The sequence below is a fragment of the Aplidium turbinatum genome, chromosome 2 (genome assembly GCF_918807975.1).
Source record: "Aplidium turbinatum chromosome 2, kaAplTurb1.1, whole genome shotgun sequence".
Taxonomy (NCBI): Eukaryota; Metazoa; Chordata; class Ascidiacea; order Aplousobranchia; family Polyclinidae; genus Aplidium; species Aplidium turbinatum.
In genome coordinates, this window is record NC_137473.1 from 24,281,382 (window position 1) to 24,425,560 (window position 144,179).

A 144,179-nucleotide genomic window follows, 5' to 3' on the forward strand; every position below is an offset into this window, starting at 1 on the left:
ACTTCAAGCTCAAACATCACTCTTTCTCGAAGAAATTTTCTCCTCCTGGGAGAAGTGTGAATCGCTTGCTGGTTTCTGATTGGTCAATTTTGCTTATGGTGCCGTCTAACAGTAGGTTTTACAAAATAATACGCGTACCGTGTTGCATTCCATTTTCGACAGCCAGGTGGCTAATTTTACAGAAATACAATTTTGAATAGACGTTTCAAAGGAGTGTTTCTTTTTCGGTCATTACATACAGACGAACGGATTCGGGAATCTTATGTTACAATTTTCCCACGAAGAGATTATGGTTTACCGCTGTGACCAAAGGGGATACGAAGGCTTTTAATACGTCTGCAGGAGTGTCATGACTGATAGCCTATAAGAGGACACTGCTTGTTTTAATAAAAAAAAGACTCATGTCAGTAGCCTGCTGTGACCAGACTTAAACCCAAATTGATTGTGACTGGTCAGGGATATCTAAAGAAGGGGATACGAAGGCTTTTAATACGTCTGCAGGAATGTCATGACTGATAGCCTATAAGAGAACACTGCTTGTTTTAATAAAAAAAAGACTCATGTCAGTAGCCTACAGTTAGGGATACCTACAGTATTTAGGCTACTTATTAAACACATTTAAAAGAAACCAAACCTGAGAAATGCCTAATCTCTCAATACAAAAAAATTGAATTGACAGCCCCCCCCCAAACCTTCAAAGGATTAATAGTTAAAAATATGCAGCAACAACCATCTCACTGAAATTTATTTAAATAAATCCATGAAGGATTGCCATAAATGCACCCGGTGAAAGTGCAAAAACGTAGATTATTCTCATTATCTAGCTAAGCGTGATAGAAAATTGAAATAACAATCGGAGATTGAAATAATCGGAGAAAATGTAATAAAAAGCCGTAATACCATCGCAAAAAACGTTTTTCGTTTCGGAAGTTTACGTTGGAACAGCAAAACTAAACATAACTGGATGTCGGAATGAATCAAACTTGGTTAAATTTTGAATTAAATATGCTTTTGTGTTTATGAAAGGGCCCGAGACTACATTGATTGCTCTCGGGGGGTCGCGGTAAAAAAAAGGCTGAAAACCCCTGGTTTCGAGTGTCATTAGATAAAGTATTACCATCGTCGTCGTCGTCGTCTGAGCTTCTGGGGCCGAGGGTCTATCCTTTTACCACCCCAGATTCACGATGTTCCCGGACTACACTGGAAGGCTGCTAGAGAGCAGCCAGTCTTTAGTTTCATCATTCATGACGCGCAGACCTTCCACTCCGTTAGGTGGCTTGAAGATGGTACAGTCATTGATGATGTGGTCTGCGGTCTGTTCCTCGGCACCACATTCACAGGAGGAGGAAGAAGCCATTCCCCATTGGTGCATGGTTGAGCGGAAAAGGCCGACGCCCGTACGGAGACGGTTGAGGCGCACCCACGCCTGTCTCTGTAGTGTCAGGCCGATTGGGCGAGTGTCGGCGTCGGGGATGAATGAATGGAGTCTGGTGGTGCTTGACCTCCATTCAGAATTCCATTTATGGTCCGCCCAAGTAGCCGCAGAGATGTCTTGTTCATCAGCTTCGTTGATCAGAAGCCGAGCGGCTGGCACGAATGGGTGTCTTGATTTCAGTCGGCGGGGGTGCCCGTTTGGGAAGGCAGAGATCTTGTGGTGGAGAAGATGATTAGGCTCCAGTGCCCGTCGACCGAGGGACAGAGTGGCTTCTTCGCGACGAAGCTCAGCAGGTTGGATGCCAGCGAGAATGGGGAGATTGTCCAATGGTGTGGGACGCAGGCATCCGGTCACTGTGCGCAGGGCGCTGTTTATGGCAGTGTCGATGTTGTGGCAGTGAGCACTGCGGCACCAGACAGGTGCACAGTACTCTGCTGAAGAGTAGACAAGGGCTAAGGCTGCTATTCGCAAAGTGTCAGCCCTCGCCCCCCAGCTAGAGCCTGCCAGGCGCTTCAGTAATGCAGCGCGGGATGTCAGTTTCTTGCGCAGTGACACCAAATGGTGGCGGTATATGAGCGATCTGTCTAGTGTCACCCCAAGGTACCTTGGCTCGGGGCAGAAGGACAGAGGTTTTCCGTTGTTGTGGACATGTAGCTCACATAGTATTACCATAAGTACCTACTATTCATTTCTTTCTTTCCAAAATATTTTCCATCTGCTTCAAATTTGACAATAAAAATTTTGTTTGTTACGCCATCATTAGCCATTTTTCTATTATGTTTATGCTATTTTGCAGTAAATAATTTCAATCTTTCATGTATTACGTTTTGTAGCTTGGTTTGCAAAAATAGACCCTTCTCTAGTAAACAGCCTTAGGTCTACAGTACCCTTAATCCGGCACTGACCACATCGCATGCTTGTGCGCATATTCGGTGCTACGTCATCACCTTGCTGCGAAACATTTGCCTTCACGGTAGGCTACTGTAAACATGATCTAATTTGCACTGAAGGCTACAATATATTTTCTTTACATATGTTGCTTATTGTTTTATAGGTACTTGCAGGTCCACAACAACGTCTTCTGATGAGGCATGAAGTATCGCAGTCCACTGTGTTTGTAGATTTTCAAGCATGTCTTCTCGCAGCTGTGAATTGTGCAATGTGCATGGGTGGTGCATTGTAGCCTACCATTCGAATAAATGTATTTTTCAACAACTTTACCTTTGTTTACATCATTGACTTAAATTTGCTCAGTATGAGAAGATGGTCATCGTATTGGCATATGGGTCATATGACAGTGTCAACTTGAAATTACAGGTTAAGTTAACCAACGATGAACTACGTTGGCAGTAGAGTTGGGATTACGTGGGCCCACAAATTTAAAAATAAGTTGGCCCAGCTGCGACGAATGGTGCAAAATACGTTGGGCTAGCGTAGGTACCAACGATGAATTACGTTGGCAGTGGAGTTGGGATTATGTAGGCCAGAGGTCGGCAACCTGCGGCTTCGGAGCCACATGCGGCTCTTTCAGCCCTCTGCTCTGGCTCCCGTGACTTTAAACACTGCGAGCTTGGGCAATACAAAAAAAATTAATAACTGCTCTAGGCTATAGTTTAAACTAGTTTTGTTGAAAATTATGACTTACAAATCCGTTCACTGTATGTTACATCAAGAGGCATTGTGCGCTCAAACATTTCCCCGAGAGTGCAATGAAATGATGAATCTCGTCATTCGAGTATTAAACAAAATAATTGCACAAGGATTAAACCACCGACAGTTTCGTTCATTATTAGATGAACTTGATAGCACATATCCAGATCTGCGGCTACACAACAATGTCCGATGGCTGTCCCGAGGGGAGGTACTGAAAAGATTTGTTGTGAGTTTGGAACACGTAAAAACGTTTTTAAAAATCAAAGGGCTCTCTTTTCCTGAATTGGATCAGCCAGATTGGGTAGAAAAGTTGCATTTCATGGTGGATATGACATCGCACCTCAACACGTTGAACAAAAGCTTGCATGGAAAAGGTAGCACAACCCTGCAGATGCTGGAGGAGGTTTTGGCTTTTGAGCGCAAGATGACAGTGTTTGCCAGAGATTTACAAAGAGGTACACTACACGGCCTACTAGAACACGGCCAAACATGTTGCTATTTGGGAAAATTTCTAAGAGTCTTAATTGTTACGATCATAGCCATGACAAACCTGTCATTTTCCCACGTACAGAAGTATGTAAAATAAGCAGTATTTGCATCTAGACATCTTTTTGGCTTGTTTTGCGGAGATTAGATAATGTATGTTAAGCACAATTTATTCAATAATTATGTAAAATATGTAAGATTTTCCAACTGCATCCTGGAGGTATACAGTCGTTAGGTTTTTTGTGTAGCAGGATCTTTGGCCAAAAGCCGTTATTATTTTACTTGCAAACTTAAACTTGGCGAAAAATAAAACAAACTAAATTTTAAATTGGCACATCAAATGAACATCTTACAACATAGAATCCACAAAAAATCCTTGATATTTAAATGGAACATGCAATTTCACCAAGCAACAGTACCTCCAGAGTGCTGTTGGAAAGTCTTACATATTACATTATTATTGTGTAAACTGTGCTCAACGTACATACCCAATCTCCGGTTAAACAAGCCAAACATATGTCTAAGTGCAAATATTGGTTATTTTACTTACTTCTGGAAATCGAAAGATGACAGGTTTGTCATAGCGATCATTGTAACAATTCAGACTCTTAGAAATTTTTCCAAATAGCAACATATTTGGCCGTGTTCTAGTAGGTCATGTACACTACTTCACTTTCCCCTTTTAAAAGAGTTCAAAGAAGCACACAACCAGTTAAATTTTGTTTACTTTCAGCAAGCTATCATCGATATGCAAACTGTGTTTCAACAACGATTCTGTGATTTTAGGAAGGAAAAAGACACGTTATCCTTCCCTATTACCCCTCTGGAAATCGATCCATTACTGCTGAATATGACTGCATTCACAGCTGTAAGTCAATCTAGTCTTGAACTTGAACTGGCCGACATAGCTGACAAGGATGTGTGGGTATCTAAGTTCCGAAGCTTGAGAGCTGACCTTGAAGATCTTGCTCGCCAGAAGGCCACGTTTCGTCACAACCACAAATAGAGTGACCTTGAAAATCTTCAAATACCAGACAAGCTCGTGTTCGATACGTGGAATGCCATACCTGACTCTTACATGAACATGAAAAAATATGCATTTGGAGTTCTGTCGATATTTGGATCAACATATTTATGCGAACAAAGTTTTTCGGTCATGAATTACTTAAAAAATGAACAACGCTCACGCCTAACAGATGAGAGCTTGCAGTCCCAGATGAAACTCAAAGTGTCATCTTATCAAGCTAATGTAGATGTGCTGTGCAGTGAAATTCAGGAGCAAATATCGCATTAGCTGGGTGAAATAAATGATTATTTGAAAATGTATGTTTTTACTGTGCCCGTAGGTAGCCTACTAAAAAGTGTTGTGTTTAATAGTCAGGCTTTGTTTGTTGAGATTTTAGAATATTCGCATGTACAAAGCAAAAATTGAAAGAAATTCTACATGAAGTGTAGGCTATAACTACCTTTGGTTTTAGTGGCCAACTCGACAGTTACATGTTATGGCTCCGAATATGTCTTAATTTGAAGAAACTTGGGAACATTGGCTCTTTTAATGCTAAAGGTTGCCGACCTTTGATGTAGGCTCACAGATTTAAAAATAAGTTGGCCCAACTGCAACGAATGGTGTAAATTGCGTTGGGTCAGCGTAGCTGCCAATGATGAATTACGTTGACAATACAGTTGGGATAACGTTGGCTCAAAGATTTTAAAACAAGTTGGCCCAACTGCGACGAATGGTGAAGATACGTTGGGTCAACTTCGACCACAACGTAGTGCCAACCGAGGAGCACTATTTTACCAACTGTCACACTACGTTGGGCCGAAGTATAATGTTTGCTGGGACCACTTTCTGTGTACTTTTCTTGTACAAATCTACCTGTTCTTGAAGAAGTTTCAAATGACTCTTCTCATAGTACGATCAATTCGAACTGTGTCTCTCCTGAGCAAATATATGTCTTTGGTCTGGAATCTAAAAAAAAATATCCAAAATTTCCTTGCCAACTGAAAGTATTGAATGCAATAATTCTCATTGTTCAAATGCTTCTCATGTTGTCTCAATAGACTCTTTCTGTAGTAGAATAACTGCTGCTCTCAAAGAAATGTAACTTCTGTCCCTGGTTGGAATAGTGATGTTAAGCAGGCTCATGCTACACCTGTGTAAGTTGATGCAGAACAAACAAAAGGAGTTTAAAAAAGCCTTTCGCCGTTGTAAACATGCCTCTGAACAATATAGTGCCAATGCACTTGCCTCAGCAGTCAGCACTCAACTTGGACAGCTCACAAAAGTCATTTTGACAGTAGGCTAAGTGAAAAAGTCTACTTGAAAAAATAGTTATCTTTCTGTAAATATGGGTGGAGCAAAAGGTCCTGATGCAATTGCGGAGATGTGGAAGCATAATTAGGCTACAGCTCTTTGCTAAATTTCAGCAAAACCAACACTGAAAAAGAATTTGTTAACTCGAATATTTCATCTAGTGATAAATATCATAATCTGGTCCTTGCTTGTCAAACTGCGATTATATCGCGCTGCTGGTGCTGATAAAATTTCAGCTGAACATCTTGTTTATGCTGATTATTCCATTCGTTGTTATATTAATGTACTTTTTAATATGTGTCTTAGTCATGGCACTGTACCAAATTCTTGCTTGGACACTGTCTTAGTTCCGATTGTAAAGAATTTGAGTGGCGACATTCAAGATTCAGGCTAACTATAGACCGGTGGTTTTCAACCAGGGTTCCGCGGAACCCTAAGGTTCCACTAGTAAGTCTAGGGGTTCCGCAAGTTAACATTCAAACCCAAGAGTCTATTTTATTATTATATGCTTATTGTATAAAATTAAATATAATCAAATATTGATTAGGTTTGCCACTGTAAATAAATTTGCTACACTTTACACGTTCGCTGCAATCCCGAATTTTCAGAAACACCAGGCTTAAGTTTCTCATTGGATTTTTTATGAGAATAAATGTAATTTTTTACAATTTGTATTTTTATTGTACATATATACATCTGAACATGAGTATTTAAATTTAAATTTATTAATCAAACGATTTTTTTTGCATAAGGCAATTGCATAAGTTCCACCAAAAAGATTGAAAACCACTGCTATAGACCTATTGCTGTAGCCACAGTAGCCTAATCTCAAAACTGTTTGAACGTTTTATTTTGAATCATCTATTGCCTTTCTTGAATACCAGTGACAGGGATATCGAAAGAAGGGGATGCAAAGGTTCACAGCGATTGCCTTATTCTTATGACATTACCAGAACAGTAGTTTGTAGCGCGTGAAACATGCGGTTCTTTTCAAAATTGCAAAAAGTTTTGTAATGCAGTTGGTACAGTCAGCTACAGAAGACAGTTACTAAATGTTATCTAGAGCATATTTAAAGAATACCTACTTGCTTGGAAAGACATTTGAAAAGTTACCAGTACGGTAGCCTAAGCTGTTTTTCTTCTCGATGTAAAGCAATTATACGGGTAGTTGAATCAACAGGTAGCCTGATCATGAGCATGCACTGAGTATCCAGGCCTGATGCTAAATGCGCAATGCAGTTATCATTCATAACAAGATTTAATAAACTACTATCGGTGCAAATTGTCATTTTATCGTAAACAGAGATTTATCGTAGCCTAAACATTTTATCGTAAACAGTTTATCGTAAACGATAAACAGATATATCCGGCATCCCTGACCAGTGACAATCAATTTGGGTTTAAGTCTGATCATAATAATTTTTGTTATTTCATTTTAATTGTGATTGGTGCAATGAGGGGAGTGAAATATAGGCCTCAGATTACCATATAGCCCCAGGTCCATCAAAACCTTATTCCGGCCCTGCATTCAGGTTGTTGCGGTCATGGCCGAGAAAGCTTGGTCGGTCATGGTGGAGAATTTTATTCAAATGAGAGCAATTTAGCGCTACACTTTTAGGAGGGAAGGATGCAAAAGTTCGTAAGCTATAGTGATTTTATTGTTCAGCCAATTGAAGGTATTTACTTTTTCACAAAAGGCGGTCTGAAGAATTGACTGCAGAATCTGGATTGTTTCAATCAATGTTACTGAGAATGTATACTTTGTGTGTTGTTTCATTAGGTTACCAAAGCACAGGTGTAGGAGCTGGGAGTGCAGGGGGTGCGATCTCACCCCCAAAGCTTTTGATTTGTCGAAAATTCGGGCAAAATTGCAGAAAAAAAATTCAATCAATCAATCAAAAATTCCGGCAAAAAATTTTTGGATATTTTGTCGATTCATCAAAATTACAGTTTTTTTTAGCTTCTTGCTTTAAAGAACTAATTAAAACTGCATATTAATTTTAAAAAATGCGTCAATTGGCAAAAAATTCAACAATTTGGATAAAATATTTGCATGGCAGAGCATGATATCTATCAATCATTTTATTTTTCGTCATAACGCGTCCGGGACGAAAAAGATAACACTACTAGCTACAGAAGTCGATATAGACCTACCAGCACGTTAATGAACGAAAAAAGGTGGCAAAACCTTGAAAGGTTTAAATTTAAAACGTGCCTGAATAGAAAATCATGTAGGAGGCTAAGCGCCTATATGTCTGTAGTTAGCACGGCAACAAAACTCAATATAAAAAGCATATCAAATTTGGCCTGCCTAGAAACAAGTTTGAACACCCCTGTGTAGACCTATGACTTTGCAAATAGGCCTAGGCCAAATTAGAAGAATGAAAATAGCCCGGTTTCATTACAAATGCGTTTATTGGATAATGGGTAAAACTTCAAGTTTTATTCTCCTGCCATATGTTTTGTCTTCCTTTGATGCTTTGTGACATCATTAAAGTGATTATTACAGATTAGTTCGCGAACATTACAACTTGCTTCAAAGTCGTGGTCGGTTACAATCATCAAGAAAATTGTTAGAAGAAAGGACATTGTTGCAGTGATTGTGCAACTAGGAAAAATTATGAGCAAAACAAACGATTTTGTTTCAGGTAATAATTTGAAGTTATTTCTATTGTTTATATTTACGAGCATTTATTTGTCTTATAAAGTTTCAATCTAAAAATTTATAAGGTTTAAGCAGTAGACAATGTAAGTAAATGAGCTTGCTTAGCTTAGCCTACTGATGTTTAGACTGACCACAGCACATTAGTCTGATTGTTAATGTAGCTTAGATTTTCAAGAAAGTGCAAATGAGACGTTGTTAGAGTGGTTTGAAATTCCGAAAAATATTTTGTTAACACTAAAGTGAGATTTAGTGACAGCTAGGGCAGTTCGAATCGAAAAGAATTTGTGCCGAAGCGCAATTCCTTAATTTGATTTCGTTTCGAAATGAGGTTTTTATTTAAGAATTTTGTTTCGAGATATGAGCAATGTCGTTTTTTTATGCGTTTGAAACAAAAATCTAAGAATAGAAAAATGTGAAAAAAAAAATCGGAGGCCTACGGGTACTTCAAAGTCAGGGATAACCAATTAGGCTACGCCACCATATCTGACAAGTTGAAGGTAAAGTGCTGCCAGATATTATCAAAATTTTTAGGATTTTTTTAAAACAATTTTTAAAAAAACTGGTTGCTCAAAGCTTGCCCGTTTAAAACAATTTGTATTCATGCTACTGCAATAAAATGGGGTGCCGCTAAATCCTCATTGTGAGGGTTGCCAGTTTCAATTTTGCAGATTACCGTTTGGGTTACCATTGGGGGCTAGAGTTAAGATCCGCGAGTTTTGTCCCCCAAGTTGGGCTAGTTTTGCTTCCCAGTTGAGGGAAAAATTTGATCAGTTGTAATATTGTTGATTTCTATGATTTTTCATTATTTTGTATCGACTTCAATAGCCTACAATAAACATGGTACTATTTTTAATTAAAAACATCTTGCAACACTGACAATGGGGGTATGATGCCTTTTGACTGTTCACAAAAAGACAGGTGTTATATTTATAAATGCAAAACTTTCAGCAATTTTTTATTTTATTATTGGCAACATAATTATGTTGTGCAGTGGGGAAACCACCGAACTGAAAAACAGTTTAAAAACAAAATTACAGTAAAACTAAAAATTTTCTCTGGAATGAATCCTTTCCAATGGACTGAGTGAAATAGAAATATCTGCCATCCTCAATGGGTTAAATAGAGTACCGCATTTAATCTTTGACTCACAGTTTTGTTTTATTACAATCATACTCAAGCTCAGTGCAGTAGGCTACTTCAAAAATTTTTCTGCTCAAATACCTTCCCAAATTTAAAGTGCAACTGCACAATCGAATTAACATTGGCTAGAATTCATTGCCAAGACATCCTGTACCGGTACCGGTTGAAAAACTCACTTCCTTACAATTGAGGCCCACAGCCAAGAAACCAACCTTTTTCCCACGCTCTCTAGCGCTTCTATCTTATGCTACCTGGAAGTGGCAAACTCGTCAACGCCATCTGGTGATATGATGGCAGTTCAAGGCAAACTGAGTGGAGACTAAACTAGCTGAGATAGTCATCAAATAACGAAAGGGCTTGTACAAGCAATTGGGTGGATTGCCGCTTCGATGTCTGTTTTGAACTGACATCATAATCCGATGTGTTGTGCAATACCGGTACAATCCGCCACTGTGGCAATGCCGTCTAATCAGTTTTTGTGAACTTAGATGGTAAATGCAAACTTAATGATTACCGGTATGTCTTGTAGGCACTAGGCTACATACACTAAAGTGCAATAATCGTGTTATGACATAATACAGTGTTTCTCAATTGGGGGAAATTCCTCACTAGGGGTGGAATTTTGCAATTTTCAGAGGAGAATTTGGTTTTAGGATTGTAAAGCTTTATAAGCCCAGTAAGTTGGCCTAGAATAAGACTAGACTAGAGCGTCAAGGAGGAGATTATTATTACATTAACTCCCGATTATTTAAGCAACTGTGCGGTGTGCACTAACATCAGACCTTAAAACTCGTATTTTTTTCCGGCAGCCATCGTGGCCTTCCAATAGCTCCTTCTCGGCGGCCAAATCTGCATGGTGGGAGGCCAAAATGCAAATAACAATAGCACACGTAAATAGAATTAAACTTGCAACAATGCTAAAATGATCACATAGCGTTGTTGAAGTCTGGGCGACGTCCTGCAATAGAATCGTTGTACCACGCAATAACTGCTTTATCAGGATGGTAATCTGGTATTGCGGGACCATCTAATGCAGGGGTTCTTAAACTGGGGTCCATGAACCCCCAAGGGGTCCGCGGACTAGTTTTAGGGGGTCCATGGAGGCTCAATGGAAATCTTAGTGTATAATTTCAACAATGGAATAAATTTTTCAAAAGAAAAGAGATTAAGTTCAAATAACGCTGATGATTTTCCTCAGGTCATCGTTACTCATTGCTTTTTACATCGCCATGCATTAGAATCGAAAATTCTCCCAACAAATTTGAAAGAAATTTTGTCTGGTAGTGTGAAAATCGTTAATTTTATCAGAGCTTGTGCTTTGAACCATCGAATATTCAAGAGGTTAAGTCAAGAAATGGGAGCGGAACATGAAGTTCTCCTCTATCATACAGAAATAATCTATGTAAAGTGGTTTTTGAGTTATGGCGATTGGGGGGGGGGTAAACGGGAGGCCATCATATTAAAAATTATTGTAGGTTATTTTTTCCCAAAATGGAACAGAATTAACTTAGGGACAGATCAAAATTCAAATAAAGGGAGCAAATGAAACACCGTACTGCCCAGTGCCCATAGGCTTTGTTGTTATTGTCAGAAATAAATAAAAATAAACTGAACTGAGATTGGTAAATTGTTTTTGATTTTTGTTAGAATAAGCTTTTCAATAAGTATCACAAATGTATATTTCACACTGTTTGTCGTTTTAATCGTAAGGGGCCGCAAATATGCTAGGAGATTAAAGGGGGTCGCGAGCAAAAAAGTTTGGGAAGCCCTGGTTCAGTGGTTCACATCGTATGTTTGGCTATTCATGCTAACTGTTTTTTTAATGTTGTGCAAAAATGAAAAAAAAAAGTTTGCTCAGATTGTTATTTTGGCATCTTTTTTGAATTAAAGTGGGGTATGCCAATAACTTTGATATCGTACCCACTACCCAACAACTCATGTCTATCTAAAGTGGTTTTTGAGTTATGGCGGTTGGAGTAGGCAGAAATTTCGGAGTCGTGGTGGGGGGGGGGGGGTAGGGGTTAAATGGGAGGCCATGACATTAAAATTTATTTTAAGGTTATTTTTTCCCAAAATGGAACAGAATTAACTTAGGGACAGATCAATATTCAAATAAATGGAGCAAATAAAACACCCTATTCCCTAGTCATGTGCTATAACGAATAGCCTGCTGTGCATCTGCTATTACCACAGCGAGCTTGCAGCATCAAGCTAAAACAGGTCGTTAAAATCTACATTGTGAAGTAAAAAATAGTAGCCGCAATTTCTATTCAAGAAAATACGGTAGCCTAGTGCTTCAAGTTTAACTAAACTTCAGGTGTTTATTGAGTTTACAGAAAACGTCATTATGCCAAAATTAAGTTGTAGGACCTTTCTGAATTATGGAAAGTGATTTTGGCTACGTTGATGTGTGAGCAGTTCATTTTTTATCCATTTTAATAAATTTCAGTTGGTGATGGAGAAAATCATCTCAATTCGAATACACGTTCAAAGACAAGACCTGAAGAGAACAAGAAAAAATTACGTGGATGTTCTCCAAATGCTTCAGAAGTAAGCAAGACAGCCAACCGTGTTGCTGCCAGAAATGTTGTCAAGAGCTCAGCTTTGAATTTGGTCAAGCTTCGCAACCATCCAAAACCATCGTCTAAGGCGGTAATTTTGTTTAAAGATTATGATGAAACTATGATTATGGTATTTGAGATTATGATTAAACTGTGAACAAAACATAAGAAATTTTTTAAATATATTTTGTGTATGAAATTATAAAAGAGTAATGTGAAATTGAGCAGCATTGTTTTGTACATTTGTGTTATGTCAATCCTTAGAAGTCTATGACGGATTTATTTTGACTTCAAAAGTATTTTTGCAGTTGCTCGTTGCTATTCCTACACAATTAGACAAAATCCTTGACTTTATCTCTGATTTTATTTTCAGCTTTGCAAGATAATTTGTGTGGCATTCTTGAGTCAAATTTGACTCCACGCTTCCTTTTACATTAAAAAGTTTAGCAAGATTTGAAGGGTATCATTATTGCATTTGAAAACATCCCGCAAAAGCAGTGGTATATTATGCAATCGAGGCCTGCAAAGCGTTTACAGGGGGAATGAGCAACCCCTGTTTTTGGAAAAAGACGAGTTGGCAGAATTTCTTTTGTGTCCTGGATATTTCAGCTATAATGCCACTTCAGTCATTTTCTTGTTATATATATTAGCAGCTTCCTTTGGCGTTTTTACACTCAAAGCTCGTTCTCTTTTAACCATTTTTAAAATATATTTCCGCATTAGTAAACTGTGTTGAAACCACTGGGTAGCGCGGTCGACCGTCCATGGGCAATTGGGCATTAGGCAGTAGGGTGGCTCTTAATTGGCAAAAAAATGATTTTTTTAAAATTTTTGCTGAGGACACCCTTTTAAATGGTGAGCTTCTCAGAAAAAATAACTGCAATATTTTTTGAATTTGAAATTGATATAGGGGTCGCCCTCCCCTTTTAAAGTTCTGCACCCTCCCCAAAATACCAAATCTGCATATCTCAAAAACTGTTTAAGCTAGAGATACAGTTTTTGTGTCAAAAGATGCAGAAAGCATGATTTCCTATCTGCTTTGTGAGCAATGATTGTGTCTATCTTGAGTAGAAAAGCAGTTACCATACTGAAAAAACTTGTTTTGTGTATTTTAGCACAAAACAGCGCTGAACAAGTATTGTGGCCCAAGCTATTCAATAAACAAAGTTCATAAACTAACCTGTAAAACTGGTAAAGCAATAAACGAAATAAGTGTTTCTAAACTTTTTTGCATTACCGTATTTTACGGACCATAAGGCGCACCCGACTATAAGGCGCACTGTCAATAAATTGCTTTGATCAGTTTTTTGTTCATACATAAGGCGCACCGTACCATAAGGCGCACCGGACCATATATAATAGTAGTAGGCCTATCAATACTGGTTTTGAGTGTAGGCAATACAGCACTACCGCACTTGATCAATACATTAGGCGCACCAGACCATAAGGCGCACGATCAATTTATGAGGAAAAAAAAGATTTAAAGTGCGCCTTATGGTCCGTAAAATACGGTAATACATAGCTAAAATATAAATAAATAAAAAATATAATAAATTGCACACAAATTTTTCTTACATAAGAATAGGTCCACCACGACAGGTCTCATAGTTGCATACTTGCATTATGTTCCAAGTAGTCTACTGATAAGATGAAAAACAAAGAAACATAATTTATATATAAGAAATAGAGCCTTAAATGTTGTCATAATTTCAAATTATAAAAACATACAGCACAACCCTTAGATTGAAAAAAAATTGGCTCTGACTGTCACGCTTTCTTTCTATCTCTTACCAGAAAAGAGACTTGGAAAGGTTCAATAACGTAGTTTTATGGGTTATAACCGAAAAGCAGTCAATTAAATGTCGAATAGTTCTACTAGTGAATGATATATATGAAAACGCTTGAAGGACTCCAACGAATGGTTCACCGCTTCCAGCAATTAATCAAAGTAACAGTAAACAATAGATTCCAACGCTTGCGGCTTTTGATCGAGTTTATTGTGATCCACCCACAGCTTCTCATACGATTCTAATTTTAATCAGAAATTATATTAGCATCAACTTTGGTTTACTCGTATTCAATACTTCAACTCTTGATCAACAATAATCTTTGCGTCTATTAACAACTGCTACCGGTACTACTACAACAATGATCTCTCTTCACCAACTCATCATAATAATCAACCCATCATAATAATCAACTCATCTTAATAATCATTACGCAAATTACACCACTATTTATAGAAGGTCTTTCGATATAGTGACTTCGAGAAGGTTATGTAATGTTACATCATAGGATTCATGGTTCTGTCAAGTTGCACTAAATCGTAAACAAGCCGAAGTTTCTAGATTGTCACGTAGAGAAAATGATTCTAGAAAATACATTGCATATTGCATAATAATGATTTCGCAATCAGAGATCCATTGGTAAACATCCTTGTGACATCATGACAAACGATATTTGGTGATTGAGAAAACAACAGAATGTTTGAGGTTCGCATCTTCCAGAATGATGTAGAATTACGTTACTGTCGTTACATAACAACGATTCGCGATCAAAGGTTACTTCAGGTCATAACCGATAATAACACATCGCACCAGAATTTTACAATCAAAACAACACGCTCGTTGAAGACACAAAGCAGTCCATCGCGAGGCCTTGCACAATGCACATTGATTGTGACACTGAACAAAAAATATCACACCATTTAATAAACTGAACTACCGTACTCATTTCATTGTCTCAGATTTAGAGAAAACATACTTTCTATCTCTAATTATAAAAATACATAATACAGATTGTTTGTAATATTTTTTTTTCGATTTCCCTGTGGTGAACTTGGCAAACTACCATGGCGCTGGCGCAGTATTGGATTGGCGCACCGATTAAGAAACGCTGGTCTAGAGAGGTGCAGCTGTGCAAAAGGCACAGCATGCCAGTCGGACAGTCGGGGATCAAAGATATACGTTGGGCACCACATGTGAAATGTGAATAGCCTACTACCGTCTCTAGCTTACTCTTCTAAAAGGTTTAGTTTAGACCAGTGGTTCTCAACCTGTGGTCCGCGGACCACTAGTGGTCCACAGGCATTTGCCTGGTGGTCCGCGAGCAAAGTTTAAAATTGTTGTTTTTTAACCTTTTGCAATTGCATAAAAGTTATTAATTTTATCAAGGCTGATCCACTAAATTGTTGTCTCTTTGCTTCATTTTGTTCGAATAAGGATCTTGATCATGAACAGCTACTGATGCATACTCAAGTTTGCTGGTTATCAAGGGGAAAAGTGTTTAATCGACTGTTTGAGTTACATGATGCTGCAAGAGAGTTTCTTGGAGAAAAAAATCCAAGCTTGCTGCTCATTTTAACGATAGCTTTTTGGTTGCTGTTCTGGCTTATTTGGCTGACATTTTTGAACAACTGAATAAACTTAATTCATAGCTGCAAGAAAAGCAGACAAGTTTAATTATCCTCAGTGATAAACTGTCTGCTTTTACGAAGAAACTTTATCTTTAGAGTACAAGATTATTGCAGGGCAACTTTGACATGTTTGATCAACTGTACAAATTTATTGAGAAACCAGAAAATGCTGAAATTTCTGACCATACTCAGTCACTGCAGGATCAATTTAACTTCTACTTTGATGATTTGAACGTTCAGAGCTTTTCATGAGTTTCCAGTCCTTGAACTGACCAGTGACACTACTTTGAATATGTTGCACCCATTTGAGAGTGAGCATGATAAAGTTGTAGATATAAGCCTCACATGAGTATCCACAACTGTCTCAGAAAGCTTTGAAAATAATTTTACCTTTTGCGACATCTTATCTTGGTGAACGTGGATTTTCTGCATTGGTTAAAATAAGAACAAAGTATTGTTTTCGACTTGGAAGTCGAAGATGAACTCCGATATTGAGTCTTTCAAGCATTACACCTCGTTTGAATATGCTGTGCTCAAATGTGCAAGCTCAAGGCTCGCACCAATGTAGCAATCTTTCTAAAACCAACTACTGTTTATGACTTAACAAGCAATAAGTGACATTTGTTCGTTACAAGGGGAGGAGGAAGGGAAGGGGAGTAGTGGTCCGTGACTGAGACACAATTTTTTTTTAAGTGGTCTTTGAATCTCAAAAGGTTGAGAACATCTGGTTTAGACCACACCTCATGTCATCTGTTATTTGTCGTGTTTTTTAGCCTACTTGTTATTATTTAGTTGAGTTTCTGCTGTTTGAAACTATCGTAGTTAGTGCATTGACCTTCTAATTTTCAACTTCTTTTTTGTGTTTTAGACATACATTAAGCTATTCATGACGACATGTTGTGTTAAAAATGTTAGAAAGTTTGTTTTGATTATGTTGTATATAATGTATAAATAATATATTGTATTTTCTTTGCGTGATAAAAATTAAATATGTTAAACTCATTGAAGTTGCTTTGCTTTGTGCGTCTTCAAACGTTAAACCAATGTGAAGATTACAAGTAACTCATTTGAAACAATTTACAGGAGCAGAGTAACAGGCAGAATAAGCCTACCAATTCCCGATCTGAAAGTGAAGTTTCAAAGGGGCGAACACCTGATCAGATTTCAGTCACTGCTGGGGTTCAAAGCGAATTCGACAAACTTTCCACTACTTCAACTGGGGTTGCTAGACAAACTTGTGGAGATAATCAGAAGAACAAAAATAACATAGACGGCAAGTCACCATGCAATTTAAATCAAGGTGCTAAGGTCATATTTAAACGCACACATGTTCAATTACATTGACCATCCTTGTAATCATTTTTGCGAATTTCAATCCTGGCTTGCATCGAGTGCAACAATTAAATATAGCCTTTAGTTATCTTTGCTTCCCCAAACGTTTTTCCGAGGATGCACGGCCTTTTTTGCTTCCTACTTTTTACGATCAGGATCGAATTGACCCCAATGCATTTTTAATCACATTGGTTAATTTTTCTAATATCAGAATACAAAATAAAAAAAAACTAATAAATAAACAAAATCAGTCAGGTTCGAAAACTTGTATATATTATTGATGATGCTTTCGCCACTGTAAAGGCTTCTTCAGTATCTAGCAAAGCACAAGCAATGGAAACAACAATTTAGAATTACTTCACCAATGAGATCTACCGTAAAACTATTTGAAACAACAGCTTCTTAACAGTTACAAAGCTGCAAAAGATGTCATACAACTGCTTAAAATAGAGGCCTCACTACATACTGTGAAGACAATATACATATTTTTTGGAAAGTAATAATAAATTTAAATGAAAAAAATCCAAAAAACATTGAATAAATCTGTCTAACTGTACCAGTCTAACTTATACTGAAGCGTAATTATTCCTGAGTGTTCATTTTGAAAACCAAACTGTCGCTATATCAAGTAAACTGAAATGAGTAGTTGAGTTATCTGTTGGCTTACAGTACTTTCATGATCAGCAGCACCGGCGCCGTGTTCCGGGCGGCCGCGCCCGCCGGACATTTCAGGAATTAAAAAAAAATTAATGCAATTTTAAGTCCCAAAATTTCTGTAACCATCTGCCAGTGGCAGATGGTTAGTAGATTCTGCCAGGTAGCAGATTCTGCCACCTTCTGATAGCGATTAGTTTTTGTCAATTATTGCCATTGTTACATTCATGCAACGTTAAACAACGTTGATTCGCCGTTAAACCAGCAAAAGTGTCCAGCCGCGTCGTTTGTTTCCACTCTGCCACTCGTAGCCCAGTGCTATAAATCAAGTAAATTGCGCAAACCTGTGAGGATTGAGGAACTTCATTTGCGGCAAAAGTCTGACCGCAATTTCCACTGCTTTTACATCGTTTTAACATCACCAGATGTTAAATCGGTGTAAAAACTGTAGCATTGGTCTTCAAAGGAGTAATTTTCTCTCAAACGACGTTATCAATTAACTCTGCTGCCAAAATGCTCTATTTTTTCGTCTCAATCATCACAGTTTCGTCTGTTACGTCACTGATATTAAACTGTGCACACCTGTTGGTTTGGCCGGATGAAACCGTTGGTTGTCATTAGTTGCAATTCAGCTCCTTCGTTATATAACTGTTCTAATTGTAGATTCAATGTAAGCTCGGTTCAAATAGCGCAGTTTATGGATCTGCTACTATTCGGTGAGTCCGATTCGGTGAGTTCCTAACCTCTAACCCCAACCCTAAAACGGCAATGATAATTAGGCTACGGTACCGGTACCCAATAATTAAAAAAAAAATTGAAAAAATTACTGAATAGGGATCAGACTCACCGAAACGGGCCATTCCGCAGTTTATCGCTAGATGGCTTCTCGGGAGCTGAATTGCCGTAAAATCGCTTCTGCGTTGCATTACAGCATCTTGTATCTTATCTGTGCGCCCGCTAAGAGGTATGAACCCACCGATGTATCGTGTGTGTGTTATCGTGTTGTATCAACATTAGTAATGTAATTGTGGAACTAGTACAGTATTGCAGTTTTCGTCCCCCAACCCGCACATACCAATCACAAAAAATATGCGGACCTGAATTACCAGGACCAGACGTTGTTGCGTACCAATTATATTTATTGCTTGTTTCCAAATCGTGTTAGAGGAGACATAGACTTAAATATACAACTAGGCTAGCGCAACAACCGAGCAAAATCGCCCGTTTGAAAAACGCACAAAATAACCTTTATGACGTGACAGTGTGTGTTCGCCTGCCCAGCTATTTTGAAAACTCGGCGCCTATAATCAGCAGTCAGTATCAACATTCGTTTAGAATAATATGTCATCTTTACACCTGTCATCGTAGATGATCAGTAATGCCACGCACAGTCGTAGTTTGGTAAAACAATAAATAGATCACAAGAAAAAAAGGCGTCACAAAAATAAAAGTTAACTATTATTCAACTGTAAACACGCTGTTGGTAACACGCAATAGGAAAGGTTCACAGTGAAAGCCATTTCAAAGATAGAGAGTATTGAAGTGTCAAACTGTGTTTGTCGTATTGGGGTGGTTTATTTAAGCTTACAAAAACAAGATATCATGAATACATTCATGGGTTGATTCATTGTACCTTCCACTTTTGAAATAAGACACCAGGGTAACTCTGTTTGAAACAAACTGCTTCATGACACTGAGAACAGTAGCATAGCAGTTTTCGGTGCTTTGCACAATGCACATGGACAAATGTGGCTTATTTGCTGTTTTTGAGAACCGGACTGTTGTACTTGATCAGCATTATTGAAGATCAAACCGCACCTCATCATTGCCTTTCTGACCAGTTTCTGGAGCGATAGTGTTTCAAAGCTATTGGTGCACAAAAGTATATACACTTTTCAGATTGCAGTAAAACTATACGACTTTACAAATATAATAATGAATATAATGAAGTGAAGTAACAAAGATTTCTCTTATAAGAAAATTTGAAAAAGTAAAGAGACCATTCCATGCTATAGATTGTAGTTTAAAAATCGTTACTGCTTTATTTATAATCAGATTCATTTTACTAGATGCATCTTCCACTAATAACAACAACAATGCTTACTCGCTGAAAACTTCTTGTCTGCAAGATCACGATGTCATTATTATTCAGGATGAAGAACCAACAGTGACAAAAAACCCAACAGTAAGCAGATCTTTTTGAGAATTTTGTGTTCATCATCATAATCCATCGTCGGTTTGTTCCCCACTAGTGGGGGTGGCCGATTGTTTCCGCGCAGCAATTGTTCTAATCCCTTCTCTCCATTTCACCCTGTCCCTTGCATCTTCCTCCTTCAGTCCGACTTTTTTAAATTCATCCTTCACTTGTTGTTTCCACGTTCTTCTTGGACGACCGCGTTTCCTCTTCCCATCCACCTTTAGATCTAATGCCTTTCTAAGAAAACTTCCTTCCTCCCTCCTTATCACATGTCCATACCATCTTACTCCATTTGCCCTTGCCAGTTGGTCTATGATCTCTCTCATCTCTAGCATATCCAACAATTCTTCAGTCCTTTTTTCCCTTTTCGTTTTCACCCCACACATTGCTCTCACCATTGACCTTTCCGTTCTTCTCAGGATTGCCAGTTCACTTTCTCTCAATACCCATGTCTCGCTACCATATAGCATTGCAGGCCGCACACAGCTCCGATATATTTTTCCTTTCATCCTTAGTGAAAATTTTCTGCCATACAACATTTCCCCACATTCCCTGAACTTTGCCCAGCCCAATCTTGCCCTTGTTGTCACCGCTGCTTCACATCCACCACTTCCATTTATCCGATCACCCAGATAACAGAAGTCTGTCACTGTTTCGATGCCATGGCAGAACTCATCATCATGGCCTTCCACTTCATTCCCTCCTTTTCTGCATTTCCCACAAACAAAACACTTCGCCAATCTTGTTGCGGCTCTCTTGACATTAGCACATCTTGCATGTACCCACTTTCCACATTCCTTGCATTGCATTGAATTTCTCATCACTCTCTTGCCACATATTCCACAGGGATCTACTTTGTCCTCAACAACTGTTCCTTCTGCTCCACTCACCATCACTTTTGTTTTTTTAAGATTCACCTTCATACCCTTGGTTTCAAATGCTTCTTTCCATTTCTCAAACTTTCTCTCCAGTCCCTCCATACTATTACTTGTCAATACCAGGTCGTCTGCATACAAAATTTCACTCAATAAGCCCTCCCTCACTCCTTCAGTTACAACGTCAACCACAATAGCAAATATCAGAGGTGACAAAACTGATCCTTGGTGTACACCAACCTTCACAGAAAACTCGTTTGAATAATTTGATCCAACTCTCACTTTTGTTCTTGCATTCTCATACATAGACATCACAGCTCTCACTAATACCTCCGGTATACCTCTTTTCCTCATTGCCCAGTGCCCACTCCATCATTTTCCTTGGTACTCTGTCAAATGCCTTTTCTAAGTCGACGAAACACATATATAGTTTTCTCTGCTTCTCTCGGTATTCCTCCTGCATTCTTCTCAATATAAACAGAGCATCCACTGTACCTTTTCCTGGCATAAATCCAAACTGCATATCATTTAATTTCACCAATGTTCTCAACCTCTTTTCTAGTATTCGCTCCACAATTTTCATTCCATGCTCTAGTAGTTTTACACCTCTATATGCACTGCAACTTCTCACATCCCCTTTTCTCTTGAACAGTGGAACAACAGTACTATGCTTCCACTCCTCCGGCATTCCCTCTCCATCTAATACCCTTTGGCTAAGTTGTAGCATTACTTCAATTCCCAACTCTCCACTTGCTTTTATCATCTCTACGTTCACTTCTGATGGACCGGCTGCTTTATGCAGTTTCATTTGCCCCATTGCCTCCACCACTTCATCACGAGTAACCTTTCCCACTGGACCCTCCACCAGATCAACCTCTGTCATATGATCCCATACATTCTCCTTATTCATAACATTTTCCATATGTTCCTTCCACACTTCTCCTCTGCTTTCCGGGCTGAAATGCAACTTCCCATCTCCACTCCTTATACATCTTCCCCCTACAATATCTTTCCCATCCTTTTTCATTTGCTTTATGAGTCTGAATACTTTGTTTTGGCTTTCCCCCATTTTATTAAGTTCCTCCTCAGCACCTTTCTTCATAGCTCTTGCAACAACCCTCTTTGCCTTCTTTTTCATACTCTTATACTTCTTTTTATTTTCTTCTGACCCATTTTTGCGCCACTGCTTGTATGCATCTCTTTTCTGTGAAATCGCATGCTTCACCTCTTCATCCCACCACCATGTGTCTCCACGATCCCTCTTCACTTTCTTTTTCCCACATACTTCATCACATGCTGCTAGGACACCTTTCTGAAATGAAGCCCACAAGTCCTGCGCACTCATGTTTACCAGCTCTTTTGCTCTTTTCACAAACTTAATTCTCGTTTCTTTTTCCTCCAGTTTCCACACATTTCTCACAAAAACTCGTTCTTTCTTCACAATTTTCTTCACTTTTTTCATATTTAAGTCTCCTACTACTAGTCTATGCTGCAACTCCCACGGAATTACTTTCACATTCTTCAAGTACTTTCTCTGTTCCTGCCCAACCACAATAAAATCAATTTCCGACTCATGTCCTCCTGAGCTGTAAGTCACCTTCCTTTTTTCTTTCTTTTTAAACCATGTGTTGGCAATACAAAGTTTCCTTTCATCACAAAATTCAAGTAGCATTCTTCCTTCCATGTTTCTCTCCCCAAAACCATACCCTCCATGAATGCCCTCGAACCCATTGGCTTGTTTTCCAACATGTCCATTAAATCTCCTAATCCAAACACCAACTCTTTTGAACTCCGTAAATCCCATTCCTCTGCCAAAACATCATAAAAACTTTCCTTTTCTAAGTAATCCCTACCACTTTGAGGTGCATATGCACAGATTAGCCTCACTACCTCCTCTTCAAAAGCAAGTACCATTGTCATCACTCTGTCACTCCTTCTTCTAACTTCTATTACTTTCTCACATAATTCCTCTTTTACCAAGAAACCAACACCACCGATTCCCGTGTCATTTCCTGACCACCATAACTTATATCTCCTCCCATTGGCACCTAAAAACCGCGCTGACTGTCCCCTCCATCTTACTTCCTCTAGGCCAGTGGTCTCCAACCTGTGGGTCGCGACCCCAAGTGGGGTCGCGTTAACAATTCCTGGGGTCGCCATAACTCACCATATTCAATTTATTACCGAAAAAAAGACTGATACTTTTTCAAAAAAGTTTTTTGTTCTACTTCTAGTTCGCAACCTTTGCCTGTGTTTTGGACTCCTTGGAGTAGGCCTACAGCTTGCTACCTCGTATCACAATTAAACCATTGTGGTGCAATAATCAAAAACGCAATAGTTGCGACAAGTATAGGACACAGATCAAAAGCATTGACGATGCTAGTTTAGACTAACTTTTTATTATTCAAGGTGACTCCAGAACGTGCGAATAGTTATTTATGCAGGACTGCTGGTGTAGTGTGCAGACATTTCCCCGGCTGTTTGCGGTTTCCTTTGCAGCTGGTAATGGTAATTTGTAGCTATACAGTACTAAGTATAGCTAAATAATATACAAAAATGGTAGCAAAATAAGACCAGAAAGAGATCATATTACGAGGCTATTTTAAAACTTGGTTTCACTGAATTTAATGGCAAACTAAAGTGTGTGATCTGTCTTAAAATTCTAGCAAAAGATTTGATGAAATTAAACGTCATTTAAAAAAAAATCATCCAGGCTGCGTGGATAAACCATCTGAGTTTTTTCGTAAATTGCAATCTCTTGCATCACAAGCAAGTGTGATGAAAGCATTTACTGCGGCAAATAAAGCTGCTGTTTATTTTTCGTATGTCGCCTCTTATCAGATTGCAAAGCAAAAGAAAGCCCACACAATTGGAAAAAAAATGCTGCTGCCAGTAATGAAGGAAGTTGTGAAAATCATGACTGGAGAAAAAGAGAGCAAAAAAACAATTACTTTGGAATACTTTTGTGTAGCCACATTTCTCTGTAATTGTGTGTACTTACTCTTATTATTTAGTTTCAGCATTACTTGAAATATTTTTCTCTGTATCGGAAAACAAAATGGGGTCGCATGTAAATGCTGATTTTATTTTCATTTAAATTGGGGTCGCTTCTTAAAAAGGTTGGGGACCACTGCTCTAGGCAACATATATCCACCCTTCTTTTTCTTAGTTCTTCACATATTTCAGTTCCTTTACCACACAAACTTCCCACATTCCAGCATCCGATTCTAACACCATAATCTTTTTTCAATGTTTTTTTGTTTTCTTGGAACCCAGAGATTCTTCGCACCCCTTGCCCATCTAAGGGCTGCTGGGGACTAGGGGCCATTTTTAGCTTTTGCTGCATTTAAATAATATTTCAAGTATTTCAGTGTTGTGTTTTATTTTTCTTAACTCGTAGGCAAACCTTGCAAAGGGTAAGTTAATTGAGTTCCACTGCCAGGATCATAGCTTAACAGGTCAAAAATGATTGATTTTGGTAAAAATAAACAAAAAGTTTAAGGCTTTTGAGACAGAGTATCTCATCATCTGAGAGCAAAATGGTTGTCATTTTCGGGTTTCTCATGGTCAAAATCATGGGAATAAATGCAAGAGGTTAACAGTTTTAAAACTATTTAGTTTTGAGCAGGTCAAATCTGGAGTACATATGTGTACCACTGGTCCTCAAAGGATAACGTGTGATGGCTGTCAGTGAAAACAAAACAGATTTGATACGGAAAAACGTATATCATTTTCGGATTCCCTATCCTCGAAATTCCCCCAAACCCCTCTTACCTTTGTTGCACCAAAAGTTGTGTTGACCAGTGTAACCATCTGTATCACTTTGCGATGCTCGTTGTCATCTGTCATCGTGTGAGCCTCTGGGGCCGAGAATTGACCCTTTTACTACCCTAGATTTACGATGTTTCTTGACTATGCTGGAATGCTACTAAAGAGCCTTCCACTCCATTAGGTAGCTTGAAGATGTGAAGACGGTACAATCGTTGATGATGTAGTCTGCGGTCTGTTCCTCAGCACCACATACACAAGAGGAGGAAGAAGCCATTCCCCATTGGTGCATGGCAGGGTTGGAAGTCGTTAGTCAAAAAGCAATGACTATTTCACTATTCGATAGTGCCCAAAAAAGCAATGATTTTCCACTATCGATACTTTAAAAAAGCAATGAATAGCAATTACTAAAAATTGGCTCGCCAAAAAACAAGCAACCCGCAAACTCAAAAAAATATGTAAACTCTAAAAAACAAGCCCAAACTTGCGGGAAAACAACAAGGTTGGCAGCACTGTTAACAACTCTCACTGGCTTTTTCTGAACTGTGCAGTCACAAAATTTTCCCTAATCCTTTAAAATTTGAAACCGGAAGGGGACTAGGTTGGATAGTAATCTGAAAACTAAATCTCGTAAATTCATTTTGGCGACGAAGTAAGTGAACAACAAAAAATGATTCAGCAGTTCTCCTAAATATTAATTAGTGAAAAACGAATAATGATTTTGTTGCTTGCATAAAAAAGCAGTGAATAACGCGTATTCATTATTTATTTTTAAAAGGAATGGGTATAAGCAATAAGCATTCAATATTTAGAAAGCAACGAATAACGCTATCGAATAGTGACAACTAGTCGTTACTTCCAACCCTGGTGCATGGTTAAGTGGAAATGCCCGACGCTCGTAGGGAGGCGGTTGAGGCATGAGGGAGGCCGATGGGACGGGTGTTGGCGTCCAGGATGAACGAATGGAGTCTGGTACTGATGCGATGCTGACGCACAGTAATGACATGCGCCTATTTTTTTCTTTGTTTTTCCCAAAATTGCAAGGCGGAACTTATAGTGTCAAATTTAATGGTAAAAACTGTGCAGTTTTTTTATTTAAATTCAAGAGTTTGGTATATAATTTTTAGCTTTTTTGGACAACTTTTTGCAAATCTTGAAATTGACTTCATTAAGCTTACATGCGATTAGCTGCTCATAATTGCATCGTTCATCAACATGTGCAAGGAGAGAGACATATTACTGAGTTTTTTATTGTTTGGTTTGACCTATAGCCTTCTACATAAAGGTGGCCATGGTGTGACGTGAATTTTCCCAGGGTGATGACTGAAGCAGTCCAGTCAGAAAATCACTTTGTTATATTGATTCAACGTCTCAAGAAGTTGAACCAATATAAAACTAATCCGGATAGCCTATATTAGAAATTACAAGTTTTGCTTGTTTTTGACACATGAAGTTGCTTTTATAAGCTGAATTACAAAAATGACTACTTTAGAATTGTTTAGTTGTCTAGAAACTCTGGTAACTTACTGGCCAATCCAACATTATCATAGGTTTTGGTTGTTTCTGCAACAGTGAGATGATTTCATTTCGCTATTTAAAACATTGACAAAAAATAAAAAATGTAATTTATTTACCATTTGAAAACTCTTAATGTAGGTTACAAATAGTAGTTTTTTTTTATATAATCATCAAAAGAAGTCATTGGAGAAAGTCATTTTTTGTTTTTATACCAACCTTATTGTAAATTAAAAACTCCAGCATGTTCATTGCCACGATTTCCTGACAAGATTCATCGGATAATGGTTTGACCGAATTTCAAAGAACTCTTCTTTTGCAGAAAGTTACTGTCATTAAGGAAGATGGCGGAGAGGAGACCGCTGTTGTTATCGATTCATCCATGCTTGAAGATTCAACTCCAACAGCAAGTGAGTGTGTTTTTTTCAAAAGAATTTTCACCAGCCTCAGACCATGTCATTCAACACTGCCTAACCCACCGACCTCAACCTTTGCGCATAGACTGAGGGTCCTGGACGATGAGACTGCTAAGCGGCTGATAACTTTCTGCCCTCCAATCTAGCTTGGAAAGATCTGCTCATACTCCGACGATGACCAGATTTGAAGAAAATACCTTTTACATAGGCAGGTGAAGTATTTCATTGTTAAGTTGGAAGATTTCCTTCCAAATTCCAAGATCGGCCACCACTTGCATACGTTTATAGAAGCTTAGTGTACGGTACTGAAGTGCTTTTGAAAATTTATGTCTTCAATATATAAAAACTATTTTACATCTTTCAGCTGATTATGGAAGATCTGTGAGTGCTAAAGAGCCGGAGGATATTGTTGCTGCGAGGTAAGAAGACTGCGTTGGCAAATATTTGATTTTTTGCTTCATATAACGATGAACTGAAATTGAAATGTTCAGAAAAACTTATGTACGGTACTTTCTTCTTCGTTTGAACCTTCTTCGCCACTCCAGGGGTCGAGGGGCTCTGCCTTTTAACACCCTTGGGCAATGGCGGCAACGCGGTAACCGAAGGCGAACGACTTCGTGGGGGTCCCTCCAGAAAAATTGAAAAATTGCATTAAATTTGGAGCGTTCTGAGCATGTTCTTACCCCAAATTTTGATAAAAATGCATTCAAACTTTGTTAAAAAGTTGATGTATTCTTAAGCTATAATTTGAAAAAACTAACAGTAGGCTATTGCTTTGGAGACAAACTTTACTAGTATTGAGCTTAGTCTTGACTAGCTTAACCGTTGCATACAAGGTTCATACAAGTGATTTTGAAATGCCCTAGGCTGGACTAGCACTTCCTATAACCTGTTGAGTGTTGAATACCCTAACTCTACAGCTAACACTTCTACATTTATGGCTCATCACTACTCTACGAAATAAAAACTACCTTTAAAAAGTCTGTAAAGTTATTCGATAATCGGTTGGTTGGGGCTGTTTTCTATGCAGCCCCAACAGATTCAAAAATTGCTGTAAAATACCAAAAGAGGTGGAGCTTCAAGGATAATTTTTAGCCAATCAGAGCGCTTGAAATCCAGAATCACGGGCTGCAGAGCAGTTTGCCCAGTATCGGTGTTGCCAAACGAAACTTTTAATATTTTAATTTTCGATCCGCAATTCTTAAGTGAAAAAGTAACCTGGTCGGACAAACATAGAGGAAAACATATTTTCTCTCTTCTCATTCTTTCAGGTGGGGCTGTAGCCCCGTGGCGTGAGCCGCCACTGACATTTCCTATCCAGTTGTGCCGTTTTAGTGGTTCAAGGAATAGTTCTTTTTTCATGCTTTTTAAAAGTCGGTTGCAAGATTTTTCTTCATGTCCCATTCGTTCCTTTTTGCGTTCCATTTTGTTTTACTTTTTTGTTTGTGTTTTTTTGTTGCTACAGCATTTTTCTACCTCTTTGTTCTGACTATTCAGAGACTACTATTTCTTTTAATGTGATCTTACGTTTTTGGTGCGTTGTTACTGCCTTTTTTTCTGTGTTATTTTGTGTATTGGATGTTTAGTGTGTACTGCCGCCTTCTTCTCTCGTGTTGTCGCTATATGTCAGGGCATCCGTTGGTTAGCCACTGCCTGGTGTCGTCATCGAACTGCCGCCTTAATTCACTAGTATTCATTTGGCCCTCGGAGCAATTTAAGTTTTGTGACCCTTGGTTTAGACTTTAGATTGAACAATATTTTTGATTATTTGACGATGTAGATCTTAACCATCTGTTTTAGCCTGATGGCGTGAGTATGCTATGGTAGTAGTGGTTTGCACTAGCTTTCGAAACACAGTTTCCTAGTCATGAGCTATGATGAACATCTGTGCTATGTTAAACTATGACCACAGCGAACCTGCAACATCAGGTTAAAACAGGTCATTAGTATAGATCTACTTTGTGGAGTAAGCATGACTGCCAATCTTGGTAAACCGCAATGCGTCAAAAGCCTCTACATTCTACAAGTATGTGAAACAACCAGGAATAACCATTCAAGGCTTTGTAAGTTTGAGGTTGAAGATTTGAAACCAACTTAAATACCGGTACCTCTTCTATGCCAGACAGTTGCATACATGCTAAATACCGGGAAACCACCTACAAGACACGATATCTTGATGCTATAAAAACAATCTTGAAAGTAGTGGATGAATACAAGGAACATTACATGAATCTTACATAATTATGGCCTTGGTGTTGCAAAGGCTGCTGCTAATATCAAGAATATTCTGGCTCCCAGATTTGATGTTATTCTTCCACTATGGACCCTTTCACATTATGTTCAGATAGTTGCTTGGGCTACCTGATAGAGGATTCTGGAGGCCCATGCATCCATTCTCAATGGGAAGTACCAGCTCTGGGTCAATAAGCAGCTTCTTATCAGGAAAGCATTACAATAGGTTAAAATGAACCTGTGAAATGAACTTTCAGGAGGTATTTCCTTGTTACCATCAGGGCCTTAATCTGGAGTAGATTTTTACCTGTAGCCTTTTCGCACAAAAATAATCTAAGCCTACAAAACTATTCATGCAATACATGTATACGAAACAGCAAAAAGCCTGTGAAAGTTTTGAAATAGATTTTAAGTTGTTATGGTTATATTTAGTTTATTTGTTAATTTGGCCAGCTCAATACAAAATTCGAAAATAGAGTTTGTGAATGAAGTTTTCAGTCTTCTTTTGAATTTACTTATGATCCAAATGCATGCATACTGCAATTAATACTAGTCAAAGAAGTAGAAAGTATAATAAAGGCTAATTATATAACCGAATAATAACCGAATTAAATTGATCAATTCAAGTGTATTGTGAAGCTTTTGCCACACAAGTTTGGCTTTGTCAGTTGCTACATAGTAGGATGTTTGATTTTTTTCATGATTTTTGGAGTCAAAAATGCTTGGGGTCTATTCAGGTCGGATTTCGGTCACATACAGCCGATACGAAATAATATTTCGATTGGACGATTTTTAGAGGGTGTGCACTGTGCAGCCCCCCCCCAAAGTTTGAAAAGCGCAATGATAACAAATTATAGAGAGCAACAAACCTTATGTGCTATGGCTTACGGTACAAGTGTGCATCAAGTTTTACACAACCAGGGACATCAAATTTTACACGGCAGGGTGGGCGGTGCCCACCCTGCCGTGAAACGAGGATGGGAAAAATATGTTACGCCCACCCAGCTTTCATGACACTTATGAAGTATTCGTTACAAATATTTTCGTTTTTGTAAAAGGCTGAATTATCCAACCAACTGCAGCGCAACTTCTTGTTTTACGCTTTGTCTCTCGCTAGCATTGCTGCCACAGCAAAATCGGAAAAAGCACAAGATTTAAGAAAAAAAAGCACAAGATTTGGATACAAAAGCACAATATTGCAAAATTGAACTTTTGCGACCCATTTTGTGCCAATTTGAAAATTAACATTACTCTGAAATCAACAGTTTAGAGAAGATACATGCTTACTATTCACTGTTCTCTTTCAGTTTGTGGCTTTCAATTTAATATCAAAAATTTCACAAAAGACTAGCTACATATCGATCAGTTTTGTCAGGGTTGATCGGCTTAAACCGGGGCGGTTTAAACCGCCCGGTTAAAACCTGGTTTAAACCGGGCAGTTTTGACCACCTATTGCTGGTCAAAACCCCTTTAGTGTATGAATCAAGTTGCTTTTCAATTGAAGTAAAAGTATTACCCTCCATGTTATTAGTAATGATGTTCAACTATATTTTGTTTTGATCAACATAACCTAAATGCTGGATTTGGAACAAAAAATATTCAACTTCTCTGTTTGTTTTTGATATTTCAATCAGTTGGTTATTTTAATTATTGAGAAAATTCAAATTCTAAAAATAAGTTTCTGATGAACCAAAAAATGCTTGGTAGAACGATGAACAATTTGCACAGCCAACTGAAGTACCAGAATTTATTCCAACAATTTTTTTTATGAAAAACATTTGCCATCAAATTTTATCCAGTTAAAATAAAACAATGCGAATGCATATTATAAGATTTTTTGACCACTAAGTTTTGACCACTTAGAGATCAACCCTGAGTTTTGTCTTCTTGTATCAAACTTTTAAAATCAAGATCATTCACCCATTGACGTTTAAAAGGATGTTTATACCACTTTTTCGTTTTGGGACTTGGTGAATGATTGTCATTATTTGATGCTGATGTAAGCCTACCGGTACTCTTTTCGCTGCTCTTGTTATCTAGTATCGAGCAACACAACCTCTGAGTCTGAGCACATACTGTACTCTCTTCAAATCAAGTTTTTAGCTAATCTTGTCAGGCTTGATAACTCAATGAGGAAAATTGATCAACATGCCTAAGTACGGTACCAGAAACCTAGTTACCAAAAGCTTTTAGTTCCGGTCATTAATTCTCCACCGAACTCAAACCATGGTATAGCAACGATTAATTTGACTTTAATCAAAAAACACAAGATTTAGCCAAAAATTAATCAGAAAGCACAAGATCAAAAGTAAAAACACAATATCTTGTGCTAAAACACAAGCTGTGGCACCACTGCTCGCTAGGTATCCGACAGAACAAAGCAAATTCGCAACAACGCTGCGTTGAAAAAAGGCGGTACTCACTGCAGTGTTGTTGCCACGGCAACTGCCACACGCTAGCAATTCCTGGCGAGAGAAAGCCACGTTTGATATTTTCTCCGAATGGTCTCACTTTCGTTACGTCACAATCAAACTTCAGTTTCTGGTCAGCGTAAGGAAATATGAATACTAAAATAGCTGATACAAACTAAAGACGTACTGAAACAATCGCTTTTTACAAATCTTTCCTCACAAACTTGTTGCTGGATATAAATTAGAGCACCGCGCGATGTTTGTCATTTCATTATTGAAAAGTCAAACATGAAGCAAAGTGAAACACCTATTCGCGCATTCTTAAAACCAGCTTCCAGCTTCCAAAAGGCGTCGAGATAATAATGCTGAAAAAGTCATGTCCAGCACGAATGAACGTAGCGATGACATTAATGAAGAAAGAAGAAGTTTTTCTGGAAGAAGAATTTCTTTTGTTTTGCATCATCAGTACATGTGAAACAAAAACAAAACAATACAAGATTATAATGGGAGCTAGGTTGTTTGCTGATGATGATGGGAGTGGCAGAAGGACCGAACTGGTCATCAAGTCTGCCTCACCCGTGATGTGTCACAGCTTATTTGACAGAAAGCAGTGTTTCAAGGATGGACTGTGGTGAAGTCAATGTCTCAGGCAATGCACCGGTAGTTGTAGAAGACAGCATGAGCCATGGATCTCTACCTGCTCCATTTGACGTTAGCATGCTGCCTGATCAGCTTCCGGGTCGGGAAAGTCGTGTGTTGCAAATAAAGCTTTTTTCCGAATTCCAGTGGATGCGTCTTAACCCTGATGGTATTTGTTTTACTGTAGTCACCTGTCCGAACATTTTGCGACAAATCCAAAGGCGCCACTTTAAAGATAACAGGTCACGAGTCATGCGCTTTTTAGGTTGCAAAGGAAAACATAAAAGAAGTTTGTTTAGTGTAGCAGCGCTCGTAAGATCGCAAGGGGTAAGAATCAAACCTATTAAAGCTTAATTGCTGCAGCGACGCTAAACGCAATCTTTGTGAGAAAGACTAACCATTGCGAATTTGCGAACATATATAGCTTACACATTCAATGAAATCTGTTTGAAAACTCTCGCCCACCCAGAATATTCTTCTCTTCTAAGAAAAAATCGACGCCTATGGGAAGCATTAGTCTACGCGTAACTGGCAACACGTAAATAATTAATGGAAGTACGCTATGTATAAGAACAAATATATAAAGCAAAATCAATAGAACACAGTCTAAATCTGCCTTTCCGTATTGTGCTCTGAATCAAAAACACAGCTGCTGTCATAAAAAATGCACACCTGAGAACATAAAATCAAAACATTTATAAAACTGGAAAGTAACAGTCTAAGTTAACAGATTCTGGTATGGTACATACTGAAAGACATCCGGCAACACTACAAGTTTAATGTAAAGAATGAGTAAGTTAATATGAATTGTGAGAATGCAAATTATGCAATTGTCGCCAATTGATCTGTCATAGCATTAACAATATCAGCTATAAGTAATAAGTATGTACAATACATGACACCACTTGCAAATTTTTCAATAATCAGCAATTAAAAGTCCAATGCAATCTAAGTTACTAAGCATAAATTTATAAACCAACTTTCCAAAGCTACAATTACAATGGATATTGGATTGGTGCTTTGATTCAAAACATTTCATCATCTTTCTGGAACAAACACGTTTCCTGATTAAACCATCTCGTTTTTCATGCCCTGCAACTGCAATTGAAGCCTCAGTGACTAGCTTCACATGTCGTTCAACACCCTGGTTATGACATGGATGATACAGTGCCAGAGGATGAGATCTCAAACTTTCAAGCTCTGCATATGTTGTACTCTACTCTCATACTCATATTTTTTACTCTTACTCTCATATGTTGTACTGCTGGAGGCTGCTCAATATCAGGATTATTAAAGTTGACCAGCTGATGATAAACTTTCGCTTTGAGATTTAATTTTGGGCTTATGAATCTTCAAATACTTTTAGTTGAAACAGCACCTTCGTTGACAGTTTCCTGCATTATTTGCTACATGAATCCCCCTTAAAAGCCATCATTTTCAGTCATTAATGCTCAGTGAAGTGGTTGCTCTTAAGGATAAAAATTTTGGTGATTGCTACTTTGCGAACAGATTCGTCCGAATCAAAGAGCATGACCAGAACAATATTTTCATGGTGTGCAAAAAAGGGGTTATGTTTCAGCACATTGGTTGCAATTTCTTTGACATTTTCGTATTTAAACCATCTTTTTTTTGTCTGTCTTCTAATGGTTAGCTAGGATCATTGACTCATTGTTGCCAATGAAATTTTTATATAGGATTATTTTTGTTACATTACTGTAATTCAGGGCTTTTTTTCATTTCGTGGGATGATGTTTTGTAGTCACAAATTCTTAGTATTGCACCCAGTAGCGTAGCCAGGAATTTAGAATGGGGGGGTTTTGACGATCCATCGGCGGGGGGTCTGGGGGGCCTCCCCCAGAAAATTTTGAAAAATTACTTTGAATTTGGTGCATTCTGAGAGCATTTTCAACAAAAATGTGGGTATGAATATTCCTGTAAAATGGTGCTGTCCGGTGGCATAGCAAAAGGATAATATCATATTTTCTTCGGCATTTTTCGGAAATAAAGCTAAGTCTCTATGTTTTCTTGTTGCTAATTCCTGGCTGAGATGTTTGGTATTGGCAAAACTCGCTCTTTTAATGCAGTTTTGTTTAAACTTAGGCAATTTTTTTTAGACTGAAAGCATCATTCTCAATATCGTGACGTCACACGCGTGCCAAAGGGGGGGTTGTAACCCCCAAAACCCCCCCTTGGCTACGCCACTGATTGCACCAATCTATTGTTGTGGCTTTGTGATATCAATGTCTGTACAAATTGTGTTGATTGTAGTTCAGTAACCGTAAGTGAATGTTGTGCATGCAAAGGGGTTTGCCCATTTTTGTCTGCGAATTAAACAGTGTAGGCTATTAACTTTCACACTGACTTCGAAATAAGTAAATGTTATATACCTATTTTTAATCAAATCTCCATGAAAAATTGGTTGGTTTGAATCTTTATCCTTGGGCAGAACTGACAAAACCTCTGTTAGGCTATTTCTGGCAGGTTTGCATATATGTGAAGGCTTTGAACCATTTACGTAGGGCTAGTAGTTACCGACGAGCTTAGCAGAGTTAAGTTTCCTCTTGTTGTTGTGTGTGAATTATTCCATCTACTAAGTACCGCTGAACAAAGGTGGGCATTTGCTACTCGAAAAGCAGCGCACTCCTGCTACTTTGAAAATCTCTAAAAAAAAAAAATTTTTCTACATTAAATTGGAAAGTAGCGGAAGTGTGACTGAAACAAATGTTTCGCCTCTTAGTGCTTCTCTAACAAAATTTTGGCGCTGCTATTGCTACCAAAGAGGTAGCGCACAAGTAGCAGTGCTACAAAAGTACCGCAGTGCGCTACTGCTCACTTCCGCTGAATTGAGAGCAGTCTTGAAATGCTTTGCTCAAGCACACACCCCAAGAGCCGAAGCAGTGCCACTTGATCTTGAGGTTTCTTTGTGTACAAAGTTGTGTGCTTTACCACTGAGCTAATGGGGCAGACAAGGTTTTGAAGTGATGTGTTGATTTCTGACGGAATGGCCCGTTTCGGTGAGTCCGATTTGGTGAGTCCGATCCCTATTCGGTGATTTTTTTCATTTTTTTTTTTTAATTATTGGGTACCGTAGCCTAATTATCATTGCCGTTTTAGGGTTAGAGGTTAGGAACTCACCGAATAGTAGCAGACCCATTTCTGAAGGTGTTATTTTCATTGCCTTTTACAAGGGCACAGCAATCGAACTTGCCTAGTTTTCTCTCCACTGCATTTAAGGTAAAAGTTAAGCAGAGAAGCTATGAATGACATTTCTATTTAAAGTCTTTGGTATGAAACAGTAAACGTTTGCTCCAACAATCTGCTGCTAGATGAAATATTGTTGGTCTGCCACGAGGTGCCACAAAATATTTTTCTTTTTTTAGGGTGCCGTAAGTCTAAAAAGATTGGTAACCACTGCCATAACCTTTGTTTTTAATTGCTTTTCATCAGTTACAACATTGCAACGGCTAACGACGGTGCGATGTCAGAGATGGAGCCTGTGGTTGAAGGAACTGGTATGCTTGTGTGCTTTTTCATATTTAACAAAAAAGATGTATCTATCTGTTTGACAGGCTATTAGAACTAGACACCATTTAATGGAAAAGTTTTGTGCCTTATAGTGTATATTCGTATATGTTAAATCACATGCTGATCAGTGGCAGCTCATCCATAAGAACCGCATGGGCTGCAGCCTCAATTGTTTTTGTAAAAGAAAGCGTAGTTTAAGTCTGGTCTGGAAATATTCGGAGAAGCCAATTTGAAGATATTCCAATTTGGAGACAGCCTTTTTCGGAGATTTCTAAAATCCCACAGTGACATCTGTTTATTCAAAGGAGTTAGGTTTAATCAGGGTTGCCTTCGACGTGGACCCCAAAATAAGGAATACCGAAATAATAAAAGTAATTTGCGTTCTTCTGGTGACTATTTACTAGGTTACCTCCTGATGTTAAAGATGATAACTAGCTTTTGTATTTCCGACGTTTCGTCAGTCAGCACGACTGACTTTATCAAGGTGGCTAAAACAGGTTAACACAACCTGTTCAGCAACGATGGCACAACACAAAAACGTACTGATAAAATGAATAAAGTAAGCAGCAAGAATCAGAATTAAAACACGCAACAAGATACCTAGAGGTTAAACTGAATGCAGTGAATGCCTAAAACCAGTAGGCTGCTTTCCAACAGCGTAAATTTATCTATCTATTGGGCCACCGTCAAGAAACCGAAATGTATACCCGTCAAGCCACCGTCAAGAAACCGAAATATTGGGCCACCGTCAAGAACAAGAAACCGAAATGAATACCGAAATGTTAAATTTTCATGCGAAACAAACGCTTGTGTTAAACAAATCTTTTGCATTTGTATGAGCCATGACATAATGACATATCACACACCATATTTTTGCCACAGACAATATATTTCAGCAACTTGTTATTTGTAGGAAATACTTCGTGCATCTCATTATAGCCCAGATACATTTACTTGTAGTAGTGATTTGACCGTCATTTCACTAAGTCTATTCCCTTCCTTGGTGGACTTAGCTGAGAGAAGACTCGCTCCACACACACATTAGCCTACCAACTGGGAAAAGATGATGCTAAACAGCTTGTAGAGCAACGGAAAAGACTCGTGTCTGGTAGACTAAATAGTAATAATGAAACGTTACATTACGCAATAGTATAAAAAGACAATTTATATCAAACAATAAGACAATAAGATGCGTGAAGTTAGTTGCAAAAGAATCATGACCAAACAGACACAGCTACTTACGTTTTTGATTTTTTTGTTGTTGTAATAGTTATTGTTGTAGTCGATTTGACCAGTGACCAACCGTCATCATTCACCAATCACCATGCTGTTTCTGCTTTGGTAACATGAAAATCCATATAGTTTTGCCTAATCGAGACCATTTTACTGTTATTTTTGTTTCTGGTATTTTAATCGCTGACAAGCCACTACTGCATATATCTTCTGCACAAATTCAGCAAATACTGTGGCCTACACTGTGCGCTGTGCAAATGAAATCTTGAGAAAATGTTTTGTAGGCAAAACTGGTCATGACAAACAAGACACATTTATCACAACAGTGTTTATCTTTTCAACATTGCAAAACATTAGAACAACGTTCAAAAGGAGAAATGACTGTCTTTGGCTGAATTCAGGTCAATTTAATTGTAACACGGCCAAATATGTTGCTATTTGGGAAAATTTCTGAGAGTCTTAATTGTTACAACCATAGCCATGACAAACCTGCTATTTTCCCACTTAAAGAAGTAGCCTACCTATGTAACATAACTAATATTTGCATCTAGACATATTTTTGACTTGTTTTGCAGGAGATTAGATATGTAAGTTAAGCACAATCTATGCAATAATAATGTAAAATATGTAAGACTTTCCAACCGCATCCTGGCAGTAGTCTCGTCATAGAGCCGTTAGGTTTTTTGTATAGCAGGGTCTTTCGCCAAAAGCCATATTTTACTTGCACAATTAAACTTGGCAAAAAACAAAATAAACTAACATTTAAATTGGCATGTCGGATGAACAACAGCTTACAACATAGAATCCACAAAAAATCCTTGATATTTTAAATAGAACATGCAAATGCACTAAAAGCGACACACCAAGTGATACTACCTCCAGGGTGCAGTTGGAAAGTCTTACATATTGCATTATCATTGTGTAAACTGTGCTCCACGCGCAGGCCTAATCTCAGGTTGAACAAGCCAAATATATGCCTGAGTGCTAATATTGCTTATTTTACATACTTTTGAAAATAGGAAGATGACAGGTTTTTCATGGCTATGATTGTAACAATTCAGACTCTTAGAAATTTCTCAAATAACAACATATTTGGCCGTGTTCTAGTACAGTGCTACTCAAACTTTTTTACGCCGTGTACCGGCTGAGCACCTTCCATCACTTGGCGTCCCGGCAGGGTTGGTTGGGTAAAACCTCTGGGAGGTTTTTCCCAGTTTCCCCCGGGTAAAACTGGGGGAAACCGGGTAAAACTGGGGGAAACCCTCGAAACTTCTAAATGTGTTGTTTGTGGAGCTTCTTATGCAATAAAATGACTAGCCAGCTGTTTATCTGTTATCCAATGACATTTTCCATCTGAATTGCATCAATACTTAGATAAAATAGATAAAGCTCGGGATCATCACAGAGTGATATTTCAGGTTTTTCTTTTGACACTCTCTCAATGTGTACTGATTCACTGTCTGCTTGCAGTACCAAGCTACCAATTGTAATTTCTTATTGAATTCAGATGCTCTACTTCCAGCCCAAAGACCATGCCAGTCAGTGTTGTGCTGTTGTGACTAAGTGCTTAAGTTTAAATTGTACCTTGCAAACTAACTGATATCTTCCAGCGCTTGTCGGAAAGCAGTAGATGTCGTCCACATAGCCTTCCCAGTCCGAGTCCCTCAGTGGCAAGCACTTTCCTAAAAGGCTTCCTCCCACAGAAAAAAAGCCTCAAAAATGATGTCTAGTGTGCTACTCTCATGGAAGGAGAAAAGTGAAAAGAAAAATGAAGGAGAAAATGTTGATCAGTTTCAAAAATATATGACTGTCTGCAGATGAGCAAGAAACTGTACGCAACTTTGTTTTTGAAAATAATGACAATTTTATTCTCGTACTGGCAGGATATGAAACTAAGGAATTAAGGATACATCTATTTTTCCAAACATCTCTTTTATCAAATCAATGAAAAAATTGTCACCACTTAAATATTGGCAATACATAAGAAAAGTTGCAAACAATGAGCCAGTAAAGAAGTTTTGTTCATTGATGATGGCAATATCATCATGTCCACCATCCAGTGCTGGCATAGAACCCTTGTTCAGTAGCATGACTTTAATCCACACAAAGCAAAGAAATAGACTGGGCAATGAGAGGATTGCCAAATTAGTGCATGTTTATTGTTTATAGACACTTTGGATGGAAAGAATCTGAAACCCCAGATGAAGAGCTGTTCAATGTGGACAATGAAGACTGTTGACATGTTATCAATGACTGAGATTATACCAGCTCTTAATCTTTTCTTTCTTTTGCTTTTGTTGTTCAACATTTACAATTTTGGTCGCTGACTGCATGTTAGGCACAGGGGAGCATCTGACTTGATAACATACTGGTTCACCTATGTAAACTAATGATTGGACCTATCTATTATTAGATATTAGTAAATCACAGTATTTTTTTTTTTTTTAAGATGAGCACAGGAAATCTTATAGGTTCATTCAAAATATGATCTTCAAAAATTTATTATTTTTATTTATTTATGTTTTCTTATCAATTGTTATTTGCGATGTGTAGTTGAGTACTGGACCAGAATACAATATTATTATTATTATTATGATGGTAATAAACATTAACTATGAGGAGTAAGCATTATTTCATTCACATTTGCAAATTTTAACAACTCAAGTTTTTCCCAGTTTTCCCCAGTTTTTTCCCAGTTTCCCCCAAAAGGTTTTTCCCAGTTTCCCCCGGGGTTTTACCCGGGTAAAACTAAAGTGGGGGAAACCTCCTTGGCCAACCCTGCGTCCCGGTCAATTTGCAAAAAAAAGACAAGAGCAAAGTCATTATTACTTTTGTAACAAATACACACAAAAAAACAAGTAAAAAAACACTTTTATTAATGGTCTTTCGAGTTTTGATGCGAAGTGTGCGCTTGCTTATTTGCAACCAGCTTATCCAATTGCGGTTCAATGGAAGACAAGGCTACTCAAAGAGGAGCATGGATATCCGACGCGTTTCTGTGTTTTCCCTTTAAACAGCTCATGGTAGAAAAGCTGGCTTCATATAGATATGTAGAATGGAATGGAAGAAGAGTTTTAATAGCCATGGTACACAGTCTCGGATATTCTGCTTCCAATAATTCAATAATTCTGGATACCGTACTCGGATATTCTGCTTCATTTAATTTAATAATTCAATGAAGCCAAATTTTAAATACGATGGATCATATTTTCGAACAAATGTTGAACGACTTCTTTTTACAGTCAACACCTAAGTCACCTCAGTGCTTCCAGCATTACTTTCGTTTGAATCAGAATCATCATGTAGGTCTGAAACTGATTGTCTCTGCTTCATATATTTGTCCATGGTCCATAGGACCACGCTGTGCCATTTCTAAAACTTAGCTGAAATTATACTTTTTATAGGCTAATATGGGCTAACAGCTAACTCACTTTCTAAAAAAGAACAAGGTTTATAGCTTTAACAAATCTATGTAAAAACATGCTCAACTCATTACAATCATCTGATATTTTGAAGTCAGAGTGTGGCCGATCGATTGAGCCTCTCACTTCTCTACTCGTTACTGGACGCTGCAGGTATAGTCCAGCACGTGGACAGGACATAGCACAAACACACAAAAAGGATGATCATCTCGCTTCGAACATTGCGATACTTTGTTGAAATAGCCTAATGGATAACAATTACGAAATAACATTTCTTTGTGACATAACTGGAAGTCGTCGTAGTAGCGGCCACCAAACAGTTTATAGCTGGGAAAGCAGATTGAACATTATCGTTGCCTAAAAATTATTATATAGACGTTCTGATCAACATAAAACAAATTACTCAATTTACAATTTCTCCTAACTGACCGCGTACCAGCAGCCAAGTGCTCGCGTACCGGCACCGGTACGCATATTTACAAAAGGTTCCCTATTTTGTGCCTATCTCGAAAACTGACCAATCAGAAGCCGTATCGCTTTCTTACGTCAACTCATTTGCAAAGTTTCTTTGCGTGATTGCGTCGAGTTCGTAGGTTTTCTCCAGGATTGCCAGTTCTGCGGTTTTCCCCTGGAGTTAGGCTAGTTTTATTTCAAAGTCGCGGAAAAATGTTAGCTGTGGCGTTTTTTCTTGTTTTGTTTTATATTCACAAAAAAAGCTTTGACTATATTCTGGACTTGTTTCATCACTTTTGACGACTGGGTTACTTTTCAGTAGCAGTTTGGCTATAAATTTTAAAAACATCTGGCAACCTTAGTTTGCTCGCTGTTCGTGTCTGCTCTGCTGTCTGGCAGGCTAATCGCTAGGCTAGTACTGTGGCAGGCTATATCTCGTAATATTTTTGTATATATCAAATAATCACTGAATATACAATGTGCAGTAATGAACCGTGATGATTATCCAATTCTTACAATACATTTTATCTGCAATTTTAGATTTGGACTATCGGACAAAAAGAAAGCATTTTACCCCTACATCTCATTCTTATATATGTTGCAAACATTTCACTGAAGTTGAAATCTTGAAATTTTGACTTTATAATTTACAAATTTTGACTCAAAACTTTCTGCGTTTGCAACCCAAATGCAAAATACAAAGCATATTAGAAATCAAACCGTTGGCGTTAAGTAAGGATATCTTTGTTTTTCTAATGAAATAAAAGAAAAATGTGGAAGACTCAACGACAAAATAAAAGACAAAAAATGGACAACAAATGTATTAGGCAAATAATAGATCAATAGCCGCCTCAAAATTGAATTTTTCGAGCTTTCGCCGAAGCAAAATCAGCGATAATATCTTCAAAACGAAGGTTTTGAACGTAATCTCTTTCTATAGAAAGAATCGATAGAGCTGATAGCCGATCATCATTCATGGTGGAACGTAAATACGGCTTTATCATTTTGAGCTTTGAGAAACTCCTCTAGATTTATGACGTAATAAATGTTACTATAAATTGAACAACAGACGAAGTACAGGCTACACGCTACAGCTATCCAACATCACGCAAGAAGCAACTCGAGCTTTTTAGCTGTTGTTATATCCTTAAATTTTTTAAGGTGTACTTGCTGTCTCTTTGTAAATCATTTTCTTGTTTTACTTTTTATTTATTTTTGCATTACTTCATTTCTCGTGCTGTGTGCACTGTGCAATGTGTGCAGCCTCATTTTGCCGCCCCTGGCGCAGAGCCAGAACCGCCAAGTGGCTGCTACGGCACTGCAGAGAAGTGCGTTGCATGGAACTTGTCTAGAGAATCAGTGTAGGCTACATACCTTTAAACAGGTTATATTTATATTGATCTATGGTCACAAAGAGCACGCTCTGCAGGAGCTCGTTGATAGGCTACCAATAATCTTACCACCTGGCATGATTCAAATGTAAACAGCTGCTCTTCATCCTGCTTAAATATGTCCTGCATATGATTGGAATAATGGAATATGATTGTCATCTTTAAGGATACTTTATTGGTAAGATGAAAACATAAACGTTATGCATAAAATTCATTTACTACAATTTACTTCTTTAAGAAGATACATCAGATGGTGTAACATGACAGAGCACAATACCATGCAATAGTAACAATCAAGGAAGCAAGTAAATGATAAGATTGATGATACAAGCAATTTGAACAACGTAATTAATGCTTCCAACACTTTGATCAAATTTACCCAAGTCAAATATTCTATAGTGTAAATATCTACTTTATATCGCCATTTAGACCACACTATGTTTCGTGATATACACAAGTAGACGTAAATATACTTAAAGGTGCACTGCAACGAAAATACATGGCTTTTGTATTTGTAGATCTTTCTGAAATAAAACGTTTTTCAACAATTTTTTTATTTTTTGTGTTACCATTAATTAGAAAACCTGAAAAAACCTTTTTTGAATTGAATGATTCTGATTGGTCAAAATTTTTGATGACGTCATTGGCTGGCAAAGCGGCATCCAAGGTCTACTGTTTTGCGTGCAAACACAAGGAACAAATCGCGTAGGATATCGAAACAGCGAACAATTTTGTGCTAAGGGAGTTTTTACGCCCTTAAAATGATGGCTTCTTGTATGGCTCCCGGTTGTACTAACCGGGGAATCGTCAAAGGGGTATCCTTTCATCGTTTACCTCTGAATAATGACGACAAGCTGAAGAAATGGATCTCAGCGATGAAACTCAGAAACCCACCTGTAAACAAGCACTGCCGTGTGTGCAGCAATCATTTTCTGACCAGCAATTACCAACGTGATCTACAGGCAGAGCTACAAAGCACCAAGTCCAGACACCTGCTCATCCCTGAAGCTGTTTCTTCTGTCTTTGATTTTTCAAGATCTGTGAAAGCAACTGTCAATACAGTACCCACAAAACTCGATCGACCTAGGTACAGGTCTGTGAGTACGATCGGGCGTTTGGATCGAATAGCAAAGCGAGAAAACAACAAGACTTTGAAACAGGTCAGTAGGACAGTAAAACATTGGCAGGGTAGGCATATTAGGCAACTCTGAATACATAGGCTTCTTTTAGTTGATATAAACCACTTGATTCAAGCAAATTATTTTCCTGCATTTTTTTCAATGCAAATTTTCCATCCGACTGCAGTCCGAACTGGTGTTGTCAGAGCACGAATCAGAATGATGTTCTTCGCTGTCAAGTCGCCGTCTTTTTGGTTCAAATAGAAATCCTTGTCTTGTTTCAGACATCTTGTTTATGCTCAATATACATGTACAATGACTTATGCGACGTTTCTAAGGCAAATGCGTGAAGCTGTTTACTTGGTTGCCAGCCGATGACGTCACAAGACACATAGCGCCATCAGGTGGCCGATTTTCATTTGGTTATAACTCCCAAACAAAAAGGCATATCAAAAAAAATTTTCGAAAAATATAATACTTAAACAGTAAAGAATCACCAAAAAAATTTTAATTTTTCATTTCAGGTCCCCTTTAATCAATGACTAAGACAGTTAATCATGCAAACAGCTATAGGCCTATCCCTTCGTAGATATGGTGATTACTTATTAAAAGTCAGCATTTTGTGTCTGCTTCGTAAAGATGACCTGTATTTAATAAAATATATCACATGTTAAAAAAAAGAAATAAAAAATAAGCAAATACTTCTTCAAGATATGGCCATCAAAAATAGTCCGGAATGACCAGGAGATTATGTAGTCAAATCACAACACACTGATAAACAATCTACCCTGCCACAATAAGGTATTGCTAATCAATGAAAATTTGATCTTATTCAATAAGAATACAACAGCAACTTCACCAATACTCACTTCATACGATTGGTTGTAAATAAATGTGAAGTAAGCATACAATAAACATTACAGTACAATACCAAGCACGCTTGAAAAAAATGTTAAGGTGTATATGAGAGTAGCAACTCCATTGGCTGTGAGGTATAACAAATAACATAGGTGAAATGATGGTTGGTTATCAATGTTGCGCGAACTCTGGAACCGAACCCATGGTCTGAATGCATGCAGTAAATGTCTGTGAAGTGAGCCCAGAAAGGTTTCTTTTTTTCCAAAGTATAAATAGATCTCTAGCTTTTCCCAAGAAGGTCAAACTCGGTTGTTGTTTGATTCCATCAGATTCAATTGGAGAACACATCTCATCTCTTTTTCAAAAAGCTGAAAAAATACAGTGCACATTAGCAATTTCTGAGTAGTGTACATCCATTGGTACACAACATACAATTTAGACCTACTATCCTCGCCAAAACGAACCGTTTTTGCCTCGAATTAAAGTCAGAAGACAGTGAATAAATGAGCAAAACTTATTTGCTGAACCGTAATAAGTACTGTTGTCCCTCTACACCAGGGGTCGGCAACCTTTCTTCAGTCGCGGGCCAAAACAAAACTGCGCAGATGTCAACGGGCCGTACAAGTTTTCCATTTGCACTTCCGTTTTCTTTACTTTTCATAATATTGTTAAAATTGGCGTTCTTATCAAGAGTATCTCCATATTTAGCTACTATAGGCTTATATAGATTAATATAAAGAAAATTAGTAACAATTGGTAACGAAAAACACCAAGTACTTTATTTATTGACAGCACAACATTAATGTGATATTTGATGTTGTTTCCTGCTAGAAAGTTTCTGAAGGTCAGGTGATAGGTTGGATGAGGCAAGAATCATAACATCTTGCAAGTGGTCATCAGTAAGTTGTGTTCTCAACTTGCCGTTAAATATACGGTTAATTGACTATTACTAACGCAACTCATGTAGCCTGCAACTAGCATGCAGTAAATAGGCTAATATAACCGGACTTCAAGGTGAAACTGCCAAGTACCTTGATGCTACCTTCTACAAGCTTAAGCTAAATTTTGCCCCAAACCTAGTTTACTATAACAAAGCGACCCGTGATCGATAGGTCGCGGGTACAAAGCAGGGTTGGTTGATTTAAATCAAATGATTTAAATCATTGATTTAAATCATGATTTAAATCAAACAATAAAAATCAAAAAAATCAATTAAAAAAATCAAATGATTTTTTATTTGCTAAAATAAAAATAAATACATCAACAAACGTTTCACTGCTTCTCTGTAATACAAAAGTTATATTTTAATACGTAAGGCTATAGGCTATGCATGTTTTGAAAGGCAACTTAGTTTACTTGGCAGTTCACAAACAGTGTTGTTCACTAAACATAGTTTTTGAGCGAGTTTTTTCCACTTTTGGTCTGGTTCAATCAGAAGTTTGAAATCGATTGGGCACTGCAAAAGCTGGCGAGCTTGTATTTATGTACAAACTTCTCAATGCAAAATAAACGGCAATTTTTGTGTCATCTGAACTTTTATTGTTTTGATATGGTACGTCGGTAACATAATTATATTACACAGTTAAACTTTCTTGGCAAAAAGTCTGGTTGTAGGCTATGCATCAGTTGAGCAAAAAAGCAAAGTGATGTGTGCTCAAACGTAAGGAAAGATCTTAGTGTAGTGAGATGATAGTCTGAGACGTATCTCAATCTCGATAATTTTATGCACATTATGATTTAGTATAAAGCAACATATCACACCTACTTAAAAATATGTGCAATAGACAGGCTAGCCTACAATATGATAATAAAAATGATTAAACACTTGCAAAGCAAAGCCTTTCAATCAATCAAGGGGTTAAAAATAATTCTGCTATCTTACTAAAATGATCTCTTCCCCCAAGTAAACTCGACGCTTTTTTTATATAAAAAAAATCAAAAAAATCTGATTTAAATCAAAAAAATCCGATTTAAATCAAAAAAATCTGATTTTTTTAAAAAATCATGATTTTTTCCAACCCTGGTACAAAGGCGCTTTGTGATAATTTCCTATGCTTGGTGGATTCTAACAAGCAGCAAATTCTTCAAAGACAAGAATCACTTGTTGAAAAAAACGGAAAAATGGAACTGGGAGTAAATTATAACTCTAAAAAATAAAGTAATTTAAAAGTCTGGACCGGCTGTCACTAAAAAGGCCAATTCCTGCTTCCTAAGCTACACATATTTCTAAATTATCAACCTTCAAACAAACTAATTCTTAAAACTTCAAATCTATCAAACTATCTGTCAGGCCTGCAACGTCGCTCTCTCTAAAATGCAGTTCGCAGAGAAAGAATATCAAGGAAATTCAAAATGGCGACAATGCCCTAACTAAGCATTGTTGCGGCATAAGTACACAGGCTACGTGATTACAAGTGAGCGTTACGGATAAATATGAAAAAGTAAAAATTGCAAAAGTTTTACATAACATTTAGTAATCTTAATTCGGTTATGTAAAACCAAATGGCAGCATAAAATAATGGGATGTTCGTTTTGGCCCGCCAACTACAATTTGCAAAAATGCTGCGGGCCGGATAATTTTGCTTGGCGGGCCGGATCCGGCCCGCGGGCCGTAGGTTGCCGACCCCTGCTCTACACAATTTCAATCTAATTAATTAAATGTAACAATCAAACTAAAGCCATTCTTTTGATCTTATTCTTACCTTTTGTAGGTGTTGTAACAGACATGATTTTCCACACATTTGCAATTAAATTTATGAAACAGGCAGCATCTTTTTTTCATTTCTTCATCTTTCGGAAATTAAAACATTGGTACTTTCACTGCAGTCTTGCAAGACTTGTACCCACTTTTACAGCTTGTTACACAACACACAAACCCCATTTCACAAATATAGATTATTAAAGCACTGAATTAATCACAATAAAACCTAAATGAAAGATCCGATTAAAACCTTGGATTGCTACGAAAATTTAACATATGTATGTATATACTTTTGTTTATAAATAACTTTCTGGACTACTAACAAGCTAGCCTTTTAGTTAGCCAATATTGATTTATATACTTCTTATTATAGCCTAGGCCTACAGCTATAACCGTACAGAACCACTTTAGGGGGCAAAATGTGTGCAATTTTAATAAAACATTGCTTAAATCAGTGGCGTATTCTCCAGTCCATACATGCACTGCATGCCTTACAATTCTGATGAAATCAAAAATCTTTCAAGGACAACGAATTTATGCGTAGAAATAGAAAATGTTAATAGCAGAACCTCCTCGCTCTCTTAATTTCAATATTCGAAACAGCTGTTCATTTTTAAACTTTGGCAACTTTGCTGACCCTGGCAACCAGCCTAGACTATCTGTGGTTTTATTAGCCAGCTTGGTAAAGATATTAATTGCACAGGCTTTCTCAAGTTTGCAACGTTCTAACCGTTTTACCAATTGCACAGGTGGTAGGCTACCTGAGAAGCCATGATGCCAGCAATTGCCTAGGTTAGGCTACCAAAAAAAAAAAAAATTAACATTGCCAATTTGTCAGGCTCAATTTCACTTGCACCAGTAGGCTACAGTTAACTGACTAACTTGCTATAACTGCTACATCGAGTGCCAAGAAAATTACACTAACTCATTTTTCATTGATAATTATTTTATGCGCGCTTTCATTCATTTCAATTAACTGACAAACTTGCGAACTTTAACCTACCAGCCTGCTCCTGTACCAGACATTAAGACAACTAGCAGAAGACCAAAGAAAGAAAACGTAAATGACGCAATGACGTAAGAAAGCGATACGGCTTCTGATTGGTCAGTTTTCGAGATAGGCACAAAATAGGGAACCTTTTGTAAATATGCCACCGGTACGCGTACCGGCGTTTGATTAGCACTGTTCTAGTAGGTCATGATTGTGAAGAATTGAAAACGAACTTAAAAGCTTACAACATGATCCAACCCGCTGTGATTTTACCCACTGATAAATGAATCGTCTTTCAAGAGGTAAAACGGCAAGTAGAAGATCGGCAGCAATTTCTAACATGCACCAACAAATTCTGAATTCAGCAGAAAATCTTCCAGTAGTTTAACAAATAAACCAAGCCCCAAAAACTTTGCGACTTAAATTAAGACACCCCTTCTACGAAACTGACTCATCTCCAATTAATATTACAACAAGAGTGGCAGAACTTTTGGAATAACAAAATCCTTCCTGGTGAAGAATTAAGTACAGACCCAACTAAGCCCTCCCAGGATCTGACACGGCTACCAGAATATTATGGTCCACTGCATTCTTTAAGGTCCCAGCATTTTTAACTTAAACTGTCATACTGACACACGCAGCATGTCAACTAAAACAGCTAAATCCATGAATAATTAAATGAGCATCGGAGGGCTCGGCATAATTGAAAAAGGCAAGGTCACCTGAAAACCCTTGGTCCAGTTTAGTGATAATATCCTTGAGTTGCCTGCAGTTGAGCACATGTGTAAAAATGGAGTTGACAATTTCCATGACAGCCTTCACTCACAACCTTGTCTAAATTTAATAGTTTAACACAAGCTGCTTCTTAGTGGATTTTTAGCAAATTGCAGACCTGGTCAAAGTCGACTTAGATGAGTTATACTCAGCGTAAGAGCCGCTTAAAACCAGAAAAAGAGTCGTATGATGCCAATTATCTGTTTATATTAGTCTGAAATGTGCATGGGATAACTTCCTGTTCTCTCCATGTAGGCTAATTAACGACATGACGTTAAGTCTAAGAGTACTTGCAACTGCAAAAAAAGTAATTTTGTTATATCTCAAAGACTAGAGCCAGTTTGAGAAAAAGTGCATTTTCAGGATCAGGAGCCACGATATACCTCAAAACAACTCTCACATGCCTTGCCTTTTAATTTGTTCACATTTAAGTGTTATTTTTGCAACATGAAAATTTATAGGTGAATAAATTTTATTTTAAAGTAAGACATAATGTTCGTAAACATCTTGTTATTATTGGATATTTTATAATGTTTGTTCAATCATAGTGGTCAGTCAAATTCAATTTTTGCGGATTTCCGACAACTTGAATAATGAAGCATTTAATAGAGTGAGTCCGTTGAGAAAGTTATGAACATATCGACCAATAGACATATCTAATCATGAAGATTGCAGCCCCTCCATTACAATTGATCTCGAGCTGCCACTGATGCTGATAATTATGCTTACATATTGCATTATTATATAATTATGCATTACAGCACATTATACAGCACATTACAGCACATACAGCACATTATATAATTATGCATTACACGGGTTTGGGTGTAATGAAGTCCCCACTTGAATGTTAGCATCGTATGTTTAAAGCTATTGATGTAATCTTTTTTATCTATGTTATCTCGAGGGAACCCAGACAGCCACTTTATTCACTCCAGTTATTTACCAGGGCGGGTACCAGATCTGGACCAGATAAAGTGGTTGTCTAGGAAGTAATAGGCCTAGTACCAAATCGCAACCCAGGGCAGAATTACAGAAGGAATGGGTAAAGCCAGGGCCATGCGAGCACCGTCTTGCCCACCCTTAAAGTGAGCCTTTATTCACAAGTGGGCCTTTATTTGTAGTGATAGTGTCTAAAATGTTTCTCAAAGCATGGACCTGTTTAAAAATTGGGTATAGAAGCATTACGTTACTGTTCCAAACTCTTTTTATATAGAAAAAATAACAAAGAACAAATTCTCTCACATTTTCTGGACTAGAATCTAGGCAACTATGCCGACAATGCAGCAGTTTGCGTCAGAATGGCACTTATTTGAAGTAACTTAAAGATATTAGCCACATTATATTGTATGTACATTGTACACTGTACAGTACTTTGTCAAAGCAATATAACTACAGAAAAAAAGTTGATCATGCATTTCATCTCTTCCCAAACATGAATATGGCCTACAATCTACATTGGTTTAATCTTCATCAGTTAGTTTGATTCTGCGACTGGTTTCAGCAGGATGCTGTTAAGGTCGTTTTTACAGGGTAATTTGAGCTTGGTACCAATGAGAGCCCTTTCTAAAACGTGCAATTTTTCTTCATTTTTAAATACTAAACTAAAAGCAGGGAAAAGAAAAATGACTGAGTGTCCACTGTCCAGTGACTATTGAGTATTGACCCAGTGCTTCAACATAACCACTAATCAAGTAGCTCCAAAAAATCAGCTTTGTGGAGTTTCCTAACGAATGCAGATCTTCTAAAAGAGTCCAAGCCAATAAAGCCATCTAAGGTTTAAAAGTGGACCATTCCTGAACACCCTGACCTGTGTGGTCCAGCTGGATGTGTGGAAAGCCGTAAATACGATTGCATGATAGCAAAAGAATATCGAGCTTTGTTGCAGTATTTCTATCTTTTTTATCAGATATAAAATACATTAGAGAGACTAAAATAAGTGCCCCCTTAATAGCCATGAACCCTCGGTTAACATGGCCCTGGGTAAAGCTCAACCCCTTATGTACTGAGGCAGGCCGTTTTAATTGCCATATGCTCCAACTGAGCCTTGCCGACTCACCATCTTATTCACGTGGCTTAGGCCCTCAGACTGTAAACCACATCATCTGTCAATGTCCAATATACTTACTCCAGGATGGATATGTCGGCTTCACACCGGTGGATTAATGCACAATCCACTGGCTACTATTCCTGATCAAATATCATGACCTGCGGCGGCCTCACCCAAGAAGACATGCACATTAATTAATAATTAACTAAAATTATATCCGTTTGAAGGCGACTAAATTCTAGTTATTTTGTAACAGAGGAAGAAGGAAGTGAAGAGGCCGAAGATGGAGATTCTGGGGGGCATGCGAAGCAATACACTCAAATGAATGGTGTTTCTGAATTACAAGATGTTTCTGGGAATTCCCTAGGCCAATCTGTACAGCAGGTATTTGTAACATGTTGTATTCTTGTGATTTTATGCAAAACAAGATAGCTGACAAACAAAAGATCGCAATTAACAAAACCGTAACTCTTGATGGAGGAATCAAAGTTTATTTTTTCATTACCTTAGCAAGAAGAGAACTCCAAAAATTTGCTCCAAACAGTCAATGGCATCCAAGATTTAAAGAGACAGTATTAATTTATATTTTGTTTAACATACTTTTTTACACACAAAAAATATAACATAATTAAAATAAACTCAAACGTTTTCGACACGTACGTCGTACGTGTGTCCTCATCAGGAATTAAATATGCAATATACATAAAATGAATAAGTGGTTTGGCAGGCTACATTATATGTTTTTGCATAAGTGTGCTATTTTAATTGAGTAATTCTTGCAAATGTGTTATTGTCGTTTATTGTCCTAAGGTAACCTTTTGCTCAAATGTTATGTCACCCGTATTGCGAAACTTGCTATAGAAGATTTTGCGTACGTGAGGGTTGTAAAGTGGTGGAAAGTTTTCGGGAATATTGGGAATTTTCAAATTTGGCATTTATTATGTTTAAAACATTTGTTAAATATTTCATCAACCAGAAAAAAATATTAAAAACCTAAGCATTTCTTATTTAATTTAATTATAAATACTAATTTAGTGTTAATAAGAATGAGGCTTGTGCATAATTTTTCAATATTTAAAAAATACTGGTCAGTATTTGGAAACACTCACACCAAGGTCCGCAATAGGCTCACAAGTGAAAGAGTGGAAAAACTAGTATCAGTCATGTCAAACTTGGCATGGATTAAGCCGTGTGAAGACATGTCAACTCAAATTGAAGTTGACTCTGAAGTCGGTGGCGCTGCCAGCACAGTCATTAGTACATCATCTGAAGAAGCCGAGCAGGAGGTGATGCTAACCGGCAGCAACTAGAACAATGACTTTGTAACTGACTCAGTGTTGTTTTTCTTTGTAAAAAAACGGATTGGTAATGATTCATTTTTGGAGTTATTAAACTAAACCATGTGTTTGTATGTTCTTAAGTATTTTAGTTATATGTCAGTCAGTACTTGTAATCTAAACAGTATAAGGCCATTATTTTCCTGTATCAGCATCAAATTAAGATTGTTTTGAAAGTTTCCCAAAATTCCCGTTTATTCCCAAAATTTCCATGGAAAGTTTCGGCTCTGAAAATTTCCGGGAATTTTACAACCCTATGGTGCAAATCAAGAAACTTCTTTAAGTTGAAGGAACAGTTTGACGTAACGTATTACTATTGATGTTGAAATTATGAGATGATCAGAAATTATAAATAGATGAGAGTTGATGTTATTGCAAATCGTGACCAAGAAGAAAGTTGCATGAGAGTTGATATTATTAGAAGTTGTACGGTAGATGATTGTATAGAGTTGTGGTTGATATCATTTGTATTTGGAGCTGATTAAACAAGCGCTGTTTAGAGCTATTTTTGATTAATTGTTAAAACTGCTAAACCAGTGGTTCTCAACCTTTTTTCTCTCGTGGTCCATTTTCGTTGCACAAAAATTCTTATGCCCTATAAATTGTTTATGCGAGAAAAAAACTTCAAAATAGATTTAAAAACAAAAAAACAGCAGAAAATGTTCCAAAACAGATTATACAGTGCATCAATGAGATGCGTGCTCCTGAAAGTTATTGACCAACTTGTAGTCACAATGGTTCTCAACATTAATGCGTATTCCTTCTTTGAAAGACACAACTATTGTCAATTTTTCCCCACAATAATTCACAAAAAATACTAAAAACAGATCTGCACAAATTTCAGTACGCTACCTCTTTCAGTTAGGCTATGACTTGATCATAAAGTTTTGTAAAAACTCGACGTTGATTTAAAACTATGTGCTCAGTCATAAATTAACCATTTCAGTAGATGATTTAGATAAATTTACATTTGATTTACATTTTTTCCCAATTCCTTTCAACACGATTATTTCTCCCTTTTTAAAAATTTCACCTTACGGAGCCAATTGGCTCCCTGTAAGAACCACACTGTTGTAGTTGCTTAAAATCAACGTTCTTATATTATGCAACAGACGGCATTGATTACATCACGCCACCAAAATTATTTTTTGAATAATTAGAATGGAAATTACCATTCTGCAGCAAATTACAGCAGCATCAATCGCCATTCATTGTTGCTAATGCTACAATCAAAACAATTAAACCAAACACACAAGTGTAAAATTGCCTATAGTAACACAAATAAAACTAAATTTTTCACTAACTGGCAAATTTTTAAATAGGTCTGTGGCCCACTGCAAAATCTTTCCATGTATCACTAATGAGCCATGGCCCACCAGTTGAGAACCGCTGTGCTAAACCATTTGTTAAAGTCATTCAAGAATTTCTTTCCACACTTACAAGTAGAACTATTCGACCATTTATTTGACTATTTAATATCCCAATAAACTACGTCATCAATCTTTCCAAAGTCTCTATATGTGTATGAGATAGAAAGAACCATAACAATGCTCATATAGGGTGGCTTGTTTTGAACTTTTTTTTTTAATTCTTTCGGGGTAGTGGGGAAATGGTGCCAATGAGTGAGAAAATGCTCATGACAAAATTTGAGATTCGTAAAAAATTGTCTTCAGCCTCCTCATGGGGCCCAAAAATCGAAAAATGGGGTCAAAAACGCATTTTTTTTCAAAAATATTTTTAGTTTGGATAGATACAATATTGTTTAGATATATCTAATTAGCCTAAGAAAAAAAATTGGAGTCATTTGAACTATTTCTTCAGCTTCCTCACAGCTTCTGTAAATTTTCATTTTGCTGAAAATTTTGCATTTTTGTTTGTGGTTACATAACTACAAACTTCGTCAGTGACGTAAATTCAAATAAAAGACGTCACTTTTTTCTACTAAATTAACCCAATTTCATTAAAAAATGACGCAACAGCTCAGGGCAGGTCTATAAAGAGAAATACAATGACGTTTTATAGCTGGCAAAATGTCTAATGCAATTATGTATCATGTAACCACCCACAAAAATGCGAAATTTTCAGAAAAATGGAAATTTTCAGAAGCTGTGAGGAAGCTGAAGGAATAGTTCAAATGACTCCAATTTTTGTTCTTAGGCTAATTAGATATATCTAAACAATATTGTATCTACCCAAACTAAAAATATTTTTGAAAAAAATTGCGTTTTTGACCCGATTTTTGGGCCCCATGAGGAAGCTGAAGACAATTTTTTACAAATCTCAAATTTTGTCATGAGCGTTTTCTCACTCATTGGCACCATTTCCCCACTACCCCGAGAGAATTTAAAAAAAAAGTTCAAAAACGAGCCACCCTAAATTGCTCAACTATTATCAAAAAAAATTATTCGACTGTATTTCGCTAAAATTTTATTTTTCATGGCAGATAGAAAGATGGGAGATCACTCTAAAATCTAGAGCAATCAGCAATGTAATAAATGTAAACTCTGGCAACTTATTTATCAAATGTTTATGTTGCTCTGTTTTTGTATAATCCAGAAATAAGTGTTTTACGTTTTATTCTCGTTAGTTTGCTTCAAAGCAGTTCTGAAACATCAGATTGACCAGTATTTTATATTTAGTTTTATAGCCTATCAAAAACTATCAGAATTATCTAAAGTTTTCCAAATGAATCCCGTCATAAAACATAGCTGTTTTTGACAGAGAGTTATGGCGAATTTGTATTTTCCTATTTTACAATATAAATATATAATAAAACCTTTTAAGAGGAAAAAAATATTAGTTATTTGCTAATGTGGCCGTGCCAACAAAGGTTCTTATAAACTTTGATTTTTTGGGTTCAGGGTCAAGGGTTTGTAGAATATGCGGCCCAGCCCATGTACCAACAGCATCAGGCCATGGGAGCCGGTTGGTTTTCGAATGATCAGCAAATGATAAATCCAATTATGTCTGGTAAGTGGTGACTAATGGCTTGTACTGTACTTATTACATATTTATTTTCTCGGCAAAGTGCAGCTTTGTATGGAAAAGTTACTAAAATTGATAGGCTTGCTTGTACAAATGAAATCTTATTCTAAGCCTTTGCTAACGTCTACTCTTTTCTGCAAGAAGTTTGTTTCTGAGCTATTGGTTAATGTATGGGTGGCTATTGGCTAACTTTTTAACTCGCGGACCAAAAATTTCTTAAAATTTAACAGGCGTTTCATGTGAGTGGTAATTAAACTAGTGAGCAATAATTAGTATGTAGCACTGAATCTGCAATACCCCGTAAGCACAGCATTTTTAGGTTTGGAGTTCATACAGTTGCACAGCTTCACCAGATGAGCTTTTCAGCAGATCGCAAGGCCAACTATTTTTGAGTTTAGCAGTCTTGCTAGGCTGGCCCGATGACTTGATCCAATTTGAAGAGATTGCTTGCGCTTTAAAAAATCACAACTATTTTACAATGGTTGAACGTAAAAAATTTAAACATAAGAGCGTTAAAACATAAAAAATTTAAACATAAGTTTCCTTAGCGGAATCCCATACCATCTTATTCCATTTTCCATTCCCTACTTATAGCATGTATTGCTTTTAATAGTAGACGAATGATACCAAGAAAATGAAATATCTACTGACAGGTGTCCACTGTCCAACCCACAACAATGCTTGATATGATTATGAACGACACGGTTACATATCTTGTAATGCAAATGAATTTATTTTCACACAAGTCAGTTCAATCATAATATATCTATATAGCTAAAAATGTAAAGCTAGATCATCTTCAGTTGAGCTTAGCTGAAGATGATCTAGCTTCTAGCTGATCGAAATCGATTTTTAGCTATATATGATTGAACTGACTCGTGTGAAAATAACTTCCTTTGCATAGACGAATGATAGTTGCACTACAGTTGACAGGCATTAATGACCCACAAGCACGAGGCCAGCCTAATTTGAACATTAACACTGTTTGTGGTCGTTTTTGAACTACCTAAATGTATGTAAATTACTTTGCGTTTTGTGCACCTGTACGAGTAGGCTATATTTCAAACCCTGATTACGAGTTGTCCCTTGCAGCCAACTCGCTCAACCACCAACAACAGCAGAGCGGCCAATCCTCTTCCCATGGGCTGAGGTACGCACAATACAGTATGGAACCTGTCAACCCTTATCAAACCACTCAGCAGCAATCACATTTTGGGTACATAGTTTGTGTAATATTTTTTACGTTCATTGGTCGCTTTGTTCCTATTATTAAATTTCTATTTGTAGGATATGCTTCTATTATCACCTTTGTACGTACAGTCGTATAGTTAATAGCTTATATATTACGTACTTTGCTACAGCAATACATATATAAATGTTTTGTAGCATAGTAGGTGAAATATCTTACAATAAAATTTGAGTGCTGCTTTTACAACCCTAAAAAGGGGTTCCCAACCGGAGAGAAATTTAATTTTTTTAGAATTTTAGCGCAACTTATGCGTGCTTGAACTGGTTTCATCATTTTGAGTTTGAGTATACTTTTTAATTTGCAGGTTGCATGTTTTTGGGCTTTTTTGCCAGTCCAGCTTTTTTAATTGGTAGGTTTGTTATTGAGATTTAAATTAAAAGTTGTTTGGTATGTTCAACATTAAGTCTTTTCTTTTTAAAATAATTTGCGAGATGATTATTACGTGTATTGACGTCGCAGCACATCATTGCAAACGTGGCTTACTTAGCCGATCACTGGACTGTTTGAATCAATCCATGCAAGGTGTTGGCTTTACAATTATTATTGATCACACTGCCAAAATAATCGCTTTCTACAAAAAACTTATCTTGCAGCAATGTTATTGGAAACGAAATAAGTTTGACAAGTTTCCAGAACTGCAACAATACATTGTCGAGTGTCGACCGAGTTGTATCTGTCCAAAATACCATACTTGGATATCTTTAGCAGCTTAGCAAAGAGTTTGAACACTAGTATGGCGACATCCTGACGCCGTCCAAAGAACAAGACGACATAATAGATCCTATATCTCTCAAAAATTTGCCGGAACTGCCCCTCGATAGTGCGCAAGAATTTACAGAAATGACAGCTGATGTAGCAAACCGTTTAAAGTAAAACACCCAAAGATCCCAGCAAATGTATTCCTTTGGATGTTAGTGTACTCAACGTTACCAAGTATATCAAGTTTTGTTATTTAAGTACTCATCCAGTTTTCATCCACTTGGCTTTGTGAAGCAAGATTCAACGCAAGGACTACATTAGAAACAAAGCATTTTAATCGATTTGAAGTAGCGCATGACATGCAGTTATGTTCACAGCCGACTGTAGTTACGGCCATATAACTTACCTTTTAGCGGTTTTCTGGCAGGCCTAACGAGAGATCAAAATCATGTGTCAATGAAAACATCTTAAAAACAATCATTTCGAAATACATGTATAATTGTATACTCGCAGTTTTCTATAATTTTGTATAATCTGCGCATACTTATGTTATTTATTTCCAGCATTAGCCCACTTGAAATGCTGTTCCCCATACCGGAAAACAAAATGAGGTCGCATGAAAACTAGGATTCCATTTTCTGTTGAATTGGGGTTGTTTAGCTTAAAAAGGTTGAAGACCACTGCATTACAGCATAAGAACAAACGAACACAATGCTGATATCAGAACTGATAAACTAGCCTCCATACAGAGAATGGCATTAGTGTAGGCAGTAGACAACTTTACATTACATTACATTGTGACAACTTTACATGACCTAAGCTATAACTACTGTACAGTAGCTTATCCAAAGAATTTGACTGCGGTAGTAGTTCAACAAAGAATGTGCAAACTGAGTGATCATAAAAGCAACCTATTCAGGCATATGTTGCTTACTTAATGTTATAGGAGAAGAATGAAAAATTCCAAAAGAATCAATGCGTCCAAAAAGTTGGAAATTACTACGAACTAAAGCTTAAGACCTCAATACTGAAAGTTGAACAGAAATTAACTTGAATGTCTGAGTTTTTAAATATGACTTGAGAGTTTTTTTACGAAATGGCCCATTTCGGCGAATCCAATTCGGAAGATCCGATGCGGAGAAACCGATTTGGAGAAATCCCATTTCGGAGACAGCTTTTTTTGGAAAAATTTCCAGAATTTGTAGGTATTATTTAGGTAGGCGGTTTTTGTGTTCATCTTTCCAGACCCTACCAGACTAAAGTAGACCATACCCATGTAATTGGTTAGGCAATTATCTCAGCTTATTACACCGGTCGACAAGAATTTTTATACAAGACAAACTAACAATCCTTTCCATGTAATTCTGGTGCCCAAGTAAGTAATTCAATACTAATACGCAGCTAGTGCCATACTTTGTCAAAATTAGTATTGTTTTTGAAGCTTAAACTGTATAAGGTAGCTTTGAAGTTGCTGTATTTTTGTTATTAGCATAGCCATAGCTAGCAAGAGCGACTGCAACAAGTATGAGTGCTAGACCAAGTAGCTCAAGACGAGGTTGATTGAACAAAAACAAATTTTTGCTTCATATGCGGATTGCGGAGAGTAGGTATACCGTGCGCGGACATTTTGCCGAAAGACATTTTGCCGAAACTCATTATGCCGAAGGACATTTTGCCGAATGGACAAATTACCGAAAGGCTAATTGCCCAATGGACTAATTGCCGAAAGGACTAATTGCCACCAAGTCTAGTTACTATGCAAGCAGTGCCTTTGAACTGGTAATCGGCATTTAGTCCTTTCGGAAATTAGTCCTTTCTGCAAAATTAGTTTCGGCAAAATGTCCATTCGGCAAAATGTCTTTCAGCAAAATGGGTTTCGGCAAAATGTCTTTCGGCAAAATGTCCGGGTACCAGGTATACAATACATTTACCTTCTGATTCTGTAAAGCTGTCCACAAGCTTGCTTGGGCTAATAAAGTTAATGTATTACGTTTTAAGGAATCGATTGCTAGATTCGCCACTGGTATGTCAACCGTGGTAATGATTTATGCGTAACAAGTATGGATGGCAATTTGGAATTGGATTTTTACATGCATGACTTAAACCATTACGGCTTTGCCACCTTTTCCTTTTGTTGGTTATGTCACTGTATTTTATTTCCACAATATTGTTTCTACTGCATTCCGATAAAGAAAAGTAAATATACAGTGCACAACTGCGAAAAGTCTACGTTTTAATGGGGAGGCTGTAATCTGTTGTCGCAACTCGCAAACAAAGCATTGATTTTATTTTGCGTTTGCTTCATTTCCTATAGCGGAAATACATCGAATCGGATTCGATGTAGACCTAACTAGGCTACTCTAGCAGGCCTCCAAGCTCGTTTATTTTTCCGGAGACCAAGCATGGCCTACCACAGCTGCTTTCCGGCGGCCGAATTTTAGCGTCCTGCAGCCATAATAAAAAATCCGTTAAAAAATTGTGTTTATAAAAATCGGTTAATTGATATCGTGTTTTTGCGTTCACTCAGAGAAGAACAACGCAAACAAAGACCTGAAACATATTTGCAGTTGTATTTATATGCAATGGTTCCCACGTAGGTGTAGAGCTAATCTTCGAGTTTTTATAGGTCAACAGTGGCAGCCGTGGCCGAGGGGTTAGCGCGTTGGGCTCGCAGTCGAGAGCCTGCATGTTCGACTCCAGCCACTCGCACTTGCTGTTGTTTTTCTGGGCAAGAAACTTTACGATAATTGCCTCTACCTAGTGATCGATTTCGAGTAATGGGTAGTACCAAATTTAAGTCATAAGTAAAGTAGACAACCGAAAACAGACATTGCTGTCGGCTGCAGCGTGGGTCAGGTGTATGTCGGAAGGCGCACACCGATGCATAGCGCTCAAGTCCGCTTTCCCGCAATGCAGGATAAAGATAAACAAACAAACAGCGACGCTCATATTTAGCCTCGTTGGTTAAAAAATATTGTGAATGTCAGTGAAGATAAAAACATTTCGAATACCAACGGAATGGAGAAATGTTGGCTTGTGAAAGCCAACCTAAAATGGCCTAACTTTAGTTAAAACTATAAGTTTCTGGGCAGCCGATTTGTAGCAAGAATTGACAGCGATAACCACGTGTTTCGCCCATGAGGCTGGGCTCATCAGTATCGCACTGTATTCTGTTAGTTAAGACTTTTTCGCTGACACTTTACTTAATTATTTTCTGTTTGACCATTGCTTTTTTTGGCTGAGAGTTTATTTAATTAACCTATATTGTTAATCATGAAACGCTGTTTGAAAGCTTTTTTTTTCCTTTAGTTAAGACTTTTTCGATGACGCTTTACTTGGTTAACCTTTATTATAAGCTAATTTCTTTAAATAAACAGATGCCGCTTTGGAATTTTAGAATTCTCCAAAAAAGGCTTTTTCCGAACTGGGAATTCTCCGAATAGTAGCAGATCGGGGTTTTTACTGTTATTGAGTAAATATGTTCGTCAATTTCTGTGGATGATTTTCTATTCTGTGAGCTGCCAGTTTTTAAGGAACGTTTTCTTTGCATCAATAGATCGGGCCAAACTGCGTTTGTTCCTCAATACGCCCTTGGGCCGAATGGACAGTACCTTCGCACTTTGGTGAGTTTAATGTATCACTTCGCAAGTATGTTTGATTTATGTAAATTTAAAATAATTATATCAGGAATATAGGCTTTGTGCTTTGGTTATCAGGGAAATGAACTTTGGTGTCAGCACATTTGCCTCGTTGCAGCTTAACCGTCCTCAATGTTTGCGTCTGACTGCAAGATATATTGTCATGAACAAAACTTTATGTGCAACAGCCACCAGATGGCGTCAAATACGAAATCATAGATGGAAACTCTAACTTGATGATGGCTGCTAATCCGCCAGGTGGAGTGCCGGGATACAGGTCTGCATCGACTCCAGGGTTTAGAGTAATGTCGCCAGCTGCTGGCGCAATGCAGGTAAATAAAAAAAACTTTCAGATGAAGTTTGGTATGACTTTTCAGTTTATTCTCTTCAATATTTATATGTTTTCAAACTCGTGTTAGACTTTGTTTATTATGATAATTATTTTGTAGGTCCAATGGTGTCAAAACATTAAATGGCTATTTTACTCAGTCTTGTCTGTTGATGGCTTAACAAAGCAACCTCTCTATTAGTGATGTACCTTAGGCAACATTTTGGCCGGAGGCAGGGTGTTCCAGCTGAAGAATGGTAACTGCGGACGGAGCTTCCGCCCTTTGTTGATGTTTATTCCATATAACACGAATCAAAAAAAAAAAATTGTGGTGCCGAATATATTTCAGCTGTTCTCAGCTAATTTGTGGTCGCTGATTTCGAAAATGCAGTCAGTTTTTGTCTATCAAGTCTAGTTTTCCAGTTGCGGTGATTCCACTGCATCGAGTGAACTTAGGCATAAATGCTCATGTGAAATCTATTCAAAAGTCAAATATATTGTGACAAGACACATATCAACTTCAGCAAGCTAACAAAGAAATCAAAAACGTACGCACAAACATAGGATTAGTAGGTATGGTAGCTTCTCCTTTATCTTCAGCTTGCTTAAGTGTCTGTCATAAACTTGCGCGTAAGAGATCTACTTTACGTGAACCGCAAAAGCGTCATCGCGTTTGATAGACCAGCAATAGTCATCTAGAATGGTAGCATCTCATCTTCTTTGATATCTGACTTCCATCTCACTATTGTTTTGATTAAATCGCTCCCCTTGCTCGTCACTCAATCGCCAAGATTTTCAGGAAAGTAGTCTAGACTCTAGATGACTGTGCAGAAAATGAAGTTTGATGCTCATGTTAACACCAATATTCTGGAGTCTTCTGAGTAAGTTAGACGCGAGCTCTTTGTAATTGGATGCCTTTTTATTTCTTAAAAATTCTTAACAACTTTCACAAAAGCATCCCAGGCACTCAGTCCTTTTTCATTCATGGAAGAAGGGAAGTTTGGATCATTGGTTAATTTTTTGATTTGGGGCCCATCAAATATGCCAGCTTTTAACTTTTTTCAATCATTTAATCCTGGAAATTTTGTGCAAAAATATCTGAAATAATTTCTATCTTTACCGAGTGCTTTTACAAAATTGCTTCATGATACTCAACTTAATATGAAGAAGAGATAACACAATCTTTGATCGTTCCACCAAAGAATGAGCTTGAACATTTTTCTCGCCAGGAATCATTTTCTTCTCATAGGCCAATGTTTTCTTTTCCAACGCTGATCTCTTGCCCTGCTGTCTCACAATACAGATCCATTAACATTTCCATTGTGCCTTAAAACACATTTTAGACTTTATTTACAGCTGTCAATAAATAGTTGCCAATCGTAAGGATTGTATTCTGCTACACCAAGCTTTTCAAGAAGACCTTCCACGACGGTACAAGAATAACATCATTTTCCTGAGAAAAATAGGGCAAAAATTCGACGTTTTCGATAAAAAGTGATTACAGTACCTGGTTCCAACATATTTTTTTCTTTGAGTCTTGAAGCCAGTAATTTAGAAGATTCCTTTGATAAGTTTAAATCCCTCGCCAGTTCTTTCTGAGAAAAAAGTTGACGAGGTGAAATAGGAGGAAATTCGCTTTCAGCAAGGGTGGAATCGCTGTCAGTGGAAGCTTGCTCGTCTTCATTGTCAGGAAGTAAATCCAATTGTGGCAACCCTTCAAAAACAGGAACAGGAAGTTCTTCACTGTGTAGCACTGGCCTGATTGCTGAAGCTAGGTTTGAATATTGCAAGGAAGTGCTATTTTTTCTGTTGATGCCTTTTATGTTTACTGCATAAAAATAGCAGCAAAAATGTTTACTACACAAAAATATCTAGATGTTGTAGCCATAAGCGCGCTAGATTCCCCCAAAACAACTTTGAAATTGATAAACTCAATTTCAAAAAATGCACAGTAGTAAACCTTTCTTCACAACTTTTTTGACAGCTTACTTCGTTTGTACTGATTAAAACACTGAACTCAAATCAAACAATTTATTGCTTGAGCTTGTCTTCTAAAACCTAATAGCCTAATGGACTTGATTCATATAATGTTATTGAAATACTGTAGCTTAATTCTGCATTCCAGAAATTTATGATGTAAGTTTACGACTGTTGCACTTTCTGGTATTCCAGTACTGGGGCCAAGAGAATTTGGTGCCAAGGGAAATCTTTTATTGTATTATTTAAACCAGAAAAAAAAATTAAAATAGTTCATATAAGGAACACTCAACGGGCTCAGGTAATGAACATTCCAAATAGAAAATATGTCCTGACGAAACTTGATGAAGACACGAGAGCCTAGCTAGCCAACACCTGCCCTGAAGTAAAGCTTGAATGAAGTCCTTCTCAAATGAAACAACTTCTCAATTTTAGTTTCTCAATCTCTTACAAGTGTCCACTTTCAGAGCAATCATTTCACATCCAACAGTCGTACTGTTACCACAGTTAAGAACATTGATAGATGGAAGATGACAACTATCCAATAAATTGTGAAAAAAGCACCATTATGCTGTCTTGATTAGCACCTACTAGCATTTAACACAGAAAACAATTGTCTTGGCATTATCTGGTTTCATTGTTTGTTTTAGAATGAATTGCAAGAGTAATAATAAAGGTTGAAATCCCATAATGACAGCATTAAAACGTAATGCAAAGAAATTTGTTTTCACACGAGTCAGTTCAATCTTATATAGCTAAAAATCGATTGCAATCAGCTAGAAGCTAGATCATCTTCAGTTAAGCTTGTTCAAATAGACGTATTGTATTTGTGTTACTTTGTAGGGCAATTGTAAAAACGTCAAAATCACTGTAACTTAAAAAGTTGACCTGATGGAGAAAAATTGATTGCATTTTCGGAATCAGCGCCCCAAAATTAGTTTAAATCAGTTCAAAAACTGCCGGCACCAAAAATTGTGTTTCAACAGTTGTGTATTCTTGCATTACTACAATGCCATAATGATACATAAGATTAGATTTACCCAAGGTCATGAACTTGACCATAGCCACACAGTACACACACCTCTGGGCCGGAGCCACTACCCCCTCTGGCCCGAGTTGAAAAAAAAGGCCGTGGTTTGGCCGGAACCGAAGGTTGTTCAATCTCTCTATTAAGATTGTATCAAATGGTATGTCTAATGAAAAGACTTCTTTATTAAAGCTTTTAAACAACAAAGGTTGCAAAAAATGTTTCAAGCAAAGTTGAATATTTCCAACAAAATATTGTTTTTGAATCTTTACTTAACGATAACGCTACGGTTTGGCATTGGTATGATTGTTTACTTGTAGGCTACAATTTTTTTAGCCCAACTATCAATCCATGGTGTCCGGAGATTGCGACAGATCTTGGGAAGAAGGGGACAGTGATGAGGATTTATCAGAGGAAAAAATAGAAAAGAAGACGAAGAAGAAGAAAGTTAAAAGACCCATGAATGCTTTTATGGTTTGGGCGAGACAAAAAAGAACTCTTTATGCCAAGAAAAGTCCAGGTGAAGCTAAAAAGCACATTAGAGCAGGCTAGACGTGAGCAATTTTAAGGAATGGAGAGATGTACGAGGAACGAGCGAGTTTAGCTCCACTTATAAATATAGTGATACATAGCTTATTTTTTGTGCAGAAAAGTCAGTTGAACAGTGCGACAATATCAAACATTTCAGATGTATTGCAGATATAGCTACCTATCGTCACTATAAAGAAAGATTTTTACAGTTACAGTACATTTTTATTATTTTAATAATCACACTACGACTACGTCATTAACCACTTCTTTGTATGAATCTTTTTGCCACTCCAAGGGTCAAGAAGTCTGCTTTTACCACTCTTAAGCAGTGGCATCGACTCGGTCTAGATATTGATGTCTGGACTTCATGTTGAGTGCCTGAAGTCACACTCCTTTAGTCCTCTAGTAATTTACATTTCCTTAAATGTTTTCATTGATTTTTGTTATGATTAATATCTGTTTCTCAGGGTTGACAAATGCAGAAATAAGCGTTCGCTTAGGAGAAAATTGGCACGCGCTTTCGGCAGCAGAAAAACAACCATACTATGATCAAGCGGAAAAAATAAAAGCAGAACACAAAAAAGAACATCCAGGTAGGGAGCTGCAGAGAAACCATTTGCTTTGCTTTTTTAAATAAGCATCGACTAGCAACCTTTCAACTTTATAAGCTTGTACGATAAGGTTTAGTAAAATTTCAGTACCTTTTTACAATAAAAAAAAATTGTAAGCTACCTTGTCGTTTTTTTTCTTCAATTTTTGCGTAGTTGCTTTCAGGGCCGGTGTGTCCTTTAGGCGAACTAGGCAGTTGCATGGGGCGCAGCCTTCCGCAGAGGGGTACAGAATTTTCTTTTTCTTGCAGTTTTGAAATTATTTTTCTTTAAACAAAAATGTTTCGATTTCTATGACATTTCTATTCATACTTGATTCAAGTGTTGGGTATGAGAAGATAAGGTTCTCATTGTAGAAGCCTTCGATACTAAGGAGAGTAGGGTGACCTGTTCCGTTTTTTCGGCCGCCTTTCCTGCAGCAATTCTGCCCACCCAATTTATTACACCCTAGGTAGAGGTGAGCGGTGTTTTCAACAACCAGCTGAAGCCGGGGCTCGAACCAGGTTTGCATAATTACTCCATCTCACCACCGCCATATGCTGTAAATTTGTAAAAGATACAAAATGAGATAGTCACCCTGATGCTTTGAAACGATTGTTCAATGCTACATTGAAATTGTCAAGAAACTAAAAATTATTTTTTCATTTGAACAAAAATCATTAAGGGGAATCGACAAAAAGATGATACTTACGACAAAAGAACTTAGAACTCAACACTCAAAGTTAGAATAAAAATGTACTTTGCTGTGTATCGGACGTTGAATTGCCTGAACATTCGCCCATATCTAGCTGTAAATGCTACAGCTACATCCCGAGTACCAGCTTGGTAGTGGGGATGACCTAAGGAAGGTTACCTTATTCTTCTGCGAGTGTGAGTTTATTACCAGAAAAAGAACGAACTTCCAAATCGAAAACGTTGCAGGCAAATAATGCCTTGATTACAAATAGAATGAATTGAAAAATGATTCATAACATGAAAACTAAACTATAACCATAACTAAACTAACATCGTGACTTCCAAGAAAAGAATCCGTGGTGAACTGTTTGAAAATAACGCACCACCCAATGACTGAGAAAAACCATACTGATACTAACTTTTTGTTTACACTAGACCAGGGGTCACCAAACTTTTTTCTCTGAGGGCCGGATTGCTGCGAGATTAACAGCTGCGGGCCGGATGCAAATTGCGAGAAGATATACAACTATTTAGAATCTTCATTGACTTGAATTGAGCACAATAAATAACAAAGTCAGCGCTGGAATAGCAAAGTTGTGATGAAAGTCGAAAGGTTGCTGGAAAAGTTATCCTCTGCTGTGATACACTGCAGGGCATCGTGCTCAGTGGTGCCGAAGTTAGTTGAAGATTGGGGGGGATAAATCAACATTTTGTCAAATTTTATACGATTTTGAACATAAGGGGAGATGCATATTTTTATACAAAATTTTCACAATTCAGGCTACTTTCAAACCGTTCGGTCAGTTCAGAGATAACTCTGTCCATGACCTAATTGTAAAGTATGTTATAGTGCAGTTGAGTGTCTGTAGTAGTAGCTGCCATCGAGCCTCTACCCAATCTGCACCATTGAGCCTCCATCAAGCACTGCAGCGCACAGAATGATACAAAACACGCATGGAAGTCAACTAGACGAAGTTGTTGATGCGATTATCGTAAAAGTGGAACAGCAGACACTATACTTACGAGCTGCGATTAAACACAGGAGATTAATCCATTGCATAGGCTACCAGAGACACAAGGCCTGCACAGGAGAATAATACACTGAGTCCCCTCATAAGCATCAGTGCCGTGGCCTGGTCCAACTCGTCCTCAATACCTTCAATGAAGGTCCTTCGTTGTCTAACGTCAAATCCAAGACAATTTAGAACTGTGATCAAACATCAATAAAAGAAAAACAACAGCAATTCGAGATGCTTGCAAACAACTAAATCGAAGTACAACTTCATAGAAAATGATTTTTTCTTAATTATTGGAGGGATGCTGCCAAAATATTGGGGGGATATATCCCCCAATCCCCCCATACTTCGGCACCACTGATCGTGTTCTTGAAAAACATTACACAGTTACACTGATGAAACATTAGTGTTTTGAACAACAAAGGTTTAGATGTCATAAGAAACAATATGGAAAAATCATTAGCAGGTTTCGTGTAGCTCAACAGCAACGTCAGTCCTTTACAAAAGTTTGGTAACTTTTTTCCTTATCAGTTGTAGTGCAGCTGTTATTTCCGTAGCACGTGGCGGGCCGGATGAAATCAGTTCGCGGGCCGGTTCTGGCCCGCGGGCCGTAGTTTGGTGACCCCTGCACTAGACGATTGATTTAAGGGAAGCTCAGTGTGATTAGAATGCTTCAAGCAATGCAGCATGCGGCAGATGCACAACGCTACAACGACGTAAAACGACATATATGTACAGAGTCATCAATAATTAACGTTACAAGAGATCCAATTTAAAAACTGGCAAAGGACGAACGAGTGGCCTTTGGAACCATGTTCAGTTGTTCACAGTTCTCAAAAAGGATTTGAAGATGAGCCCATTCAAACACATAAAGAAACAGGTGCTAAATGCCAATACCATTGAGAAACGTCTCTCCAGAGCCAGAATTCTGCTCTCACGCATTGAGGCACGCTGCCAAACCTTGTGTTCAGCGATGAGAAGAAATTTGATGTCCAGCATCATTTTATCAGTCAGAAGGATCGTGTTTGGTCAAGAGATGGTGACGTGGAACCCCGGGTAGTCACTCGGAGACAAGGGGCGGTGTCAGTGATGGTGTGGGCCGCAGTCAACGAATCAGGAAGGAGTTCATTGATTTTTGTCGACCAAGGAAGGAAATTGAACTAAGAAAACTACAGAAATGATGTTCTTGAGGGTTCATTGTTGCCTTGGGCTAATAAACATTTCAAAAAACGTAATTGGTCATTCCAACAAGATTCTGCCCCTTCGCATGGAGCTAAGAGAACGCAAAACTGGCTTTCATCTAATGTGGCGTTCTTCATTTCCAAGGAAGAATGGCCTCCTTCTTCTGCAGACCTGAACCCCCTAGACTTTGGCATCTAGTCTTACCTGGAGAGCAAGGTTTCGACTAAACACCACCAAAGTTTGGAAGTGCTGAAGGCTAATCTGAAAAAAGAATAAGCCAAAATACCTCAAAGAGTTATTTTGGTCAGGTCCTTTTCGAAGCGTTTCCGACTTGTTATTGATGCAAATGGCGGACACATTGAGTAAAACTTCTTTTTTCTAAATATTTATTTATTTGACAATAATATTATATGTTTATTATTCAAAAAGTGTCTACCATTTGTTAAATGCAGTATCAAGCCCTATACTAGGTGGTACAAATTCTAAAAGTTGCCAAAATTTCTTGGTCAATCTTATCGAGAAAAAATAAATGCAACACCCTACTTAAATTCTGTTTTTTCACAAATGAAACCCTATTAATTTGATCCTGACGTCTATAGCGTTTAAAGTAACTTTTCAATGCTTAATGTGACTTTTTGACATTTTGTACTATTTCAAATAGTAGTAGTTTTGGTAAATTTAGTATTTTTTTCAGATTGGACTTACCAGCCTAAACCGAAGCGGCGACGCATGGGGCAGGGTCTGACCTACTTGTACGCTTACACCGAGAACCCTAGGGGTGGCCGCTCTTTTCGGTTTCTCAACTCTTACAATCATCAGAATGGAACCCTTGAGTTTCCTCCAGTGGAAAGCAGCACGGGAAGTGTTAATCTATCGACTAATCAAATTCCTGGAATGATGATTCCAGTACAGCAGAGTCAATCAGGATCTTACCCTCAGGCCATGTACTTTAACCAGTTACCTCAAAGTAAGTTTATTTATAGTTCTGCTAATGAAATATTTCATCTTATATGGGCCTATAGCCCTATATATAACTAGGTTGTAAAGACAAAAATACTTTTTTTATAGGGCTCCGTACCGTAGTACAGATAAAAATTGACTGTATGTGAACACTTTGTTCTTGTTTCTTCAAGACGTATTAGTCAACGCTCCCATGTCGCTAAGGGTTTTATCGTACTCACGTTTACGTATTAAGAATAGTAGGCTACAAACACGCTGCAGCATAGGCATAAACAGACATTGGTCATTGTTGTAGGCCAGGGCTACTCAACTGACCCCCAACTGACTCCTAGACCCCCCCAGCGCTTTGCCGTCTTCTTTGATGTGCGATCCACACAGCTACACGACAAAGAAACACAATAGGCTACATTTTTTCTTTTTTATATCTTTGTTTGTGTCAGACAAAAATCCAAATCGTGTTACATACTACCTGAAAAGTGTTTCGGTGCTCGTAGGCTACTGCTGGTTGTTTAATTTTTGTGTTTGCATATGAAATATTCACCGGACCGCAAAAATATTCAACTTGTCAAAATGGACCTTTGCTAACATTAGTTGAGTAACCCTGTTGTAGGCTATGGTTTCATTGCGTTATTGTCGCCGCTGGTGGGGTTCCTCAATCCTCAGTCAGCTTATGAGCAAAGGAAATTAATTTTTGTTATCAGGTGCATTGCGAGTCCCTGGTCACGTGGTTAACAATCCGGCCAACTCGAGAGGATTGTCAGTTCAAGGAGGACCAGTCTTGGTGCAGAATCAGTCTATGCCTTCTCACATCATCGGCAGCACCGCACAGCCTCATGTTAGGAGATTTATATTGTTGCATAGCTTTACATCATAAAAAAGTTATTGTTTCAACTAAAATTTTTGAATGAAAAACGAATAGTAGTACGTGTCACATTAAATTGATCCAATTAAATTTATCGCAAAGCTGTTCCGTTATTTTTACTTCTCACCATCACAGCGAAAACAATACCTGTCAACGTAGCAGAAGTCTAGAAAAAGGTAGAAGCGACAAAACGCGAACGTTAAAACGTGCTGGAGACCGAAATAATTTATTAGGCTAAAAAAATTGGCACATTTGCAACACCTTCAGAAAACTTTTATCATACAAGTGCGGCTTCATTATTACATTGTTCTTATTCAAAAAAAATAAGAACAAATCATATTGTACTTGATGTAAAGATGAAGCTACACTTCTGTGGCAAAAGCTTTACGATAAATTTGATTTGATCAATTTATACTCGTTTTTTATCTCTGGTTGTCATATAAGCTAAATATCACACAACCATAGAGCATATAGCCTATTTTAATCATTGATAAATTCATGGAAGATATTCCATGGAAAGTTTTGTAACGAACTTTTACCTTAAAATTTGAATGGCTGAATTAGTACAAGCTTCAGTTATTTTGCCAAACTTTAAATAAATTAGTTTTCCAGTTGATCTCATGCAGTTATCACAATTTTTTTGATCGCTGCTGTGTATAACCTTGGATTACTAAAGTTTTGTACCGTCTTTATACTTTCAGATGCAAATGGTCAGTGGTCAGTCATTGCTTTCGAAGTCTTCTGGACCAATGATGTCCCAGCAAGCAAGTCACGTGATTACTGACTCCTACCAATCTCAACCAATCGATGCTGCCAGTTCGGGTCGCACGGCCTCCCAAAACTTGGCAATGACCAACAGGTTTTGTTGTGTTTTCAGTTTTGTTTATTGCTTAGATTTATTTTTGTAAATTCTTTTCTATCATCATCATCATAATCCATCGTTGGTTTGTTCAATGTTTGTTTTTTCAACCAAGTAATAAGTGGGTAAGGTAGGACACCTACATCAATCAACAATTAACCATAGCAATCACCAATTCTTTTTTAGCTCACAAAACTTGTGTACATGTGTAGTAGGGTGTTTCATTTTTTCACCATTTTTGAAATTTAAAATGCCTGGGGTCCTATCTGGTGGTATTTGGGGAAAAAATTTTACACTCCAAATTTTTTTCAATTATGACGTCATATTAAGGTGGTCCACAAGGTTTGAAATTTTTGGGCCTCAAAATCTCGAAATTTGGCCGTATCTCCGGAACCGCTCATCATAGATCGACAAAATTAGTATCAAAATGCGCAGAAGGGTCGGTTTCCTATACCTGATGTAGAGAACATTAAGGTCTATCTGCTTCAGAAAAAAAGTTATTTCAAAAAATCTGATTTTCGGTCTATTTTCTCCTGATTAACAGAGATCAGGTGATCAAGATGAAAGTTTTTCTGTATTTTTCTACTCTTGGAAGCTGTTATTGCGTAAGAATAGTTGGTGTTAAGGTTTCAGTACTGGGCTTGTCTAGGCCTGCTATCTGGTTAAGCAAAGCCCCGTCTTGCATTGCTCCGGGACTCTTCTTGGCGCCGTCCACAAAAGAAATGACATGAGAAAGATATATTTCGTTTATGTGGAACATGCATTAAAGGGTATGAATATCATGACCAACTTTATCATTAAAATAATTGACCAGTCGAGTATTGACTCCGGACTTTTTTCCTGTGTTGAGAGCAGTCGTATCAGCCATGACTGAATATACTTGGGATAGGTGAACTCTGCAAGCCTCGTGGATGATGGTGCCAAAAATCAGTTCTGCAGTGACCGACACACTTTTGGGAAAAGATTTAACAGCAAGCACACTTTCGTGCTTCATGCCATTATCATCAACAAGTTGGCTCAAGAAAACGTATCGATCTATTTTATCGACAACGCCCCCATCGTAACATAACTGCATGGCAGAAGCTGAGTTGAGAAGGTTCTCACTTTCCATCAGAGATTTTTCTCTCGTTTTTTGTCGTTGGCGGTATACTTAGGTGATGCAGCATTGCAGCATGGAAGGTGGTGCAGCATTGCAGCCACTTGATCTTTTCCAAGAACCGACCTCATAAGATCTGACTGCTGGCGTACCAAAGTCATCCTACGATCAGCAAGTACATAGCTTCTATCATTTATTGAAAAAGAATGTACTTTCTTGTACACTTTTTCCTAACAGCTGGTTTCAGAGGCTCGTATTCCTTATCATGTTCCCAATTCATATCACCATCAGAGTCGCTTTCGCTACTGTGTAGACATCTAACTACTTCATTTCTCTTTCTCTGTTTCAAACATAGTAGTGCCGATGCTTTGGCAGATTGTATGCCAGAAGTGCTAGGTTTTTCTGTTTGCTAAGCACTGGAAGACCAGCTTTGTTCCACATGCCAGCTACATCTTTCAGCAGTTCATCTTTCAAATCTTTGAAATGGGGTATTTTCTTCAAAAACTTAGGATTAGCTTCGGCTACTTTCTTCCTCAAGTAAAAATAGTGACTGACTATATCTGAATTAAGGGGAAGCACATTTCTCCAATTCCTTGAAGTTTGGCATCGACTTACTAATACCTGACCTTAATGCCATAATGACACTTAATCTAAAGCAGGTGAGCACTGAGCAGCATACCTCTTCCTCAACGGTTACATTAACTTATAATAGTAATACCTTCAAATTACCATTTCATCTCTTGCAAAACGAACAAGGACTATTATTACGCAATAGCAGCTTCTAAGGTGGAAAAATACAGCAAAACTTCTTATCTTGATCACCTGATCTCTGTTCATCAGGAGAAAATAGACCGAAAATCAGATTTTTTGAAGTAACTTTTTTTCTGAAGCACATAGACCTTAATATTCGCTACATCTGGTATAGAAAATCGACCCTTCTGCGCATTTTGATACTAGTTTTGTCGATCTATGATGAGTGGTTTCGGAGATACAGCCAAATTTCGAGATTTTGAGGCCTAAAAATTTCAAACCTCGTGGACCACCTCAATATGACGTCATAATTGAAAAATATTTGGGGTGTAAACTTTTTACCCCAAATACCACCAGATGGGACCCCAGGCATTTTGAATTTCAAAAATGGTGAAAAAATGAAACACCCTAATGTGTAGCCAATGTAACATGCATTTGATCAACTTGCATGTAATTTGTTGATCAGTGATGTCATTGATTGCTACGAGTCAAGAGTTAATGGTCGGTATTGGTGTTTAAAGTTGAGTTAGGGATGAGGATCAATCCATGGCGACCTATATACACATTACACAGGCTATCAACGTGCAAGCTTCTAGTTTGACTGGAGGCCGAACTGCTACGCTTGATAGCAGTCAGAAGCGCTAGTATATTATGTTGACATTTTCAGTAGTAGGAAAATGTTGAGCAAAACGGGATATTTCAACCAAAACATTCATAAAATGCAAGATGCTTGTTCAATACCAATTTTTATTTTATTTTGAAAAGTTGGTCATCATACTATACATATCAAACAAAGATAAAAAAATTATTTCTTATCAAATATTACAAAATTTCGAAAAATACTTTCCCCAAAAAAATTAGAATGTCAAAAGTTTGTAAAAACAACAAACAATAGGTGCAGTAATAGACTAGAACAAATTTATTTTTTTAACAAAAAAGCTTGTTATTTAGTGATTTAACAAAAATAAATGCTGGCATCCCTGCCATCAGCTAAAATGCAATCAGTACATCTGAATTTTAACCGTTGCATTTTAGGCAGTATGGTTGAGATGGCATCCCCCATCGGTAAAGGTTGTCATTTGTTTTAGATTGTTTTGTTAAGCGGTTTGCAGTGGACCATAAGTTTCTGGTAGCCGTGTCAAAGCTTGGGAGAGCTTTTGTTGGGTCTGTGGTTAATATCTCCACCAGGAAGGATTTTGTTATTCCAGAAGTTCTGTCACTCCGTTGTAATATTAATTGGAGATGGGTCGGTTTTGTAGAGGGGGTGTCTTGATTTAAGTCGCGAGGTTTTTGGTGCTTGGTTTGTTTAACTTTATTGGACTGCTGGAACATTTTCTGCTGACTTGAGAATTTGTTGGTACAAGTATGAAATTGCTGCCAGTCTTCGCATATGTGGTGGAGGAATATTTTACATTGTTGGTAACCATTGTGTGGGGGTAGATTTCAGTGCTCCAGCGATCAGACGAATTGTGGTTCGCAATTGTACGTCAACTTTGCTTGCATGGACTGACTGTAGCCAAACAGGTGACACGCAATATTCTGTAACAGTGTAGCATAAAGCCAGAGCGAAAGTGCGTAGCACTTGTTAATTGGCACCCCATTTGGTTCATGCTAGTTTTTGAGTGATTTTCGCGCTTGTATTCAAGTTTCGCAAGACAAGAGCTTTAATTATATCAATCAACTACCCCGTACTGTTTGTGTTACTTTACTTTGAGTTAAAGAAATGGAAACAATAATAAAAGTTGTTTGCTGTTTTCCTCGATTGTTGGGTTTACTAGTTGCGTAAATGCAATAGGTCTGTGACATAAATAACTATAGATATATAATCATAAATGAAATATATTTGGCACTCAGTTTCAAGCAACGTAGGCTAATGTAGTGCAAATAACTAACAACAGTTAGCAAATGTAGAATACCTTTCAACAATGACATAGAAGAGTGGTTACAAATTACTAACACTGAACGTAATTCATACTAACCAAACAGCCTATTCGCCAGAAACTCAACCAACATTTTAAATCTAGTCCAGTGGGAAAAATTCTATCATCATGACTTCACAAACTTCGAAGAAGTAAAAAAGTTTGGAAGCGTATCGGGTGTTAGGGTTTTCTTCGTCATAAAATCTTGACATCTTGTTTGGCTCGTTTTGTTGGGCTTTAAGAAGGCCGTGGAAAGTTAATGTGATCACTAACAATAGTCTCCATTAAAATTGTTCTAGGATGATGGTTGGAGCGAATTTCAGCTCTTCACAACCCCCAGTGGCTAATGTTCTTCCTGCTACAGTCAATTTATCTACCAAGCAGAATAGAGCATCTACTCTGGAAATGGCAGGTCAGTGCAACCGACATATTTCGTGCGCAACTAATAACATGTAAACGCTTAATAGTAATAGTAGTTTCATCAGAACAAGTGTTACTTTGCAAAACGAAGTGGAATAACTGACCTGGGTCCGTTAACAAAGCTTTGCTCTCAGATAACGCCCGACGTATTTTGGATATGACAAACTTAGAAAAGACAGTTGAGGATAAGAAGACGAGGTAAGCTGTCCGCTCTATCATGCTGGTTTATAACTTTGTTTGTTGTTTCAAAACATAAATAGTTTGGTATTTTATATCTTTAACATTTTTGATATTTAAAACGCCTATAGGGTCTGATGTGGTGGGGTTTCGGAAAAAATCGACACCCAAAATTTTAGCTCCTTATGACGCCATAAGGATGTAAAACAGGACCCTTGAAGTTCTGACAACCCCAATTTCCACTTATTTTGAAAACTTCGTTTCAATTATGCAGTTTTGAAATGCAGAATATGTTACAATGTGACGTTTGGCTTCGACTCGCGCGAGAAACTAAATTAGTTTCGCGCTTTCCTCCAGATAATCTCACATTTTTGTTATTTTTTTTACTACGTTGACAAAAATTTGTGAAAACCAGGCAGTGCGCACATAGTAGCCTGGTTCGTGCAGTGATTATGTCTGAAACTAAACAGTTAGGTGTAAAAGAAATTACGCTGATCAAGGAAAAAGTAAACTCTAGAGTACATGACTTGAAAAGAAAGCGGGCAGTGCGCACAACAACGCAGAAACCGTTCCAAAGGACACTATAGTTTCAGTTTCAAGCATAATATAGTGCAGCATATCCCAACGGTCGGCAACCCTTTTCACACTGCGGGCCAGTTTACGGCAGGCATTACTTTGCGGACCGGCCTTCAATAAAACGCAAATGTTTGATCCATAAAAGTATGTCACAATTCATTTAGTCATCGTAACGCTACTTTCGTTAGAGCCCTGGGCTTGGTTTGCGGTGATAAGCTGGCCCCATCTAAGGAATATGGCAATCAATGACACTGAACTGTGTGTTCATTTTGTCCAGCCAGCATTTTGTCCATTTAATTATTTAAAATATTATTTCGTAAAACTGAATGATATGGCATCCAAAAATTGGAAAACATTAAAAGAGTGTCGGAATATACCGCTATTGTAGCCTATATCGAATTGGGAAGAAAATGCATGGGGGAAAATTTGTAAATTGTATGCGGATAGAAACAAAATAGAGGTAATTCGGCCCAAATTTTTTATTGTGACACAAATGAAACTAATATCTTCAATAAGTTTAGAAATTGTTTTAATAGATCTGTGGAAGTATGAGCAAGCCAGTTTTAATCCGGTGATCTCCACATGGATCTGTCTAACTTGTCCTCTCTTGTCAAGCTCACCTTGCTGCTTTCCTTCGCAACTTACCATTTCCACGTTTTCTTTGGCCTTCCTTGTTTCTTAAGACCTTCCACTTGCAGCTCTAGCGCTCTTAAAACATCATCTTCATCTCTTTCCAAAACATGCCCGACTGCCCATGCCGCCTCATTCCATTCGCCTTCGCCAACTTATCAACTGAACACAAGCGAGTTCATAAGTTCTTCGGTATTCCTTTGGTCCATCAGCTTCCCACCACACATTGCCTTTATCATCGCTCTCTCAGTTCTTCTTAAAATCGCCAATTCATTTTCCCGTAAGCACCATGCCTCACTGCAGTACAGCATTGCAGATCTCCCGCAACTAACATACATTCTTCCTCTCATTTTTAACCAAAATCTACCTCATAACAAATCTCGACAATTCCTGAACTTTACCCAACCAAACGTTACTCTTGCAGTCCCTGCCGCTTCACAACCACCACAGGCATTCTATCTATTTCGTAGATAGTAAAAGGCATTCACCGATTCAACTTCGTCACATTCAGCTTTTCAACAGGACCAACCATTCTTTCTTCAATCTTTCATCACATTCAAAGCAATCTGCGTGTTTTCATCTTCAAAATGACCCACCTCAAAATGTTTTCGTGGCCCACTGGTTGAGAACCGCTCCACTAGAGGTCTACCATTGATTTGTTTTTAAGCACTTAAAATTCGTTACCGAGTTTGTGGTGTGTTTAGTGTTTACCTGTTTATTGAATAACCAAAAGCAGAAAAAGAAATGCATGCGATACCGCCTTACCCAGCTGCTGAAAAGCATATTGATTAAAAATCGTAGCCTTACTGCAAATCGTGTAAAACTAGTTTTTGTTTTAAAAAAAATACTCCTAATAGTACTTTTGACTTTTAGCCCGGATGGGAAACGTCTCTTGCGCATTTGGATCCAAGTTTTGCAACTCTTACCATAAGTAGTTTTCAAAAGACGTGAAAATTGAAATATTTGGAATTATTCTGAAAATTAAACTGTGAGAGTCTTTGGACGACAATGCAAATATGTCTAACGGTTCTGTGTACCCGATCGCAAATATTGCAAAGCTGTTCAATGCATGGTGCTCTTGAAAACTCGTCGCAAACTTAGATAATAACGGCATCTGGTCAAAAACGCGCCTTTCATTTTATGAACCAATGTTTTTCAGCTATGACGATTCTACTCTTCCCAGTCTACAAGAGATGTATCTTCCAGCCATTGTACGGTCAGCCCCTGCTGGTTCTGAAGCTGCTTCACTCACCTCAACCGCTTCCGGTCTGACACAAGATGAGCAACCGGCTTAAGCGGTCAGCTAAAACACGCTGAAAAAATTGTCAATAATATCTAGTGCCAAGTCGGAGGTTCAGAAAGTGCTGTTGTTCGTTACGTTTGTACAGTAGTTGAATTTTATGAGTGGATTTTCGTTAGTTTTGTTACTACACAATTTTCTAAGTCATGTTACTGAACGAAAGAAGACATCTTAGTCATGTATTACTTTCGTCATAACATAATTTCCAAGACAGTTGGCCGCCTTAGTGTAGCTTGTAGAAGATAGGGCCTTTTTCAAGTTTGTGAAAAGTTTTTTTTTTTAAAGAAAAACGTAAATTCGATCGTGAATCAATGAAAACATAATAATTTTGTTTACGTTTGTGTTAAAACTTTGTTTGATTACCGGCCAGAGTTAATGAATTGCTATTTCGTCAAAATTGTAGATAACAACAGCTTTGCGCAGTGATGCAGTTTCTTAAAGCGAATTAAATTCTGTTCAGCTGACTTCATCTGGTTTATTGTCAAAAGAGAGTATCTGCTACTTTAAAAGTAGCGTAGCGCGCTATCCGCTACAATAGCCCAGAGGCGCTACCGATACCAGTCGATAAAAAGCAGGCTACCCCGACTCGGATCAAAAGTAGCTTGTGCTTGGTACCTTGTGAAGTCAATATTACCTAATATCATCTTTCAGTACCGGTACCATATTTATTTATTTATACTGCCATTTCAACGTCCTTATGGAAAACACGTTCTTAGGGACCGTTCAAATATTACGTAACGCTATCGAGGGGGAGGGGTGGGGGGTTGTGAAAAGCGTTACGTTAGCGTCACATCGGGGGGAGAGGGTTCAAGCAAAACGTTACGTAACGCTTACGAGTACGGTACGGTAGTTTATTTGTGCTGGCTGGTATCGTCGATTGGATACTAAATTAAGCTGAAATCATATCCAACAGTACCTATTCAGCACCAGCAAAATCTCTATCAAGTATCAACTACGATACTGTAATTTCCGTAATTCCATACAGGTTCTAAGTCACGGACGGGCAACATACGGCCCGCGGGCCGGATCCAGCCCGCGACGAAATTTTGAGCGGCCCGCAGACAGTTTCCGGTCTTTACATAAATGTGGCCCGCGGCCACACTCTGCCGCAATCCACCACTACTTGCTTACTACGTCAAATAATAGTGACTGTTGGTTATTTTTTAGTTCTTTGATTATTTGTTTTCGGTTTTTAGTCATATACAAACATGTTATGTTCTGTCATAAACGGGCCTTCCATTCTTTTTCTTTGTCTCTTGTAAGAATCTCCTTCAGTCTCAAGCCGGAAAAATAGATCAAAGTGAAATTTGGCTGATTAGTGTTATAATTAAACCGGGAACGTATACAAGTAGCCTAATAGTGATTGTTGGTTAAACTTTAGTTCTTTGTGTTTTTGTTTTCAGTTAGATTTTGAATTTACACTAAATATTTTCCTATGGATTTTGCTAAGAAACGAAAAGTTGAAAAGGAGTGTCGCGAATTTAACAAATATGCTCAAGGGCTTTTTCACACAAGTCGGCAAAAAAGCAGTAGGCTACCGTATGTTTGCTTTGCAATGAAAGTGACAACTTTGATCGACCACAGATGTTTCATTGACTTCAGCAGCTATTGAAGTACATTACGTTAATTGTTAATAAATTCATTAAATACTGTTTTTGGTCTTTATGCTTTAAACTTAAAGGTGCACTGCAACGAAAATACATGGCTTTTGTATTTGTAGATCTTTCTGAAATAAAACGTTTTTCAACAATTTTTTTATTTTTTGTGTTACCATTAATTAAGAAACCTTTTTTGATTTGAATGATTCTGCTTGGTCAAAATTTTTGATTACGTGATTGGCTGGCAACGCTGCATCCAAGGTCTTCTGTTTTGCGTGCAAACACAAGGAACAAATCGCGTAGGATATCGAAACAGCGAACAATTTTGTGCTAAGGTAGTTTTTACGCCCTTAAAATGGTGGCTTCTTGTATGGCTTCCGGTTGTACTAACCGGGGAATCGTCAAAGGGGTATCCTTTCATCGTTTACCTCTGAATAATGACGACAAGCTGAAGAAATGGATCTCGGCGATGAAACTCAAAGACCCACCTGCAAACAAGCACTGCCGTGTGTGCAGCAATCATTTTCTGGCCAACGATTACCAACGTGATCTACAGGCAGAGCTACAAGGCACCAAGTCCAGACACCTGCTCATCCCTGAAGCTGTTCCTTCTGTCTTTGATTTTTCAAGATATGTGAAAGCCACTGTCAATGCAGTAGCCTACCCACAAAACTCGACCGACCTACGTACAGGTCTGTGAGTGCGATCGGGCGTTTGGATCGAATAGCAAAGCGAGAAAACAACAAGACTTTGAAACAGTTTTGGTTTTGGCTAACACTGAGTCATTCTCCTGGCAACATTCGCCTTCGATTATTGTCGGCATGATGGCACAAGTAGGCTACCACACATAGGCCTACACCAATGCAAATTTTTCATCCGCTTGTAGGCTACTAAACGTTTTCAGTAGGTACATAACGTTTTAATTCCAAAAAAAGAATAGCTAAAATTTCGTGTCTCAAACGTAAGCTTTAGGTGCATACAAACCAAGATATTTTATCAGCACGTGTTTCCACGTCATAATTTTGATATAAACTGGCAAAGCGGGCTTTGTAATGGAAAAGCGTCACGTGGGGGAGGGGGGGTTGACAAAAACGTTACGTTGGCGTCACATGGAGGAGGGGGGGTCAAATATTCGGAAAAACAGCGTTACGTAATATTTGAACGCTCCTTTAGTGAAATTTTATTCTTATGCTTCAGTGTTTCTACAAAAGCTTTTTTCATTTTTTTTTTTCAATTTGAATTACGGTAGTCTAACAGGTAGCGGAAGTAGGAAAAGCAAACGTAGCGCCTTTCTACAACATTGGGGAAAAAAGTAGCATACGCTACTTCTTACTCCTAAAATGTAGCACCGTTATCTCTACCAAAAAAGTACCGCGCTCTGCGCATCTCTGGGACTCTCTAAAGACGTAAATAATTGATCATGCTGCTTCCATATTTCATATAGTAGACAGTAGAGTTTTGCGTTTAAAGAATTCTTTTACATGTTGGATAAAATTAGAGGTCTATGCAGCAAGGTAGGCACTTAAACATGAAAAGTTCTGCAAGAGCAATGAAACATCAAACCAATCAGAGATTACATGTTAGGGAGGGCCGTCAATGCACTTTTTTTGTCAAATCACTTAGCAACTCGGCTCAGATAGGAGGCTTAGGTCACAAACAAATAATCTGTAAATATTTTTTAGATCGGGGCGCGAGAAAACGCCGCACAAAAAAGTCAATATTATCCCAAAAAAGTAAAAAAAACATTTAAAAAAAAAAAAAAATTAAATAATTAAAAAATAGAAAATACGCAAAACGACGAAAACAATCACAGAACGTAATCTTTTTTTGACTCAAAACGTGAACGATGTGAGCGAGCAGCAGTTCGCATCAGAAAGTTCATGTCTGTTGTCATGGCCGATGGCTTTATCGCTTACTTCGGTGACGAGTTTAATTTCGCGCTCAACTGCTTGTGTGCCGGACGGAAAACTGTCAATCGATGTAGGAACATCGGTCTCGACGAAAAGCTCTGTGAGCTGTTGGATGCTGAAATTGTGTAGAATTAGTGGCTCAGTGAGTTTCCGCTTGTTCCACCGGAGCAACGAGTTTGTTGTCAAATCTGTGTACTCAAAGTTTAGTTTAGGAATTTCGTAGCGACGTATCCCACTCGTGTACTCGTTCCTTGCTTTCTGGATCCGATTTAGGCTACGCATTGGTTTAGAATCGTCATGCAGAAGGGCCAACACTACATTCTCCGAATGCGCAGCGAAGGCGTTTGATTTTAGGCCACTGCCACTGTCGACGACTTTTTTAATTGGCCTGTCAGATAGCGAGTCAGCTTAACCAACCGAAGGAAGGACCGAGCAGCAAAGTGACCTTCTTGTTTTGCTTGGTAGTAAACCAGATGGGAGCGTAAACTTTAACGATGTACGTCGTCATTTCTATCAGCGCCTCTGTTGGTTCTGGCTCCGAGATATAAAGTCGGCATATCCTTGAAGCGAGATTAAGCCATCGTGCATGACCCTGTTTTCCTGGATCACGGAATCAAATGCTTTCTGGAGGCAGACTTCCCTCGATGACCAACACATCGAGCAGATACTTTTGATCGCCACTAATTCCATCACCTCATCGACTTCTGTCAGATTGGATTTTATCTTCTCGAACTCGACGACTGCAAATTCTCCCATTTTGCACTTATCATTAACGACGACACGGTCGATAAATCCTTTGAAGGTTTGCGGTCCTGATGTTTCCCTTCCAGCTCGCCGAAGAGATGCCGAAGCAGGAGTTCATTGAGGTGAAACTGGCAAATCGATCATTGCACCGTACTTCCAATATGTTGCTCAATGGTGGTGATGGCTCCTGTGTGCATACCTGCATTGAGGGCAGTTCCGTCGCATCCAACGACCCGAATGCATTTCACGTTAGTTCCTTGACTTCAAGAGCAGCCAACATCGTTTTGGCAATGGTCTTCCCAGTTGAACACCCTTGAATGGAAACGTGGTCGATATATTCAGATCCTGGGTATTTCAGCATCTCGTTGCCTAGTGGGCTTCGATTTATTTTCGACGATAGCTAGTTATGCCATTCAATTTAAGGGTTTTATCCTTTCTGTCGTCAAAGTAAAGGCTTTCAACTATTGTGTCGAGCGAACTGGAAGCGAAGTGACTCGTCTCAAAACGGAGCAGTTTTCGTGCACGAACGAGCTTGTTTTTGTCGACTATCATCGTCGGATTGAAATCATCTTTTGTGTCCAGTAACTGTACGAAGATCGAAAGTACATCACTCTTGCTCTTCTTCGAGTTCTTCTCAGCCGATCGAGCACTCTAAAAGGGAAGCGAATTCTGGGAGTTTCTTCTGTATTGTATTCATCCGAGTCTTGAGTACATTCTTCGCGTTCTTTCACTCGTTTTCTCGCGAAAGCAGTTGCTCCTTCCCTCGTCCCTCTTCTTTTCAGATTTTGCGCCTCTCAATCGACGTTTCTAATGAAACCAATGCGTGCTCCACGTTGGTCGATAACAAAATCAACTTCGGGTGAGTACAGCAATTTGTCGTCAACGACGTCGAAAAGCGTGTGGAGGCAAAGACTGGCATTCAATGAAGTTTTCCATTCAGCCTTCTTTCTCGCCGTGGGGATTTTTTTCTTCATCTTAACCATGGCCCATTCCTTCAAGATCTTCTTGATCACTCCCTCATACGTAATAATCGCCACTGTGGCGAAATCGTAGATACTTTTTAGTCAACACTGCTTCCGCCAATTCGTGCAGCTCCATTTCCTTCTTTTAATCTCCGGTGTCCTTATTCTTCATGATTTTATTTTTTTCACTAGGGCGCTTTTGCGGAGAACGTCACCACTGGTGGGGGGTAATATCCATGAAATGGGGTGATTTACTGATTATTTGGACCGTGTTCTACACAAGCCCGGATTTAAGGGGGGCAGAGGGTGCATTTGCCCTGGGATAACCTTTTGAAGGGACTCTCGACGTGGAAAATGTGATTTTGTGTTATTATCATTATTTTCTCTCAGCCTTTGAAGTTTCTGCAAAATGCCTCCTTTTTCATGGTTAATTTTAGTCACAGGGTGGCGACTGAGCTTGGCGTAAAGGCATTAGCAACCGTGTGGGTGACTTTCAAGTTATTTTGTAAAGTTTTTCGCGCCCTAGGCGCAAAAATTTTTTTGCACGGACCCCCGGTCTAAGGGTGTCCCGAGCCCCTATCAGCTAAACTCGCCCCTGGTTGTGCGCCGTCTTCCTGGCGTTCAATTACAAAATTGTTTTCGATTTCGCCATTTACTCGACGAACCTCCTAAGAAACTCAAGTTGCTAAGCAATCTGTTTCCGACGGCCCTCCCTATTACATGTATTGCAGAACGGACAGGCCCAGTGGGCCCGTCGTTTTAGTCTGCTAACCATATTTTCTTTTCAAGCCACATATTTTAATTGGGTGGCATTTTAACCTTATTCATTTGTTTTAATACGGTACCACTGTTTTAAACTGAAATTGAATGATCAAAGTTTGTCTGAATAAGTAGGCCTACATCAATTAAAGATAGGCTACTAATCACCTTACATGTAGCCTATTTTATGGTTATTAGTGTAGGCATATTTGTAATTTCGTGTTTTTTTTTTGTTAAAAGCAAAAACTCACTTGTTTTTGAAAGAAAACATGATAAGCTTAAAAAAATTAGGGTGGCATTTTTTCTGAACATTTTTGGGCCACAAAATCCAAGATGGCGTCCAAAATGGGGCACAACAATAACACTGGTCAACACAACTTTTCTTGCATGGAGTTTTTCAATGGATTTAGGGTAATTTTGGGGTGCTGAATCCGAATCTGACCTCAGATTTATCCTATCACATCAGGTTTGTGAGATATGATAACAGCAAATTGTTACTTTTGTCAAAAGTGGAAGATTTGACGTTGCGTTTATTGCACATACACATTGTGCTTTATCCAGAAATCCAGCCCATGTAGTACATAAGTAGTTGAAATACACCCACCAACTATAATTTTGATATCAATTTGTTTTCTAAGCAACATTATTAACCATGCAGTAGTAACAAGCTAAAAGGGAGGCTAAAAGTATAACTGCCCCCCTCCCCCGTCAAAGTTTTTTCATGAAACCACAAAGATTTAAACAGGCCTATGGCAATGCTTGTTCAGTAGCCTAACCTTATTTGAGCTGTTTTGGCCTGTCTAACACTAACCTTTCGTTATGTTGGTGGTAAACGCAACGCCAAATCTTCCACTTTTGACAAAAGTAGCAATTTGCTGTTATCATATCTCATAAACTTGACGTGATAGGATAAATCTGAGGTCAGATTCGGATTCAGCACCCCAAAGTTACCCTAAATCAGTTCTCAAAGTCCATGCAAGAAAAAAAAATTTTTGTTGACCAGTGTAATTATGCAATATTTTCGCAAGTAGGGGAGAGTGTCCAACAGTGCCCCACTTTTTGGAAAATTGAGGTTTAGACATCAAAAAAAAAATTTTTTTTCAAATTTTTTTTTTCTATTATGAAAATTCCTCCTTTTCTTTAGTATTTCCACATAAAAAAAAGTTTTACACAAATTTCATAATCAGGCGTTAAAAATCACCTGTCAAAGTGGGGCACTGTTGGATATGACTGTCGGGTAGGATCCAACAGTGCCCCTATCAAAGTAATTGGTGTCTTTAGTTGCAATGTTAAGCCACTCTTTTTGCAATGATTACCCTAGGTATGAAACTTGTGTTAGTACCGGTAGTTCATATGATGGATGGTCAGGTCAAGACAAAACCTTCTAAAAGTGGTACATAGGCTACACAATTACAGTGTATCACCGACACAAAATATAACAGCAACAATTATCATAAGATGTGGGACACGCTATCTAGCCGTCGTGGTGACTGTGCCTGAACGAAAGATAGCGAATAGGTTCCAAGGAACCATAAGAACACACTGAGCTGTAGTTTATAGAACAGCCCAAGTTGATTTAATTAGAGCTGTAATTACCTTTTTAAAAGCTTGGTGTTATGACCTAACTAACAATTGCAATGACAAGGAAGGTGTTTATTCAACAGTCAATCAGTGAAAGAACATGCAATGCAGGAGATTAAAGACATCATTGATTTGGCCTACATGGAAGGTATGATTAACACAAGATACAGACACAACACACTTTAGTAGGCTTATATTGGCATGTGGTTCACAAGAAATGACTTGGTTTAGAGCAAAATAACCAAATTCGACAGACAAAATTACTAAACAATAGGCCTACATATAGTTCAGGCACTGGAAGCTTCTTCCACAGCCGAAAGTTAGAAACATATCGTACCAAAAACTCCCCAACACCTATAATATTGTTGATATAACATAAAATGTTGGTAATCATTTTGACACTATGCATTGATTAATAAAATCTCATGGCTTCCAACAGTGCTCCACCGGGGCACTGTTGGAGACCTTAGGGTGGGGCACTGTTGGAACTACGGGCCTACAAAATAAAATGGTGTCAGTTTTTTTTACAGAGGCCTACTATCTGAAACGTTATTACTGAAACCTAGTCTAGTGACTGACCAAGCATGAAAAACTTGTGAAGCATCCCTGAAGCCACCGTAAAAACTGTAACAAAAAAAGTTACAAAGTTCTGAAAATTTACTTTTTACCACCTAAAACAAACTTTCATTTCTACCAACAACAAGCAATGACTTATTTCTGCCTAACTTAGTTTCAGCAGCTTCTACGGACCACGTGACCATAGTAATGCACGGTTTAGTGAATAATTTGTTACGGATAGCGAAAAACGATGGAAGGGGCACTGTAGGCACCCGGGGCACTGTTGGGCACTCTCCCCTATATAGACTACAATTGTTCGTAAACAGTTGTTCGTAAAGTTAATTCTTCGTAAAACAATTCTTCGTAAATCATTTCTTCATGTACATCAATTATTCGTGAACAGGTGATAGGTCAGTTGTTTGTGAACAATTTTTCAGTTGTTACTCAGGGGCGCGGCAAGGGGGGCAATGGTGCCCTTTTAAAGTCATGTAAGCTACTGCACATTTTGCAATATAACAATTTCTGCTATTCGCTTTTAGCCTAATTATAACACAGGCTAAAAAAAAATTTGGCACAAATAAAGGTGAGAGTCATTTTAAAGTATTTCAATTGCCCCTGATTCCGAAAATGGACTTAGTTTTTTTGAATTGGCTCTAGGTTTCGAGATATTCGACAATGAAAATATTTTTGAAATCGTTAATCAAAAGCTTTCAATCAAAAGCTCAAAATAATATTCACAGCACAAATTCTGCAACACAGTAGGTTACATCATTATAACATAGCATGATGTCCTTTTTTGTATACCGGACACTTGTATCATTACTCGATAGTGAGCTGATAGATGAGCATTATCGCTAGGCCTATATCTTATTTTAAAAGTTTTAAAAAAAATTGGCCTTTCAGCAACAAAAGTGCCCTTTTTCATAATCCTGCCCCCCCCTCAGTCAAAAATTGTTTCGGCGCCCCTGTTGTTACTCGTGCAGGACATTTCCTTTGAAAATTCTCAAATTTCCAATAAGTAGTTTGTTGCCCTTGTGCGTTAAGTGCACAATAATCTTTGTAATAAAGCTGGCCACCATACAAAAGTTTTGGCTTTCCTTTTTCGCTGCCATTCTGAATCAGGGACTCTACAGTACACTCTGTCTGCTCGTCTACAGCACGTCACATCTAGCACATCTCTAGCATATACGCTACCATAATTATTTGTTCGTAAACAATTGTAACTGTTTTACGAACAATTAGTATTACGGTCAATTGCACGCACGAATAATTAACGTTACGAACAACTGTTTACGAAAAAACGTCGGACACCGTATTTTATTATGCTCAACTGTATCTTTGTTTTTTTGCTTCTAAATTTGAGCGGTCACACTAAGCCGGTTTCCTGTAATTTTTTACACCATATATTCATTTTTTTAAATGCCTTTGAAGACTTTCAAAGTAAAAAGTTTAGGCAACTTGTTACTTTTATAATTTATTTTTATTGCTGGCGCGAACTTGTAGTAAACGCAGGGCCGTAACTTCGTCAGTTGGGCCCCGGTGCAAACATCCAAAATAGGTTCCCAATTTTTTATACGGGATGCTTTTTTCCAGTGGAAACTCGTGCAACGCTTCTATTGTTTCTCTGTTGCTCATGTATGACACAAGTTTTCGCATGATAAACTGTGCTTTTATGACCTTGAATTTTTTGCGATAAATGCCTCCAATTTTTTTAACTTATTGTAGCCAATGGGTTTTGAAGTGTGTTTGATGTGCCAGGGCATTTTCCTGATACGATCAGCAGTTTGTTCCTCCGCGCCGCATTCGCAGGCCGATGCGGAGCCAAACCCCACTTGTAGGCTACATGTTGAAATGGAAGCGGCCGACTCCTGTTAACCTTAACCCAAGTCGGCCGGGCAGCGAAATTTTTTTCCCACGAGATTTCTGTCTCATTGATTGTAGTCACTCTAAAAGTAAGATTTTCCGAAAGTGTTTTGAGAGATTGGTTGATTCAGATTGCGAAATAACTATTTGCCAATGAAATTCTGCAATGATAATAAAATATAAGCTTTCCCTAACCCTACTTTTTTGAAAAGCTCTTGTGCACCGCAAAAATTATTTTAAAGAAAAAAAAAGTTTGACTTCGACGGGCGTCGAACCTTCGTTCTCACGATCACTAGACAAGGATGAAACCACTGAACCAACCGTGCCAACGAGAAAACGCTGAATTCACACGGTTTTAATACAAACTTTTACCAAAATATGCAAATGAGACAAAAATCTCGTGGGAAAAAATATTTCGCGGCCGGGCAGGTCCATACCGAGAGAGCGTGCCACCGGGTGAGATATAAAACAATGGTGTTTGGTGTCGGCAATGATTGGCGATGGAGCCGTCATTAAACATAGAGGCCCACATGGCCCCGAGAACAGAGAAAAACACAAACATTAGGTTACAGTAAATTAAGTGAACGTTTCGCCGTCAGCAGCTGGGCATAGGAAAGTAGTCCTTTCGATGACGTGGGTTCGATTCTCACCCCAGTCATAACTCTTTTCTTCTGTAATTATCAAAGTTCAATTGTCTGGCTGAGTGCTAGAAGCGTCACAATGACAGTAGCCACATAGCCTAACCCTCATACGGTGATGTGATTTTGATACAAAAACGTTGTTAGGTGTCAAAATTGACCTCACTGTGTTTTTTACATAATGACTAGGTTGGACATTATTTTATGATATAGTTGTTGCAAAGATTGATTGATTGATTGATTGAATCTTTATCCTCGGACTGGGAAAGCTTCTTGCAGAGCTTAATCCTGGCAGTTTCGCATACTTGTAGAGGCTTTGAATCACTGACGCAGGCCCGGTCACCGAGATTGACAGAGTGAAGCTTTCGTTTGTTGAAGTCTTGTTGCCGGGGAACTATTCCATCCATTAGATGCCGCTGAATGGAGAGCAGTCCTTAACGTGCGTTGCTCAAGCGCACACCCCGAGAGTCGAACCAGCGCCGCTTGATCTTGAATCTTCTTCGTTTCAGAAGTCACGCGCTAACCAATTGAGCTATCGGGGCGGATACCAATTGAGCTATCGGGGCGGAAGAGAAGGTGGTTCACCCCAGAAGCAGCTTCGAGCAATTACATCACCTTATCCTCACCAACAACTAAAACATAAAATAGGCCTACTACAAGCTTTTGTTCTTTCTGTGATTGATTGAATCTTTATCCTCGAACTGGGAGAGCTTCGTTGGGAGCTTAATCCGGGCAGTTTCGCATACTTGTAGGGCCTCCGAGAGAAGTCAGCACTGGTCGGGAAACAATACGAAAAATTGGCCTCATAATATTTTTTAGCAAATATACAACTAATTTGTATCTTGCGTTGCATGTTCCTGTTAAGCTGAAATTAGCCTACTTTCCTCAGCATGAAAAGAAATTCTTTCAATGTAAAAATCATCAATAATAATCACTGGATTACACTTGCAGCAAAAATGCCATTGAGGCAAACTATTTTGTCTACTAAGAAAGCTTTGTAAACACACAATAGGCCTACAGACAACGAAAATAGTTCAACCAAGCATTTAATTCAGGAGTGTCCAAACTTTTCCCACGGAGCCAGATTTGATAATAAGTGTTCGCCGGACAACAGCCACAATAATTTTTCTGAAAACTGCAAGTTGAATTTATATGATTTTTGTGTGTCTGCAGGCCAAAAGTAACACATTGTAGAACTGGTCACAGCGGTAAACCATAATCTCTTCGTGGGAAAATTGTAACATAAGATTCCCGAATCCGTTCGTCTGTATGTAATGACCGAAAAAGAAACACTCCTTTGAAACGTCTATTCAAAATTGTATTTCTGTAAAATTAGCCACCTGGCTGTCGAAAATGGAATGCAACGCCGTACACCACTAAAACTTGTCACTGCAGAACAGATTACTTGGATAAAAGACGGAATTTTCGTCCAGCTGGCAAGCACTAAGCAAACAGTTAAATATGCCTCCAACTTTCAAGCAACCATTTTACGAATGACTAAAATAATTTGCGATGTCTCAAACTCACGTACTCAGTAACTGTGACGCAATAATGAAAGACATTGTCACGCAATTCAAACAGGTGTTGAAAGTTGGTGATGCAATGTTTCATCAGGTGTTACGAACGATGGTGCAATATTTGGACATTTTCTAGCAATTTCCATGACGTAAGATGCCAGCTAGGTTAAGTAGACCATAACGGTTTTTATATGACGTTTGATTTTGTGAAAATTGTCGGGAACAACAACAACAGACGCGGGTCATACAAAAACATCTCGTGGGCCGGACTTTGGACATCCCTGATTTAATTCAACCCTTTCTGGACTTTTTGCAATGCAAAGTTACGGATCACAGCATCAAATGATAAAATTTTGCGACGTCTGAATTGATACACAACATGTATAGTTAGGCTTTTCAATCGGTTTTGAGTCATAGGCCTACTGGAGCGCAAACAATTCTTTACACATTTCAGTAATTGCTAAAACCACGTTCTCAAAGCGCAACCGTTGGAGGTAGCTACCGGAACACAAAAAACATCATAACAAAACTATTTGGAAAAACCTTTCGAAAGTTGCAATCAATGATTCCTTGTGTAGAGATTATGGGGTGCATGGTAGTGATGCAAGCCGCGCCGCGTACGCGGCCGCTTTGGACTTTTTCGCCGCGTGCCGCGCCGCGCCGCGTGGAAGGTTGAAGTGACAAAGCTGCGCCACGCCGCTTGCCGCGTAAACTTTCAAGAAATTAAACTTTCGTAAACGTAAACTTTCAACTTTTCAAGAAAATCAGTTATGAAACTTCAAATTTAAATTGGAAACACGGATCAGTTTTTTTCCTTCGGAAACCCTAATCTGGAAAGCTATGCAAATTGCAAATGGCTTGCAGTTGACACTTGACAGGGTTTTTGGGGCTGTCTTGTAAGGGAAGCTGTAGAAATGTTTTTGGTTAGTAGCCTAGCTGATAAGCTCAGCTCCCAGTTACCAGGCTATAGGCCTAGCGCAACTACCGCATTACCGTAGTTACTATAACAGCTAGCCCAGTGAGTTCAGGCTATAAGTTTTACTCTTGTGTGTGTATTCATATAGCCACTAACATTAAAATTGCATTATTGCTTACAAAAAAGTGTTCAAAAGTCCTGATACTGGATCCAGGAACATTCTAGGGGAAAGTGGTGTAACGTGGACCAGTGTGTAATTTGGACCAGTCCCCTAACTCAAAAAATAAAAATCGTTTTGTCAGTATTTTTGAACAGCTTGAAAGAAAAAATAATAATAGCCCGGATGTGAAAAACTCAGCTCATTAGGTTTAGAAACGTGGACGAGAGATTGGAATTTGTGGTTTTGGGTATGCTGATGTTATTTTGGGGAGTTGATTGCTAAGCGCTGAGACGTTATTGGCATGACGTTTGAGTCTGATATGATGTTGGTATTATCTTTAACCTATAAGGAGATGTTGTGCTCAATTACAAGACTTGTAACCAAGTGTGGAAGTCATAGTTGATAATTTTTAACAGTGCATGACAGTGTGTAATTTGGACCAGTCATCTCACCTATGCAGCATCGCGTCAGTTCAAAATTCCCAAAGCTGTAGTGTTAAAACATGTCCATAACAGGCTACCAATAAATATGATACACAAGTGTCAAAAGCCATTGGTCGACAACTTGATCTTCCCGAAAATATTGAAGATCAACTGGTCAAACATGTTTTGGAAATGGAGTGAAGATTTTATGGTTTAGGGGCCATAGATTTAAGAAAGCTTGCATATGACATTGCGTCTGTCAATAATATCAATACCCGCTTCAACAGTGAAAAGGGCCTGGCTGAAAAAGATTGGCTTAAGGGATTCTTGAACCGTCATCCAGAAATTTCATTTCGAAGACCTCAAGCAACTTCAGTTGAAATTACATACTCCAATGGTCCAAAATACACACCCCAATGGTCCAAAATACACACCATATGTGTAATTTGGACCATTTTTGAACATTTTTTATTGCTTAATTATTCTGTATTTTTTTTATTGTATGTGATTTATATTTTCTACACTGGTTTGCAAGTACCTAGACTGTATCTGGGTGAAAAATAATACACATTGACCGGAAGTTGGCTGAGTTGTGCTTATTTTTCTTTAAGGGGTTCAAAATACACACCTTTCCCCTATTTGTCTTAGTTTGTATTATGTCTTAGAACTTAGATGCATTGGTGATAAGAGAATATGATCTGGTTAGCCTAGTCAATTAGCGCACAACTATACTGGTTGGTTACCAGTTATATGCCATGGGTGCTTTTTGCTACAATTGACTTTCTAAAAAATAACGCGTTAAAATAATTTAAAAAATTTTGTAATTTGCGGTGTGCGGTGCGGTGCAGTGCAGTGTCAAAGTTCCAGATAAATTGCGGTGCGCGAATAGATGAGTCAGTTGCGGTGCGGTGTGCGGATAAAAATTTTGGGTTCGCTGCATCCCTAGTGCATGGTTCCTTCTGGTTTGCAGCTGAAGTTTGCTGTGTGGCTTTCTGTCAAAAGTACCAACTCATCCAAAATGTCTTGAAAAATGTCGTTGTTGTAGCCTACAAATGGTTTAAATTTGTCCCACATGCCCGCAACTGCACAACAGACATACGATGAAATTTTCATGGAACTTCAAACTCATCGATGATATGGTTGAGTTTGTTGATACATTTGTCAATTCCAACAACTATCGAATCTTTTGCAATGTACGGTAGAATACATTTCCTTCGAATGATTCAGCTAGTTAAGTGGAGTTATAAAATCGTTCTGTCAGGAAAAGAAAATCATTTTTTTTAAATCTATAATTGCCACTGCAACTTTAGCTTGCGAGTAGTAGCCTACTCTTCTCAGCTTTCTCTTACTTAGGTTACATCTTCCTTTAATTTCATTAAATTCATCAGTGAATCTTGTTTAGGACCGTAATCCACATAATGCAAAGCAGTCACAAATTTAAAACTGCTAGTTGTTTGTAGACTACTTTAGCATTGACTCAGCTACCGATCAAGCTCTTGTTGGTTCCAACTTGATGCATTTAAGAAACGTCTTTTCAGCTTCAATTGCAAAAGAAAAGGGTAATGTAAAGCGTTGGGTTTGACTGCACCACGCCTTGATTACCATCTCGAAGTCAATTTTCTTTACAAGATGATAGGACAGCTTAATTTAGATTTTTCAGAATTTTTACTCTGACTGGGCTATAACTTTAAAGATGCCACAAGCTCACAGATAATCAATTACTCCAAAATGATAAGACATTTGAACAACGCTGTCTGTAGCCTGTAGGCAACATTATGAATTCCAACTAGATTTAGCCTAAGCAACAACATCCATAAACAAAACACTCAAATAAAGAAAAAACTCACTACCTTCCAAAATCACATCATGAGAAGCATGACCAAGAAAAGGCTACTTGACCACACGAAAACAGAAGATCTTTTAACTATGACAAAATTACATCCAATTGCAGCAATAATAAAATCAAAAGTTTTAAAACTGTTTGGCCACACTAAAAGATCACAATTCGGAATCAGCAAAGTTTGCACAGAAGGAAAAGTAGAAGGAAAAAGAAAACGTGGCAAACAACCAAAACGATGGCAAGACAGCATCCAATCATGGACTGGACTCAACTGGGCTATACTGGGCGAGCTGGCTCAAAATCGCCACTCTTGAAAGCAAATAACTCATGTTGTTGCGCAATCTGCTGCAGGCGGAGATGATGACTGATGATGATCCATAAACAAAAAATATACAGGATTTACTTTCTTTAATCGTGCTTAGACTGATACCTTTAACTTTCCCAGATAACTTATGTTGGATACAACATCCTATGCCTGGCCAAAGCAGATTTTGAAGTTAAGGTTCAGTTGTCAAGCAAAAATAGTTCCCGCTCAGCTAAAACAGCACCAGTTTTCAAGTTGAAACTATCAATACAATCGAAACCTTTCAGTGATACAGAAATCATTTCAGCTTTAGATTTTACGTCTTGAAGCTGTTCAACATCGCCTACCTTAACACGAAAATGGTTTGTTCTTGATGAGAAGCATCGAGAGTGACATTTACAATGATTGAGAAATACTTGGAACTACGCACTTCATTTAGGAATTTGTTGATTATTTAGTTACATTTTTACTTTAGTACTAAAACGGGCCCCCCTCAAAAGTGCAAAAACAAAAAACTACTCGTTTTTCCTTTACAATGTTTTGCTAGGGGGGAAACTGACCCGACTCCCCCCATCTCGAAGCCACTGACTTGCAGAGACTTTGAATCACTGACGCAACTCGGTCACCGAGATTGACAGTGAAGTTTTCCGATTGTTGAAATCTTGTTACCGGAGAATAATACCATCCATTATGATTAGGGGCAGCTGAATGGAAAGCAGTCTTTTAGGAAGGGAAGGCGGGTGAGTTGATACGGGAAAGTCAGTTGATACACCTATCTTTCAGAGAAAAATAAAAATTTTGGAAGAAATATTGCCAGTTAGTGATAATTCAGGTTGAAAAAACATAGGCTAATTAAAATGAATTTTTCCCGAAGGCTATGGTGTAATTTGAAAAAAGCCCAAAAACTTTACGGTAGTAAAGTACTGCGTAAGCTCTTAAAGAAATTGTCAGCGTCAGCGCTAATTTGAAGCGCTATGTTCGGCTTCAGCAGAACTTATAGCAATCATGTTTAGTATTACGTTCTTGAGCAACTTTATCGTATCTGGTAGCCTATATGACAAGGATTGTCAACATACAATCGGAAATAGGAGTGATTACATGAAATCTCTCCTATATTTTTCGTAATCTCTGCTCCCCTTCTTGCCATGGAACTTCGACTGCAGCAGGCCATACCTCTGGTCAGGCCCGCAACCAGCAAATATTTTCGGGAGGGGCATTTAATTTTTATCAAAGAACAAACATTAAAATGATGCATTGTGACATTTTTATGTTAATGTCCACGCCCATTGATAAAATGTGTGGCACTACCATGTTACGGTTCAGTGGTCATAACTTATGTCAATCACGTTTTTGTTTAGTACAGCAGTAAAAGAAACTAGCCTTTGTAACCTTTTCTCATTTAGCTATGACTACCCAAGGAAGAAAGTTACGACATTACAGTAATGTGTTCAGTCGATTAGGCTACAAATAAAATACAACATCTGCAGGCTACGAACTGCATTGGCACGACTGGAGTCATAAATTAATCAATAAAATATATTTACATCAACATAAACAAACAGATACATATGAATAAACTCAACACGGTAATTACAAATTACAATCCTGAAACATTTTGTTGGCTCAACAAGTTTTTATGTTTGTAGACCCAAAGAAGTTGACTTTGCAAATGCAAAATGACATTTTAATTTAGAGCATAATGTCTAACTTTCTACTTGATTTGGCAAGTTCGTTTAACACCAATTCCGCGCTTGGAATTTGAGTACGATGGATTTGCATGAGACCTAGTCCAGAAAGCCTGTCCTGCCCCATAGTGCTTCTAAGGTAACTTTTCAAGCGTCGTAGACCGCTAAATGCTCTTTCTGCAGAAGCAGTTGTGATTGGAAGTGTAGCCAAAATTATCAAGAGTTTGTAAATGTTTGGATAAAACTCTTGTTGGGATTCTATTGCTGACACCGCATCAATCGTACTTGCTGGCCTTTCACTTTCAAGAATTGCTTAATTGCTGCATAGAACGCTTAAAATTTTTTCAAAAAATTTCGGGGGGGGCAAATGCCTCCAATGCCCCCCCCCTGGTTGCGGGCTTGCCTCTGGTACAATAATTTCCAAGCTCTTCACAGAATTTTCATTGTTGATGTCCATGTTAATTGATTGTTTGATGAATTCGGAGGGATAAAGTTAATTCTTTTGAGGTCTGCTATTTTTTAAGGTGAGTTGGCTACGCAAAAACATTGCTGGTAAAAATGCTATAGCCTAAATTTTAAGGCACATGCGTGGGAAAAGCTATTCAATGCAAAAGTCACATCACACGCGGAGATCTAGAATGTCAAAAGAGCCACAAAATTTGTTATGTCATTCTTTATTGCCCTTTTTGCAAAAAGCTTGATTTACTGTAGGCTACATGTAGATTGCATGATAGAATAAGCTAACTATACGGGACTTAATCAGGGAAAACGGCGATTGCTATCAACTTATGTTCGTGTTTTTTTGCAGTTCTGTTGTGAGAAAGCTGTTAAAGTGTTAGCCTGCTTGTTCAGTCGAGAAGTTGTTGTTCAGCCAGAAAAGCTGAAAAATGGAAGCTTGAACGAGCCCCCCCTGAGCCCCCCTACATCAAGCTTTTTCGTATTTCGGGGGGCCGAGCCCCCCCAGGAATGCAACCCTGGGTCTATTCCAGAATTTCGATTAAGACAACGATGAAACATCGTAGGAAAAAATAACACATTTCTTATTTCTCTGAAAACTACTTTTACCTACCATTTTACATTTAACTGCTTCACAATTTTTCTGCTTGTAGAAAATCCCTAAAACTACATATGCTGATGGACTTCAAGTTTTTTCATATTTTCGTTATGAAACGGTTGACTAATCATGCACGACGTTGCGATAAAACCGGATGGATCAACCGTTACCCGGCTCAACTAACCAAACCTTCCCTTAGGTCATTTTTTATATTTGGACTGACTGCCACTACAAAATACACAAGATAAAAATCACGCAAAATGATGTTATTAATGACGTCATTGTGACGTCATAACATTAATTTTTTGCTTGTTTTTTTATTGTAGTCGCTTGTTTGTTGTTGGTGTTACTTTTTTGGTTACAAGCTACCAATGCTTAAAATAATTACCTCTTCAAATATGACATCAGCATTGCATCCTGCGCAAAAAACTATCTACACGCGTCGCACTTTTGAGGCGATTGGCGGGTTCCGGCTGGGGAGCTGGTGCTAAAACTCTTCGTACAGCTACCCTAGCCCTTGTTCATTCCACCGCTGAGTACTGCGCGCCGGTCTGGTGTCGTAGTTCTCACACCCACCAGATTGATACCGCCATCAACGACGCACTGCTTACTGTGACTGGATGGTGGATGCCTGCGTCCCACTCCAACGGACTGCTTACCCATCCTAGCAGGCATCCAACCCGCTGAGCTACGCCGTAAAGGAGCCACGATTTATCTCGCTTGCCGTGCTTTGGACCCCGACCATCTCCTCCATGCAACATTCAAGCGACCACCACCTATAAAGCAGCGGCTGAAATCAAGACGCCCCTTTGTGCTTGCCGCACAACAACTACTTAAGAACGCAGAAGAACTTGGTTTAAGTGCGGCACACTGGACGAACCATATGTGGAACACGGAGTGGCAAAATCACACCTCCACGCTCCGTGACTTAATACCCGACGCCGATCCCCGTCCACCAGGGATGTCCCTCGCAAGGCTTGCGTGGGTCAGGCTTAACCGCCTGCGAACTGGCGTCGGCTGTTTTCGTTCGGACATGCACAAGTGGGGCCTGGCTCTTTCATCAGAATGCGAGTGTGGTGCCACGGAACAGACCGCAGACCATGTCATCTACCACTGCCTAACCCACCGGCCTCCACACGGTGCGCATGGTTTGAGGGTCCTGGACGACGAGACTGCTGAGTGGCTGAAGATTTCCTGGCCTCCAATCTAGCCTGGAAAGATCGCTCATACGCCATCATCATCAGCATTGCATCATAAATGACGTCATAATTTTGTTTTGTGATTTTTTTCTTATAGGTTAGTATAGTAGGTAGGCAATAACTAGTATTTTATACAGGTTGATTAGTGATAGGCCTATCATGAATTTAACTACCAAAAAACTACTCATCATTGGCGTATGAGCAGATCTTTCCAGGCTAGATTGGAGAACAGGAAATCATCAGCCACTCAACAGTCTCGTCGTCCAGGACCCTTAGATTAGACTATGCGCACCGTGTGGAGGCGGGTGGGTTAGCCATTTTCACCAAATTTGAGCTTTCTGTGTACTACCATTGAGACTACCCCCATTGGCCTCCAGCCGCCGAATCTACCGCTACGCCACTGACTGACACAATGTCTTGCCCCTCCCCTAACAAACTTTCTAAATACGCCACTGTTCGTCTGAGTAAACTTTTCTAATATCTTTTACCGCCGTCTTGCAAAGACTAGAAAACTTTTCAGATAAAATGAGATAATGTTTTAACTTTTGTCGTTTCTCATCAAGAAGGCTACCGTATGTGAGCACTGAGCAATTTCGTATCGAGGCAACCTACTCTCCCTCTCTATTTTGCTTGTTTGTTTGTTTTTTATATATTTATCCTGCATTGTGAGAAAGCGGACTTGAGCGCTATGCATCGGTGTAGCCTACGCCTTCCGACGTACACCTGACCCACGCTGCAGCCGACGGCAATGTCTGTTTGCGGTTGTCTACTCTACTTATGACTTAAATTTTGTACTACCCATTAGGGGAGACTCAGGTAAGTCGGCCCAACGGGCAAGTTGGCCCACTCTAAATAATTTTTTAAGCACAATAGTTATTGTGACGTATCATCCACATACCGAGAAAATGCTGTTTGGGAGGCTCTAGCAAGCAATATGAACTTGTGAGCTCAATTTTTGTATGAAAAATTGTGATTTTTAAAATTTTTGGATTTTGGAATTTTTTACATGTCGTGTGAGTTTTTTCTTACTATATAAGAAAGGTTATTATTTAATGAGTGCAACGCTAGGGTAGTTATTAATTATGGCTCACTTTGACGGTAAAGCCGTTGTTAAAAGCTCGATAGTTTGATATAAATTTTAGTTTTTACATTATGGCTGCCATGCAGGGAAGTTGGCCCATTTCGTGGGTGGGTACGTTGGCCACCATGCCTTCATGAGGTATTATATTGAATGATAATGGACTAAATAATACGGTAGCCACTTTAACAAGTCGAAATTCTGCCACTGAAATTGACTAGAATGCAACCGCCAACCAATCATAAGCTACGGTTTAAGTGACGTAAAAAATGGCGAAAAGAAGATCATAGAAAGCAAATTAAGTGATGGATTTTTTGTCAGCTGGTTGGCTTAGGGGTTAGGGCTAGAAAGTAGTCATTTCATTGACGCGTGTTCGATTCTTACCACTGCTATTGCTCTCTTTCTTCTGTAATTACCAAATAAAGTTCAAAACAAGCATTAACTCTCTGGATGAGTGCGAGAAGGGTCACAATTGGACGGTAGCCTCTTATAACTCGTTCTGATTGGTTGGCGGTTGCATTGTAGTCAATTTCAGTGGCAGAATTTCGACTTGTTAAAGTGGCTACCAAATAATACGATGACTTATATTTTCAAGATTGAAGCATCAAGTATCCAAAGTAAGTAAATCGCGGCTTTACATCAGCAATCAATAACAATAATTTACTTCCTAACATCGTTTTTATGCCACAGATTGCGACAACTTATTTTTAACACATATTGTAATAATAGAATAATGGTAAGTAATGAGATCAAGAAAACCAATCGCGAAAATGTGTCTCAGCAGGTGTATGAAGAGGGCTAAAGATGTTGAGGAATGGTGTGAGTCAAAGAAAAATATGGAACCACTTCTCAAGCGATGGTCTAAAACGTACCCCGCTTCGGAGATACATTAAAAATGTTCTGACATTGGTACCCATGCAAAATGGGGTTTGTATTGCAAACAAGGTCCTACCTATCAGTATCGTTAGGAATATAAAGGAATGCCGTTTCATCTACATAATATTTGATATAGCCTTCATTATTTTCGAAAGTTTATTTGGTGTAGGCCTACTCTTGTAAAAAAACGTTTACTGAGGTAAAATACTGCATTATAATAGATTAGGCTATATTATAAACCAAACCGGTACAAGAATGTATAAAATGTATGTATGCCTGTCAGTGACGTTCGGTGGCTTAAACCGTTGGGAAAGCAACTTGGAAATATGCTGCAGCAAGGTAGTAGGCACGAAGGGCGTAACCGTCGGGCGAAGCCCAAAGGTGTGTTGCCGAAGGCAACACTTCCAGCGGGGGGTCTGGGGGACCTCCCCCAGAAATTTTTGAAAAACACTTCCAATTTGGTGCGCTCTGAGAGCATTTCCAAAACAAATCAAAAATAAAAATCTGTCAAATTGTGCTTCGCCTATGTCGTGATCATACATCCATTTAATGTTTAGAAGTCATGAACAATCTTAATTTTAACGTTGCAGGACCAAAATCCAGTGTTAGACATTGAATAATAGTTGTCTAAATATTTAATTCGTTATGAATGTTCATTCTCAGATATTCAGTTAGGCCTACACTACAAAAACTAACACTTAGGCCTAAACATTACAACCGCAAGCAATTTGTACAAAAAGCTGGATAAGTTTGCCTCCTGCGTATAGAAGCTTAACGAACTAAATATTGCATCCGCACCTGAACGTTCATTGGCGAAGTAACGTTATATCAACGCTGTAAAAAGGGCAAAGGCACGACTATGAAAGCTAGTAGGCTAAAGTACATGGCGAGGAGACACCAAAAAACAGCAGCAATTATTTCGGCATTATGATGCTGAGCTCAGTACCGTGACGAGACTATTCTGACGAGTTAGTCTATCCGCTCTAGCGAATGTTCGCATTGACGTCACTGGGAAAGCACAACTAACCTAACCATAGCACATCTGATTGGCTAAGCAGCTGGTGACGTTTTGCAAAACGAGTGATGATTGGATAAAACGAAGGCATTTTTTGACATTTTTGAATCTGGGAAAGCAACTTTGATAGTTGCTTACCTGGAGCCTCAGTGATTGTTTCTGACAGAAGCGTTTGCGTTAATTGGCATTTATAGGCAAGACATGCGGTTTGGTGAGGACTTAGACTACTCACAAGCGTTATGAGTAATTCTAGTCACGAATACAGCAATTTTCAAGTTAAAATAGACGTGATAAAAATAATAAGAAGTTAAACCTAGAATTCAGTCATTATATTTTGCATAGTTTTCGCTCAGGTAAGCACTGCTTTCCTTGCTTTCCCTCACCGATCGTCACTGATGCCTGTATAAAACCAAGCAATAATTAGAAAGAAAAAATGAGGAGAAAGAGAGCTTTTCCACTGTTTATTATACCAAGAGATTGACACGTTGGCCAGGTGGCCAACTTACCTTCCATGGTGGGCTAAATTACCTGCACAGGCGGACAAGATGGCCCATTTTATTTTTTTCGGAAAACTTGAAAAATTACATACCTAAGAATGTTGGTTTGATGCAAGAATATGTCCACTTCTAGAGTGATAAATTCTCTACTCTTCAATGGCATTCGTTTTAACATATGTTTTGTTATTAGCTCACAAACTCAATTTTACATTTTGCTGGGCCAACTTACCCGAGTCTCCCCTACTCGAAATCGATCACTGGATAGAGGCAATTGTCGTAAAGTTTCTTGACAGAGAAACAACAGCAAGTGCGGGTGGCTGGAGTCGAACATGCAGGCTCTCGACTGCGAGCCCAACGCGCTAACCACTCGGCCACTGCTGCCGACAATGGTCTTTATCCCGAAACATCAGGGTAAACTAGATTTTAATAGAGTATAAACCGGTTCAACTGCAGCGTTAAACACCTATAGCAAACATCACTGCAAAAACTTGATTCGATTTCAATAAAATTTTATTTAACAAGAATTTCCAACAATCACCAAAGCAACAAGCAGGTATCAGAAAGCATAGCTTTGTTTCCTATGCTTTTATCATAAAGGCTTGTTGCTGTAGCAGCGAAGGAAATCGTATGTTTTCATGAAACTGCAATTCTGAAATCTCCGAGAATAAAACGATTTGAATTTCATACAAAATTACACATGCTAATGCAGCAAAACTATGTAGACCCACGCGTTACAAATAATATGGTCAGAGCAAGATCGCCGCAGCACGGGAAGTAGGGAAAAGCGGGGCAAAACAAACATTTGTTTTTTAAAAAAGTTTACAGATAAAAATTATAATACTTGAATGAGTATTCCACACAAAAAAATGGAAACCCTTGTGCAGTGTGCACACTCGGCGCCAAGGTAGACACTTTAACAAGCAGATTTCTAATAAACCATGAACCATAACCAATCAGAAGCTACGCTGTTCATGACGTCATCAAGGTTGCGTTTAGGAAGAAAAAAGGAAAAACGCAAATTCTAGCTAAATTAAATCATCGCTTTGCCATCGGTTGACTTGGGGCAGAGGGTTAGGGCGGTGGTAGTCATTTCATTGACAAGGGTTTGACTCCCACCCCTGCTATGACTATTTTTTCTTCCGTAATTACCAAACAAGTTCAAAGTAATAACCAATTCTCTGGCTGAATTCTGGAATGGTCACAATTGGACAGACAACGTAGCATCTGATTGGTTCGTGGTTGGATTGGATATCTGCATGTTAAAGTGCCTACCCGGCGGCAAAGAGGTTCAGCTTTTTGTTGACTTGTCTAAATTAATGTGATGATATTCAGGTGTTTAAAAAATCTTAGCTTCTCTTAGTTTTAAACATTGGTGGATAATGGATCACCATGCTCAAAAAATGAGCTTACTGCATCTATTATTTTTAGACTTTTTTGAGTACCTTTGGGGCAAAACGGACATATCGATATCATTGCAACACAGCCAAAAAAAACTTGTTAGCTCTAATAGAGCACTTCAAAGTCAGCATGTCCGTTTTGCCTCGCCTTCCCACATCAAAGCACACGAGTCATAAGCCTACAATCGATAGAAGATTCCAAACAAGATTTTGATCCATACATACAGAAAAAATTTTGCTTATGGGATACAAACAATGGTTTGTTGACGTAAAAACTAGTTATGTGGTAAATTACAAAGAAAGTGCAAATTGAATATTGGTTGGTTTTTAAAAGTAATCTGAACTTTTTAGAGTAACATTATGCATTAGCCAAAGGGAACTTTTCTGCAATTTTGTCAAAAATGTGAAGGAAATTTTTGGGGTCCTGAGCTCCTGAAAACGTCACATGGCCATTAATGACAAAGGTTGGAACACCTGAAAAATAAATGAAGAAATTGGTGCTGACGTTCGATCCTACAAATTGATCTTGCAGTGGTAAACGCAAGGGGGACAACCGTCTGTTGGGACAGCTCGCCAACATAGACAACGTCATTGTTGTGTTGAAACGTATTTAAAGAAACCTTTGTTCTATTCTGACGAAAAATTCTTCTTAAAAGAAGTATGAAATGCTATTGCACGAAAATCGTATATACAATGCAGAAAGCGTCAAGCAAAAAATACGCGAGATTAAGAAATAAGCGTTCATATACAGCCTACTATCGCTTAGCGCAATAGCAGTAAACTACAAATTGTGCAACTTTATTGAAATTTCCCAAATATGTCTAAATGCAAACAAGGCCGCTGTGAAACTGGCTGTTGTGCCCTGGCCGATACAAATTCTGCACTTTAGGTTGACCACAATACAATAGACTTCGACCATTATTAGGCTACAAGTCTACTTTCAGAAAAGAAAGTTTCGGTCACTTTAAACAAGAAATGTCAGCGTGTTTTAAATTTTATTTGATAATAATTGTTGGCTAATTACCATTAACGACGTCTCTTACCGCTATTATCACCAAGCCAACCTGGCATCATTGTTTTATGCGGCCGCTAAGGTTTGACATCGACTTCAACGATCATGGAATGTTACGAAATAAGAACGACTAGGCCTATATTTTACACGCAAAGAGAAAAAAAATGATCTCTTATAACAGCTCTTACTGCTATTTTATCTCGTGAGCTTTGCATATTGCTCTACAAGTGCATGAAGTTTAGAATTGACAAGAAATCATTAAATTTGAAAATTAAGTTTGAATTACTGCAAATAAACGCATTCAAAACTTTTACTTCTACCGACGCCATTTTACAATCCTTAAAGGTGCACTGCAACGAAAATACATGGCTTTTGTATTTGTAGATCTTTCTGAAATAAAACGTTTTTTAGCAATTTTTTTATTTTTTGCATTACCATTAATTAAAAAACCTAAAAAAAACTTTTTTGAATTGAATGATTCTGATTGGTCAAAATTTTTGATGACGTCGTTGGCTGGCAAAGCGGCATCCAAGGTCTTCTGTTTTGCGTGCAAACACAAGGAACAAATCGCGTAGGCTACCGAAACAGCGAACAATTTTGTGCTAAGGGAGTTTTTACGTCTATAAAATGGTGACTTCTTGTATGGCTCCCGGTTGTACTAACCGGGGAATCGTCAAAGAGGTATCCTTACCTCTGAATAAAGACGACAAGCTGAAGAAATGGATCTCAGCGATGAAACCGGGGACGGATGAAACTCAAAAACCCACCTGTAAACAAGCACTGCCGTGTGTGCAGCAATCATTTTCTGGCCAGCGATTACCAACGTGATCTACAAGCAGAGCTACAAGGCATCAAGTCCAGACACCTGCTCATCCCTGAAGCTGTTTCTTCTGTCTTTGATTTTTCAAGATATGTGAAATAGGGTGGAGTGAAAAAATTTTTTTTTTCCAAATCAAAAAACATGGGGTCTGTATACAGGCCAAATGACCCAAAACGGCTTTTAAAAACATTTTTTGGGGGTAGCTGTTAATATTGGCAGCGCTACCGCCACCTGGTGGCCACGACTGAGCAAAAATTCTCAAATACACCATAACTTTTGATACACACATGCTAAAGGGTTGGTTTTGGTGTCTATAGATGCAGAATACATATGTTTATATCTGCTCTAAGAGACATGTTTTCTTTAAAATTCTTATGAATTAAGTTATTTGCAAAAAACTGATTTTTTGCATTAAAATTTAATGAAAAAGTATAACTTTTATTTTAGCTGCCTCTGTAATAGCAACCGTCACTCTGAACGACCATGATATTATAACAAATGAAGAAACCACGTTTGTTATAGACCACGGCTACTCAACTAATGTTAGCAAAGGTCCATTTTGACAAGTTGAATATTTTTGCGGTCCGGTAAATATTTCACATGCAACCACGAAAATTAAACAACCAGTAGCCTACGAGCACCGAAACACTTTTGAGGTAGTATGTAACACGACTTGGATTTTTGTCTGACACAAACAAAGAAATAAAAAAGGAAAAAATGTATTGTGTTTCTTTGTAGTGTAGCTGTGTGGATCGCTCATCAGAGAAGACGGCAAAGTGTTGGGGGTTTGGGGGCGAAGCCCGAAGACCCTTGGGTAATCACAAAAAATTGCTTTTCCCTAATGGAAATCTGTTTAAAGAGGCCCTAAAATGTGTCAATGAGGTTATTCTTCCAGAAGCCCGAATTCCACCTTCCACACCCAGAAGGTCCGGATTCGGACCGCGGTCCGCCAGTTGAGTAGCCCTGTTATGGACCGTTGCAAGTTGCGAAGAAAACGAGCTAAATACAGAGAAGAAATGAGTAAGAACGATGATGAGTTGTATTCAAAAGTCAATGAAATATATGTAGATGGAAGGAACGATTCAACTCAAAGTGTTACCCAAATTAACGGCAAATATTATTGCAATTCTGTGCTTGAAGAGCATTATGTAATAGTAGGGGAACCTGGTGAGTTCTACTTGTCTCACGTAATTCCTGAAGATAGAAAGGGCATCAGTATTGCAAAAGTGCTTCATGATGAATTGGAAGGAACTGTTTTCTTGGATCATCTTTGTGTGATAGGTAGCGATGGCACAGCATCCATGACGAGAGTCGGGAGCCCATCGAAGGGCAATTGACTGCTTGGAACAATTAATAGGTAGACCATTTGTTTGCTCCATTGCAATGAGCTTCCTTTGCCTCATGTTTTTATGGAAATTGATGGCACAACCAAGGGGCCTGATTCCTTTTCTGGAAATATTGGGAAATACTTATCTGGTTATGTTTCAGACTGGAATATAGTCCCAACCCATAGCAATCTCTAGTGTTAATTTTCCAGAATTACCAAATGCTATTGTGGATGATCTCAGTTCTGATCAGTATTATTCGTACAGAATATGTTGGGCGGCACTTCTTGGCGATGTGGATGCAGATCTTGCATTATTAGAAGTCGGTGGGCTGTGTCACTCAAGATGGCTAACTTTGGCGTGTAGGATCTTAAGGTTTTATGTTTCTGTATCAACGCCATCTCAAAACCTTGTCATTATTGTAGAATTTTGCATAAAGGTTTATTTCCCCTCTTGGTTTGTAATTAAACACAAACATTCGATATCTGACAATTGCCAAGAATTTCTACAACATGATTAGAAGAATAATGACCTTTCCAAACTCAAAAGTACAGAAGATTGCTCTGAAAACTCTGCAACGAAATGCTTTCTTTGCGAACGCTGAAAATAAATTAATTGGTATGCTTGGAGATGAAGATACCAAAAGAATAGCCGTCAATAAAATACATGCTTTGCATGGTAATACAACATCAGCCGTAATCTTTGATTCAGACAACTTTGATGGTGGGGCATTGGAGCAATCAGATAGTGAGGAGAATGAACAATCAGACACACCTGCTTCTACAGCTACTGTCAGGAAGTTCATGATTCCCAAGTTAAACGTTAGTGCAAAATGTTACTACAAACCAGTAAACATGAATGTGTTGGAGCTGACAGAACCACCCATTCTAAGAAGCTTATCTAATAGCGACATTGATGACGTTAGGAGAACACCCTTTCGTATGAATCATCCTTGTTATAACCAAGCCGTGGAAAGTCATATTCAAGTTGTTACTGAAGCAAGTGCATCTGTTTGGGGTTTTGGTAGACGTGATAAAATGATTCAAGGTCAAAAACTGAATCAAGAAAACTAATGAAAAGATATGACACGAAACAACAATTTTCCTGTTGACAAAAGTAATGAAGAATTTGATTTGATTATGAATGATAATACGAACATGAACAACAAAATTGATGTAAATTAAATAGGTAATTAATAGTAAATTGCTTTTGGTAACTTGGTAAGCTAATGTTAAGAATATTGCTATCACAGTAAATTAGTAAACTATATTGTGAGAATCTAAAATGTCATTGATTTAAATAATTTGAATTTGATTGAAATTTAAAATGCCATTAATTGCCAATTGAATAGTAGGCTGTTGGGTTTATGATTAAATATAATTTGACACTGATTACAAAAAGAATGTTGAATTGAAAAAGTTGTAATTCATTATATAAAACTCAACACTAGTCAACATGTATATATATTACATTTCCTACACATGCAACATTATACCAGCATACCAGGGCCTTACACTACAGTACATAGTAAATTCCACTTACAAATGATCAGTAAAATTCGTCAAAATCATTTTTTGCTAATAACTTAATTTACAAGTGTTTCAGAGAAAACATGTCTCTTAGAGTAGATATAAACATGTGTATTATGCATCTATAGACACCAAATCCAACTTTCTAGCATGTGTGTATCAAAAGTTATGGCATATTTGAGAATTTTTGCTCGCTCGTGGCCACCAGATGGCGGTAGCGCTGCCAATATTGACAGCTACTCCCAAAAAATGCTTTTAAAAGCCGTTTTGGGTCATTTGGCCTGTATACAGACCCCATGTTTTTTGATTTGGAAAAAACAAATTTTTTCACTCCACCCTATTGTGAAAGCCACTGTCAATACAGTACCCACAAAACTCGATCGACCTAGATACAGGTCTGTGAGTACGATCGGGCGTTTGGATCGAATAGCAAAGCGAGAAAACAACAAGACTTTGAAACAGGTCAGTATAGGACAGTAAAACATTGGCAGGGTAGGCATATTAGGCAACTCTGAATACATAGGCTACTTTTAGTTGATATAAACCACTTGGTTCAAGCAAATTATTTTCCTGCATTTTTTTCAATGCAAATTTTCCACCCGACTGCTGTCCGAACTGGTGTTGTCAGAGCACGAATCAGAATGATGTTCTTCGCTATCAAGCCGCCGTCTTTTTGGTTCAAAGAGAAATCCTTGACTTGTTTCAGACATCTTGTTTATGCTGATCTTCTATTACTCAATATACAATGACCTATGCGACGTTTCTAAAGCAAATGCATGAAGCTGTTTACTTGGTTGCCCGCCGATGACGTCACACGACACATAGCGCCATCAAGTGGCCGATTTTCATTTGGTTATATCTCCCAAACAAAAAGGCATATCAAAAAAAATTTTCGAAAAATATAATACTTAAACACTAAAAAATCACCAAAAAAATTTTCATTTTTCATTTCAGGTCCCCTTTAATCTACGTCGGAAATGATTTCGCCGCAGCAAAAATGCGTTCTTTGAAAACTGCCAAGCTGGAGGCAACAGCTTGTCCCGTGTATAAGTTGAACCTGCCTTTTGAGGTGAAAATCACTTGCGAACATTTCGACCTATACTCGAGTATATATGGTATTCGATAAAAGATAGGCCTACTTTCGATCAAAAACAGAAGAGAAAACACTTCGCCGTTGTTAACGCTTTGAAGGTAAGTAATTAGCAAAACGAGCGAAACGAGGTTAAAAAACTGATTGCGGGTTTCCACTCTCGATCTGTTCGATTTTTTGCGTTTTATTTCGATAACTTCACTTTCTTGATCGTTGTTATTCACTCGCAAGAAAAGGATATGAATCGGCTTGTTTTCCAACTGTTCCAATTATGAGCTAACAATGTCCAAATTTTTACAACTAGGCGTACTGAATGCGCAAAACTAATCGTTTCAAGCAGCGGTTCTAATAAATTCGGTTTGCGACCAAGGTATCAATATAAACAAGACAATAAGCTTAATCAAAGACTATTTTAATTGAGTAAAATAGCATTGTGGTTATGATGTCATCACTTTTCTCGCCCCCTAAGGTTTTTTGAAAAATCGGGGCATATGACCCTATTTATTCCATTAAATGGGGGTCGCCGAATGTAAAGTAGCCTAACCCCTGAAGAGCGTTGCTCATAAGCTCATCCCGAAAGTTGAAGTTCAGTAGTTTTTATTTCGGACCATTACAAAAACGATATATGTCAACACAGGAAAGGTCTAGAAAAAGGTATGGTAAAAGCAACAAAACGCAAACGGTAGCCTAAAACGTGCTTGAGACCACGGTATGGGATGGAAAACACTTTATCCATTCTCCATTTTCTCGGAAGAGACCGTCAAAAAATATGTTAATAAATTTATCACAGTCAACTTCTTGCTCTTGTCTTTTATTAGTATGGCAAAGCTAACATTCCCACAAGGATGAAACTGGAAACAACAATTGAGAAAAATAAGAGACATCACATACACAATCAGTCGCTGTGAGTGTGACCAATGATAATAATCTTTAGGAAGCATTGTGCACAACAGCACAGACCAAGCAATTGTCATATATCATCTTGTTTCTATTGCAATACGAACCTGACGTTCCTGCGCTGGCCCATTTAGCTGCTTTCGCCTTCACTTTTTCTTGGTTGTTCTGGTCACTAACGTAAGACCTCACAGTAGCTTCATTTTGCCCAACAGTGCCTGCTAGTGACGACACTCGATCCAAGTCAGGATATTCCCCATCAGTGAAATAACTTTTAAACATCAGCTCTTGAAGCTGAAACAAAATGAAAGATTGTTTCATTCGCAAATGGTAAAACAATTTATTACTAATCAAGCAGCAGAGGCATAGCAAATAAAAAATATAGAAAAAAAATTGGGAGAATAATCTATTGTTCAAAACTCACACTTTGTATTTACCCAAATTTATCCAATTACAAACAGATTTCTGTAAAAGTTGGAGTTAGCCTCAAGATTTTCTTCAAATTGAACTTGATTTTCATTTTATTCATGACCACGAAAAGATTTCAATACTTTATTTTTTAAAATTAATTTTCTGTCTTGTACTGTATATTATAATTATAGTGTAGTTTTTCAGTAGAATTTGTGTGTGAACCTCACATCTACTTTGAGCATTGAAGTGGGTTAATTTAATAATGTACTAGTTGAGTTAGCAATGTATTGACTTTGAGAAATTGTATTATTTTCGAAGTTTTTAAAGAGCACATAAAATTCCTACCCCTTAACTTAAACTCACTGCTGAAAACACGGTTGCCTAATGAAGCTAATATTAAGAAATGGGAATGGGCGAGAGAGAAAATTTTGCAAAAATGGATAAAAATACAAGCATCTTTTGGGAGGGGAAGGGCAAGTCACCAAGTCCACTTCATGGATCCATCATTGTACAGAAAATAGGACAAATCAGAGAAATGAAAACAGACGTTTCTTAAGAAACACTATGATACTAGAAATGCCACGTTTTAATCATTATAATTTCTAAAGAGAAAATGAAAATATTTAATCGTTTTATCAGTCCTATTGTGCCCTACCATAAGAGTTTATCACTATAGTGAGCACACATGTGCATCAGTTTAAGGTGCATTACACTTTCATTTCCATCCAACTCACTAAAATCCATTGTGGCATGGAAGACACAGTAAAAGAAAATTTAAGCAACAAATTCTCCAAAAAGCGGATTTTTCTCTGAGAAACTTCTTTTCACACTCTCGTTTTTAATGGCAAAACCAAATTAGTTCTTTACAGCTTCGCTCAGGGAAGGATCCATATTAGAGTTGCCAGTTTTAAGTCAATTTTTGTTTGAAAATTTTAAAGTGATTCCAGATTTTGAGAAAATATATGAAAGCAATAGAAATTAACAGATGTTGGTGTTAACAAGTTTCAAACACACAAAGTAGAAAATTTTCAACGGTATATTTTCTCTGAAATTGCATAGAGCATGACAACCAGGGTTGTAAAAAACCCAAGTTTTTTTTTTTTAATAAAGCCCAGCCCGACCGAGTTTTTACGAGCAAAACGGGCTTTTTGGTAAAAATCCCCAGTTTTATGGGCAAAATTGGGTTTCATCACGAAAAATTGCAGAAAAAATTTGTCTGCAAAATTTGTTTCACTATTGTTTATGCAATATGCATTCATGTAAAAACATGCTCCTAGGCAGTGATTTAGTTGGTTGGTTTGAATCTTTATCCTCGGACTGACAAAGCGTTGATTGGTTATTGGTAGTTTTGCATACTTGTATAGGCTCTTGACACAGGGCCGGTTACCGAGATTAGCAGAGTGAAGTTTTCCGATTGTTGAAGTGTTGTTGACGGGTAATTTCTTGAGAAAAAGCTTGCTTTGTTCTGTCACAGGTGTTGACATAAGTCTATTTCTTGAACAACGTTGAAGTTTTCTCAAATTGAAACAGAATTCCTCATCTGACCACACTAGATTTGTAAATCTAGCCATGCCCTTGGAATTTTTAAAAAACCTGTTATTTTAAAAACCCACTACAACCCAGCTGGCAACACAACTCAAAAACCACCAAGTGCAATATTTCTCAGCCAGAAAATCACTTGCTTACATTGATTCAATCTCTGCAGAACTAACATGTTGGTCATGTAATGTTGCTTCTCAGACAAAATTTTATGAACAGATTTTAGAAGAGACATTTGGAAAACACTGTTAAAGTAAAGAACTGAAAATGATGAATCTGACATAGCGTGGTCTAAATTAATAAAACAACAATCGGAAACTTCACTCTGTCAATCTCGGTGACCGGGCATGCGTCAGTGATTCCAAGCCTCTACGTCTACAAGTATGCGAAACTGCCAGGATTAAGCTCTGCAAGAAGCTTTCCCAGTCCGAGGATAAAGATTCAATCAATCAATTTATGACAAACTAGCATTTATCAAATAAGTTAAGCAGACAAAAAGGAAGCAAGTATAAGTTAAGCAGACGTATATCTCAACCCAAAAATTTATATTGTTTGGTGTTCTGCCGTAATAAAGTTATATAACTGCTTACTTAGTGTTTCAATGTGCAGATGAAAATAAAAAGAATTAACCAACACTTGTGCGAACAACAAATTGGCTATTTTTAGATATTTTGATCTGGCAACTCTATTTTCGAGCACCCTCAATTGTGCATATTATCTTTGCGTTGAACCACGGTGCAATAACAATCATTAGCGAAAGATATTTTCAAATATACAATATCCTATCAAGCTGAAAATAACAAACGTGTCAAAATAAAAACTGAATAAAAATTTTAAATACCGGTACGAGATTGGGAGACTCAGTGAAATAACTGACCTGGTTTTGTTTGTGACCAGATGGATCTTCTTGCAATGCATGCTCCAAAGCGCAATGTGCAAGCAGGGTATTTGGAAACCTGGTAGACTTGTAACTAAAGTCTATTCCAACAGACTTTCCAATGTTAATCAAGCGCTGAGAACTGAAAGAGTAACGTGGTATGAGAGCTACTTCTAGCCAGTGCTACCAAAATAAAATATCTCACACAACCTTTAAAAAGCTCTCCACATAAATTCAACCAGCTCGCTCCAGTTTAACCAATGGGCATTTTCAATGCAATGCACAGATTTACAGTCGCTTGTTTTTTTTATTGGCATGCATCTGTCTAGTGACCTTATTTTCTTCATTTCGGTTTTGTACGTGGCAGACGGTTATGTGAAAGAAAAAACGGACACTCTTCTTTCGCTTATTGCAAACTTTTGTCATGTGACTCATTGTCTTTGTAAAGACAATGATACGATTAAACGAATGAAGTATGCAAACGAGAAGCAAATGCTGATACACTCATCCAATATATTCTTTTAAAAGGCATACGTTAAACCGACAGTTTTACCATTAGATAGGATTTGGTTTGGGATTTCAGATTTTGATACTATGAAACGATTGATACGTTTAAGCAGCATGCATGCATTTTCATTGTGTAGTTATTCTATCAAAAACTCTAACAAACTATCCTAGTGCACAAACATTGCAAAACAGTATTAATATATTTTATATCTGTTTATTGCTTGGACTATTCTGATTCGAGTTTCCAAACTGTTACTTACAGTTACAAACATTACTTCTGGCGATAGCTCAAAAGACCAGACCTTTGTTACTTAATTGCACTTGATTTTTAGAGTGGGGGTTGAAAGACATGACACGGAAACTGATCAAAACAAGTAATACTACTAATGAATAAATTGGTTTTAAAATCAAAGCAGTTTTGTGATTTATGAAATAAATTTGTGTTAAAATTTTTATAACAACAGTCTCATTACTGTTTGTCACACCTCCTATGTGATTCGAAACGCAATGTTGCATCACAATAGAGGCAAAACCAAATCGTTGTTTTGTATGGTTGAGTGGCGAGAGAACCTGCATGACACTCGAAAGGATATCAGTTCGACATCGCTTCACAGCATGTGGCTGTGTTTCAAAACACTTAATGACATGCAAAAATACTTCAGGGCAACTGACTCAATCCCTGTGTTGCTTTCATCCGCTTGTTGTGTTGCATGTATTCTATTCACAGTGTAGCCTACGCCCTACAGTATGTAGTCACAATGGTGAATGGGTGCAAAGAAAAACGTGATTATTATCTGTCTCGATGGATGGATGCTTTCGATATGCATGATAATCAAAATTAAACTTTGGTAGTACTTCTAAAAAGTTCAATGCAAGCCGTTTGTCGGGTCTGCTACTATTCGGTGAGTCCGATTCGGAGAGTTCCCTATTCGGAGACAGCCTTTTTCGGAGAGTTCCCTATTCAGCGATTTTTTGAAATTTTTTTTGAAAATTATTGGGAACCGTAGCCTAATTATCATTGCCGCTTTTACATCGTTTTAACGTCGCTAAACGTTCAAATCGGGCAGAAAAAAAAATAGAAATAAAATGTTTGAAAAATTAAATGAAAATTCGTCATGTCAGTTCAGTTGAATTGTTTTTATTTGTGACCATCATATCAAAAACAATACACGTCTAAAAAGGTATCAAAAAAGAAAACTTATCCAAACTGCAACCTTACACTCAATATATCAAAGATCAAGTAACATCAACTGAGGGTCTAACGAAGGAACTAACCAAAGGAATTCCAGGTCATGTAACACCAAAACCCAGGTTTACTCTAAACTGCCACTTAGGTTTTAACTTCATCTTTTATGGCAAACGCAATTTGGCAACTGTCTTTTTTTAGTTGACACGTTTTCGCTGAGTCTTTATCTCATTAACCCCTATTGTTAATCATGAAAACTGTTGTTTTGATGTAAAATACATATTTTGAACGAACCCAGACAACAAAATTCGTCATTTTTACATTGATTCGAACGTCTGCAGACGTTGAATCAATGTAAAAATGACGGATTTTGCCGTCTGGGAAGGCACTCAAAGGTAAACACTGGATAAAATGCAAGAATGCAAAAGAAACTAGATTGTGGAATAAAATACAAACTTCTCTAAATAAACAGAAGAATCGGACATACATCTCTCTGTTATTATTTTTAATGTAAAATTTCCTTTTTGTGGTCCCTTTGTCTGGAACAAATAAAAACTGTGCTATTGAAATTTCCGATTGTAGTTTTGGTCTCAATCTCATCATCATGATTCGGAGTAAGATGTTTGTTAGGTGATTCACAAGGCTAATTGCTCTGTGGAGTGAGCATTCTGTTGCTCCAGTTTTCTTTGGTAAAGTTATGAATATGGAACGTACCATATCACTAGGGTCTTTCCGGTGTCATAAATATGATTTAAGATCTCAGTGGTTAGGTCTAAACCCCACTCATCTAAAGCTTCGAGAATTTCAACTATAAAAGATTCGATATTGTGGAATAAAATACAAAATTCTCTACTGTAAATAAACAGAAGGCGTCGTTGGATTTAGAATTTTGTAATAGTTGAGGATTCTAATATATTCTAAGTTTGCATGCAGAAGGCAACGCAGGATACATGTCAATTTTATCTGAGCAAACATTAATAGTTCAAAAATAAATTTAATTCGCTTTTTAGTTTTAAGATCTCAATGGTTAGGTCTAAACCCCACTCATCTAAAGCTTCGACTATTTTTTTCTGCACGATTTCAACGTTTAGCGACCTTAAAACGATGTAACAGCGGCAATGATAATTAGGCTACGGTACCGACGAATTTCATTTAATTGTTCAAACATTTTATTTCTATTTTTTCTGCACGATTTGAACGTTTAGCGACGTTAAAACGATGTAAAAGCGGCAATGATAATTAGGCTATGGTACCCGATAATTTTCAAAAAAAAATTCAAACAATCTCCGAATCGGACTCTCCGAATCGGACTCACCGAAACGGGCCATTCCGCGTTTGTCAATACATATTGATCAAGTGTATTGAGATCACAGGAATAATTTATACATTCGACACATGTGGATGCTTTTCAAGAAAAACAGTCTTTTCCAAAAATTACTTACGATGGTGATGTTGGTCCATAATTACTTGGTTTTTCTACCCCTTCTTGTGGCATATTGGGTCGCAAAAAGTAGGGCTCCCATGTGACCTGCACATGTGATCAATATAGACATATTTTAATAAATGGCATGACTCAATTTCACATTATCAAATGAATGAGGTCATAAAAAAGTACATATAATACAGTTATAATAGCTTAGTTGAAATAACTCTGGAAAAGATTTTGTTCGCAAAGAAGTAAATTAATGGCACAGTTAAGTGGAGTCACTTTCATGAAAAATTGTGCATCATTATGACTCTTGTTGCATGTAACAATGCAGAATCACACCCCAAGAGCCAAACCAGCGCTGCTTGATCTTGAGTCAGGCATTTAACCACTATTGTGGATTTCGAGCAGGCTGCCATTCAAGCTGTCAAGTCATTTTTTGTGCCAGAGATGCATATCTAGGGTTCCTTTAACCATCTCACTCAAAGTACATGGAGGAAGATCCAAGACCTTGGTCTATCCCACATATACAATAACAATGAGGACTTCAGACAGTTCTGTAGTGAGATGGACTCTTTGGTGACCAGTGTCACTTTCCATCTGATGCTTTGCAAGTTTGTTATGTTACTTTGATGCAATCTATATCAGTGACACGTACTGCCCTGGTGGGCGACGTCATCTAGGTCAGTGGTACCGGTACCCAACCGCCGGTTTGCGTTATATTTTTGGTGGTTCACAAAAGATCTCACTTTCTGCGAAGCCAATTTTAATATAGAATGATAAGCATTGTAAAGTTGTCGACTTAATGTAAAACTCATTTTACACCTGGCGACCCACAGCTGACATATCTCATCTTCACTAATACAAAAAAAGTTGTGTAATATTAAAAGTAACCTTATTGATGACCTAAATTTGTGCAATTTTAATTGCTTTGTTATAAACTGCATCTAGCTTTCAAAAAGTTTTGAATTACAGTGTTACTATATAGGGAATTTTGTTTCTAATTAGAGAAAAAATCAAGGTGGTTTGGACAAAACTTCGGAATTGGAAAAATTGAGGTTAGAAAAGAACGAGTAAAAGGAAAACCCTCTCATGAATATTTTCCAAAACCGGAATTTGAGAGGGCAAAATTTTTGTTTTTTGAAGACTATGGAGAAAATGGTGCAAAAACAAAGATTCAGAATGGGATGAAGACGAATTTTAGAAATAGATATATTAAGCTAGGAGTTGGCAAAAATACACCACCATGCTGGTGAAATGTAGTTGCGATTGGAGAAAAGTTAAGACCTACTGAGCATTGTGGGTCAACATTTGAAAAAGTTGACTAACAATTTTAACCATTATTTTGCAGACAAAATGATCCTCCCCACAAAAACTTTTGGATCATTAATCCATTCATCGAAGATGTCAACACATGCTCCATGAAAAAGAAAGCCCAATTGATTTATGTTGTGATTCTACTTTGAAACTCAGATACAAAGAAAAAATCATAGTCACAATTTTGGATATATCTTGGAAGCAATTATTATTCATGGACTTGTTAAACTAGGGATTGGAATTTTCTAATAGTTGAGGATTCGAATATATTCCAAGTTTGCATACAGACGGCGACGCAGGATACATGTCAATTTTATGTGAGCAAACATTTTAATTTAATACTTCAAAAATAAATTTAAGTCACTTTTTATTTTTTGCTATTTTTTAATTCAATTTATTTTTCTTTGTCGGAATGCAAAAGAAACGATATTGTGGAATAAAATACAAAATTCTCTAAATAAACAGAAGGCATAGTTAGATTTGCAGAAGGTGTCGTTGGATTTTCAAAATATCTCCGAAAAGGGCTTTCTCCGAAAAAGGCTGTCTCCGAATCGGATTTTCCAAAACAGGCCATTCCGAACAAACACAGTACGGTAGGTCAGTTGCATCTTATCCAAAAAAACAATTAATTTTAGTAAGAAATAACCAAATCTTGTGTCATTCACGTATTGGAGCATTCAGGCCTTCTGTCATTCGTGTCTTGCGGACAAGGAATGGCGCCCTTAAGTCGTTTACCATTTTTAGAATGGCCCATTTTGAAGAATCTGATTCAGAGAGGCCGATTCAGACAAATGCCAATTTGGAGACAGCCTTTTATAAAAAAAAATAAAAAAAACGATTCGGTGATTTTTTGAAAATGCAGCGACGGCTACCGTACCATTTATTTAGAGATTTGTAGGGATCATTTGGGAAGGTTACTGTTTCAGTGAGATAGATGTAAATTAGCTGATATCTTACGGGTATAGGCTATAGCGATATCTAGCAACAATTATTTTATAGGTTAGGCAATTAACCTAACATCGATGATCTCAACAGTGGTTGATCTCAACTAGCAATGTTGAAGGGAACCGATCTCATACATCAGACAAAGCAAAGTAGTTGTTTACTAATTTGTTTACATCAAAACAAGTTTACTAACCTACCCTACGGGTTAGTAATGTTAATTATATACATTTCAAGAAAGCGATTGCCAGACTTGCCACTGATGTGTTGAGCATGGTAAAGATTCATGCATAACAATTTTAGATGGGAAATTTGGAATCAGATCTTTGCATGCACGTCACAAACCATTCACTGAGACTTTGGTTGAATCTTTTTTGCTGTGACTTTATTTGATTAACCTCTAATAGGCCTATAAGCTAATTCCTTTGAATAAATAGATGCAGCGGTAAAATTTAAAAAATCTTGAAAAAAGTTTTCTCCGAATTGGCTTCTCTGATTAGTAGCAGACCGAATTGTTTCAACCAGCCACTTACGTGAGAAATCTTTTTCATGTCTAACTTTAATTGTAACAAAGCAAAGAAATCGGCTAAATGCCGAAGCAGAGCTACGTATTTCAGAAACTTCTTTGATGGCTCACATCTTACTGGCAGCGTAACAGCAGCAAATTCCCATTAACATTGATTTTGCAAGCCTATGTAAATTGTAAATGGATTGATATTATGTTGTTTGAGCTGATTGGATTGCCGTGTTGTACTAAAAAGTTTTGTCCTAAATAGAAAGATTGTGTTATAAACTTTCATTGTGGTGGGTAACAACAAATTTGGGAAACAAAAGGTTACAAACATCTGTTCTATTTGCTATAGGATCTTTTGTTGCCGGTCACCAAACACTTTTTTAAATTTTTGCCAGTTTCCTGACGTTAAAAGGTTGGGAACCACTGATCTAGATGATGCATCTGCAGGCCTCGAAATTCACAGCGAACAAGTCCGCCGTCACAGCAATTACCATCTAGATCGGTCATACTTGTCCGCCGAGAAATAACACAGGAACTAGTGATACAAATCGTCATGACATTCCATTGCACGAACATGAACAATTGTTGCGAGAATGTAATTTCCCGCGCCTTCTAGAAAATGTGAATTGGGAATACTCTATCCCTTAGCTTCCATTCAAGCAGAAAAACTTTCGATTTTTACGTTGCTTCAACGATTGATGACATTGAATCAATGTAACAAAGGTGAATTCTTTGTCAAGAATCGCGCAACTTAGTTCAAGTCTTACGTCACAATGTCTGGCTTTGACCTCCAAGTAATACTGATAAGGCAAGGTTGGTTACAAAATTAGATTATACGAGTAGGCTATTACAGCAAGATGCAGCAAAATTTGTTAAGTTTTGGTATTACAGTAAAAAAAAGGCCCAGAGAAAATTCACTTATCGCTCACATGACATGCAAAAATAAATCTAGAAAAAGCCTAGTGAAACTTTGCACAGCAGAAAATAGTAGCATTAGTGTAGAAGTTTTCCGACTCGGGTCCAGAGCATTGTGACGCAAGAAGCCAAGCAAGAACCTCGTTCGGTGGAAGTTAATCAGCCATGCGGCGGATTAAGCAGCTACACTGCGCCTTGACTTCAAGCGCACGTCGTTGGTCTGATGAAAGCCTTTCAAAGTGACTTCACAAAAATTTTAAAAAGACTTCTAAACCATAGTTATCTTTAGTTCTCAAATGGCGAAGAATTATAGTGATTAAGATAAAGTGATTAAGCATGACGATCGACGTTAAAACTAGTGTGTCCGCCGTGAGACTTAATTTGTCCGCGGAGATAACTTCTCAGACCAGACAGTCGGACACGTTTGTCTGCCGTCAACAAAAACAAATTTCGAGGCCTGCAATCCTGCATCTGAAAGGGTATTAAGGCATTTAGGCAGGAAGAAGCCAAAGTCTCTGCCATGCTGGCACAAAATGCTGTAGACGTAGAGTGTAGACAACCTTTTAAAAAGCAGAAAAGGGCCTATGTTAATCAACAGCAGTGCCTGAAGAACCTCTGTGAAGACTACACATTACGGGGCGCAAGACAATGGCACAGTTCATAAAAATAACCCGAACTCCTTGAAAAAACATAGCAAACGCTGCTGATTAGCATGCTTGCCTATACACACTACACAGCCATTAGTTAGTAGGACGGCGACACTCCAAAGATAATGCAGCAGCTGCTGCTGATTAGCATGCCCGCCATACACATTACACAGCCGTCAGTAGGACGCCGACACTCCTGGGTATGATTGAATGGCGAGGAGTGACCGGGACAGAGGTCTTCACTATTGATTCGTTCATTGACTTATTTTAACTGAATAGCGCTGAACGACAGAATAAAACAACAACAGCAAATGAAAACACCAGAACAACTAACGATTCCACCACCAGAACTCAGTACAATACGCTGTTATCCTACATGTTTAGCTGGACTTCAGAATAGAGATGAGAAAAAGAGAATACCGTATATAGAATAACCGATTGTGAAGCCTAACCGGTTTCAAAATGCATATAAAATCGGATAATTGAAACCGCTTTTACGATCGACTTCGTACTACTCCGTTTGGTCGCAACGAATTCGCTGCAGCGAAAGTAGAATTGTTTATCAATTTAGTGCGATGCGGCGTAGGAAAAACGCACGAGTTTTATTGTTCGCATTAAAGAGATCTTGCTTGTCAAGCGCTTTATAGTCCTCACAGTCTTGCGGAAGTATGTACGGGTAGTTGGCTTTGTCTTAGCTTTTACTATGCCAGTATAGTGACATGGACGACTTGTTGAGCTGTGGGATTGAAGATGCTACATGCAGTAGTGAAGATGAATCAGCAAATTTGGCTTCCCCACCTTCAGAAATAGATACCTATCTCACGTTGTTGAAAGCATCCACTACATCTGTTGAAAACGCCCTTGTTTGGTGGAAAGCAAACAAAAACCAATTTTCTTGTTTGTATCAGTTAGTTTTAAAATATTTTTGTGTACCTGCCACATTTGGTTCTTCAGAGAGGTGTTTTTTAAGGTTTAACTGCCACCAAGTTGCGATCCCGCTAGACTGGTGAAAATTTAAAAAGCCTAAATTTGTTACACTGCAATAAGCAATTTTTGTGATGTTCATTGTTTTCGTAAACTCATAAAAATCATTATTAAAAATCAAATGTGTCAATGGTAAAACTGTCAATCATTCTAGAATAGCTCATTGTTCTATTTTTCCCATCCCTACTTCAGAAATTAAGAATTCTTCTGAGCAATACAGAGTAAAACTGAATACTGCTAAGTCAGGCTAACAAAATTGAGTCAGGAATCATGGTTATAGATGCTTAAGTGAAGGTCTAAATGCCTGGAGGAATTAATGCAGTTTTACGTACCTTGCCCTGATGATATTACGACTATAATGCAAGATGGGATGAATGACCTACCCAATTAGTATAAGTGGATAGATGAATGCAGTTTCACATCTTGCCCAGGATGAGACTGTGTAGTTCAGTGTTTCTCAACCTTTTTTGGCCCTACGCCCCCTTCATGAACTGGAAAAATGTTACCGCCCCCCAACAAAAACAATTAATTGCGAAAAGTGAATATAAAAGAATAAATAGTATTAATACTACAAAAGTGCTCAATGCCATGCAAAAAGCCAAGCAGAGCGAATTACATCAAATATAGGCTAGTTACCAGTCGCTAAAACCAAACCCTTACAGCCTGTTTTGCCTTAAAAGGGGGATCATTAGAAGGTCCTTATTCAAATAGAATTCTATTTCTATTAGAATAAGGACCTTTTGATGATCTCCCTTTTAGGGTGAAACAGACTGTAAGGACTAAGGGTTTTAGAGACTAGTAACTATATTTGATAAAAGCAAATATATATTTGCGAGCATGAAAACAGTACATATAGGCCTACTGGTAGTCAGTGTGAACCTTGGACTTGGTGAGAAAGTGCCAGTTTCTTCACATCTGGTGTAAAGTCAATGAGAAACATTCGAAGATCACCTCTTATGGATATGTCAAGTGGGTTTCGCAGTTTGGTATGTAGCATGGTAGCAGAACAACACAGCTGAATAACTTTTCTACCAGGTATGAGGTAGGAAATGCTACCACGAAGATAGAAGCTCTTTGATGAAAGCGTTACGCTGGGCGGTAAACCAGAATGCCACCTAATAATCAAAACGCCCCCCCTTAAGCCGAAGTAATCATACCGCCCCCGTTGAGAACCACTGGGTACTTAAATAAGATAGGTCGTAATCTTTCAAGTAAGCAGGCGCAACGATGCTCCTGCCAGCACGGGAGACGGGAGTCTTTGCTTACAAACATAATATGGACAAAGACAACAAGTCACGTGACAAATGTTTACAGGTAAGTGAAAAGAGAATGTCTCCATAACTGTCTGCCACATGCAAAAGTGAAAATAATAAGGTTACCAGACAGATGCGCGTCATTAAAAGAAAAACAAGCAACTGTAATGTCATGCGCAAGACATTGTGCCACAAAGATCTAATCTTTTCACAGCTGGAATCTGTTAAGGTGAAAGAACAAACAAAGAAAATAATCACAAGACAGAATTAAAAATACCACCCTTGAAACAAAGACACTATCGGCCAAAGTTCATCTTGTGATGCCCCAGAGGTCGTTAAAGATAAAAGGAGTCGGATTGCAGTAGTTTGTGGGAAAATACTTTGATCGTACTGTAACCGAGTGCTAGCAACGCACTGTGTTATGTAACAAAGGCACAAAGCACCAACAAACTTCCTCTTAGTTTAATTAGACTTGCAAACAATTGTAGGATTAAGCCACACAGTTGTGTAGCCCAATGCAACCGAGTTAGCACACGCACGTCCAATAATAACACCTGATCACAATAAATATCTTTTCTTGAGAAAATTGGTTAAACATATCAATCAAATAATCGTATCAAAAGGATGCAACCAGGGCTGCGATTTTTGCCTTTTTTGGTGACGAGGTCACTCGACACGCGCCATCACCATTTGACAAACGCCGTCCCTTACTGAAAAAAAAGAAAACGAAAAAAAAAGGAAAATACAAAGGAAAAAAACTGAGAGAGGACTAAACGTCGTCAGGTCAAGGAACAATCGGGGGGGGGGGGTGGGGTGGGCATCACGTGATGCAATCATAAAAGTGCTGACTTCAACTTTCTTGCGCCAGGTACTTCAAAGCAAGGTCTAAAAGCGACGCTTCATGCGAGAAACTCCCAAGGCGTCAGCGCCGCCATTTTGAACACTGCGAGAGAATGCTTTGATCGAAGTTCCAACGCCTGGCATCAAACATTTCGCAACACACGTTTCGTGCTATTCGACACAACGGGTTTCTTTTATAGATGAAATAACCTAGGCTACGTTGAGTTGTCAACGTCTATGCCAGTTTGCATTTCGCCGTTTGAGCCAATTAACAATATTGCTCTGGTAAAATGACTGTTGGATACTTACTATGAAAGTTTTTCACATGTAGAAAACAGCCTAGTTTCCGACCAGATGCTCAGAAATACAGATGAAAAAAGCCGCTATTTTTATGGAAAGGAGTTCTCTTCCACAACATTTTGAACACTGCGGAAAAATGCTTTGTTCGAAGTTCTAACGCCTGTCATCAAACATTTCGCCACACACGTTTTGTGCTATTCGACACAACGGGTTTCTTTTATAGATAAAATAACCGAAGTAGGCTACTTTTAGTTGTCAACGTGTTTGCAAGTTTGTATTTATGTCTGACTTATGCACTTGTTGTTCCAAGACTGCAGAAATGTTTTGCAATGTGAATAAAGAATAGCAGACAGATAAACATGGTTGCAACTCGACTTCACTAAAAGAGTTTCTGTGATTACGTAATGAGCGATTTTGCACATTCACAAAAGCACACAACCCAGCTAGCAAGACCCGTCGTTTTTACATTGATTCAACGTCTGCAGACGTTGAATCACAATGCATGACATGTATAAACAAGTTTGCTGGCTGGGAAGTCTGGACATCTGCATGAAATTTGTCTCGCACCAGGCAAGATGCCATCCTTTGAAAGATTTAACAATGATGGATTTATGTAGCCAGTGCATGATGACGAAAACAAATTTAAGATTTCCTTTCCGTTATATAACTTAAAGCAGGTGATTGATACAGGAGAAAATAATCGCAGAAGCACACAATAAAAGAACACAATAAAGCTTACTTATTACGCAAGTGTTTTACATCAAGAAAATAGCCTAGTTTCGGACCAGATGTTCAGAATCAGAAACACAGATAAGAAAGGTCGCTAATAAGAGTTCGCTTCTAGAAGAATAGTAGGTAGTCACTGGGAGGCAAGTAGGCACTAGTTAGTAGTCACTGGACAAGGCAAGGTAATAGGCAAGTTGTAAGAACAGCATAGCTTTGCCCAACTACAGATAGGATAGTTTTCAGTTAGTCAGTACGGATGGCAAAAGCTTCGGTCGGTCTTACCGAGAAGCGGTTAAGGTTCAGCAAACAGCGAGTGAAGTGCGGGATCTGTTCGAAGGAGCTATCGAGAGAAGCATTGCCACGTCACTTTGGAACTTATCATTCAGGTAAACTTCCGGCTAATAGCGTTTAGTAGCCTAACATCGCAAAGCATTCTCAGTTTTGAACATGTTTAATTTAATAGTGGTAAGGAAAAGCATGCTTAATAAAATGCGCCTATCAATTCTCTATCACGCAGTAATTCGTGGCCAAACGCTTATAATCTGACTTTTGTGACGTCATACCACTATTCGACAAACGCAGAATTTTTGGTCGTTTGACAAGAAAGAAAAAATTGCAGCCCTGGATGCAACCTATTTTGTCCCCTGAAAAGATCGAGAGAAAAAATAGAACGCCAAGGTCGCTAATCAGAGTTTCCGCAAACATTTTAAAATTGTCTCCTTAAATTAATCATTGAATTTTTATGGGCCATCACAAAATAAGTGTGACTTTTCTTTGCAATTTTGTCTAGAAATGTTAGTTGAAAGTGAATAGATCATTTCAGTGTGGCCGCTCATAATCATTATCAAAGTGAGGTTCGGTTGATCAAAATAACCCTTACCTGAGTGTGAGGTTCGGTTTATCAACTATTATTTCAAGATAGTAACAAGCACTAACTTATTTATATATTACAATTGTTTGGTCAGCGTTCGAGTAGTTAAAAGCAAAAGTTAGCAATATCAACTACTTTCAAGCAGGATGCTTCCAAGTAAAAGGTGTTTTCTATACAATCTCATTGATCAAGAACTGCATTTTCTCAAGTACCGTACACAAAACTATTATCAAGTAAACCAAACCTGGTGATCTTGCCCATCTTTGACTACGGAATGGCCCGTTTCGGTGAGTCCGATTTGGTGAGTCCGATCCCTTAACGGGGGATTTTTTCAATTTTTTTTTTAATTATCGGGTACCGTAGCCTAATTATCATTGCCGTTTTAGGGTTAGGGGTTAGAGGTTAGGAACTCACCGAATCGGACTCACCGAATCGGACTCACCGAATAGTAGCAGACCCCTTTGACTACAACAGCTACAGAAGTGGTATAAAACAGAATGTAAACAATACGAATAGCATTCTTTCTTTCTGAACACAAATCTGAAAACTACCAGATTCCTTATGTTAAAGGAAGGGATTTGGATAGAAAAATACCTAAAAACCTCAGCTTCAGGCTCGGGTAAACCCACGTTGGAAACACTACACTGGAAAACTAACAGTAAAACCAAAATGGAAGTCTTTGTAATGTACAATACATTTTATACAAACACATTTAATTAAATCAAGGGTCGATCTTCACTTTTTTTTCACTAGCCCACCGGACTAGTTGCTCCCCGTTTTCTTTAATTAAATCAAGGGTCGATCTTCACTTTTTTTTTCACTAGCCCACCGTACTAGTTGCTCCCCGTTTTCACTAGCCCGCACGATTTTTCACTAGTCCGACCAGTTTACTGACTTTTCACTGGTCTGATGACGTATTAAGATAAGTGTTTTGGCTTAGACTGAAACTAACTAAAGTAAAGGCTTTCAGATTTCAGTACGCACAAAAACACCTGCTCGTACTACAGACGCAAACAATGCAATTTTAAAACATAAAAGATATACGTGGCATGCGGTGTGTGCCTCGGAATGGCCCGATTCGGTGAGTCCGATTCGGTGAGAGCCTTTTTCGGTGAGAGCCCTATTCGGTGATTTTTTTTTTAAATTATTGGGTACCGTAGCCTAATTATTATTGCCGTTATAGGGTTAAAGGATAGGGGTTAGGGGATAGGGGTTAGGGGATAGGAGTTGGGGGATGGGGGGTTGGGGGATAGGGGGTTGGGGGATAGGGGGTTGGGGGATAGGGGGTTAGGGGTTGGGGGATAGGGAGTTGGGGGATGGGGGTTAGGGGATGGGGGTTAGGGGATAGGGGTTTTTTGGGGGTTGGGGTTTTTTGGGTTTTTTTGGGGGTTTTGGGTCTTTTTGGGGGTTTTGGGGTTTTTTGGGGGTTTGGGTTTTTGGGGTTTTAATTAGGCTAAAAAAAAAAATTCAAAAAAATCACCGAATAGGGCTCTCACCGAAAAAGGCTCTCACCGAATCGGACTCACCGAATAGTAGCAGACCCTGTGTGCCTAATATTTAGTTATGTTGTTGTAAAAAAAAATCATATTGTTTTTCCTCAAATTTGCTTGTTTCAAGGTTTCGCTTTCGACAGATACGCTTCCTAGTCCCTGACGACTTAGTTGGGCCGAGACCCAGTCGAGCTTAACCGCTCGTCCGAAAAGACGTTAAACTAGTGTGATACTGTTCCACTTTGATATTATTGTTCACGCAGTTTTCTCAACGTGTAGCTTTATCCGTTGGCCTTTATCTGTTGTTTGCTTAAACCGTTTCGCTACTGTCAAATCTCCTGCCAGGTAGACAATGATCATGAAGCATTTGTTTCGTCATTGTTGCCTACGTGTTGTTTTCGCATTATATATACTGGTTCATTGTAGTGTTTATTCATTCGCTATTCAAGCTGTACTGAAGAGAGTTTAATACTCGAAATCTAGATATACAGCAATTCATGTTGCGTATAGAATGGAATTAAAAGCGGATTTGGTGTTAGAAGTCTTGTCTCAGATTTCATAGAATTTAGACATACGAAGGCGATTTATGTTGTAATATTACATTGTGTGCATCTGTAGTACGAGATGACACGCCACTCGCCAGCATGGGCTGTATCCAAGGGGGGTGATCACCCCCTACTTATTGAAGTGGTTTGGAATGACTAAGACGATTTTAGCCCACTTTCTAAAAATCACCCCCCGAATTCTAAAAGTAGATAGAGCCCCTGCTCGCCAGGGTGGTACAATACATAATATTCATTCACTGTCAAAAGAAGTGGACTATTGCATTTGGTTAGGCCTCTACCGTCAGACCTGTCTGGCTTGTTAAGTCAGCATAACTCTTTAGGTCACGGAGGCACACGAGCTCTTCAACTACGACAAGGTAGCAATCCAAAGAGGGAAAAAAAAGTAGTCACGTGCTCAGTTGACCGACTTTGCAACCTTCTTCGTGTAACTTCGCCTCTGGCAAGCAAATTTTTGCAGTATTTCAGAGTGATGTCGCCAATCGCCATTTTGTAAACTAAAACTTTTCACTGGCGAATATTTTCACTAGCCAATCGGACTAGTACTGCAACATTTCTACTAGTCCGCGCAAATTTTCACTAGCCATTGGCTAGCGGACTAGCGTTAAGATCGAACCCTGTAAATAAATTGAATGCGCATTTAAATGCCAACAGTGATAGTTCATTCGGATAAACAATCAATTTTACAAATGAAGGTATAACAATCACAGAACAATGGCTCCACACCCAGAGTACTAAGGTGGTTAAAAAAAAATCAATTTTTGAAAATTATATGGGCTACCCTGCCAAAAGTTTCCATTTCCAGAAAAAATAACTTGTGTAAAATATTTTTGAAAAATATTAATGTTTACGGGTGCCCCAAACCCCTAAAGTTTTGACGATTTTGTCATAAAAGCCTAAACTTAAAATGGCTGTGTTTCGAAAACGGTTCATGGTAACATACAAGTGTTTGGGTTCATTTTAATCAGCAAAGTGAGCTCTATGATTTGGCAAAGAGTAATAGTACCATAAGGTGAATAATTTTAAATTTCCTATTTTCATGTTTAATTCTAAAGTTGTATTATTGCTGTACAATAGTAAGCCTATATTGTCTATTGGCTATTACCAAAGTCCACACAAGATCTTAGGTCATATTGGGTCCTCCCACTATGACAAAATGGGTATTAGCTGTTTAAAACGGGTCTGCTACTATTCAGTGAGTCCGATTCGGTGAGTCCGATTCGGTGAGTTCCTAACCCCTAACCCTAAAACGGCAATGATAATTAGGCTACGGTACCCGATAATTTTTTAAAAAAATTGAAAAAATTGCCGAATTAGGATTGGAGTCACTCATTGAAACGGGCCATTCCGGTTTAAAACAGGGGGTTTCATGGCGACCAACCACTCCCTGTTGCCCAATTAAGGTGTTCTTTGATGCTTGAGGAAAGCGTTTGCAATGCTGAGACACAAGCTGCAAAAGGAACTGCTACTGATCTTCATCTTTGGTCAAATGTCCAGAAAATGTTTTTACAATGGCAACATTTCTTTCAGCATGGTCATTAGTGACAATCAGTGATCTAAAGAAATCTTAGGCCATCTGATAATCACTGTTTCCATCCCATTCTGCAACTGGAAAGTGGAAAAAGGCATATGGGATTTTCAGTTTTTTGAACAGAGCTGTGTGTTGGGCTGTTGGCTGTAGCGAATGTTGCCAAGGTTTTGGTGTGTATATCACGATCCAACAACACATTACGGTAGCTATTTTTGCTGTAGTCCTCAGTTTCCTGAGCGACCATTATTGCTTTTTCCATTCGATGTTTGATGATTGGCTGAGGATGTCGCAGAGGATGTTTAGGCAAGCTCGATAGGAGTTTGTTACAAAAGAAAAAAAGGCATCGAAATGCTGTAGAAAAACAACACAAGCAAGGACGACTGGCAGAAGAGGAAGCTGATACATCAGCCACAATGGCTATTCTGGAAGATAACAGCAGTTCAGCAACTGAAGACTTTGTCTCAGAGAGTGAAGAATAGGTGGGTAATCTGCTTTTCCATTTTATCCCAGAAGGGTAGAGAAAACATTTTATCTCCTACTTTATCTGCAAGCCTAGACAGAGCTAATGTCTCCAACCAAGCAGCAATGTACATCATTAGTGAAGCTGCCAAAAGTCTGGGACATAACATTAAAGACCTAACCTTGAGTACTTCTAGCATCAGGCGCAACAGACATCAGCATCGAAAACAGTTTGCAACAGAAATCATGAAAAACTTGTCTCCAAAAGCTCCTTTAACGGTTCACTGGGATGGAAAACCTCTCCCAGATTTAACTGGACACAATCACGTGATTCACGTCGATCGCCTTCCCATCCTTGTGACCTTTCAAGGGGATACACAGCTGATTGTCATTACCAAAGCTTCCATCTGGCACAGGTGAGGCTCAAGCTCATGCAGTATTTGATGCCTTTAAAGATTGGCATATTGAAGAAAACGTTGAAGCCATGTGTGTTTTGATACCACTAGCTCAAACACTGGTTGCAATAATGGAGCTTTTGTCATTCTTGAGCAGCTACTCGGAAGAGACCTGCTATATTTGGCGTGTCGCCATCATGTTTTAGAACTGATTGCAGGCGCAGTCTTTAATAAAATTGTGCCATCATCTTCTGCCTCAGACATCCTGCTTTTCAAAAGGTTTAAAGATTCCTGGGAGTTTATAGATCAAAATAATTTCAAAGATGCATTGACGGATGATGTTGCAGCAGATAAATAATATAAGGGTATCAGAGAAGAGATGATCGAGTTTATCACTGTGAAATTGACCACAGAAAGACAACTTCGAAATGATTATCGAGAGGTCATGGAATTAACGTTGTCGTTTCTCGTTGCCCTATTACCTTATGTAACTAGATTTTGATGGGTCCCACGAATTACCCATAAGCCCCATAAGTACCCATAAGCACCCATAAGTTGCGTCAAATTACCCATAAGTCGCGTCGAATTACCCATAAGCCCCATAAGTCGCGTCGAATTACCCATAAGCACCATAAGTCGAGTCGAATTACCCATAAGCCCCGTAAGTCGCGTCGAATTACCCATAAGCCCCATAAGTCGCGTCGAATTACCCATAGGCACCATAAGTAGCATTGAATTACCTAGAAGTAACGTCGAATTACCCATAAGCCTGTAGTGTAGAGTGTAGTCTATAGCCGTCTAGAAGCCTAGTAGTCGGCTGCATAGCCGAGTGGTGAGGAGCACTGGCTGGGCGTTCCAAAATGTAGTTTGACACCGCTCAAGAGCAGGACACTTGAAGGCATGCCTAAAGGTGGACACGAAGATTGGCTTCCTTGCCTTCCCGTCCGCTTATGTGTAATCTGCAGTTTGCTGCAGCAGATGGAGTGTTTTGTCCGATAAAACACTTTAACATTGGACAATTTTTCTTATGAACCAGGTGACTGCAGCATAGCAATCGTTTTCGCACACAGCTAGAGACTTAATTCTTGCTTTGAACTTGATAATTAAAGAAAAAAAGAATAATGACAAGGGTGGGAATCAATCCCATGTCACCAAATTCAATAGCCTTTGGCTAAACCACTCAGCCACGCAAGCGCTCGTGAAATCAACGCTTAATTTGGTTTATATGGGTAATGTTTCGAGAACGCTCCCCTCACAATATTATCAGTTTAGTTTGTTTTTATTTCTGACCATCACAACGAAAAAACAATATACGACAAACTTAGCAGAGGTCTATAAAAGGTAGAAGCGACAAAACGCGGACGTTATAACGTGCATGATACCAAAGCAGGACAATCAGTTTAAATGACACGATCGCAAGTCGCAACAGCGACTTGCAGATTACATATACGCTGACATGAAGGCGTAAGTAATTCCACGTTGCTTATGGGTAATTCGACGCGACTTATGGGTAATTCGACTCGCGTCGAATTACCCATAAGCCACATAAGTCGCGTCGAATTACCCATAAGCCCCATAAGTCGCGTTGAATTACCCATAAGCTCCATAAGTTGCGTCGAATTACCCAAATGCCCCATAAATCGTTTAAATCTAGCTTGTGAAGTAAGCAACAATCATGCTGCTAAAAGCGAAAGTCAATCAATTGCATAAACTGATAATATTGTGAGCGTTCTCGAAACATTACCCATATAAACCAAATTAAGCGTAGATTTCACGAGCGCTTGCGTGGCTGAGTGGTTTAGCCAAAGGGTTATTGAATTTGGTGACATGGGTTTGATTCCCACCCTTGCCATTATTCTTTTTTTTTTAATTATCAAGTTCAAAGCAAGAATTAGGTCTCTAGCTGTGTGCGAGAACGATTGCTATGCTGCAGTCACCTGGTTCATAGGGAAAACTGTCCAATGTTAAAGTGTTTTATCGAACAAAACACTCCATCTGCTGCAGCAAACTGCAGATTACACATAAGCGGACGGGAAGGCAAGGAAGCCAATCTTCGTGTCCACCTTTAGGCATGCCTTCAAGTGTCCTGCACTTGAGCGGTGTCGAACTATATTTTGGAACGCCAGCCAGTGCTCCTCACCACTCGGCTAGTCGGCTATGCAGCCGACTACTAGGCTTCTAGACGGCTATAGACTACACTCTACACTATACAGGCTTATGGGTAATTCGACGTTACTTCTAGGTAATTCAATGCTACTTATGGTGCCTATGGGTAATTCGACGCGACTTATGGGGCTTATGGGTAATTCGACGCGACTTACGGGGCTTATGGGTAATTCGACGCGGCTTATGGTGCTTATGGGTAATTCGACGCGACTTATGAGTAATTTGACGCGACTTCAATCAATCAAGTTTATTTTCGGCATAGCTCCACATTCATTTTCAAAGTACACATCAGGAGATATAACAAATAGCTTTTTTTTTATATGGAAACTACACCATGGAGGCACCGAAAAAACCATGCGGTTATCTAAGTCAAGGTGCCCCCACATGGGATGTTTTACTGGATATGATACAATATATAATTGGATTAATAGTACAGAAAAAACAAACAAACACAAAGAAAAACAACAACAACAAAAAAGGAAAAAAAAAAAAAAGTTATCAACAACAGTAGCCTAAAGCAACAATATAATCACAAAATGACACTTAAATGGGTCAGTAACTAGTAGCCTAGGACAGTTTATCAATGCCAATAATGTAAATAATGCCAAAAATCAGCTTTAGTAATTTGAAATGAGTTGTTTTTTATATTCCTTTTTGAAAGAAGAAAACGACAACATTGTGATTTGCTTTGGGATATTATTCCACAAGGTTGCTCCAGCATATTTAATGCATTTTTTCCCAGAATTGGAATTTATTTGCTGAATATATATAGACTCTTTCTTAGCACTTCTGGTTGAATACTTGTGAATGTCTTTAGATTTTGTGAACATGTTTTCAAAATGATTTGGTAATATATTATGGTGGATTTTAAACATAAATTTTCCTAGTTCTAGTCGATGAATATCCTCTATCTTGAGTATATCAAACTCCTTATATTTGGGGGAAAGTTTTGTGTAGTAGTCACAGTTGGCTATACATCTCAGTGCATTGTTTTGCAAGGTGTTCAGAATTTTAAGATTGGAAGAGTCAGCTGTGCCCCAGCTTGTGATGCCATATTGGAGATGAGTATATATAAGAGCATAGTATGGGGCTTATGGGGCTTATGGGTACTTATGGTGCTTATGGGTACTTATGGGTAACTCGTGGGACCGGATTTTGATATCCTGGTGCTAATCATCATGCAAGATGGATGGCTAAAGTCATCTACACATTCAAAGTGTGGATGTTTCGCAGTCAATTTCATTTGACGTTGTGTGAACAGAGAGGACTTCGTGAACTGTGTGTTTTATTTTCCCGTATTTATGTTAAAGTATGGATTACTGCTCCAATGAACAATGCAAGGGTACTACTTGAAGAACATTTCTCCATTTAGCGGCATCTAGTGGATAGAATAATTTAAAACTAGAACTCAAGAAAATTTTTTGTCACAATCTAGATAACAGGGTTTGCAACAGCGGTTCAATGCCAGTATGAAAAAACAAAATATCCGGAATTAGCGTTTCAAAGAAGTTTTCTCAGTAAAAAGAAAAAGAAGCCCACGATCAATTGTCATAACCTACTCAAGTGACTCGGGCATCACAACACTCAGAAAGTATGGATAGTTATTAGTCACCAGTTGTGGTAATTAAATCATCTGACACAAAGAACCTGTTTTCCATACAGTTGTTTAACAAAAAAAGAAACCCTCACTCACCTTAAACAAGTATTTGTCTTGGTAAGATTTTATGGCAGCTTCCATATTCTTTTTGCCAACCCAACACCAAGGTCACATGATATCAGAAACAACTTGGATATGAATCAATTGTTTAGAAGCCATGACTAAAATATCTTTAAAACTGAAAAAAGGTGCTTATTAAGTCAGGTCTTATCAATAAACAATAGGGTGACTCAAAAAAAACTAAATTTTGATTTTTAAACTTTTTCTTCTTTAGACCTCTGCATTATGGTCCAAAATGACACCTTGCCAAGTTTTGTTGAGATTGGTCCACATTTGACGCCCTAGCAGTGGGCCGGTACCCTCCGCCGGGTCAAAATCGGCCAATCTGGCTGTATCTCAGCAACCGGTAGGCCTAGAATGCTCAAACTTGGCTTTGAAGAAGCAGAATGCATGGTTTCCTATCTAACTTCCAGAGGGTTTTGGGGTCTAAACCATTTAGTTTATGAAAAAAATGCAAAAAACACATTTTTGACCAAATGTGGCCCCCATAAACGTGTAATGTTCAACTATTAGTTTAATGTACAACACTAATTGACTAATAACACAAAATTTAAAATACAAGCAACTTTTGTTTAATCATAGACAAGCTTTATTGCTTTTCCACTTTGGTTTACCACTTAACTTTCAACCACTGACCACTGTAATTACCCATTGAATAATTCAAGACAATTTTTTTTTCATTTTTCGTATTAGTTTACCACTTTACATTTCTTAAAAATGATTTTGTGGTTGTGTCCAGCTTTTTGGTAGACAATAACTTCTTGGCCATATCTCGAACTTTAGAACAGTAAGCGTGAGTGACTTTGATTGCTTTGTCCAACTCTTTCTCACTACTTGGGGCAGAATCCCTTTCCTCAACATCAGTGACCATGCCCAAAACTCTCTCCACAACATCATTTGTAGCAGGAATGTTCTGTAGCAGAGCTTTGAAGATGAAAACTCCTCCATATGATGCCAAGATCTGGGACTTTCATGAGTCAGACATTCAAACTTGGGAAAAGCTCTAATGAGTTCAAAAGAGTCTGGTCCGACAAGCGAGTGGAGTTTTGAATAGAATGCATTTGAACTAAGCCCTTTCCAATAACGGCTCTTCAGAACTTGATCGAAATGTTTGCATCTTTTGCCACATTCGGACCTTGGTGGATATGCTCACACGATCACTTGCAAAAGCAAACACAACGTGGCGCTCAATGAGGTACCACAGGTGCAGGTTGAGTTTCACGCGAGCACCAACAGCCATTTCAAGGAAAAGGTCCAGGTAGCCTAAGTTGCTTCTCTTAGGAATGGCATTTGTGAGAGCGTTCCACATTTCTTAGTCATTCACTGCAGCATTTGTCAAACTTGGGGATGTAAAACAATATTTAACTTAAAAAAGAGTTAACATACTGGAAAAAAGAAGCCAGGTCTTGCAGTGGTACTGAAATGTTTAAATAATGAGGCAGAAGTGTTGGTTGATGTGATAAACACGACAGACTCAAGTGGATCAAAGAATGAAACAAGAAACGTGATTGAAGCACTGAATGCTGTCAATTTCGACATAAAAATAGTCTTGGGTCTTGTTTTTGACACAACTGCAGTAAATAGTGGTTAGAAAACTGGCGTCACCATTCAAGTTTAAAGCCATATAGGACACAATATCCTCAACTAGCCTGCAAGCATCATATCATGGAGCTTGTTTGTTGTGGAGCAGCTTCAGTGGTCTACGGTGACACAGAATCATCACATGAAGCTGTATTTAAAAGCTTTGCAGAAGTTTGGGTGAAAAATATAAATGTTTAAGTTGATGAAACTTTCCAAACGAACAACAGAAAATTGAATAGAATTAAAGAATCAGTTCTAGATTTCTTGTTCAGTTGGCTTCAAAATGGAATAAACATACGAGAAGATTACAAAAAGTTGGCTAAATTGTCCATTCTTTTTCTTGGTGGTACTTTCCAGCGTGGATACAATATTATACGTTCAAGGCTCCAAGTGTGTTTAGCACGTATGATGGCGAAGATCATTTATAGCCTACCATTCAAATTGCCTTGTTCAAGCAGCAGTTATAATATCAGCAAATCCAGCTTTTACAAAAGATTGATATATATTCACTGGCTGCTTTTTTAACACTTTTTTATGTTAAATATTGGTTTACATCCCCAAGTTTGACAAATGCTGCAGCGTATGACTTAGAAATGTGGTTCAGCTCACCTCTAAAAGAAGCAACTTAGGCTACCTGGACCTTTTCCTTGAAATGGCTGTTGGTGCTCGCGTGAAACTCAACCTGCACCTGTGGTACCTCATTGAGCGCCACGTTGTGTTTGCTTTTGCAAGTGATCGTGTGAGCATATCCACCAAGGTCTGAATGTGGCAAAAGATGCAAACATTTCGATCAAGTTCTGAGAGAGCCGTTATTGGTAAGGACTTAGTTCAAATCCATTCTACTGTATTGTAAACTCTACACGCTTGCTGGACTTGATCGGACCAGACTCTTTTGAACTCATTAGAGTTTTTCCCAAGTTTGAATGTTTGACTCATGAAAGTCCCAGATCTTGGCATCATATGGAGGAGTTTTCATCTTCAAAGCTCTGCTACAGAACATGCCTGCTACAAATGATGTTGTTGAGAGAGTTTTGGGCATGGTCACTGATGTTGAGGAAAGGGCTTCTGCTCCAAGTAGTGAGAATGAGTTGGACAAAGCAATCAAAGTCACTCATACTTACTGTTCCAAAGTTCGATATATGGCCAAGAAGTCATTGTCCACCAAAAAGCTGGACACAACCACAAAATAATTTTTAAGAAATGTTAAGTGGTAAAATAATATGAAAAATGAAAAAAAAAACTGTCTTGAATTATTTAATGGGTAATTACAGTGGTCAGTGGTTGAAAGTTAAGTGATAAACCAAAGTGCAAAAGCAATAAAGCTTGTCTACGATTAAACAAAAGTTGCTTGTATTTTAAATTTTGTATTATTAGTCAATTAGTGTTGTATATTAAACTAAAAGTTGAACATTACACGTTTATGGGGGACACATTTGGTCAAAAATGTGTTTTTTGCATTTTTTTCATAAACTAAATGGTTTAGACCCCAAAACCCTCTGGAAGTTAGATAGGAAACCATGCATTCTGCTTCTTCAAAGCCAAGTTTGAGCATTCTAGGCCTACCGGTTGCTGAGATACAGCCAGATTGGCCGATTTTGACCCGGCGGAGGGTACCGGCCCACTGCTAGGGCGTCAAATGTGGACCAATCTCAACAAAACTTGGCAAGGTGTCATTTTGGACCATAATGCAGAGGTCTAAAGAAGAAAAAGTTTAAAAATCAAAATTTAGTTTTTTTTGGGTCACCCTAATAAACAACTCAATACCAGTATTGCATCCATGATAGCCATAAAGACTTTTCTAATCAACAAATGTTTTTTGTCAGTCAAGCCTAGTAATAATTGAGAGAGAAAGAAAGATGTTTTGTTTATGCAGCTTATCACGCAGTGTCGCACCACTATTATTCATGCCACAGAGGTCTCAATCGCTGATGAATCCGAGCATCATGAGCAAAAATGTAAAACTTGTAAATGTAAGCTGCTTGTCTGAGTTGTAGTTGACAAATGGCACTGGTTTGACTCTCGGGGTGTGCGCATGAGCAATGCACGTTAAGGACTTTAATGGATGGAATAACTCCCAGGCAACAAAACCAACAATCAGAAACTTCATTCTGTCAATCTCGCTGATTGGGCCTGCGTCAGTGATTTAAAGCCTCTACAAGTATGTGAAACTGCCAGGAGTAAGCTCTGCTAGAAGCTTTCCCAGTCCGAGGATAAAGATTCAATCAATCAATGTACTTTGATTTAGAATGATTTGTGAAAAAAAGCTTTTGTAGAGGTGTTAACTATGCAAAAATCGTATTATCTTCTTCATTATCTTATATGTATCCTCCATCTTTGAACCATTCTGCTCGGAGTTCCTTTCAAATACCCCCCTATTGGTGCACACCCCAGGAAAGAAAAATTCAATACGGTACCGAACCCGATGCATGTCAAATATAAGTGAATCATATCGCAGATTATAGTTTTCGGAGCTGGTTTACAAGCAAGCTTCCCACTTGGTTAAAAAGGCGAGACGTCACGGCGGAGGTATCCACCAAAAAAATAGTACAAAAGTGGGGTGAAATCAGTCAATCATGACGATAAAAAGCATGCAAGTGTCCGCCTTTAGTAAATTAGTTGTGATTTGCTTGCTTCTGTTTCAATTTTTACAATTGAACCAGCCCTGCAAAGCAGAAGATCTCACCTATGCAAAGCAATGTAACACAGGCCCGAAAAACACCACATATCTTCTTAGAAAAGAGTTAAACTTGACCAAGTTTAACTATTTATCCGAAGAATATAACAGCAATTAATAAAGATAACAGCATTTAATCAAGAACATATCTCTGTCGTTTCTGCTTCGATTTTTACAATTGAACCATTGCTGGAAATCACAAGCTATCGTCTACCCAAATAAAGCTAAGCCAGACTCTAAAATTTAAAAATATTTCCTAGGTAAAGAGTTGAACTTGACCGAGTTTAACCATTCATACGAAAAATGCCTTCAAAAATACCAGCATTTAATCAACCCTAATTTAAAGAACATATCTCTGTCTATTAACAAGCAAAAGTTGAGGTTGATAGCTTTTTCACAAAGCGAGCAACCGGCCTTTAAACACAAGCAAAAAGCGCCCGATGACTCGTTGCATTTCTGAATCGAAGCAAGTATACAAGTCTCCCCTGGTCTGCGATCATTTTATGCCTTTATTAAATTAGTTGTAACTTGCTTGTTTCTGCTTCGATTTTAACGATCGAACCATTGCTGGAAAGCAGAAGCTATCGTCTACCCAAATAAAGCTAAGCCAGACTCTTAAAGTTATAAATATTTCTTAGGTAAAGAGTTGAACTTGACCAACTTCAACCATCTATCCCACAAATATTTTTTAGGATACCAGCATTTAATAAATGCTAATCTAAAGAACAAGAGCAATAAGCAATGAAAAAGCTATCAACCTCAACTTTTGCTTGTAAATAGACAGAGGTATGTTCTTTAGATTAACGTTTATTAAATGCTGGTATCTTAAAAAATATTTGTGGGATAGATGGTTGAAATCGGTCAAGTTCAACTCTTTACCTAAGAAATATTTTTTAATTTTAGAGTCTGGCTCATCTTCATTTGGATAGACGATAGCTTCTGCTTTCCAGCAATGGTTCGATCGTTAAAATCGAAGCAGAAACAAGCAACTTACAACTAATTTAATAAAAGCATAAAATGATCGCAGACCAGGGAAGACTTGTATACCTACTTGCTTCGATTCAGAAATGCAACGAGTCATCGGGCGCTATTTGCTTGTGTTTAAAGCCCGGTTGCTCGCTTTGTGAAAAAGCTATCAACCTCAACTTTTGCTTGTTAATAGACAGAGATATGTTCTTTAAATTAACGTTTATTAAATGCTGGTACCGTATCTTTAAAGTTATTTTTCGTATAAATGGTTAAACTCGGTCAAGTTCAACTCTTTACCTAGGAAATATTTATAACTTTAAAGCCTGGTCTACACTACAAGCCCGAAAAGCGCAAACGCCTGCGTTGTCCAGCCTCGACTGACTAAAAACTGTCTACACTGGCAAATTTGATCTTGCGACCGTGTGCATTCAAGCGCCAACAACGTCACTTTTTGCTTGGTTATCCATCATTGTGCTGACACAATGTAATAGGTCAACTGAAAATAATCCAGAATAGTATTGTAGACCTAGAGCTATCCTATAATTTGTTGAGTTGAACCCTGCAATCAATGCAAGGCTAGCAGGTAGGCCAACCCAAGTTTGACCAAAAGCCTGGTGAAGTGCTACCTGAACCTGACCAACAGCTAAAGATAGTTTGATCTACCATACTAGCTGGAAGGCCAACTTTAATCATACCAAAAGCCTAGTGAAGTGCCACCTTAACCAAACTAACAGCTAAGTAGGCCTAGGGTAGGTGCGGGACCCATGGGACAGATTTTTTTATTTGTTAATAGCGACTCCAACATAAATACTACGTCGTCCATTTTTTCATAGTTTGTAGATCCACAGACTTACAAGTTATGATGTAAAAATTATTGAAATGTTATAATTAGTTATTGAGTTATTCAACATTTTATCAATGTTGTTGGTTGTCCCATGGGTCCCATACCTATGGGACCGATAGGACAGTGTTATGGGACCGATGGGACATATCCAAAATTGCACAAAAGAAGTACAAAAAATGATTTTATGAACTGAAATTGGTTATTTACATTAAAAGTGAAAAATCAACATGAAAAGTCAAGTTCCTTCGTCAATGTTCGTAAGCAATTGCAATATCCATGTATAGATTGTCTATACAGACGAAACAATTTCTGAGAAACGTGGAATGCCGCTTAGGCGTGTTGTCATATCAACTGGTTGTGGCAAGGATTATTTCTTCTTTATCTTTTTGAGAAATTGAGGCAACATCCTCATTGTTTGGAAAGACAAATTAAAATGCCTATTTAAAATGCCCTTGTCCCATCGGTCCCGCAATCAACAATTTTGGAAAATATTTTTCTGCTGTCCATGCTGTTGACATCTGAAACTCCATTAGTATCACAAACCTTGCTTCTTATATCACTGATTTAAAACAACTTTATTGTCAATCATTGTTATGTCTGATATTTTCCACAGATTTTTTTTAATCCTATAGCTACAAGTTATTTTAGTGTCTTAAAATTAATATTTTGCCGCCATTGTTTACACAGTTGAGCTAGATCCTACTCTTTTCACGTGCGCAACCTGAGATACATATTTCGTGTCCAAAATCAATATTGCCAAAAACTATTCACTAGAGGGCAAGATATTGCGCTGTCCCTTCGGTCCCCGTGTCCCATCGGTCCCGCACTTCCCCTATTGATTGACATTTATTTTTTGTTGCGAGTATAAATACACATATTCAGGAAAGTCGGATAAGACAAACGATAATGTAGAATGTATGGATACTGCAACGGGTGGCTGCGAAGTGACCTGGAAGGTCTTCTAGTCGAGCAGCCACCCTCAACAAAAGAAAAGGTAACAAATTAAGACTATGTAAGACTTTTTTTAAATCTAACCTTTTAATTTTTATCTACACACACCAACTAACCTATTAACTGAAACAGAGTACCATGCTTTCAAAAAACTGAAACTGCCTTTCCACAAAATGCCAAGACCAGAGCTCAAACTAAATTTTGAGCCAGAACCTTGGTCAAGCGAATCTCTCCAGAGCGTAAAAAAAGCTCGCGATGACCAGACATTTTCAGGCTGACGGCGGCGCTGTTGCCGACAGAAGCTTTGTGTTAAATAAACAAAGAATGAGCCACGCTCAGCTCAAAATATTTTGTAGTGTAGACCAGGCTTAAGAGTCTGGCTTAGCTTTATTTGGGTAGACGATAGCTTGTGCTTTCCAGCAATGGTTCGATTGTTAAAATCGAAGCAGAAACAAGCAAGTTACAACTAATTTAATAAAGCCATATAATGATCGCAGACCTGGGGAGACTTGTATACTTGCTTCGATTCAGAAATGCAACGAGTCATCGGGCGCTTTTTGCTTGCGTTTGAAGACCGGTTGCTCGCTTTGTGAAAAAGCTATCAACCTCAACTTTTGCTTGTAAATAGACAGAGATATGTTCTTTAGATTAGCGTTCATTAAATGCTGGTATCTTAAAAAATATTTGTGGGATAGATGGTTGAAATCATTCAAGTTCAACTCTTTACCTAAGAAATATTTTTTAATTTTAGAGTCTGGCTCACCTTTATTTGGATAGACGATAGCTTGTGCTTTCCAGCAATGGTTCGATCGTTAAAATCGAAGCAGAAACAAGCAAGTTACAACTTACAACTAAATTAATAAAGCCATATAATGATCGCAGACCTGGGGAGACTTGTATACTTGCTTCGATTCGGATATGCAACGAGTCATCGGGCGCTTTTTGCTTGCGTTTGAAGACCGGTTGCTCGCTTTGTGAAAAAGCTATCAACCTCAACTTTTGCTTGTAAATAGACAGAGATATGTTCTTTAGATTAGCGTTTATTAAATGCTGGTATCTTAAAAGATATTTGTGGGATAGATGGTTGAAATCGGTCAAGTTCAACTCTTTACCTAAGAAATATTTTTAACTTTTAGAGTCTGGCTCACCTTTATTTGGATAGACGATAGCTTGTGATTTCCAGCAATGGTTCAATTGTAAAAATCGAAGCAGAAACGACAGAGATATGTTCTTGATTAAATGCTGTTATCTTTATTAATTGCTGTTATATTCTTCGGATAAATAGTTAAACTTGGTCAAGTTTAACTCTTTTCTAAGAAGATATGTGGTGTTTTTCGGGCCTGTGTTACATTGCTTTGCATAGGTGAGATCTTCTGCTTTGCAGGGCTGGTTCAATTGTAAAAATTGAAGCAGAAACAAGCAAATCACAACTAATTTACTAAAGGCGGACACTTGCATGCTTTTTATCGTCATGATTGACTGATTTCACCCCACTTTTGTACTATTTTTTTGGTGGATACCTCCGCCGTGACGTCATCGCCTTTTTAACCAAGTGGGAAGCTTGCTTGTAAACCAGCTCCTAGTTTTCTTTTAGATTTATTGAAAGTAGGTCAGATCACATTTTATGCCTCGAGGAAAAATTATTCCGCCAGAATGACGGTGGTAGGCTACGGTACCTCATCCATACCACTACCAGCACAAGGAACCTGAAAAATTGGCAAAACCTTAAAGGCATGGTAGCTTGGTAGCTACCTAGGTAGCTTGTGTTTAAAAACCGGAAAATTTAAGTAGTTTTAATCTTGCCTAATACTTCTTGCTGCTTCAATTACCTTGCAAAGAAAAATGGATGAAGTTAAATGCATGCTGAAGCAATTGTCTGAAGAAATCAAGGAAATTCAAAAGGAGCAAAAGACAATAAAAGGGAAGTACCAGACTGAAATTCATAAACCAAAAGCTGACTCTAATGGTACATCCTGTTTTGCAGATTTACAAAAAAATCCTGATGTTGAACGACTTGACAAAAGAATTGACCATCTGGTCAATAAATTCAACATGATGTCTTCTGCCATGAAAAAAATTGAAAACAAAATGGATGACCAAGAACAGTATACCAGACGTGACTGCTTGATTCTTCATGGAGCCATGCCTAAAGAATCAATCAGTCGCTCTCCTCCTTCTTTTTTTACTAATTTTGTAATTCAAACCATAAATGAGAAGTTAGATTTAAACATCACAGATTGGGACATAAGTACTTGCCACCCTTTATCTAACAGAACTGAAAATGTACCAATAATTGTGAAATTTACTAGGAGGTCAACTCGAGATCTGATCTTCAACTCAAAACGCAAACTTAAAGGAAGCGGGATGGCCATAACCGAGTCCCTCACCAAAAGAAGGCTAGCATTGCTGAATCAGGCCAAGGAGAAATTGGGAAAAAGTAATGTTTTCTCATTCAATGGAAAAATTTATGCATATGTCCACGACAAAAAGCATTGGATTCAGACTGAAGATGACATAACAAAGTTAAGCAATTAATATTAATTATTTAAATGATTTCTTCCATGCATTAAGCTCCATTATCTGTTGAGAATTGAAATGTTAAAACCTATTTTAGATACAGTAAGCTTACTGAAAAGTACTGCTTTTTGATATAGCATTTCTTAAAGTCAGCTTGCAATATGCTGACATAACTTTAAAACCTCCAGTCAACCTCAACTTTATTATATTACCTTAATTACCTTGTTAAACTACTTTAAACTATTGATAATATACTTTTGATTATTGTTCAAATTTTAGCATATTTTTCTGCTTGTTTGTATACTCAGCAGTAGGCTGTATTTAAATATCATGTTCGGTTGATTTCTTCACAGCTACACAGGTAAGTCCATATTATCTATGCCTACATGTAACATCTGTGAGAAAGTTGTTCGCAGCAACCAGAAGTCCATCTCCTGCAGTGTATGTAATTTGTCTAATCATTTTAAATGTACAAACTTAACTCAGACTGATAGATCTTATTTCTGTACAAACTGTTTACATAACTCTTTACCGTTTTTCAACTGTAGTGATATTATATTTACCCAACTTTTTTCAATCAAAACAGCACAACTTCTCAACCAAGAGCCTACATTGCTTAATGAACTTTTTTCATCACTTGAAAATGAAGTTGTAAATACTGAAGAACTTGAACCTTGTTTTCAAGCTAATGATGTGTATTCTAACAAAGTACATTTTTTCGTAACAAATATGCAAATAAACAAATCCCTAATAACTATGCACCTTAACATTAGATCTTTATCAAACCCAAAGAATTTCTCAAAATTGCAGGCACTTGTAACGTCAATGACAGTTAAACCACATATTATATCTATTAATGAAACATGGCTTAAAGTAAACCAAACTGGTGAATTTACCTCCCTAGATGGGTATGTTTTTCTCGCAAATAGTAGATGTAAACAAAGGGGTGGAGGAGTGGCTCTGTATATAAAAGATAGCATTATGTTCTCTGTAAGAAATGACCTGACTATTATGAAAGAAAAAAATTTTGAATCCCTTTTTGTTGATATATTTGTAAACAAGAAAAAGTTAACTTGTGGTACTATATATAGATCTCCTCAATCACTTTCTGCTGCCAACTCTGAGTTTCTACAAACACTCCTTCCTTCAATAAAAACAATATCAAAATCAAATGCACAATGTTTCATAATGGGAGATTTTAATTACAATTTATTGGACCATAATAATTGTCACACCAGCAACTATGCTGATGCTATGTTTGAACACAGCTTCCATCCATTGATAACTAAACCAACTAGAATTACTTCAGCCAGTACCACATGTATTGATCACATATGGACAAATGTCTATAATGCCAAAACAAATGCTGGTATAATAGTTGACTGCATCGCTGACCATCTGCCTGTAATACAATGCTCTCAATTAGGTTCAATAGAAGAACTTTCATTAAACAAAGAGAAAAGATGCTACAGCAACATTAACATGTGTCATTTTGTAGAAAAATTATCTAAGCTCAACATTAATAACATCATGAATGAAACCAACACTGATGTAGCTTATAACATGCTTTTCAATAATTACGTTGAAGTATTTAAAAGCAGTTTTCCAGTGAAATCTGTAAGAAATGTAACAACAAAATGCTGGTATGATCATGAACTCAGTGATCTTCACAGAATGAAACAACTGGCATACAAAAAATTATCTTAGAAAATCTTCTGAAAAAAACAAATCTTACTACAATGCTCTAAGAAACTTTTATACCAGGTCACTAAAGCTGAAAAAACAAAACTATTTTAAAACTTTACTGTTAAAGCACAAAAATAACCTGAAAAAAACCTGGAATATTTTAAATCAATTATTAGGTAAAACCAGATGCAATGAACAGTCCCATCTTGTTAAAGGTGATGAAGTACTTATACAGAATATTGATAAGGCTAACTACTTCAATGAATATTTCTCTTCAATAGCATCAAATCTGGTGGATAAAATTCCTAATACAAGTACCAAATTTTCAGATTATCTTTCAAATCCTATCAGTGAATCCATTTTTTTGCGCCCCACTTCTGCTGATGAAGTCAAACAAATTCTTTCTTCTTTTCAATCCAAACTTAGTTGTGGAATAGATGAAATACCAACAAAGATATTAAAAGTTGTACCACAAAACATAATTATAGCACTGACCCACATCTTCAATTTATCCTTAACTAACGGTGAATTTATAACAGCATTTAAAACATCTAAAATAATACCCATATTCAAAAAAGGCAAAACTGAAGACTGTAGTAATTACCGCCCCATCAGTCTATTATCTTCCTTTTCTAAAATACTTGAAAAAATAATGTACAACAGAGTGTATAATTTTCTTGACAACCATAACTTTTTCTACCCCCAACAATTTGGGTTCAGACAATATCATTCAACTAACCTCGCAGTTTTGCATCTTGTCAGTAAAATTTCAAATGCATTTGAAAAAAAAGAAACCACCCTTGGTATATTTTTAGACCTGTCTAAAGCATTTGACACAATTGATCACAAAATTTTGTTAAACAAGCTTTACTATTATGGTATCAGGGGGGCAGCCCATGACTGGCTCAGTAGTTACCTACTAAACCGATTTCAAGTAGTAGAAATATCTCAATCAATGTCTACTAAACGCAAAATATGTTTCGGGGTCCCCCAGGGTTCAATTCTAGGACCTTTACTGTTTTTGATATATATAAATGATTTCTGTAACAGCTTACAACACTCTGAATCTGTAATGTTTGCTGATGACTCCAATTTGTTTTTATGTGGTAA

General features: G+C 38.1%; 3 protein-coding genes across 4 annotated transcripts in view; 2 read left to right on the forward strand and 1 right to left on the reverse strand.

Moving 5' to 3' along the window:
• The first annotated feature begins 8,459 nt into the window (after positions 1-8,459).
• On the forward strand, positions 8,460-77,492 carry LOC145765148 (uncharacterized). Of its 2 annotated transcripts, none has more exons than XM_082576917.1 (20): positions 8,460-8,539; positions 12,146-12,348; positions 16,756-16,972; positions 19,728-19,843; positions 26,336-26,423; positions 26,794-26,848; positions 35,159-35,223; positions 50,484-50,611; positions 54,426-54,534; positions 55,642-55,765; positions 60,054-60,120; positions 60,324-60,467; positions 63,804-63,987; positions 64,466-64,591; positions 68,174-68,446; positions 69,141-69,274; positions 70,003-70,160; positions 74,225-74,337; positions 74,480-74,543; positions 76,888-77,492. In XM_082576917.1, the coding sequence occupies exons 1-20, from the start codon at positions 8,512-8,514 to the stop codon at positions 77,021-77,023; spliced, it is 2,532 nt and encodes an 843-aa protein (XP_082433043.1). In that variant the 5' UTR covers positions 8,460-8,511; the 3' UTR covers positions 77,024-77,492. The 2 variants fall into 2 exon arrangements, with proteins under 2 accessions (XP_082433043.1, XP_082433044.1); XM_082576918.1 differs by having other exon boundaries at positions 16,756-16,945.
• A 23,204-nt stretch (positions 77,493-100,696) lies between these two features.
• LOC145765155 (uncharacterized protein YwbO-like) lies at positions 100,697-131,961 on the reverse strand. The gene is made up of 5 exons (XM_082576930.1): positions 131,824-131,961; positions 114,234-114,319; positions 111,099-111,240; positions 108,382-108,565; positions 100,697-102,075 (listed from the first exon to the last, which is right to left on the reverse strand). The coding sequence occupies exons 1-5, from the start codon at positions 131,944-131,946 to the stop codon at positions 101,960-101,962; spliced, it is 651 nt and encodes a 216-aa protein (XP_082433056.1). The 5' UTR covers positions 131,947-131,961; the 3' UTR covers positions 100,697-101,959.
• An 8,569-nt stretch (positions 131,962-140,530) lies between these two features.
• Positions 140,531-144,179, forward strand: part of LOC145764962 (uncharacterized) — a 5,386-nt gene continuing 1,737 nt past the window's right edge. Inside the window, exon 1 of the mRNA XM_082576679.1 lies at positions 140,531-141,303. Coding sequence (XP_082432805.1) covers positions 140,709-141,303 — 595 coding nt within the window. The 5' untranslated portion in view covers positions 140,531-140,708. The remainder of the gene's footprint in view (positions 141,304-144,179) is intronic.

Bases quoted from the DNA above. Each gene is read 5' to 3' on its own strand.
- LOC145765148 (XM_082576917.1), top strand. From the start codon at position 8,512: ATGAGCAAAACAAACGATTTTGTTTCAG. The intron at 26,424-26,793 runs GTGAGTGTGTTT...TACATCTTTCAG, and splicing joins AGATTCAACTCCAACAGCAA to CTGATTATGGAAGATCTGTG. The intron at 74,544-76,887 runs GTAAGCTGTCCG...AATGTTTTTCAG, and splicing joins GTTGAGGATAAGAAGACGAG to CTATGACGATTCTACTCTTC.